At 31.7% G+C, this 144179-nt stretch overlaps 6 protein-coding genes and 3 long non-coding RNA genes across 10 annotated transcripts in view; 4 read left to right on the top strand and 5 right to left on the bottom strand.

The window, feature by feature from the left end:
* Positions 1-49091: 49091 nt before the first annotated feature.
* On the top strand, positions 49092-50460 carry LOC128193506 (protein MAIN-LIKE 1-like). The gene is made up of 3 exons (XM_052867105.1): positions 49092-49451; positions 49520-50182; positions 50269-50460. Exons 1-3 carry the CDS (start codon positions 49092-49094, stop codon positions 50458-50460), a joined length of 1215 nt encoding a protein of 404 aa, XP_052723065.1.
* A 281-nt stretch (positions 50461-50741) lies between these two features.
* On the bottom strand, positions 50742-52958 carry LOC108336891 (uncharacterized). Its single transcript, XM_052867104.1, has 4 exons — positions 52447-52958; positions 51820-52329; positions 51682-51738; positions 50742-51564 (listed from the first exon to the last, which is right to left on the bottom strand). Exons 1-4 carry the CDS (start codon positions 52956-52958, stop codon positions 50742-50744), a joined length of 1902 nt encoding a protein of 633 aa, XP_052723064.1.
* Positions 52959-60383: 7425 nt separating this feature from the next.
* Positions 60384-62456, top strand: LOC108319000 (putative glutamine amidotransferase GAT1_2.1). Its single transcript, XM_017549996.2, has 4 exons — positions 60384-60535; positions 60620-61359; positions 61449-61655; positions 62034-62456. Exons 1-4 carry the CDS (start codon positions 60448-60450, stop codon positions 62283-62285), a joined length of 1287 nt encoding a protein of 428 aa, XP_017405485.1. The 5' UTR covers positions 60384-60447; the 3' UTR covers positions 62286-62456.
* Positions 62457-80659: 18203 nt separating this feature from the next.
* LOC128193604 (uncharacterized) lies at positions 80660-82684 on the top strand. Its single transcript, XR_008244954.1, has 3 exons — positions 80660-80866; positions 81019-81091; positions 82520-82684. It is a non-coding gene; the product is annotated as an uncharacterized LOC128193604 (long non-coding RNA).
* Positions 82685-93054: 10370 nt separating this feature from the next.
* On the bottom strand, positions 93055-93368 carry LOC128193634 (uncharacterized). The gene is made up of 2 exons (XR_008245019.1): positions 93313-93368; positions 93055-93200 (listed from the first exon to the last, which is right to left on the bottom strand). It is a non-coding gene; the product is annotated as an uncharacterized LOC128193634 (long non-coding RNA).
* Positions 93369-105752: 12384 nt separating this feature from the next.
* LOC108318984 (uncharacterized) lies at positions 105753-110959 on the bottom strand. Its single transcript, XM_017549980.2, has 9 exons — positions 110093-110959; positions 109383-109438; positions 109233-109315; positions 109021-109099; positions 108217-108327; positions 107675-107784; positions 106984-107067; positions 106536-106573; positions 105753-106457 (listed from the first exon to the last, which is right to left on the bottom strand). Exons 1-9 carry the CDS (start codon positions 110904-110906, stop codon positions 106387-106389), a joined length of 1446 nt encoding a protein of 481 aa, XP_017405469.1. The 5' UTR covers positions 110907-110959; the 3' UTR covers positions 105753-106386.
* Positions 110960-116806: 5847 nt separating this feature from the next.
* On the top strand, positions 116807-117888 carry LOC108319022 (uncharacterized). The gene is made up of 3 exons (XR_001831236.2): positions 116807-116934; positions 117528-117653; positions 117776-117888. It is a non-coding gene; the product is annotated as an uncharacterized LOC108319022 (long non-coding RNA).
* An 8338-nt stretch (positions 117889-126226) lies between these two features.
* LOC108318992 (uncharacterized) lies at positions 126227-129244 on the bottom strand. 2 transcript variants are annotated; one of them, XM_052867308.1, is made up of 8 exons: positions 128929-129244; positions 128717-128804; positions 128298-128477; positions 128027-128206; positions 127739-127912; positions 127371-127522; positions 127112-127238; positions 126227-126491 (listed from the first exon to the last, which is right to left on the bottom strand). In XM_052867308.1, exons 1-8 carry the CDS (start codon positions 128973-128975, stop codon positions 126480-126482), a joined length of 960 nt encoding a protein of 319 aa, XP_052723268.1. In that variant the 5' UTR covers positions 128976-129244; the 3' UTR covers positions 126227-126479. The 2 variants fall into 2 exon arrangements, with proteins under 2 accessions (XP_052723268.1, XP_052723269.1); XM_052867309.1 differs by lacking the exon at positions 128298-128477 and having other exon boundaries at positions 128929-129243.
* Positions 129245-142982: 13738 nt separating this feature from the next.
* The window catches only part of LOC108318971 (pentatricopeptide repeat-containing protein At5g66631), a 2413-nt gene continuing 1216 nt past the window's right edge, over positions 142983-144179 (bottom strand). Inside the window, exon 1 of the mRNA XM_017549969.2 lies at positions 142983-144179. This exon is cut by the window's right edge and continues 1216 nt beyond it. Coding sequence (XP_017405458.2) covers positions 143211-144179 — 969 coding nt within the window. The 3' untranslated portion in view covers positions 142983-143210.

The raw sequence follows: 144179 nt of genomic DNA, 5'->3' as shown, positions 1-144179 counted from the left end.
TGTAAAAATTGAAATGAAAGAAAGAGTATAAATCTCGCTAGTTATATAAACTTATTCATATTCACAAAATATAATTAATTTTTTTTTAATATGCTTCAAACATAACTTAAGTGCTTTTAAAATAAAAATAAATTTAAACAAAAATTTTAATTTCAAAGTTCATTAGACAATAAATTACATAAAATATAAAATAGTTTCAAAACAATACATATAAAGTATTAACAAATAAAAATAAAATAAAGAAGAGTAATAAAACTTTAGTTAGTGTGACTTCAAGGATGAAAAGAAAACTTGTTTGTGCCATAATTAAAAAAATAACGATATATTGACATGTTGATGTGTCTAACTAAACATTCATTTGATATAGTGGCATATCTGTTTTTATTAAAATAATATAATCTATGGTGGATCATAAATGATAGTAAGTTGATAAGTTCAACTTTTATTCAATGAAGTTAATGCTGATGGACTTATTAATTTTCTGTTTATTTATGATCCACCCATTGTTTTAATAAAAGCTAACCAGTCATTATGACAAATAAATCTCAAAACACGTTAGGGTGTCAACTTATCTTCTCGAATTAAAAACAAACACAAAAACCCTTATATAAAATGTAGAGGTGATAAAAACAAACACAAAAACAAACACATGATTAAGATCAATTTTAATATATGATTCTGTTTTAAAAAATAAATTTTTAAATTTAATTTAATTTCATAAAATTATATATATATATATCTTTAAATTCATCTTATTTTTAATTTGTATGTCAGACTTTCATTTACTAAATATTTTAAAAGTTACTTCTGTGGAATTGTCCACCACATCTTTAGCAGAGGTTCTGTGCGAAGACTGAGACTGTTGTCATAAATATTTAGTATGGTTATTTACCTTTCAGTCCTCTCAATGGACCATAAAAACATGCATGTTAGAGTCTGATCACATAACAGATTGAAGAAGTGAGAAAGAGATGAAGAAGGTGTTTGTTTTTGCAATAGTGGTGGTGGCAGTGGTGGCGATGGAGGTGGCTCCGACGGCAGAGGGTGTGACTTGTAGCCCTGTGGAGCTGAGTCCTTGTTTGACGGCAATAACTTCGTCATCTCCACCAACAACTGCTTGCTGCCAGAAACTGAGGGAACAGATTCCATGTCACTGTGGTTATCTCAAAAACCCTAGTTTCAAGAATTACGTAAACTCTCCTGGTTCCAGAAGGGTTGCTAGTTCATGTGGAGTACGCTTTCCAATTTGTTTATCTAAATAAACTCATATTAAGTATTATTATAAACTTTCACACATTACGATGGTTTTTTCAGTGATCCAATTCATGCATGTAATAAACTGATGTCGCAGCGTTAGCTTTAAGAAATTAATATGATTGTGTTGTATGTGTGGATGAGAGGTTGAAGAAGATAATGGAATAAATTTGGTTTTTGATTCTCTCATTTTATGAGTGTTTTTGACGGGGCCACTTTGAGAAGGCCTATGAACAGTTTAGGACTTTGGCGTCAACTGGTCAAGATGAATTAAGTATCATTTAAATTGGCACGCTTTTCAATTTTCAATTAATGATGGCAGTTATAGGAATATATAATGTGGTTAAACATTTTTCTTTTAAGATATATGAAAACACGAGAGTTTTTTCAATAAAATTTAAATGAAAGGAATGATGGTATAGTAATAATATGTTGTATTTTGGGAGAATACTTCAGCCTCTTTTTCATTAGTATGGAGGTGTGGTTAGTAATAATAGAGGTGCAAAAAGAACGTCATTGTACAATATCATGGTTGGGATATTGGGCTAAAGCCCATAAAAGATCCCATGCCTGAAAGATCATGGTTAATGTTTCCAGGGCGTTTCACCCTGCCTCTTCAAGGGTTTTATCTTACACTCCCAATTTTCACAAATGCCCTCTTAATTAACGAGGTCATTGCGCAATAAATTTTTTTGACCAAAATGTTTGAGGAATTCAGTTATGCATTGATTGAAGTAGCATTGAATTCATTGTCGTGCCTTCATTTTCGTGCGTGCATCCCATTTTATTTCTTCTCCTTCTTTCGTTTAGTGGACTTCCAGAGAGATTGATTTTATTTCTTCTCCTTCTTTCGTTTAGTGGACCTTTAGAGAGATTGAGAGAGATTTTTGTTGAGCTTGTGTCGTGCTAAGGGCAACTGAAGGTGGTGATTCGAGACATCTAAAGGTGATGGTCTTGTGTTGGTGGTTAACATTTAAGATAAAGAAGTTTTTTTAAAGATTCTCGCTTTAAAACGGGTGCATGAATTACTAGTAAACACATATATCGTATACGGATATGGAAATCCAATAAATAAGGAATCAAATATAGAAATTTGATCGGATATCAAAATTTGATTTTCGTTTATTGAATTTCGATATGCATAGAGGGCACATCGGATCTCGACTTTCAAGGAAGAGGAAATTGTGTTTAGAGTAAAAAACATAAATCTATTAAAGAAATTTGAAAATCATAATATTGGATGTCGAAATTCGATCCTCCTTTATCAGATTTCAAAATTGGATAAAGAAAGAATCGGATATCAATATTCGATGTTGTAATTTTTGGATTTTCATATTTGATTTCTGTTTTTGAATGTTTTTTTGATGCCTAATTATATGATATGTTTATTACTGTAACATCCCAAATTCTCACATTAATGTAACATTACATTTACGGTAACATCCCGTAATCTCACCCTTTAAAATTTCCTAGTTGATATAAGTCTATACATGTAAAAAGGTTCTAATTATAGTTCTTCTACTCCTCCCTTTCCTTGGCACTGTGTGAGGCGACATTCCTTCATCTGCTCCCGTATAACGAATTATACGATCATCGCACATACCCAAACACAAAAACACAAACAAGTAGGGTGAGCTAACATGCAACCAATCATTTATAAAACATGCATGCAAACCTCATATAATAATTATGTGAGACATACTCATACCATCATACAACAATCACAACATACATATTCATCTATTACTTTGATACACATGATAAAATGACATCACAAGACTTGTTACTTTACACCCCGACTCGTCCGGACTAGAATGATTACCGAGCTATGGCGGGTCTTGCACTCGTGGTGGCTTTTTGAAACTTGGGCACTACCGCCTTATGAAACTTGGGCACTACCACCCGGCACTACCGCCCGACACTACCGCCTTATGAAACTTGGGCACTACCGCCCGGCCACAGTCACGAGGTTAATCCGTCATCACTCACCTTGGATCATATGGAAGCACCCAAGACTAGGACCTCCTGCTACTCCTCACCACATGGTTCAATCCTCTCTACATGAGAAGAAAGACCATTGGAGTTTCAGGATGACCCCCAAAACTGAGCTACCATGCAATCATTCTATACACCCCCAAATCACCACCATGTATCCTCTCCTTGAGGATCATGGAATTACGTATATGAACCATACTATCACTTTGAAACTTAACCCAAGACATGAATAATAGATACTATCATATTATCACAGTGAATCCAACATATCTCATGCATTCACATACTTTCCACATAAATCACATCATTATAGTTCACAACCATGTTCAGATGCATAATTCAAATGCAATAAAATCCAATCATTTTAGAAATTATACAAACTGAATATATCACAAAATAAATTAATAGTACATAATCTGTTCATTAGGATTTAAGTTAAAAACATATCAAGTAGATTTCCAGGAAAGAGAGGTGCGTCACAATGGACAACTTAAAGTACCAAGTCGTTCCTTAGCCAAAATGTTCCTCAACTAGTTTTTAACAAATTTCTTATTTACAGATTCAAAATAGCAACATATAATATTAACACCGAAATTCCACATAGATAGATATACAGTAAGCATTAACACTATTCACACAGAATTTCAAGACATGAATAGTAATAAAAACAATACTAAATCATATTATAAAAGCATAGAAAGGTTAGTTCCCCTACCTCTTCTCCAGAATTATTTTCCTACTAGAAGCTGTTCCCCGAAAATTCTTCAGAACCTCTACTCTTCTTTCAACTAAAAATTTCTCCCTAACTCTTTCTTCTCTATTTCTCAAGCTCTCACTTGATTCCTCTTTTCTTGGTGTAGAATACCCTTCCCTCCCATGGCTATTTATAGGTAAAAAATTTTACTATTCATTAATTTTTTAATATTTTTTTAATATTTTTTTATTATATTAATTTCTTAATCACTACTTTACTTAATGGATTCATAATGGATTCCTTAATAATGTCTTCAAATCTGATCTTAATTTCTTCCATGCTAAGAAATTCTTATCTTTTTTTTTTTACTATTCACTATTCACTTTTTACTATTCAATTTTCTTAAAAATTTTCCTAAATAAGTTATCAAAATTTGAACCTCTCCTTCTAAATTACTATAATTTTATATCCAAAATTTTCATTTTTCTATCCATTAAAATTATTATTACTAATAAAATGCTAAAATTTACTATTATAAATATTTTTCATGAGTCTTACAAATGAAACTACCAAAATTTCTTATTAATTTTTCCACATTTTATAAACTTATTATATTTTCCATTCACAAAGAAATTTATTACTACTAGTAATGAAATTATTACTATTAAGCTAAATATTTTTCATGGGTCTTACAATTACATTATTTTATAATGTTTAATTAGATAATTTTTAAATCTTTAATTTAGTTTTGTTATGTTTAATAGATAATTTGTAAATGTTGAATTACTTGTATAATTTAATTGTAAATGTTAAATTTTAGCATTAGTTTTTGTTTTTTATAATCACATAAAATTTAAAATGCAAAAAATTTAAACATAAAATTTATAAAAATAAAATTATTAAAATAGAAAAAAAATTAAATAACTGAATCGGTTTTTGAAACGCGAAAGACTGTATCCAGTGTCAAAAACCGATGTGATTATATTAAATTTCAAAATTGGATGAAGACTGATTTTCGACATCCAATACAGGACTTTTACATTTCTATAAATCCAATTTCTCAAATCCAACATTTTAATCACATCAAATATTATTCGAAATCTACAAACATGGAAAACAAATTAAATGCTTGACCAGCGAAAATGAAGAAGGAGAGTAAGAAAGGGAAAATGGAGGAACGAAGATGAAAAACAGTGAGAACAGTGTACCATACAACACATACATACCAAAACTTATTTCGTTTTTGAGGATTTTGCATTCATCATTTCACGAATCGAATCTTCCACTTCCTAAGAAAAAACCACGAATTTGTTGAAAAAGTTGTGTACTAAACACGAAATTCCAATAATTGTTATGCCAACTTTTTCCTCCTTCCTTACACACGCATTGTCCAACAAGAAACAATCACTTACAAATATAGTACTACCAAAATTAACATTCATTAGACACTCACTTCCTCAACACATTTTTTCTACATTCAAACTCATACTAAAACCGAATTTCTTAATACATATTACATAACATTATTTACTATATTCAAACTCATACTAAAACTAAAATTCTTGATACATATTAAATAATATTATTTATTAAAATAATGATCTGATAACAAATAAAATGATATATTTAATAAATACAAGATAGATTTTAATTCATGAGATCAATACTCTATTAAAAAAAATAAGAAAATGAGGAAACAAAGGACATGTCTATTATGAATTGATTAGATAAAAACATAAAAAAAATAAGAAAAAGAAAAGTAGAAAGGGAAAGAAAATAATAAAATCACACAAGATATTTCTTTCGTAGAATACCCTCAATTATTTTATTATATTACTATTTAATTTTCTCATTAGAAAGAAAATTAAAAAGTACATATTGATAAGGTACCTCTTTCTAGTCTTTCCACGCATAACATTGGTTATGCTTGCGATCAACCTTACAAGGTCCACTCTCTAATATGTTCCATACGCATTCTTCACAATCATTCTTCTTTTGATTATAAACGTCAAAAGAATGGCTTGCTCCTTCCCATGTAAAGCGACAAAAGTACAAAGTAACCCTCCAAAACAAATTAGGTATAAAACCAAAATCGTATGTTTCCCCATACTTCAATACGTGACTTCCAAGATCATGGTGTTTGTCTTTGCAATGAACGGTCAAATTCTTCGAAACCAAGAAATTGGATATTGCAACATATACTTTGAAACTAAGCCAATTGTCCACTTCGGAAGGCACAACTTCATCTTCACTCCCTTTCAATTGCAAAGAAAAAAGTGTTGTTAAAAGTAAAGAAAGTAATAACGCAATTTTGGAGATTGAGACCATCCTTTCTCAATAACTTCTTACAAAGTGCATGAGTTGGTGGATATATAAAGTCCTCTAACTATACTTTTGTTGATATCTAATTGGATTATGGTTTGACTTTTTATTGAGATTCTTGTTTTACTAATTAAAAAGTGATTTTTCTTATTTGAGTGAGAAACTTTTTAAGGTATATTTCATTTTGTATATAATTTATACAAATGTTTATGATAAAATAAGTTGTTTGTATACAACATTTTAAATTAAACTTAAAATTTTAAGAATTTGTAAAGATGATTTGATTACTAGATAGTTTCAATTTGACCTAAAAGATTTTTCAAACGTTCTGTCGTCTAGTATTTATATTTTTCTATTCATACCATCTTTTTTATATGGTCTTAGGTAATTTCGTTGAGTCAATTTCAACCCACTTCAATTGAAAAATCAATGACTCAACCAAGATATGCATATCATAGAATCAACATTATTATTTCAATTAATGTAAGTGAAATTCTCCTAAAATCAAGTAAGATTATTTTTTTATCATCATTATCAATATTATTTTTTATCAATGTAAACTAATGTTTTTCAAATTTAATGTTGGTTAAAGTTTTTTTTTTTTTTCACAGATCATTAGTAAATTTTATTTTATATCAAACACATTTTGTCATCTTGTCATATAATAATGTTGATTAAAATGTTTTCCTCACCAATATTATTAAGAGTTTCTTTTATCTAACATTAACATTGATGATTATTTTTTATTTATCAATTACTAATATCTATCAACATCTTTCAATCAATTCTGTTGAAACTCTTTTAATGGAACTAACTTATATTTTTTGCTTAAAATTTCAAATTCTTTTTTTTATTTGTCTAGTTTTTTTAATATTGTAATTAAAATTCAATAAACTAAATTAACTTATCTACAGAAAACGTTTAAAAAATGAAATAATTGGAAAATTTATACATATAAGGATAAATTCTTGAGAACAGTATTTCAGAAAATCTATTTAAGTTGTGTTCTTAAATAAAATTTCAACAATATATATAACTTTTTTTGTTTAATTTATATCTTTTTAAAATCTATATTAATAAATAAACACTTGTTATAGACATTTATGAAGGATTCGGCTCAAGTTAGACGAATCAGTAGTAAAACTTGTAAGATTAACTTTGTGATGCTGAGATTAAACTTGGAAAAGTTCAAAAAAAAAATAAAAATTCCAAAGTAAAAAAGGAAAAGTCGTTCTTCATTTCGTATGTTGGAATTCCTTAATGTAGTTTGAAATCTGTAAAAGTAGTGTTGAAACGTCAATAGGTAGATTGTGTAGAAGTTTGAATTGGGGTTTGATAATGGCAAAATTTTGTGACAGAATCTGTGGTTGATGTGATTACGTCCCTCGAATGGGTGAGTGAAGAGTTTAAGAATGTTATCCCAGAAAGAGGTTTTCGGTTTGAATTTTCCTTAGTTGTGATGAAGCCATTGTTAATTCGAGCACATCATAGCAAAATGTAGATATTTTCCTTGCAACGTAATGTGATAATTCATTCAAGCCATAAGTGTTGATAAGAATATTTAGATCGATTAGGTTTGCATACCTGTATATTCATCTTATTTCTATCTTTATATATATATATTCTTCTTTTAAATTATTTAAATCTTTTTACTTTATTTGATACTATAAGTTGAATACTATATAATTATAATTTTTAGTTGTTATTTAAATTAAAAAATACGACGTGTCTTTTTTATATTAATTTTTTTATAATATCACTTTTCTGTGTAATTTTTATTTTTTATAAACAAAATATTTGATAAATATTTAGATAGATATGATTATTAGAGTTGGATATTTAAGTTTGTCTATTTAAATCGACACTGGCAATAATCCTGTTAAAAGAAATTGCATCCTTATAATTTGCATTTTAAATGAGTTCAATTTTAATAGATTCTATATACGTCTCTGTAAATCTCGCTAGTTATACAAATTTATTCATATTCACAAAAATATAATTAAAAATAATTTTAATATGCATCAAACATAATTTAAGTGCTTTTAAAATAAAATAAATTTAAATAAAAATTTTAATTTCAAAGTTCATAAGACAATAAATAACATAAAATATAAAATAGTTTCAAAACAATACATAAAAAATATTAACAAATAAAAAAATAAAGAAGAGTAAAAAATCTTTACTTGGTGTGGCTTCAAAAGATAATACAAACAAAATTTAAGTTTTGAAGTTTAGAGTTTAGATAGTTATAAATATAAATTTTATTTCATACATCTCATACATACCAAATCTAGTTTCGTTTTTGAGGATTTTGCATTCATTTCATGAATCTTCCATTGCCCAAGAAGAACGAATCTTCCACTGCCCAAGAAGAAACCACAAACTTCTGAATTCTATTAATAAGAGGAGTGAAAAATGAGTACTAAACACGAAATTCTAATAATTGATTGCCATGCCAACTTTTTCCTCCACACAGATTCTCTCGTAGGAGAAACAATGACTTCCAAAATTAATCTTTCAAAATTAACATTCATAAGACACATTACTTCCTCAACACACTTTTTCTACATTCAAACTCATACTAAAACTGATTTTTTTCATACACATTAAATAAAATTGTTTACTACATTCAAACTCATAAAACTAAAATTCTTAATACATATTAAATAAAATTATTTATTAAGATAAAGTTCCAATAACATGAAATAATTTAACTTAACTTTACAAAATTAATTTATAAAATAAAATGTATAAATATATATAGTTTAAATTGATCTTAATTTTAATTTATACGTTAGCCTTTCAATTATTAGATATTTAGAAAGTGGCCTATGTGGAAATGTCCACATCTTTAGCAGAGGTTACGTGTGAAGACTGAGACTGGTTGTGATACTATTTAGTATGTTTATTTACTTTGAGTCCACTCCATGGATCATAAAAAGAATCCATGTTAGAGTGTGAGCACATAATAGATTGAAGAAGTGAGAGAAAGAGATGAAGAAGGTGTTTGTTTTTGCAGTTGTGGTGGTGGCAGTGGTGGCGATGGAGGTGGCTCCGACGGCAGAGGGTGTGACGTGTAGCCCTGTGGAGCTGAGTCCTTGTTTGGGGGCAATAACTTCGTCATCTCCACCAACAACTGCTTGCTGCCAGAAACTGAGGGAACAGATGCAATGTCTCTGTGGTTACCTCCAAAACCCTAGTTTCAAGAATTATGTAAACTCTCCTGGTTCCAGAAGGGTTGCTAGTTCATGTGGAGTTCCCTTCCCAATTTGTTTATCTAAATAAAATCATATTAGGTATTATTATATACTTTCACACGTCTGCTACGACATTTTACGATAGTTTTTTCAGTGATCCAATTCATGCATGTAATAAACTGATGTGGCAGCGTTAGCTTTAAGAAATTAATATGATTGTGTTGTATGTCTGAATGAAATGTTGAAGAAGATAATGGAATAAATTTGGTTCTTGATTCTCTCATTTTCTCTTGATCTTTAGAAACAGCTATTTTTTTCTATTTCTTTTGTCAACAATGAGTGTTTTATGAATTGGTTAGATAAACATAAAGAAAAAAAAAAGAATGAAAATAATAGAACCACACAAGGTATTTCTTTGGTAGAATACCATCAATTATTTTATTATAGTACTATTTAATTTTCTCATTCGAAAGAAAATTAAAAAGTACATGTTGATAAGGTACTCATTCTAGTTTTTCCACACATAACATTGGTTATGCTTGGGATAAACCTTACAAGGTCCACTCTCTAATATGTTCCATACACATTGATCACATTCATCCCTATCTTGTTTATAAACGTCAAAAGAATGGCTTGCTCCTACCCATGTAAAGCGACAAAAATACAAAGTAACCTTCCAAAAGATATTTGGTCTAAAACCAAAATCGTATGTTTCCCCATACTTCAATATGTGAGTTCCAAGATCATTGTGCTTGTCTTTGCAATGAACAGTCAAATCCTTGGAAAGCAAGAAATTGGATATTGCAACGTTTACTTTGTTAGGAATAAGCCCTTTCTCCACTTCGGAAGGTGCAACTTCATCTTCACTCCCTTTCAGTTGCAAAGAAAAAAGTATTGTTAAAAGTAAAGAAAGTAGTAACGCAATTTTGGAGATTGAGACCATCCTTTCTCAATAACTTCTTACTATATAACCTTTAAGTGCATGAGTTAGTGGATATATATATAAAGTCGTCCAAGTATATTTTTGTTGATATCTATCACTACAGGAATGATTGAGATTACCGACGGTCATAATTCGTCGGTAATGTATAAAATTCATCGGTAATTAGCATTTACAGACGGCTTACCGACGGTCAACATACCGTTGGTAAAAACGTTGTCGGTAAATTTTACCGACGGATCTTTCGTCCGTCGGTAATTACCGAAGGCTTTTGGCCGTCGGTAAAGCCTTCGGTAATTACCGAAGGATCTAGGCCTTCGGTAAATCCGTCGGTAAATGTCGCAACCTAGTTCATCTTCTTCCTCTTTCTTCGTCGCTGTGTCAATTTTTTTTTCATTTCCACGAACTCCGCCACCAAAACAGCATCACACGAATAACCATAGGGAATCATGGAGAGTTGAGCTCGCCGGAAAAGTTTAGAACCGGTGATGTTGTGTCATTTTATCATAGAGAGTTGAGCTTGCCGGAAAAATTTAGGACTGGTTTAGAACCGGTGATGTTGTGTCATTTTATCATGCAGAGTTGAGCTCGCCGGAAAAGTTTAGCACCAATGATGTTCCTAATCGCACAAATGAACTCTACAACAGCCCACCAGAAAATTTGGCTTGCCGGAAAAGTGGAGCTCGCCGGAAAAGTTGAGAGCATCACGTGATGGTGGAGACTATCTTGCGATGGTGGAGAGCAACCCGCAATGGTAGAGAGCTGAAGCCACAAGACGATAAGGAGAAATGAGTAGTGGTGGTGTGAAACTGAGTTGGTAAAGAAAATGAGGAGAAATGAGCGTCTTTGCCACATATATTGACACTAGAGGCAGAATTTGGGCGAAAAAATTCCTGCTCTTTTAATCGACGGACATGGACCTTCGGTAAATCCGTCGGTAATGTCGGTAAGTGAAATAATGGGCGGGAAAATTCCCGCTTTTTTTACCGACGACCAAAAGCCTTCGGTAAAATCGTCGGTAAGTGACATTGACATTACCGAAGGATTTACCGATGGAACATGTCCGTCGGTAATGTGTATGTCAGTTACCGACGGATTTATCGAAGATTTTTGACCGTCGATAAATAAAATTCAAAATCCGTTGATAATACCGTTGGTAATGAAAATTTACCGACGAAAATGTATCCGTCGATAAAAGTTCGTCGATAATATTAATAATTTTTGTAGTGTATTTTACGATTATAGTTTGACTTTTTATTTTAATTTTTTCTGATACATAAATATACTATTTTTAAAATACTATTATAAATTTTCTAATTACACAAATTTTATAAAATTAAAAAAAGAGGTTTAATATTGTAGGTAAGTTGACATTTTTAATTAATCAACTAAATACACGAGTGACAAATGAGATAAGGGGTTGGTGTTTGAGACAAATGAATCAAGGACAAGTTTCGATGTTTCTTTGCACGTGTCTTTATTGATGTTGATCTATTGATCAAATTTTGTTTAAAAGACTAAAATTTGCATTTATGGTTGATATGAAATGTGACAAATTGTCCTTATTTTGTTCAAATTGTAAATCTTTTTGTCATGATCTATCCATTTTTAGACTGTTACAATAGGATATAAATGTCATTTCTGTTGGGAAGAAAATTCTTGAGACAAAAAAATACAACTATCGTCCTAAAGTGGTTAGTGCTCAGAATGAGACTAAAGTCTCTTTAGGTTTAATTTTAAAGCTTATGGAACTTGTGGTGTAGCCTGTAGTTCAGTACAAGAAAAAAATCAATTAGTTACAACAAAAATTTGTAGATAATACATCATTAACTATGAATTATTTGCAGACAAAAGTATGCAAGTAAAATGATTGTAGGTAACATTACCTACAGATAAATTCATAAATAATTACATATAAATAAATTCGTAGATAATTACATACGAATAAATTCGTATGTAACTTATTTTACAAATTTAATTAGATTGATTTTTTTTAATAGTTATACTATTAATATAAAATCTTGAACATTAAAATTTCTAATAACGTTTTAAATAATTACTACAAAAGTAATTATGCTTAAAACAAATAATTAAAACATAAGAACTTTATTAGATGGCTCATAAATAGAGCTCAAAGAAATAAATACAACTATTATTATTTAAAGAAATACATTAATTACAAGAAATAAAAAATCCCTTATAATGTATCTGAATATATTAATTAGTGGAAGAATTGAAATTAGTTTCTGAAATGAATGATTATACTGTTTCATGTATGTAATAAACTCTCTCTTTCATTTCATGGTGTTGCACCGTGTTGGTTAGCTTTAACAAATTAATATGATTGTATTGTATGTGTGAATGAGATGTTAAAGAAGTTAATGGAATAAATTTGGTTTTTGATTCTGTCATTTTATCTTGTCCTTTAGAAACAACTATTTTTTTTTCTTTTGTCAACCATAAAAGTTTTTGACGGGGCCATTTAAGTATGTATATATTTTATGAATTGGTTAAATAAACATAAAGAAAATAAAAAAAAGAATTGTTGAAAAGGGATGAAAATAATACAACACATCAAGGTATTTCTTCCGTAGAATACTCTCAATTATTTTATTATATGACTATTTAATTTTTACCAAAAAAAATTAAAAAGTACATGTTGATAAGCTACTCCTTCTAGTCTCTCCACGCATAACAGTGTTTCGGATAAACCTTACAAGGTCCACTCTCAAATATGTTCCATGCGCATTGCTCACAATCATCCTTATTTTGCTTATAAACGTTAAAAGAATGATTTCCTCCTACCCATGTAAAGCGACAATAATACAAAGTAATCCTAAAAAACAAATTAGGTACAAAACCAAAAACGTATGTTTCCCCATACTTCAATACATGAGTTCCAAGATCATGATTCTTGTCTCTGCAATGAATGGTCAAATTCTTCGAAAGCAAGAAATTGGATATTGCAACATGTACTTTGAAACTAAACCCATTTTCCACTTCGGAAGGCACAATTTCATCTTCACTCCCTTTCAATTGCAAAGAAAAATGTGTTGTTGAAAGTAAAGAAAACAATAAGGCAATTTTGGAGATTGAGACCATCCTTTCTCAGTAACTTCTTACAATAACCTTTAAGTGTATGAGTTGATGGATATATAAAGTCCTCTGAGTATACTTTTGTTGATATTATGATTTGACTTTTTTATTTTATTTTTTGAAGTATTACATAAATATTCTATTCTTAAAATATTATTACAAATTTTCTAATTACACGAATTTTATAAAGTTAAAAAAAATGATAAAATAGGTTGACATTGGTAGGTAACTTTGACATTTTTAATTTATCAACAAAACACACTAATGACAAATGAGACAAGGGTTGATGTTTAAGACAAATGAAAGTTTGAAGTTTTTTTTTTCACGTGTCTTAATTAATGTTGATTTGTTATAATCCATTTTTGATGAAAAGACTAAAATTTACGTTTATTGTTGATATGGAATGTAACATCCTATTGTAGAATGTTACAATAATGATATTGATGTCAAACATAAATCTATTTTAAAAAAAAGTATACGTTTATCTGGGTGGAAAAATCATACTCACGGGAAGAAATAACATTTGAATTGAAGTAAAACCAAATCCTATGATATGTCATTAGTCAAGTTAGTGTAAACTCCTCTTCATCATCGAGTATTTATGATTTTTAAAAATAATATTATTCTAATTTACTCTCTATATATATATATATATATTAAGATTATAAAATAGTAAAACAATATTTTTTTTATATTACGAAGATATGATATTGTTAACAACTAAATAAAATATTAATTAAGATGTTAACCTTATAAAACTTTTATATTAAAAATATTTTATAAATAATACGATATAAAGTGAAATATAAAATAAAATAAATTAATGTGAGAGAAATTAAATCAAATTCTAGTCTAAAAATAATTTTCGTCTAAACATTACTAAAACAAATTTTGTCTTGAGAAAACAATAACCAAGTTTCATTAATGAGCATTAATGAGGTGATTCTATACCATTAATGATATTTATTGATCAATATTTAAGATGCTGAAACTGGCTAGTTCTAATTGTATTTGTATTTATGAGTTTTAATTTTGATTTACACTAATTATTATTCATAATGGTAATACTTAATTACTAATTACTATTAATAATGGTAATACTTAATTAGGGGTAAAACAAATTTAAGAAGGAGTCATTTTATTTAAAATTTATTTTTAAAGATTTTTTTATGCAAAATTATTTATTGAATTATTACAATTAATTTCATCTTATTTTTACATTATTATTCAATTTCAACTCGTATTCATGTTCATTTAATTCGAGATTTCATATTTATTATTTATTAAAAGATTAAACTCTGATCTAGCTAATAGTTCTGGAATTCAATCTAAATTTAGTTTATCATCAAAATATATAAAAAAAACTCTCAAAACTCATACATCTAAAAATACCAAACAACAAAACTAGATAAAAGAACACATTTCTAATCTCTAAATTATTCAACAACTGAATTGATTTTAAATAAATAATTCTTTTCCACTTTCTCACCTACAATTATTTAAAAAAATATTTAAATATTAAATAATTATTAAAAATAGAAAAAAAAATATTAATATAGATTATCTTTTGTAGTCTCACTATTATAAAAAGCTCTATCCATGAAATTAAAAATAATTTTCCAGTGTCTAATTCATTAAATTAATCGTCGTTAAAAAGTGTTTTTTAAATGAGGATACATCCAACCATCATGGTCAAACGGATAAATTTAACAATCATTGAAAATTCTAAATAACGACAGTGTTCACAGTCCTCAAAATTTACCTAAAATTTTGAAAATTAAATAATGAAAGTGGTTTATAACGGCGATTAGGACCAAAATCTTCGTTATAAACCCAGTCAAAAATTAAAATCGTAATAATAAATTGCTTTAAAATGAAGTTTTCGTAAGAATCATAATTAAAAGTGAGGGGTATTTTTTTCTTAAGTAATGTTTACAGCCCAAAATCTATTACAAAGTTGTCAGACAACACAAATAGTTGAATAAAGAGTTCAAAAAATAATACATTAATATTCTAACAAATAACTATATATATATATATATATAATAAATAATAAAGTATTTTGTCAAACATATTCTAATAATATTTGATAGAAGACAACGTCAAAATTCAGTACAAGTCAATTTAAGTTAAAATAAACACATATTAATTGAATTTGAAACTAAAGTTAAATATATATAGTAGGTTATAACAGCTTATACAATTCTAATTATTTTGATAACTACATCCTAGATTCTAATTACTTTTGATAACTACATTCTAGATCGCTTTAGATTAAGAATCAAAATGTGAGGAAAAGAGTCACCAAACTCGTGTTGAAGACTGAACTTAATCTTGGAATCAGAGGTAGACTTGGAAAACCTCTTCCAAGAGGTAGAGGTGGTGGAAGTGGAAGGAGGATAAGGTTCATCGACCATAGAAGGTCCAACCGTGGCAAGTCTGGTGAAGAGGCGGTGTTTCACACGAGTAGGGAGAAACGAGAAGAGAGGTGATTTGCAATTGTAACATTGGTTCTTGTTGACAACACTACAACAGTCACTAGCATTGTTTGTAGTGACTTTGGCTAGCCGATAGAGGTACGACGATGACGATGGACCTAACACGATGATGTTAGAAACAACTAAGGTTTCTGTTAGGATATTTATCCTATTTATTATCATTATATTATGTCAAAGATTATCTTATTTATTATGATTATATTGTGTCTAGAGTTACCTTACTTATCATGATTATATTGTGTCTAGAGTTATTCTATTTATCAGGATTATAGTGTGTCTAGGGTTACTCTAATTATCATTATTATTTTGTATCTAAGGTTACTCTAATTATCACGATTATATTGTGTCTAGGGTTACCCTAATTATCATGTGTATCAATTTATTTTTATAAATAGAAGATTATGAGAGGATTAATCAAGCCCTCTAGAATCATTTTACAGTTTAATTCCTAAGTTATTATCAGAGCGGGTTCGCTCTGGTAGCTAAAAATCCGTATGTAATTCATTTTCAAAAATCTGTATATAAAATTTGTATGTAATACCTACATTACCTATGAAATAAAATTTGTATGTAAATATCGGTAGCTAACTCAAATTTTTCTTGTAGTGATTATTGTGGTGGAGCCTAAAGTCTATGCTAGAACTTGTGGATCATGTGGTGTTACCTATGGATCTTGTGGTGGATCCTATAATAGAGCCTACTGCTTAGTGACAACTTAGCCAATGACGGTTGATGATAATATTTATGTTGTTGATGAATCTTCACTTATTATGTTTCTACAAGTGGAGTCTGTTTATTTGACTAATATGCCTTTTTTGGAGGATGTCAATCCTATCAACCATATGCAAGGTTTACAACATCTTGGTTCACCTCATAGTAATTTTGTGGTAGTTCATAATTCTTTGAAAGCATAATTTGTAAAAAAATTGAAATTAGCTTCTAAATTGGCTAATATGTTTGATCAGATGAAAATGATTATACTATTTCATGTATGAAATAAACTCTTTATTTCACATTTTATGATGTTACATCCTGCTTAGCTTTAAGAAATTAATATGATTGTATTGTATGTGTGAATGAGATGTTGAAGAAGTTAATCGAATAAATTTGGTTTTTGATTCTGTCATTTTATCATGTCCTTTAGAAACAACTTTTTTTTTTCTTTTGTCAACAATGAATGTTTTTGACGGGACCGTATGTATATCTTTCATGAATTGGTTAGATAAACATAAAGAAAATAAGAAAAAGAAATGTAGAAAAGGAATGAAAATAATATAACACATCAAGATATTTCTTTCGTAGAATACCCTCGATTATTTTAATATATGACTATTTAATTTTCACCACTTTAGAAAGAAAATTAAAAAGTACATGTTGATAAGCTACTCCTTCTAGTCTCTCCACGCATAACATTGCTTAGGAAAAATCTTACAAGGTCCACTCTCTAATATGTTCCATGCGCATTGATTACATTTATCCTTATTTTGATTATAAACGTCAAAAGAATGACTTGCTCCTTCCCATGTAAAGCGACAATAATACAAAGTAAGCTTCGCAAAGAAATTAGGTCTAAAATCAAAATCGTATCTTTCCCCATACTTCAATACGTGAGTTCCAAGATCATTGTGCTTGTCTCTGCAATGAACAGTCAAATCTTTCGAAAGCAAGAAATTTGATATTGCAACGTTTACTTTGTGTGGAAGAAGCCCTTCTTCCACTTCGGAAGGCACAACTTCATCTTCACTTCCTTTCAATTGCAAAGAAAAAAATGTTGTTAAAAGTAAAGAAAGTAATAACACAATTTTGGAAATTGAAACCATCCTTTCTCAATAACTTCTTACTGTATAACCTTTAAGTGTATGAGTTGGTGGATATATAAAGTCCTCCAAGTATACTTTTATTTTATGTTTTTCTAAGTATTACATAAATATACTATTCTTAAAATATTATTACAAAATTTCTAATTACACAGATTTTATAAAGTTAAAAAAATGATAAAATAGGTTGATATTGATAGGTAAGTTGACATTTTTAATTTATCAATAAAACACGTCAATAAAAAATGAGACAAGGGTTGATGTTTGAGACAAAATGAATTAAGAATAAGTTTTGAAGGTTTTTTTTCACGTGTCTTGTTTAACGTTGATTTGTTATAATCAAATTTTGATACAAGACTAAAATAAATGTACGTTTACTATTATTCTCACCAAATAAAAATAACATTTGAATTGAGTAGTCAAGTTAGTGTAAACTCCTCTTCATCATCGACTATTTATATATATATATATATATATATATATATATATATATATATATATATATATATATATATATATATATATATATAACAACTAAATAAAATATTAATTAAGATGTTAACCTTATAAAACTTTTATATTAAATTAAAAAAATTAATTTTTTTTTATAAATAATACGTCATAAAGTGAAATATAAAAAATAAAATAAATTAATGTGAGAGAAATTAAATCAAATCCTAGTCTAAAAATAATTTTTGTCTAAACCTTAGTAATTTTTTTGTGTGTTGGGAAAACAATAACCAAGTCTCAATTAATAAAGTCTCAATTAATAAAGTTTCATTAATGAGTATTAATGAGGTCATTCAGTACCATTAATGATATTTATTATGATATTTATTGATGAATATTTAAAATGTTGAAACTCGTTTGTTCTAATTGTATTTGTATTTATGAGTTTTAATTTAGATTTACACTAATTACTATTATTAATGGTAATACTTAATTATTAATTATTATTAATAATGGTAATACTTAATTAGGGCTACTCAAGATTTGAAAGACTTAAAATAAATTTAAGAATGGAACATTTTATTTAAAATTTATTTTTAAATTTTTTTATTTAAAATTATCTATTAAATTACTATAATTAATTTCTTTTTATTTTTACATTATTTTTTAATTTCAACTCATGTTCATTATTTATTTTATTAAAAATTTTATTTCCATTAAATTTTAACATGATTAATAGTTTTAAAATTCAATCCAAACTAAAATTTTAGTTTATCATCAAAATATATGATAAAAAAATTCTGGAAACTCATAAATTAAAAAGTAACAAACAACAAAAACTATGCAAAAGAAATACATTTTTAATTCCCAAACATGATAGAAAAGGATAAAATGACCTTTGTTCCTATGATTATATCACTCTGTCAAATGACAAGAAATGGTTTTAAGCTTATAAATTAAAAAGGACACCTAAGATTACGAGTAATTTATGTTCAATACTCTAAAAATCATAGAGTATATGGATCCCCGCTCATTTCCATTATTTTTTCTGGTTATAAAGTTATACATGTAGAATATTAAAATTATTTCTATAAGAGTTAAGAGAAAATGTTTTCAATTATATATTCAATAAAATACAATTAAAAATATCAAAAGCAAAAAAAACTCATAAGTATATTTTATGATCTGGTTAGATAGAAAAAAAATAGGCAAAAGTAGAAAATGAATGAAAATAATAGAACACACATCAAGTATTTCTCACTGAATTATTTTATTACAATACTATTTAATTTTGATAATTTTGGACATGTAGTTTCTATTTCCAGGGATAACAATCAGTATACTTGGGATAAAGGCTACATGGTCCAGTCTCGAATATTTTCCACATGCAATGAACACACGTATCTCTACTTTCATTATAAATATCGAAATAATGAGTTGTTCCTTTCCATGTAAAGCGACAAAAGAACAAAGAAGTACTCCAAAAGAAATTAGGTTTAAAAGTAAATCCGAATGATTCCTCATGATTCAATACATATGTTCCAACATCATGGTGCTTGTCTTTACAATGAACGGTTAAATTGTTCAAAACTAAGGAATTCGTCATTGCAATATATATTCTTGAAGGAGGAAAAAACCTATCTTCTACTTCCAAAGATGCAACTCCACCCTCGATCTCTTTCAATTGCAGACACAAAACTGTTGTTAATGCCAAATAAATTAATAAAGTAATTTTGGAGATTGATATCATCATTTCTCAATAACTTCCTCAATAACTTTCAAGTCTACGAGTTGCTGGATATATATATATATATATATTAAAAATAAAAGAAACAGAACGTGTCACTGTTCTCATTTCACTTATCTATAACAAGTTGATCCGTTCATCTTACTTTTTGACGAATCAATAAAGATCTTTATAAACTCACATGTTGACAAATTTATTGATAAATGAATGCTTTTAAGATGTAAAAACTAGTGTTTAATTTTATATTTTACTTTGAATTTGAATAGAGAATTTTACAAGACATTCAAATACATTGAATTTAAACTTATCTTATTTTAATTTTTTTTGTCATTTATTGTAACATCCCAAAATACAGTAATTACCATAATCAGAATTAATTACATTTAACAGTAAAACAGTGTAGTCTTATACTATAATTCGAGGTTCAAAAAGCCGAACGGCTTAAAGTACAACGTTAATATACATTTCAGCATTAGTAAGAGTTCAGAGACGAACGATTTTACATAATCTAACCGAACGTCCATAATAAAACTGAAAGACTAATAAACGAAAACCTAGCGAGCGCTTTAAGGCTCGACTTTAACTTCTACTTCCACCAGATTAGCGTCTTCCAAATTTTCTTCTTCTAGCATTTCTTCAAGTGACGCACCTCCATCTGCTCACATCCACACGGATGATCATTGCAATGACAGGACGAACGTACATAGACAACAGACAACACAAGGAAAACGAAAGGGTAAGCTTATGTAATTTAATTTATACATCAACACATACAATAAACATTTCAATTCACACAAACACATAATTCAACATATAACATCATCCGAAATATATATATATATATATATATATATATATATATATATATATATATATATATATATATATATATATATATATATACTAGACCGACCGTCCGGACTGTATGAATCTGTGTAGTTACAAGCGTCCTTGCACCCGAGTGATTTAGTAACTGGGATACACTCAACAGCTGCCACTCGAGGTTAGTCCGTTCTTACGTCGCCCATGTTAACTTATGGACTAAGGACCTCCTGCCGTTCCCACACATGACATACTCCCTCTATATGAGGATGAGTACTCACGGAACATCAGGATGGACAGCAAGTCTTAACTTATCTACAGTCATACTTTACCAAATTTAATATTCAATATATGTAAGAGTCGTTCCTCCCTGGAACGCTCGTTCAAATTCCATAATCGTATAATCATTCAATATAGTGTTCACACTTCAACATCTTATAATTTATCATCATCTTTATCTTCATTTTTAAAAGTATAAAATAACGAACGTTCATACTTCTGAAGAACGAAGATGAATGCTAAAGACCAGATTTAAAGACTCGTTGTCAATCAAAATAAGTCAATACATACTTATAGGAAGAACGTCTCTGCTACTCGAATCAGTTGAATGAACCGACTCTTAAAGATATACAATCAATGTTCAGAATAATTTAGGTACAAAGACTCTAGACCGAATCCAAATGGATAAAGATACAACAAGACAATTATTTAATTATACTGAGAACAATTTGTTTAAAGGGATCGACTGCCAGTCAATGACCGAACGCGATAATATACATTTACTAATAATTTGGACGAACGCTATTTACGCTCATTTAGAAATCAACGGTAAGGACGAGCGTTCGGTATAAGACCGAACACTTCTTAGGACGAACGCTAGATATCCGGCCAATAATTAATTAGGACGAATGCTTGGTGTAGGACCGAGTACTAATTAGAACGAACGCTCAGTGTAAGACCGAGCGCTACAAATTTGTAAGTATAAGGGATAATACATTATGTCTTAATTTAAATTATAAGGTTACCACTAGGTTGAACCGAACGCTCAACATAGTATTTCAAGGGACGCTCGTTCTCGATCAGAACTCTTTCCAAATGAAAGGATTCCTTTTTAAGAATTTTATTAGAAACCGAACGGTATAAGACCGTACGATGACGAACGTATTTTATCATAGTCAGGATTTCATATTACAGATTTTCATCTATTTCCATTATCAAGTTTCAACATATCAGTTCATACTTATACTTCATATCAATATCAATTTTTAAACTTTATATGATTCACATTAATCATTCATACCTCAAAGTGATAAATCATCTCATATTCATACGTATCAACCATAAACATACATTTCAACCAACATATACTATATTCATTCAATACAACAACGTTCGTTCATGCATACTCAATCAGCATACATCTCAGACATTCAGTTCATATCATGCTTGCATACCACTTACAAGTATCAATTAAATTACTAAGCTTCCCTTACCTGGATAGCAGTGTACGTCTAATAGTATAACTTGGACTTGCCCAACTATGGCTTTCTACCCTCCACGATCTTTCTTACGCTCTTCAACTAAGTCTAACCAAAAGAAAACTCAGAGAACTCAGTTTATACCCTCGCATGCAACTGAATCTTAGTTTGCATGTAACACAGAAACAAGCGTCCAGAGTCGAGCGACTTATCGGTTACAGAACTTGGATCTGTTCGGTTCAGGTTGAAGCTCACGGTGTAGGGAACGTTCCTACGGTTCTGAATGTTGAACGGAGAAGAGATGGGTGAGTAACAATAGAGAGAAGTTGAAGGATTTCTAGAGAGAAGTTGGAGAAGATGAAAAGTTGAGTTCTGAGGAAGAAGACGACTGCATGCAGAGAGTGGAAAGAAGGTTTTTCAGAAAATTAGTTTTCTTCCCAAGTCAAACGGACGTTCTCTCACACACGGACACCTGTCTTCCACTACAAATTCAGAAGATTCTAAACTGACACTTGGCAGGCGTGCGTCAGAGTGTGTGAGTGCGTTTTTAATGAGACTGAATGTGTGTCGCGGTGCATTAATGAGAGCTGACAGGTGACTCAGCAGTGCATTAATTTGATTAGACAGATGGCTTACGGTTTAATTTTCCAAGGCCTCACATTTATCAAATGTATAATTTTGATAAGGTAATTCAAATGTAGTGAATTTTAGTGCTTTTGTTTAGATAAAGTATTTCAATTATGTAAAAAGCTATTTAAATATTAAATAATTGTTAAAAAAAATATTAACATTGATTATCTTTTCTAGTTTCACTATTGTAAAAAGCTCTATCCATGAAAGGTAAAAATAGTTTTCCAACTTGATCGTGGTTAAAAGTGTTTTTTAAATATGGTTAACCATTATAATGACGGATAAATTTAATAATCATTGAAAATTCTAAATAATGATAGTATAATTTAATAATCATTGAAAATTCTAAATAACGATGATGTTCATACTATCGTCAAAACTTAATCAAAATTTAAAAAAACAACTAATAAAAGTGGTCTATAACGAGGATAATCGTCATTATAAACCCTAGTCAAAAATTAAAATAATAATAATTGTCTCGATTGATATTTTGCGGGATCGAGAGACTAACCTGCTGATGTGTCTGAACCGCTCGCTCGCTTCCAAACTCCTGCTATTGGCCGATCGATGTTGGCACAAACCGATCGGTCTCCTTCTTGACGAGGGAGGATGTACCTCCGACGCTCAAGTTAGGCGTGTGATTTGAAGAGCCTCGGCTCTTAGTTGAATATTTAGTGAATGGTTATCACTATTGGGTATTTGAGAGTAACGTAGAGTAAATAATGCGTAAGTGGAACGTACCTGGCTTTCGGCCTTGGCTTTGTATTTATAATTTACCTCATGAATCCTGAGCTGATATAAGCCCAATAAAATATAAACAGAATAAGATATAAACAGATTACCTGAAAATCTGGTTGGTTGTTTATAACCACTCGGTCAATATTTTATACGATACATTATGCCCCCCAAGTCCGAGTTAAGCGTTTGGCTTTAGCCATGGTTAACTATAGGACTTATGAGTTTGAGGGAGGCTGCGTTTGCCGAACTGAGAGCGTTTTATCCTTCGACCTTCAACATTAACAGAGAGGGATTTATCGCTCGTCCTTCAACATTAACCGAGAGGGATTTACCGCTCATCCTTCAACATGAACCGGGAGGGATTTACCTCTCGTCCTTCAACGTGAACCGAGAGAGATTTACCTCTCGTCCTTCAACATTAACCGATAGGGATTTACCGCTCGTCCTTCAACATGAACCGAGAGTGTTTTACCGCTCGACCTTCAACATTAACCGAGAGGGATTTACCGCTCGTCCTTCAACATGAACTGAGAGGGATTTACCTCTCGTCCTTCAACATTAACCGAGAGGGATTTACCTCTCGTCCTTAACCAATAACCGAGAGGGATTTACCACTCGTCCTTCAACATTAACCGAGAGGGATTTACCTCTCGTCCTTCAACATGAACCGAGAGGGATTTACCTCTTGTCCTTCAACATTAACCGAGAGGGATTTACCTCTCGTCCTTCAACAATAACCGAGAGGGATTTACCGCTCGTCCTTCAACATTAACCGAGAGGGATTTACCTCTCGTCCTTCAACATGAACCGAGAGGGATTTACCTCTCGTCCTTCAACATTAACCGAGAGGGATTTACCTCTCGTCCTTGAACAATAACTGAGAGGGATTTACCGCTCGTCCTTCAACATTAATCGAGAGGGATTTACCTCTCGTCCTTCATCATGAACCGAGAGGGATTTACCTCTCGTCCTTCAACATTAACCGAGAGGGATTTACCGCTCGTCCTTCAACATGAACCGAGAGGGATTTACCTCTCGTCCTTCAACAATAACCGAGAGGGATTTATCGCTCGTCCTTCAACATTAACCGAGAGGGATTTACCTCTCGTCCTTCAATATTAACCGAGAGGGATTTACCGCTCGGTCTTTGATCTATGAGTGCTTCCTAGTGAACGGGCTTTACCGTTCGGCTTTGAGAGGGCTTTACCTCTCTCCCGAGAGGGATTTTACCGCTCGGTCTTTGACCTAGGAGTGCTTCCTAGGGAACGGGCTTTACCGTTCAGCTTTGAGAGGGCTTTACCTCTCTGCTTTGAGCTAGGAGTGCTTCCTAGTGAACGAGCTTTACCGTTCGGCTTTGAGAGGGCTTTACCTCTCTCCCGAGAGGGATTTACCGCTCGGTATTTGACTTAGGAGTGCTTCCTAGGGAACGGGCTTTACCGTTCAGCTTTGAGAGGGTTTTACCTCTCTGCTGTGAGCTAGGAGTGCTTCCTAGTGAACGAGATTTACTATTCGGCTTTGAGAGGGTTTTACCTCTCTCCCGAGAGGGATTTACCGCTCGGTATTTGAACTAGGAGTGTTTCCTAGGGAACGGGTTTTAACGTTCGGCTTTGAGAGGGTTTTACCTCTCTCCCGAGAGGATTTACCGCTCGGTCTTGGACTTGATCGTTAATTATGAACTTTGCTGACGAAATTGGCAATCAGTGTTTGCAATAGGAGACTTCCCCTTCATTAATTGAATTCCATGATACTTTAAGCATGAAGTCCGTTTATGACTAGATCTTAGTCTGCACTTGCATAGTTGATGGCGTGGATTTTGATATATATTTCTTCAAGATGTTCATTGCTGAAATTCTCATGATGATATATATTATGGTATATAACTGTATAATAAATGATTCGGTTACCCGATATTATGAATTGCACCGAATAAATAACATAGATAATAAACAAGGTATCAAAACCGACTTGAGATTTTATAATATTGTTGTTGATAGTTATCTCTAACACAACAATTTCTTTGACTATTTTAATCATGCCAGAAAATGTTTCGGTTATAATAATTAGATAACTATATTTATAGTTATATACTATATTATATATAATATATCATATATCATATAATATATTATGGATTATACTATATATATATTTAAAATATCTATATAAAATAGTTGTTATAATATCTATTATCAATTAGATATTTTATGAAATATTCATATTTCAAAAAATACTTATCTTGTTGATGATGTCTCACGTAGAGATGATGATTCATCTAGTGTAGTTTTCACTTTGTCGAAAGTTTCTGGTGTTGATCTGAAATAGTGATGTCGAGACCGAACGCTCGTCTTGGTTTCTTGTGGTTTCTAATCATCTTTCTGGTGCTTTGTTGTTCATCCATGCTCCTCGTGGTCATCATTGGGTTTGACGCTCGGCCCCACGGTGGACGCCAAAATGTTTCGGTTGATATTTTGCGGGACCGAGAGACTAACCTACTGATGTGTCTGAACCGCTTGCTCGCTTCCAAACTCCTGCTATTGGCCGATCGGTGTTGGCACAAACCGATCGGTCTCCTTCTTGACGAGGAAGGATGTACCTGCAAAAGATACTCCGACGCTCAAGTTAGGCGTGTGATTTGAAGAGCCTTGGCTCTTAGTTGAATATTTAGTGAATGGTTATCACTATTGGGTATTTGAGAGTAACGTAGAGTAAATAATGCGTAAGTGGAACGTACCTGACTTTCGGCCTTGGCTTTGTATTTAAAATTTACCTCATGGATCCTGAGCTGATATAAGCCCAATAAAATATAAACAGAATAAGATATAAACAGATTACCTGAAAATCCGGTTGGTTGTTCATAACCACTCGGTCAATATTTTATACGATACAATAATAAATTGTTTTATAATATAGTAAGAATCATCATTCATTAAAAGTGAGAGTTTTTTTAAGTGATGTTTACAATTTCGGTTATCCAAAATCTGTTACAAAGCTTTCAGACAACACAAATAGTTGACTTTCAAAAAACAATAGATCAATACTCTAACAAATAACTCTATGTCTAACTCTAACATCCTATATTCATATATATGATAATAAAGTATTTTGTCCATGCTTATTGATCATATTCTTAAAATAGACTTACATGTCTATTATACTTTTCAAGTGAGGAAGACTTCTTATATAGGGAGCAAAATCATACAGTGATACAATTTGATGTCGATATGACTAGTAACTGTCAATGACAATAGTGTTGAAAATTATTTCAAACATGTATCATGATAAAAACTATAAATTTAATAAGGATATACTTCCTTATCTATATAGGTAAAGTTGTTTATGTCGTTGCATTATGAAATTAGTGATTTACATTTTTGTTTTTGTTTGTTACTCATTGGGGTCATGAACTTTATAAATCTATATGTGTCATCTTTTCTGTCATCCAACACAAATCATGCCGGCACCTAAATTTGATATTAAACACATATCAAATATATAGTGAAATAAGGAATACTGTCAGACCCTGAAAAATAACGTACAAGTACGCGTGGCAGTCAGAGAGCGAAGTACCTCAGCAACGCACGTGGCGACCGCAGAGCGAGACACTTCACCAACGGACGCCAGGTGTCACGCTGCATGAAGTCTGGAGTGACGAGCGCAGCGTAGTCCGCGTGTCACTCGGAGAACGTGACATTTCATTAACGAACGCCAGGTGTCATGCCAAAGGGAGTCGGGAATCGGTAGTGGAAAGCACGTGTCCGCCAAAGAGAGGACGTTCGTTCGGCGCTGGAAGCAAAACTGAAAATTCTCAGAAAAACGCTCCACTCTCTGCATGCAACCCCTTTTTCCGATTCTAAAGAGAACCTTTCTCTCCTACTTCTCTCTGCGTTTTCTTAACCTTCTCTCTAAGAAAACACCCGTTTCATCTACTCCGATCACCGTTCAAGCACCGTGGAAGCATTTCCGACACCTCAAGCTTCATCTTGGTCCGATTGAATTTCCAGTTTGAACTAGTAATTATTCTCCCCTTAGTCATTCACTCTTTTGTTACATGCAAACCATGTTTTGGTTTCATTCGAGGGTGTAGTCTAAGTTATCTTGGTTTCTTATTGTTTGGTTTAGTTTGAAAGAGTGTGAGTGAGCATTAAGAGTAAAAGAAAACTTAGTACCGTGAAGTGAGATTTATCCTGAAGGACGTGCGTTCACACTAGAGGTAAGGGAAGCTTATTTAATTTAATTGATACTTGTATGTTGTATGAGCGTCCGTTATTGACTGAATGTATGAAGTATATGCTGATTGAGTATGTATGATGATGGTTGATATGTATGAATGTGAATATGGATAATTATTGTGGAGTATGAATTGTAATACGAATCCTATAAAGTATATGAATTGATAATTGATATGAAATTATAAAGATATGAACTGTGTGATAAATGTTGAGTTAGAATAGATGAAAAATCTGAATATGACATTCCTTACCATGATATTGTACGCTCGTCATCGAACGGTCTTATACCGTTCGGTTTCCTAGTAAACGGTTTAAAATGGAATTCTTTCATTCGGAAAGATCTCTGGTCGAGAACGAGCGTCCTCCTGTGAAATGCTATGTCTGAGCGTTCGGCTCAGCCTAGTGGTATCCGAGTCTCTAAAATGAAATAATAATATTTATACCCTTATACTTTAAAATTAGTAATGCTCGGTCTTATACCTAGCATTCGTCATAAGCAGCGCTCGGTCGTATACCTAGCGTTCGTCCTAATGAGCTTTCGGTCTTATACCTTGCGTTCGTTATAAGTAGCGCTCGGTCGTATACCTAACGTTCGTCCTAAGTAGTGTTCGGTCTTATACCGAACGCTCGTCCTTATCTTTGATTACCAAACGGGCGTAAATAGCGTTCGTCCAAATATTTTAGTAAATGTGTATTACCGCGTTCGGTCATTGACTGGCAGTCGGTTTTCCTAAGCGAATTGATCTCGGTATAGTCCTTTATTAGTCTGGTGGTGTTTATATTCTTTTGGATTTGGCCTGGAGCCCTTGTACTTAAAACATTCTAAGTATTATTCGGATCGTACTAGAATCAGTTCATTTAACTGATTCAAGTGGTAATGACATTCGTCAAATAACATGTGTCGGCTTTATTCTGCTCGAAAATGAGTTTCCTCGGTCTCGTCTTTAACGTTCGTCCTCGTTATGAAGAGGGTTGAACGCTCGTCTTTTTATGAAACTAGAACGGAATATTATAATGATATTAAAGTGGAAAGTTATTAAGAATGAACAGTATATGAGGTAAAACTATGGTTGTGGATTTTGAACGAGTGTTCCAGGGAGGAACGACTCTTGGATGAAAGTTGAGATTTGTAAAGTATGAATGTGGTAAGCTTAGCTGGCGGTTCATCCTGATGTTCCGTGAGTGCTCGTTCTCAAGTAGAGAGGAGTATGTCATGTGTGGGAATGGCAGGAGGTCCTAGTCCATAACTGTAACTTGGACGGAACGGACTAACCTCGGGAGGTAGCTGATGTAATATTCCAGTTATTATATCACCGGGTGTACGAACGTCGTAGCTACACAAAATTCATACGGTCCGGACAGTCAGTCTAGTAACAGAAAATTGTTTGAATTACAGAAGTTGATGTACATTGTATGTTGTGATTTAATTAACATGTTTGATGTGCTACGAAATGCATGTTGTTACTTGAATTAAATTCAATAAGCTTACCCTTTCGTTTTCTTTGCGTTGTTTATCGTCCTTGTACGTCCGTCCTATCTATGCAATGATCATCCGTGTGGATGTGAGCAGACGGAGAGGCGTTGCTTGAGGAAACGCTGGAAGAAGAAAATTTGGAGGATGCAAACCTCGTGGAAGTTGAAGTGAAGACCGAATAGTAGGACGTTCGGTTATTTTGTTAGTGTAGAACGTTAGCCTATTGTATTAGGACGTCCCTCTTTTCTTTTGTTTATTTAGACCGTTCGGTATTTTTGCGTTGTAAGCCGTTCGGTTATTTTTTTTGCTCAGAGCGAACGTCACTAATTGTATTTAGCTTCTTGTAAGGCCGTTCGGCCGGAACCTTTGCTTTAGTTAATTAAGACTGATTTGGTTTATCATTAAATGTAATTAATTCTACTATATGGTGTTTACTGTATTTTTGGGATGTTACAAATACAAATAACTTTAAAAGTTAACTTACAAAGGAGAGTTAATACTAAATCTACCAAAGCAATGACTTTTAAAAAACAATAAGGAGTTTTAAAAGTTTTTTTTTTCTAAAATGTGAGAGTGTTCATTAATGATAAATACTGTGACATGTTAATGAATTTAATTATTGAGTTTTTTTGGTGTTGCATTGGTTTATTATGTATTTGCTTAGGTTGTTTTTTCTTCATAGTAGATACTTTTTATCTATGTGTGCAAAATTTATCATAGGTTTGGTATGGTCTTCCCATGATTCTTTTTTAATAAAATCTTCATATAATGGAAATTTTTTAAAATTATAAAACAATATTTTTTTATATCAGAAAGATATGATATTTTTGACAACTAAATAAAATATTATTTAAGATGTTAACCTTATAAAACTTTTATATTAAATTAAAATTTTAGAAAAAAAGTTTTAAAAATGATACGATATAAAGTGAAATATAAAAAGAAATTAAATTAAAGTGAGAGAAATTAAATCAAATCCTAGTCTAAATATAATTTTTGTCTAAACATTAGTGACTTTTTTTCATAAGTCTTGAGAAAACAATAACCAAGTCCCAATTAATAGTTTCATTAATGAGCATTAATGAGATCATTAATGATATTTCTTGAAGAATATTTAAGATGTTCAAACGTGTTATAGTTGCTACTTGTATTTTTATTTATGAGTTTTAGCTTTAATGTTTAGATTCACACTAATTACTATTAACAATAAAACAAATTTAAGAATGAAATCTTTTATTTAAAATATATATTTTTTTAAAAAAAAATCATGTAAAATTATCTATTAAATTATCATAATTGCTTTCATTTGATTTTTATACTGTTCTCCAATTTCAATTTGTGTTTATCATATATTTCATTAGAGATTTTTAACCTAGTTAATATTTATGTAATTTAATCCAAACAAAAATTCTAGTTCATAATCAAAATATTACAAAAAAATTCTCAAAACTCATAAATCGAAAAGTGTCAATCAATAAAAATACATTTCTAATGCTAATACAAATTCAACACATAGAATAAAAACAACAACATAAATAAAAACAAAAACATACTAACCACAAATGAAATAAACGGTGTACACCTACAACATGAGATTTAAGGAATAAAATTTGCCAAAACCCTCCGATGGAGGAACTTTAGAATAGAAGAAAATAAAAAAAGTTTCAGATAATAGAATCAATAGATGAAAAATCACATAGATAAAACAAAATAATCAAAATCAAAATTTGATTATAAGAGAATAAAGATATTAATCATTTTTCCAAAACAAAATTATAATTTATTAAAAGAAAATTAACTCATTAAATATAACTTTTAATATCAATAAAAATTAACATACATGGACAATAATTTAATTAAAATTTATTCCCAAATATGAAGTTGTAGTTAATTTAATATAGGTATATTGGTATTAAAAAAATAAATTGAGACATTTTTTCTTAAACATAATTTTATAATTAATTTAATAAAAATATATTAGTATTAAAAAAATTTAAAAGTTTTCTTTTTCTTAAATATATTATAATTAATTTAATAAAGAATTACTAATACTAAAAGTAAACTTTTGAAGCTTTTTTCTTTTAAAGCCTAAAACGAATGCTTTATTTGATTCACTCTTGAGTCAATCCTATACTTTTGTATGATAATTTTTTATCATAACTAACATTATTAATGTTAATACATGTTTTCCTGGTGAAAATAACTATGGTAATATGGTGGTTGTTATGATAATTCCAACGAAGAAGTGTGGGATAATGATGGATAAAAATTTATGTTACAAAAGTATTTGGTTGATTTAGAAATTTCTAATTTATATTCTTTAATAAATAGTTCTTTGTTTAGTGATTATTTAAGTTTCAACAGATTTTTTAAGACTCTAGTGGATAACGGTGTGTTTGAATGAGAAATTTAGAAGATTGTTCGTTTTTATATATAATTTAGTATGTTTATAATAAAATATATTGTTTGTATAATTTTTTTAAAAGTTTAAGAGTTCATGCAATAATTTAATTATTACGGAAGTTGAAATTTCACCTAAAATACCATAATTTAGTATTTTTAAATTTTCTTATTATATTGAGCTTATGATATCTTTTATTAATAATTATTAATGTAATTAAGAGATATTACTACGATTAAACTATAACTAATGAACTATAATATATCAGTCATAGTAAAAAAACAAGTTTAAGACTACGGTTATAATAAATAATAGACTATGATGTAACATCCCAAAATACAGTAATCACCATAATTTAGAATTAATTACAATTAACAGTTAAAACCTGCAGTCTTACACTAATAATAAAAATTTCAAAACCGAACGTGCTTAAGTACAGAGATAAAATACCATACAGCAGTATTTCAAAATTTAAAGACGAACGGTTTTACAAACTTTAACCGAACGTCCAAAAAGCTAACAGAAAACTAAAAGCTACAACTTAACGAGCGCTCTATGGCTCGGCTTTAACCTCTACTTCGACCAGATTGGCGTCCTCCAAATTTTCTTCTTCCAGTGTTTCTTCAAGCAACGCCTCTCCGTCTGCTCACATCCACACGGATGATCATTGCATAGACAAGACAGACGTACATGGGCGAACGACAACACAAGGAAATAACACAGGGTAAGCTTATTGAATTTCATTCACAAGTCATTCATGCAAATAACATATTAACATTCATAAAAATATCACAACACATATAATCAGTTCAAACTCTCATAAGACAGACCGTCCGGACTGTATGATTCTATGTATCTACAGGCGTTCTTGCACTCAGGTGATGTAGTAACTGGAAACGTCCATCAGCTGCCACTTGAGGTTAGCCCTATCAGTCCAAAGTACTCAAAAGGACTAGGACCTCCTGCCGTTCCCATACATGACCTGCCCTCCTCTATGTGAGGACGAGCACTCACGGAACATCAGGATGAACTGCCATCAGTAGCCTTACCATAGTCATACTATACAATTCTCAATATTCAAAACAAGAGTCGTTCCTCCACGGAACGCTCGTCCAAATTCCACAATAATAGTTCCACCTCAAATACTGTTCATTTTCAATAACTTTCCAACTTAACATCAATTTCCTATTCCATTTTAGTTTCATAAAAAGACGAGCGTTCAGCCCCCTTCATAATGAGGACGAACGTTATCATGATACAGAGAAATACTCGTTTCTAAAAGAAAGAAAACGAACGTCTTTCCAAGGACGGACGTCATGACCACTTGAATCAGTTAAATGAACTGATTCTAGAACGATTCAAATGATACTTAGAATAATTTAATTTCAAGAACTCTAGATCGAATCCAAATGAATAAAGACATCGCAAGGCTTTTAGAAGTTGATAACGGATACAAATTTATAAAAGATATTAACCGCCAGTCAATGACCGAACGCGGTAATAGATATTTATTAACTGTTTGGACGAACGCTATTTACATACGTTTGGTAATCAAGTGTAAGGACGAGCGTTCGGTATAAGACCGAGCGCCACTCATAACAACGCTTTGGGTCGAGACCCATCGCTGATGTGGAATATTAATAGAAATAGAAATTTATAAGGTAAATCATAGTGAAGAGAATTATTTAGGAATGACTAAGTATATAAGGTTGTATTTTTCTAAGCTTCTCACTTTCTCGCATAACACTCAGAGCACCTACGTTTGGCCGAACGCTCAAACGTAAGACTAATATAAGAGGGCGTTCGTCCTAACTCAGTATTCCTTCCAAATGAAAGAATTATGTTTTCAAGGGAAGTACTAAATACCGAACGGTCAAAGACCGTTCGATAACGAACGTTCATTTTCATAGCATTTAATATTTCAAATCTCAATTATAGTAAACTCATTTTTCAGTATAAACCTTCATGCATTTAACTACTCATATCATAACACATTTCATAAATTTCATATATCATCTCATCATCCAGATCATACATCAAAGATCAATCATACAGATTTCATACTTCATAATTTCACATACGTCATACAGCACAACACATACACATGAATTAAACTTAATAAGCTTCCCTTACCTGGATCAGTAGTGAACGAACGTCCTAACGCGAAATCCTGGATTCGCACAACTATCACTTCTATCCTCAGACCACTCAACTCTTGCGAACTAAAACCAATTCCAGAATCAAAATTTGATTCAGATAAAGAGAATGCATGTAGCCAAATTTGGTTTTGCATGAACCCTAATAATGAACAGCTAAGGGACGAACTTACCAGATTCAAAACTTGAACTTGTTCGGTTTGGTGGAAAGCTTATGACGTCTGGATCGCTTCTACGATCTCTGAAATTGGATCGGAGAAGAAGAAGGTAAGTTATGGTAGAGAGAAGATGGAGGTTCTAGAGAGAAGGCAGAGAATTTGGAAATCAAGAGTTTGGGGAAGAAGACGAAGCATGCAGAGAAGTGGGAAGAGTGTTTTTCAGAAAATTAATCTCTCTCCCCACGTAGGACGAACGTCCATTCACCTACTGCCACTTGGATTCCACTAACGTTTTCGAATGTTCCAAAGTGACACTTGGCAATTGCATGCAGAATGAGTGTGAGTGCGTTTTAATGACACTGCACGTGTGGCGAGGGTGCATTAAATGGTGCTCAGAACGAGAGGGTGTGGTGCGTTTCTTAATACAAATTCTGGACAGGGTTTTAGAGCATTTAATGACGTGATTTGACAGGTGGAGGTTGTTTAAATTTTCGAGACCTTACACTATGATTGATAAAAAAATCATAGCCATTACATAAACTATTCATGATTATAGACTAGATTATTGAAAGAACTCTAACCTATACATTATTATAAGCTACAGTACCTTTAGTATATACTATTTTAACTAAATTAAATACTATTTTATAAATTAAAATTTATTAATATTTAAAATTGTTTCTATTACTAATGATCTTTTATAATTGATTTATCTATCAAAGTTTAATTTCACCTCTAACGTTAGTTAGTAAAAGTGTAAGACCCATGAAAAATATTTAGATTTAATAAATAGTAGAAATTTTTAATTTTGACGGATAAAAATAAAATTATGGCAAGAAAAATTAAAATTTATGATAGATAATAATTTTAGAGGAAGGAGTTTAAAATTTTGAGAATTTATTTTAGAAGATTTTGAAAAAAAAATGAATAGTAAAAGTGAATAGTAAATAGTGAATAGTAAAAAGTGAATAGTAAAAAGTGAATAATAAAAAAAAAATTGTGGAAGAGATAAACACTCCACGTAGGATTGAATCATCAGAGATAAGAATTTAGAAAATGGTGATTAAAATAATATTTTCGAATAGTAAAAATGAATAGTAAAAAATGAATAGTAAAAATGAATAGTAAAATTTTTTTTGGCTATAAATAGCAAGGGAGGGAAGGCTGAAACTTGCACCAAAATTCTAGAAAAATTTGTGAGAGAAGAGAGTTGGAGGATATTCTAGTTGTAGAGGGGAAATTCTGGAAGTTTTCGGAGAACGGTTTCAGAGGAGGAGATTAAGTCTGGAATAGAGGTAAGGGGAGCTAACCTTGAGTATTTCGTTTTGTATTATCTTGAGTCTTGAATATGCAATATTTTACTTTTGTCTGATCTTAAATCTTGAATATGAAGTATTTTGTTTCTGTATGATCTTGAATTTTGAATGAGAACATGCTTCTGTGTTTAGATCCAAGTGTGATAGTTGTAAAATGTGATGTTGATTAGGTTATGCCGTTTGTATATTATTAGTTGTTTATTTTTGTATTTTTGGATGGATTAGAAGTTGTCTAACCGGCTCTGCCAGATTCAACTTCTTGTATTCCCCATACCTTTTATTGTTTTCTTATTTATTTATATTGTATTTTGGGAAGATTTTGTATTATGGGAAGATTTTGTAAGAGTATAATATGAGTTGAGGAATATGAGCATGATATGAGTCTAATGGAGAGATTCAGTAATGATATGGTATTAGTGTATATGTTGATGTTGAGGGTCCTGTAGTCGGAGGTTATCCTGATACTCTAATAATCATCCAGTCTCAAGTAGAGAAGGATGAATTATGTGGTGAGAGGGGCAGGAGATCCTGGTCTATGTGCCGGTTTTGGACATAGTGTTGAGGATTAACCTTGTGAATGGTATGGAGTATTTTGGAAGTATATTTGTAAGAAAAAGTAGAAGTCATCACAAGTATATAACCTCCCGCGACCGCTCATCAACGTATCATCCGGATGAGTGTCTACTGGGTATTGTGTTGTTTTTGGGGATTGTGGGACGAGTGTCTAATAGGAATTGTGGTATGATGGTATGAGGATGTCTGACATAAAAATTATATGATGTTTATATCAAAGCAATTATGCATGTTTTATAAATGATGTGTTGCATGTTAGCTCACCCTTACTTATTTGTGTATGTACCGGAAAAATCATATTTTTGCGATGATCGTATAACGTATTTGTTATACGGGAGCAGATGAGGGAGTGTCGTCTAATCCAGTACAAGTGAAGATGGAGGAGGAAGGATAGTAAAGAAAAACTCGGGTTGTCTTTAAGTTGAAATCTGAGTTTAAAATATATAATTAATGTGAGATATTTTATATTTCCAAATGAATGATTGTAGAAATGTTACAGTTTTCATTTTATCTATGAAATATCAAGTGTGAGAATTTGGGATGTTACAAAAAGTTTATGATCACATCTTTATGAAATGGGTCATATACATCGAGTTATAAATTTAACTAAAGTATTCTGTTAAATTATGTAGCATGATATAAAATTTAAAACTTTAAACATTAAATCAGGTTTAAATTAAAAAGAATTATATATATATATATATATATATATATATATATATATATTCAATGAATGAAAATTAACTAAGACCTTTGCATTAAAGTAAAAGTTGAAAAAAAAATTATGTGGTACAATATAATCTACAAACTATAAATTAAAATAAGATACAATTATTACATAATGGCATGTCATAAAATTTAAAATCTTGAGTTTTAAATAAAAATACGAATTATATGAATAAAAATACGAATTATATGAATAAAAATATATTTTATTATCTTAAAAACATTTTTCTCTTTATAATAAAATAAAATATTAATTAAAGTATGAGTCTTATAAAATTTTACGTTCAAATAAAAGTAATATTATTTTATCTTATGCTTAGAAATAAATAAAATATTTTTTATATTACAAATTTAAGATTAAGCTCTTAAATTTATTGTTATGTTAGTATACTTTGATAATGTATGGCTTTTTTAATATCTAAGTCCTAAACTTGTGATTCGAATGAGTTCCATAGTATAAATGTTCTTACAATTGTAATATACATAGCTTAAGTAATGTGAATGAAATTATATCAAAACCTCTATTATAAGTTAGTCTCATTTATTATAGTTATTTAATGAGATCGACGTATGTAATTACTATTGCGGATTGTACGTCATTGATGAACATTTATGATATCTAAACTAATTAATCCTTGTTGTCTTTACATTTATATTCTTTTAACTTTCATGGTAATGTGATAAAGCTAATTGTGGTGGTGGTTTTGGGATGGCGACAAATTAACAATGACTTTAAAATTGTGTTATGATATTGAGATATTTTAATTTTTTATTAATATTTATGTTAAATATGTTTTTCTTGTTATAATTATTTATTTATATTTATATCATCCTTTTTTACATAATTTACTATATAAAATATACCAATAGGAGTTAATAGTCATTTATGGGCAATTAACAAGTATATTAGCAAGTATTATTGGGTTTGATTGCTTAAAAATATACCGCGTTAATGATTATTCAATGTGTTTGGCTACCACAAGCCCTACAAATATACAATTGATGTACAGGTAAAATAACTTTGATCTATCTTAATAAAATATAGACCTCCCTGAAAAAGCTTTTTGACTTAAGCGTTAAAGTGTCTTATGCAAGTCAACAACTCATCAAAGTGGATTGCGTTGGCACGATCAAAAGATAGCAGAGCAAGGAAAGACGACCGACTGTCATACACTTTTAACCGAAACACAGTCTTAGGTAATCTCGTTGAGTCAACTTCATCCCACTTCAATTGGCACATAAGTATTTCTCTCAGAATATCCTCAATTATTTTATTATGATACTATTTAATTTTCATAATTATGGAAAGGAAATTAAAAAGTACATATTTATAACTTTTATTGGTTCCACGCATAACAATCAGTATAATTGGGATAAATCTTACATGGTCCATCCTCAAATATGCTCCATACGCATTTGACACACATATCTCTACTTTGTTTATAAATGTCGAAATAATAACTTTCATCTTCCCACGTAAACCGACAAAAGTACAAAGTAACATTTTTAAGAAAACTAGGTCTAAACCTAAACTGGTATGTTTCCTCGTAATTCAATATGTGAATACCAAGATCATGGTGTTTGTCTTTACAATGAACAGTCAAGTTATTCAAAAGTAACGAATTGGTGATTGCAACATATATTCTAGATGGAGGAAGAATTCCTTCATCTACTTCCAAAGATAAAACTCCAACCTCACTCCATTTCAATTGCAAAGAGAAAAGTGTAGTGAAAAGCAAAGAAAATAATAACGTAAATCTGGAGATTGATACCATAATTTCTCAATAACTTCCTGTAATAACTTGGTGGATATATAAAGTCCTCTGAGTATGATGTCTAATAAGATTATGGTTTGAATTTTTATTTTGTTTTTATTTATAATTCTTAAAATATTATTACAACTTTTTAATACGCAAATTTTATGGTAAAACGTGTTGACATTGGTAGTCAGATTGGCATTTTTAATTTACCAACCAAACACACAAGTGACAGATGAGACAAGGCGAGATTAATCAAATTATATTTTCTTTTTAAATTTAAAAGAAAAAAGAAATAACAATTAAGAAAAAAGAAATAACAATTATTTAAATGATACGAATTAAAATAATATCATATCTTAAATCATTAATAATTTATGATGTAAAAGTAATACTCTTTCAAAATTTTCTAATTAGAAATATGACTTCATTAACTAAAAGCTTTTAAAATATTTATATAACTCTTTATATATATGTTGAAAATGAAAAAAAGAATGTGTCACGACTGTTGCAACAACAACCTCTGTCAACATGACTAATGGATCTCCAAATTTTTAATTCATGTAACTCTGTTTTATGTTAAACACAAGATAAACATGACATTAGTTAGAAATATATATTAAATATGTAACAATATTAGTGAAAATACAAATCGATTAAATTTATGGTGTCATCCTAATGAGATGTTACATTAGACGATGAAGATTTATAATGCTTGCGAAGCACTACCAACCTTCAATGTTGGAATAGGAACCCAACATTTTAATATGAACTTGCAAGCATTATAATTAATGTTGTCATATTCCAAAGTATAATGTTGCATTTGTCCTATTGTTAGTAGAAAATTTGGTAAGTTAATATTGAAATAATCTTTCTACTTTCTGAGATGGTAGAATTGGTTCTAAACAAATATTAATGGTGTTCAATTTCTTTTTTAGAAAATTCAAACAAAATAAATTATATAAAGATAACAATTTTTATGAAATGAATAATAAAAGGATTAAATTTTGAATTTATAACCATTACACTAACTTTAAATTTAGTATTTATTATTTAAAACAATTTCATCCAATGATTATAAAAGTAGAGGCATTGGCAATGCGAACAAAAGTGACAGTGTGGTGCAATGAACAACGGTTTCAAAGACTCAAAATGTAAGAAAGGTACGACCAAACAGTGGCGAACTCCAATGTGGACAACGCAACGATGAACAACGGCAAAAGGTTTCCCAAAAACAACTTTGAATTGTGTTAGCAGCGCTACATCGACGAGACGAGAATTGAATATGAAGAAAACTGTTCATGCATGATAAAGTTAAAAGTGAAAACTATTTAACCCTGACGTGTTTTTTAACGACAATTTTTTCAATAAATCGTCGTTGTATAAAAACCTTATAACAACCAATCGTCATTGTTTTTACATTTTTAATGGTCTTATACTAGTAATCGTTGTTTCACCTTTATGGCATATATAACAACGGTTAAAATGACAACAATAGTCACTCTAATGACTATATTGCCACCACATTTTATTTTTTTGTTTGTTGTTTTTGCACTAGTGTCAACTTTATTAATGTCTTTTTTGTCAAATTTCTTTTTTCTTATAATTGTCAAAGTTTTTCTCAATTTATGTTAAACGAGATTTGGAACAAATTGACTCAATTGACTCAACTCGACACTTTTCTTAATCTTGAATTTGAATTGACTCGTCTCAATATTCGGTCAAAGTTTACTCCATTATACCTTTGACTTGGGTTGACTATTATCGACCTTCAGCTTATTAGGATGAACCATCTGGGACCAACTCACCTCAACCATCTGGGGCCAACTCACCTCAACTTTGAACTTCGACCAAATCAGCTCGACCTTTGGTTAAGGCTGACTCGTCTCAACCTTCGGTCCAGGTTAACTTGATTCGATCTTAGGCTTTAGACAAATAATCTTGACCTTCAACCGAGGCTAACTCATTATGACCTTTGGCTCGTCGACCTTGTCTTGAGCTTTGACCACTCAGACTGACTCATCCTGACCTTGCCTGAATCGACTTATTCTGATTTTTGCCTGAATCAACTTATCCCAACCATCGACCCAGGCCGATTTGTCCTGACCCTTAACCTCAAAAATTCATATAGACCTTTCCCTACTTTTGGCACTTGTTGACCTTTAATCTTAACCTTCGATTAACCTTTAATTCAAGCTGACTCGATTAATCCTTTAATTTGAATCGACTCGACTCATTCTTGTGAACGGAGTGGGAGTAGAACGAAAATTAGTAAAATTTAAAATTACTTATATTTTTTAAGTTATTTAAAATTGTTCTATTTTATAATAACTTTATCCAAAAAAAATAAATATTTATTATTCAAACAAGACATATGATTTTATATTTTATACAATAACAACATTGTTCAATGGTAAATTGTATTGAATTTATTACCTTGATTTAAATATGCATTTACGGTAAGTTGTGTGTCTCTTTAATGCACTATTGAAATTTAATTAATAATAAATAAATATTTATTATTTTCTTAATGAAGTATTAAATGTTTTTTTATGCTAAAATGATAACAATAAAACGTGTCAGACCTCGTAAATATGCACCCAAAACCCCTCCTGTCAGCTCATTTAAAACGCACCCAAAACCCTCTGCACAGACGCCAGGTGTCAAGAAACGAGGATCTGAAATCAGATAGTGGGATGCAGGTGTCAGCAGAAGAGCGGGCGTTCATTTTACGTGGAAAGAAAAAAAAATGATTTTTGAAACCTCCTTCCCACTCTCTCTGCATGCACCCTTCTTCTTCCAAAAAATTGATCTTTCATATTCTCCTTCTTCTCTCTAGAAAACTCTTCCTTCTCTCTACTGTAACTCATCTTTCTCTTCTCCGATCCTCATTCAGAGACCGTAGGAGCACTCCCGACGTCTCAAGCTTCACTTTGAACCGAACAAATCTGAGTTCTGAAACTGGTAAGTTTCTTTATGCCTATCCGTCCGTTTTTCTGATACATGCAAACCCAGCTCCGATTGCATGCTGTTATCCTGTCTGAGTCTCTGTTGGTTTATTGGATGTTTGAATTAATTTAAAGAGGAGTGGAACGTAAGGGTAGAAGGGAACTCAGTCAGACGAAGAGTATTTTACCTTAGTCTGTTCGTTCACTTTAAGAGGTAAGGGAAGCTTATTTAATTTAATTTGATTTGTTTGCTGTTGAACTGTCTGAATGTTCGTTTAGTTGATTGAATGAGTTTGATGCATGATGGTTGAAATGATTGTATGGAATGAACGTTCGTTTATTGGATGAGATGAAATGAAATATGAATGGATTAGGTTGTAATGTATGAAATATATGAAACTTATATGATATGTGCTGTATGAGATATGAAAATTGATTATGATAGGAATTTTATAAAGTTCTGAAGTTATGAAGTTATAAGTTAAGAAAAATGAGTTTGAATGTAAAAGATTCTGTATATGAGATATCACTATGATAAAGTACGTTCGTCACTGAATGGTCATTGACCGTTCGGTTTTCCTAGTAAACCTAGTCGAAACGGGATTCTTTCATTTGGAGAGAATCCTAGTGTAGGACGAGCGCCTTCGTGTGGTAATACTATGCTTGAGCGTTCGGCCAAGCATAGTGGGGCCTGAATCTAATGTGATAAACCTAATATATGTATATGTACTTGTATATTCTCTTTGTTCGTAAACACCACTTCAATAGTAACTTAATATAATTATCAACCCTTTTATTTTAAGTTTATTAGTGCTCGGTCTTACACCTAGCGTTCGTAAGGAGTAGTGCTCGGTCTTATACCAAGCGCTCGTACCCCTTTCTTGTATAATCAATCTTGATGAAATAGCGTTCGTCCAAATTTTCAGTAACATATTCTTACCATGCTCGGTCACTGACTGGCATTCGGTTTCTGTATATGAATGATTCTAAATATGGTCATTTAACGTTCTGACGTGTCTACCTTCATTGGATCCGGCCTTGAGCCCCTGTACTTAAATTATTGCTTGAGTATGGGTTTGAATTCATGGTAGTCAGTTCATTTAACTAATTCACTATGTAAATAACGTTCGTCATTTATGGTATATTGTTGTACTCGAGCTATTCTCAAACCTAAAAGTAATTCTCTTGGTCTTATTCCATTCTGGAACAAGAGGTTTTATCGGTCTCATTTTTATCGTTCATTCTCGTTATGAAGAGGGCAGAACGTTCGTTATTTTATATGTTTAGAAAAGATGATGGAAATGACACCTAAGTGAAAGGTTATGAAGGATGAAGAGTATATGAGATGAATGTAAGATTTTGGATTTGAACGAGCGTTCCGGGGAGGAACGACTCTTGGATGAATATTGGAATTGGTAAAGTATGAATGTGGAAATGCTTAACTGGCGGTTCATCCTGATGTTCCGTGAGTACTCGTCCTCACGTAGGGGAGGGTAGATCATGTGTGGGAACGATAGGAGGTCCTAGTCCTTAGGGGTACTTTGGACGGAACGGACTAGCCTCGGGTGGCAGCTGACGAGAATTCCAGTTACTACATCACCCGGGTGCACGAACGTCGTAGCTACACAGAATTCATACAGTCCGGACGGTTAGTCTAGTAATAGGCCTTGTTTGTATAAGTATGTTGAAATGTACTTGATGTGTTTGAATTTGACAAACGTATGTTATTTCTTGAATTAAATTACATAAGTTTACCCTACGTTTTCCTTGTGTTGTCTTGTTGTACGTCCGTCTTGTTTTGCAATGATCATCCGTGTGGATGTGAGCAGATGGAAGTGCGCTACTTGAAGAGGCGCTGGAAGAAGAAGTTTTGGAAGACGCGAACCTCGTAGATGTGGAAGTAAAGGCCGAACAGTAGGATGTTCGGTTGTAGTTAGTAGTTTAGCATGAAGTGACCGTTCGGTCACTTCCTTTCCCTTTTGTTATTTGACCGATCGGTAATTTGACTTTTGTAAGTCGTTCGATCATGTTTTCCCTTAATCTTGTACAGTTTACTTTTGACAAAGCTATGTAAGGCCGTTCGGCCAAAACCGTGCCCTTGTTTAGTATAAGACTGAATTGATATATTATTAAATGTAATTAATTCTATTATATGGTTTTTACTGTATTTTTTGGATGTTACATTACGTCTATCTTTAGGAGTCATTCCTTTTAATATTTTTTTTCTTTCTATTTCTATTGCATGATATTATACAATTAATACTTTCATTAATATTTTACTGAACTTTTGTGGAGATATAAAATATTTATATAAATAAACATTAACTTAATTTGTATAAATAAACAGAGATTAAATATTTAAGCTAAAAATAAATTTAACAATTTTGAAAATCTATTTTTACATACATTTTAAAAATATCTTCATACATATCAATTTAAAACTTAACTTGTAAATTTTAGATATAGTGAAACTGGATTATATCAATTATTATATATAACAGCATTAGTTGTTGAAACAAATGGTATAAAAGTTTGAGTGTTCTCTTGTATTTTATTTTTTTCCCAAATTAAAAATATATATTTTTATATTAGAAAGGTATGATATTGTTAACAACTAAATAAAATATCAATTAAGACGTAAACCTCATAAAACTTTTATATTAAATTAAAATTAAAAAAAAAGTTTAAAAAAGAATGATATAATGTGAAATATAAAAGAATAAATTAAAGTGAGTGAAATTAAATCAAATCACAGTTCAAAAACTATTTTCGTTTAAACATTAGTAAAAAAATCATAAATCTTAGGCTTTGTTCACTTGAATGGATTTGAGAGAAAGTGATTGAGTGAATTTGAGAGGATTTGGAGATAAATTTTGTTGTTGTTTATTTGAGTGAATTTGGAGGTAAATGAGAGTGGATTTGGAAGTAAATTTTTTTAATCTGTCACATCAATCAAATCCTACACTAATTCTCATAAACGTTGCTTCCAAATTCACTCTCACTTACCTCCAAATTCACTCAAATAAATAATAACAAAATTTATCTTCAAATCCACTCAATCACTCTCCCTCAAATCCATTCAAAATGAAACTATAATCAAGTCTCGTTTAATAAAGTTTCATTAATTAGCATTAATGAGGTGATTCAATATCATTATTGACATTTATTGATGAACATTTATGATTTTCAAACTACTTGCATTTGTATTTACGAGTTTTAACTTTCATGTTGTAAATTTATATTCACACTAAATATTATTATTATTAACAATTAGTATGATAGTTTTCATCATAACTAACATTATTAACGTTAATACATTATCATGTAGTGGAAAAAACAGCAATAGTGTGGTGATATGGTGGTTGTTATGATAATTCTGAAGAAGAAAGTGTGGGATGATGAAGGATAATCAACAACATAATTAAAAAGACAAAAGAAAAGAAAAACTTATAAAGCATAAGTACATTTTATGAGTTGAATATATAAAAATAAAGAAAATAAGATAGAGAAAAGTAGAAAAGGAATGAAAATAATAGAATCACATCAAGGTATTTTTCCCTCAATTATTTTATTATAATACTATTTAATTTTCATAATTTTGAAAAGAAAATTAAAAAGTACATTTTCATAAGCTACCTCCTTCTTACACAGGTACTTCCTATTTATTCCAAGCATAACATTTATTATACTTGGAATGCATTATACATGGTCCGGTCTCGAATATGTTCTATACACATTGAGTACAATCATCTCTAGTTTCTTTATAAATATCAAAATAATGAAGTGTTTCTTCCCATACAAAGCGACAAAAGTACAAAGTAACCTTAAAAATGGGATTAGGTTTAAAACTGAATTTGTATTCATCATGATAATTCAAAATGTGAACACCAAGATCATGGTGTTTGTCTTGGCAATGAAGGGTCAAGTTCTTCAAAACCATGGAATTGATGATTGAAATGTATACTCTAGAAGGATTAAAAAGGCTATCTTCTACTTCTAAAGGTAAAACTTCATCTTCATTCCCTTTCAATTGCAAAGAAAAAAGTGTCGTAAGGAAAAAATGTAATAACGCAATTTTGGAGATTATTACCATTCTCTCTCAATGACTTCTTACAATGACCTTTGAGTGTATGAGTATATATATAAAGTCATCTGAATATATTTTTGTTGATATTTAATAAAATTATGGCTTGAATTTTTATTCTGATTTTTTTTTACCTTCTAAATGTTACATTTTTATACTATTCTTAAAATATTATTACAACCTTTTTAATACATAAATTTTATAAAATTAAAGGATGGTAAAATAGGTTGACACAAGTGACAGATGAGACAATGCAAGATTCATCGACATTCTCATTTCTTTTTTAAATTTAAAAGAAAAAAAAATAACAATTTGGAATATCAACTTTTTTTTATTATATTATTTAAATGATACAAATGTAAAGCTCTTCATAAAACTCACATGTTAACAATTTTGTTGATAAATGAATTCTTTTAATTCGTAAAACTAATGTTTTATTTTTATATCTCTTTTGTTTTTAATAGAGAATTTTATAATTTTTAAGACACTCAAATACATTTAATTTGAACTTGTCTTATTTTAATTTTTTTATTTATTTCTCAAATACATAATCTGGATAAAGTAATTTAAATATAGTGAATTTTAATATTTTAATTATTCAAAAAATCTTTTTAAATATCAAATCATTAGAAATTAATAAAAAAATGTATTGATTACATTTTGAAGTCGATTTTAATTGATGTCATTTTTTTAAGTTCTTTTAAGGTTTATTTATTTTATTTTATAATTGTAAAAGTTTTTTTAATGTTAAATGAGATTCGGGTTAAACTGACTGAAGTGATTTATTTTGAAATTTATCTTAACCTTTAATATGAACTAATTAACTTTAACATTTGATTAGGGTTAATTCCACTCTATCTGTGATCTGGATCGACTATTCTTCTCCTTTAGTCTGGATTGAGTCATTTCAATCATCTAGGGTTAACTCCTTTCAACCTTCAGCTTGAACCAAATAAGATTGACTTTCAGTCAGGACCAACTAGACCTTAGCTTCAACTCAAGTCAAATTATATTGACCCTAGGCTCGAGATGAGTCGTATTGGCCTTTGACTTGGGTCAACTCATATCGACCCTAGGCTTAGGACAACATGTCTCGATCTAAGTTTGTCCCAAGTTGACTTGTTTTGATTTTTGGCTCATCGAATTTGTCTTGACCTTTGACCCAAGATGACTTGTTGACCTTTAGCTCAAACTTACTCATATCGAACTTGGGCCAACTCGTCATTCTAATATGAAGAATTTTAAATATTTCAAATAAATGAATTACTCTTCAAAATTACCTTGTTCAAACACAAATTTTATATTTTATATAAAGATTAAATATGTTTTTAGTCATTGAACTTTGACATAGATTTGTAATTCATTTATGTTCCAAACTTTGACATATTTTTGTCTCAAACTTTAAAAATAAATGGATATAATCATTTTAATCCAATTATGTTAATTCTTTTTACATGTCACACGGATTTTATATTAGCATTTAAGTTGTTTACACTGTTTAACAAGTTCCTAGTTGAATGTTGGCTGAAAAATGTGTTTGGTAAAAAATATTGAACGTAATTGAACTAAAAAAGACTATATCCATTTATTTTTAAAGTTTATAATCCAAATGTATCAAACTTTTAAACATGAACCAATTTCAATTTTCACGCAAAAGATTAAAAATAAATTAAACCCTTTATACCATAGAAATATTATTCCATGATAATTTGTATTGAATTTATTATCTTGATATGAATATGCATTTATAGTAGTTGTGCGTGTCTGCAATATTCAAATTTAATTAAGAATCATTCATTGAATACTTATTATTTATTTAATGAAGTATTAATGTTCTTCTATACTAAAATTATAATATTAAAACATTTCCATTTATTTCAGCACTTTTGTTTTTTCAATTTGTTTTATGATATTATAAATTCATACTCTCATCAATATTTTATTGAATTTCTGTGAAGATATAGTAAAAAAATCCTATTTATTACATCGATCAAATAAAAATTAAATATTTATTTAAATAAACATTAACTTAATTTGTATAGATATTTATAAATACTGAAATTAAATATTTAAGGCAAACATAAATTTAGAAAATTTGAAAATCTAACTTTCCATACATTTTAATTTTTTTTATACATATTAATTTAAAACTTTACTTTTATATTTTAGATACAGTGAAACTTGATTATATCGATTGTTATATATAACAGCATTAGTTGTTTGAAAATCTAAGTTTACATTTTAAAAAATATTTTCATACATATCAATTTAAAACCTTGCTTGTATATTTTAGATATAGTGAAACTTGATTATATCCATTATTATATATAACGACATTAGTTGTTGAAAATCTAAGTTTACATACATTTTAAAAAATATTTTCATACATATCAGTTTAAAAAGAACATGTGAAAGATTAATTTGATTTCATTAACATTTGGGGAATATAAGATTAATTTGATTTCATTAACAAAAAATAATAACTAACATTTGTCTATCAAATTATTATAAGAAATAAGATATGAGATATATGCATGTTTTTGCAATTGTGAGGGCGTTGCTCCCTTCACCCCCACGTGCTTCTCCCTCCACCTCCCCAATTTTATATAATTCCAATTATGTCCTAATCCAATTTTATATAATTCCAATTATGTCCTAAAGTAAAATTTTTTTACTTTTCATTTACTGCCCTACACCTACCAACCTTTGATTTCCATCTCTCACTTCTCACTTCCGTAACCTCTCCCTCACTTCCGTAACCTCTCCAACTTCTCCATTTTTCTCCATTTCTTCTTTCTTCTTTGTTTTTGGTTTTTGTAGAAGATCGTTTGGTGTGCAGCAAAACTGGTGCAGAGGAATAGCGTGTGCGGAGGAACAACAGCGTGGAAGAGCAGATCTGCGTTCCAGGTTCGTTCTTTCAACCCTTCTCTGTCGACGATGTTACTGTGCACGAAAGGCTAAAACGGATGTGGGACATCCGTTTGCCTTCGACGGATGTCCGACTTCCGTCGACGGATGTGGGATATCGGTTGAAGGCTAATCGGATATCCCACATCCGTTTCGGCTGTGCTGCATTTTATTTATTTTTTTAATTGTTTTTAAATTATTATAACTGAAATATATATTTATATATTTGATATATTTATTGTTAAATGTTTTTAAATTTTCTTTTGACTTAGATTATTATTTGAATATTTTATAAAATTTTTTATTTGTAATTTGTAAATAAATTGATTAAGAATTAGATACGAAAACTTTTATATATTTAAATTATTTTTATTTCTTAAAATAAATATTATCAATTTAATTTATTTAATATTAGTAAATTTGTATTTGTATTTATTTTATTTATAGTAAATTTGTATTTGCAATAATAATTAATTTAATAATAATTAAATGAAAATGTATTTAAATATATTATTTTAATTAATTAGCTAATTGTTTCTTTTATTTAATTTTTGTTGTAAGTTAATAAATTAATTATTATTAGTTTAATTTATTTTGAATTGCATTTTTTATAGTTTATTAATGATATTTGAAACAATAATTTATTTTAATTTTTGAAATTAAATAAACAAATTATTGTTAGAAATGGCAAGAACACGTGGTGCATCTTTTAATTCTCGAGGAGAGAGTTCTCGAGGAGAGAGTTCGTCGCAGGGCGAAGCGCGAAGAAGACCTACCGTTTCTGCTCGTAGAAGTCGGGCACCTCCTATCCAGCATGACCCCATAGCTGAGGAGCGAGTCGTTGAGGAACAAACATATGAGGCGTATGAGACTCATGGAGAGGAGAATGCATTTGAGGCCCCTAACGATGATGACGATGAGGAGGAGCATGCAGATGTTCATGACATACAAGAGGATGTCGCTGGATTTCCTGGAGGTCCACACGATCATTCATTGCTGACGCACTATGTTCAGCATGTAGCTTATGCTATTTCCCAAGGCCGGGTGAGTGCAAAAATAAAATTTATTTTATTATTTTTTTAATAGAAAATTTATTAAATATTGATGTGTAGGATCGAGGGGACACACTGAAGTTGATCTCCCACGGAAAAAAAGTAAATAAGTTAGGACCATGCCACGAGGGAATTCAAGACATTGTGTTGAATTCCAGTTTGATGCCTCTTACAGGGATTTGTTATGATTACGTTGATAAGGGGTTACTCCTCGGATTCATAGAGAGGTGGCATTTTGAGACCAGTAGTTTCCATCTCCCTATAGGGGAGATGTCGATTACTCTTGATGACGTCTCGACATTACTTCACCTGCCCGTGATGGGGCAAATGTGTGATTTGGAGGAGTTGGAGTTTGAGGAGGCTCGTACAGCCCTTGTGCAACTACTCGGCGTTGATGGTGGCACAGCAAGTTCTGAGATGGAGGACGCACGTGGTCCGAAAGTCAGACTCAGCTGGCTTAGAGAGATATATGTTCAGAGGTGTGAGTCGCAGCATTGGGACTATGCTGCTAGAGCATATTTGTTGCATCTAGTAGGATGCACAATTTTTGCAAATAAGAGTGCCAGTTCTATACGCGTGTCTTACTTATTGTTATTTAGAGACGTACACGCGTGTGGCAGATATGCCTGGGGTGTTGCTGCACTCGCCTATTTGTACGACCAGCTCGGGGATGCGAGTCTCGCCTCCACGAAGCAGATGGCTGGATATTTGACTCTATTTCAGGTACAGTTATAACTTTGACATTTATTTCATGTATTTATTTCCATGTTCGAAGATGGATGAAATTTAATTGAATAATTATTTTTTAGAGTTGGATATACGAACATTTCCCTAGTATGGGGAGGAGGCGGTTGGTAGCTTCTTACGATGACACCACACCACGTGCCATGAGGTGGCAGAGCCCTAGGCAGAGTTCCACTCTCACAGAGATATTCACCGTGGGCAACGGACAACCTTCTTGTAGCTTAACCTACATTATACAAATAACAAAATATAATTGAGTGATAAGTAATTTTAAAATAAATTCATAACAAAATGCACTTACCTGCACAAAATGACATCCATGAACATGTCCTATACAAATTAAGCGATGTTGAGTGATATCAGAAGGTGGTGTGGAACGTAGTGGAAAGATAGTATAATTTTGAGAGTATGACAAACACACTAAGATAACGTTATATCGGTTAGCAATTGCATAACCAATGTCTAGTAATGTCATCCACTTGCTCGTGTTAGCCTGTTATGAATAAAAGTTGTTAGAAAAAACCATGTAATAAAGAAACTACATAAAACGGGAAACACTTACCGCGGACAGTGACTGCACCAACAAAGAGGACCTCAGTTCTTCTAGTCTATCATAGCCTCCTACTAGGCTTGCATAGTCATCACGCCAAGCACTGAGTTCTTTGTACAACTCATTCCTCACAACGGGCCATGAATCTTCTCCGAGTCCCAACAACGCAGCAATGCATCTATACCCACAGTGACCATCAGCCACAACATCAACAACGTCCACAATGAAGGGGTGAGTAGTAGAATGAAACTGGTCTATCATTGGAACTCTCCTTTTCTTCATTGCTTTTGGCTTTGATTGTAATTTACTTCTCACAGATGAAGATTCTATGGTTGAATGAAAGGCGTCCACATACTCAAAATATGATGGATCCCGCGTAGTAGACCTTTCACTTCGTTTAACTTTACTTTTTTGTGCACCCTTTGTCTTGACTTTATGTAATGGAGGGACCATTGATGTCAATGTAGGACAAACAATCTCAAGTAACTTCTGCTTGATGGTGACTTTACCGCCAATGTCAACCTCATTGAATCGTTCTTCTACTTGTTTCAACTCATCTTTAATGGATAACTGAGGCTTAGTTTCATTTAATTCAACATTTGAGAAATGCAATCTTCGCCACATGATATGAAATTCACCTATAGGGATCATCCTAGGATCATATCGTGCTAATTCACATGCACATGGGACACCAAATGTACGTCTCAATACGCATCCACACTTTGAGGAGTCCAATCCTATCTGCTGCACTATTTTCAATTCCTTAGCAATGAGATCCAATGCATATCGAGACACACGCCCAATAAGTTCTCTTTATATGTAGCCTTTAAAATAGTCACTCCTGAGCAACGAACTACTTTCAAATGACGCCTTAATCTTGTTGTGTTGTAAGATAATGACGTTATGAATACTATCCCAACAATAACACAAATCACCCATACTATTGCCCAGAACTTTCTTCAGGCTCCAATGAGCAGATTCAGCCCTGAAACAAAAGAAAAACTTCAACAAGTACAAATAAATATTTATCTACAAAACAAATAAATAAAATAACATTACAACATACCTATTTGTGGTTGTGTTCCCTAAATGCATTACTTTGTTCGTCCAGAACTTTACAAAGTATGTGCTGTACGGAATAATCAAATTCTGATTAACATATTCAAAGAACAAAGGCCATGATCTGCTTGCGTATTCAAAACCATTCACATACTCAGCAAACAAGCTTTCATCAGCACAATCCATCACATTTTCCCATGCATCCATCAACACTTCCCAAACCTCAGTAGAATGAACTAACATTTTGCATTTAGCTTTAACATTTTTAAGGATGTGGAACCGACATAACATCTGATATGACTCAGGGAATACACTTGATATGGCATTCATCAAAGCCAAGTCTCGGTCAGTCACAATAACTTTAGGACCACCCTCAGATGTTAAAAATAAACCTTTCAGCTTTTCCAAAGCCCATGTGAAATTACTCTGCCTTTCAGTAGACAAGAAAGCAAATGCTGCTGAGAAGGTTAACCCTGTAGACGTCATACCCACAATCTCAAGCAACGGAAGTCTATATCTATTTGTTTTATATGTGGAATCCATCATAAATACAACATTAAATGAGTTTAACAATTTCACCGCATCAGGATGTGTCCAAAACAAGTCAGTAACAACCTTTGAATCATCAACACACCTACTCCAGTGAATGTACTTATCCCGATCCAACAACATCATAAGTTGTTGTAGTTCAGTTCTGGACCCTCTTAATGATCGTTTATACGCATGCCTTGCGTTGTAGATTTGTTTAATCGTTGTCACATTTCGATCATTATTTTGTTTGAGTGTTAATAAAATATTTGCAGGTGTAACTTTACTCTTTGTCATATCAACCAGTAATGACTTCTCACTCGTATTTAACCTCCCAGCATAAGGGTGACCCACTAAAGTTTCAGCCAACTCATGGTTGTGATGTCCACACATCACCTTCAACACCCATCCGACCCCATCTGAACATGGTTTACCCTTTAATCTAAACGGACATTCACATTTACGAGTGCCGTATACACTAGCCACTGCATCAGCTTTGTATTTCCTATATTTTCCCCCTCTTTCACATCCAAGCTTGACATACGTTTTTCTTCCCCGTACACCAGTAGCTATGTCAGATCTTACTATTACCACAACAAATCCTAAATCAAAAGCCATCCCTCTTACCCATTGAATTAAGTGGTCCCGTGAATGAAATATTTCATTTGTTGTAAATCTATTTGTTAAATCTCTCTCTACAACTTTGCTAATTGATGAAGACAAATCAGATTTCAAACTACAACCAATCTGAGAATCCATATGAAGATATTCATCCATTTTAAATAATAATCACCTACAAAATTATAATGACTTTTATTAACATAATTAATAATTAATCAAATAAATATAAAAATATTAATATAATTAAATTATATATTTGATATAAATAGAGTAATAAATAATTTTTTATATAATTATCAAATTATTAAAGAATTAAAGATACAAAAATCATCTATAACAAATTCATATTTTAACAAAATTATTAGGTTTAAAAACTAACCATATATAACATTTAAAATTATAAATTTAAATATAAATTACTGTAAATAAAATAAACAAATAAAATAAAAACGAAACGTAAAAGGAAACTGCCTCTGGACGGATGACATCCTTCAACGGATGTCAACATCCGTTTAAGGCAAAACGGATGTTGACATCCGTTTCGCCTTAAACGGATGTTGACATCCGTTGAAGGATGTCATCCGTCCAGAGGCAGTGTTCCTTTCATGTTTCGGTTTTATTTTACTGCGTTTTGCGGCTCATGCAAGGATTATAGGCTTCGATATTAAAAGAATTATTGGAAGTATGGGAAGGGTTTAGGGTTTAGGATTATAGGAAGGATTATGACTACGTACCTGGAGAGGAACCACGACAAGGACACTACACCACAAACGCACTGTACCACGTACTGCACCGACAACAAGAGGAAGATTGCTTGATAATTTTTTTCACGATCACCAAACTTTGCAGAAAAATATTTTACTCATACAAGGAACTACGTAGGTTATCAGTGAAATATGTTATAAATGAATAAAATTAAAAAATAATAATTTTAAAAATAAAATTTTACTGAGGGGCAAAATAGTAAAGGAAAGATGGAGGAAGGGGCAAAAAAGTAAAGGGGAGGTGGAGGAAGAGATGTGTGGGGGTGGAGGGAGCAACTCCCCAATTGTGATGGTAGCAGTGGTGGTGATGGAGGTGGCTCCAAAGGCTGAGGGTGTGAATTGTAGCCCTGCAGAGCTGGTTACAGACTGGGCTTAAAGCCCAATAAAAATTCCCATGTCTGAAAAAATAAGAGTATTTCTACTTACACCTCTATACTTTCCTTATATGCATTCTCATAAATATGAAAACTTTCACTTTATCTTTATAATTTTTTTAAAAAATTTTGCCACCCAAAAATTTTTTAAATTAGGAAATTCAGAAGTCAAAATTATTTTTTAAATTATACAATATAAAAAATAAAAAATAATTTTCAAGTTATAGAATTAAAATGGTGGTTTGATTACGTGTTGAACATGCATGCATTGCATTGTGTTGTGTTGTGTTGTCTGAAAGTTGAAACCTTCCCCAAGTACAACTTCATCATCTCCAACAACACTTGCACTTTCTGCATTATTTTCAGTATTGAATTGCCATGCACACATCCCACACTCACCTTCAACCTTCCCCACATACCACCTACACTTTCTTACACATATTACAGATATTAAGTATGTGGAATGTAGTGGCATTAAAACGGATCATTTAGTTTAATTGACTGGTTCATTCAAGATCAGAGTCATTTAGTAAGTAAATTTAATTTGAATTATTTATTAATAAATTGGAAAAGTTTAAATAGATGAATTAAATGAATTTACTATACAAGTTCAAGTTGAAATCAAAATTTCAAAATAACATATTTTTAAAATATTATTTATTTTAAAACGTAAAATTTTATCACAATTTAATGTCTAAAAATATATCAAAAAAGTAAAATAAAATATTTAAACAGTCTTATATATCAACTTAAGCATCAATTCTTATTATATAAAAGTATAATGATAATTCGACAATATTTTTTTTAACAACATTTTAACATTATTTACATGTTATTTGTGATTCGTTCAAAATTACTTCATAATTAATAATAATAATTATAAACATCAACATCGATCAATCACATAATAATAATTAAATAGTATTAAAATATTATAAAAAAATGTTGTTAAAATATCACCGTAATAAATAATATGTTGAATGTGGTATTATTAGAAATACCCTTCCTTATCTCTTCGTGAACCTCAAACCTTAATTGTCACTCTTTCCAAACACAAATCTTATAACCAACACAACAAAACACAATTTATGTTCACCAGCTTCACTGTCCTGGATTCAGGGGTTCAGTGCAATTAATTACATTATCTCTCTACCACATTTTCTGATTCCTTTTAGAGAAAAAAAAAACATAACTTCATTTCTTTAGTTTTATTTATTAGTTTCTTGTTTATCTTTTCAGATAAGAATTTTTTATTCTTTCAATTTATATGATGTCTAGTATATATATATATATGTATATATATATATATATATATATATATATATATATATATATTCAATTTAATGAGTTGGGCTGTCTCAATTATACAAATTAGAAAATTCTTTCTCACACTTTATTTATTTGTATATATTTAAAATTTAAACCAAATTTTCACCCTTAATTTTGAGTGAAGTTTCAAAACCTGCAATAATAGAAAACTAGAAAAGTATCATTTCATCTGTTAATGATAAAAAGGATCATACGATGTTCTGAGCTAAAGCTCAATGAAATTATAAAAGTTGAAGAGATAAAAGAAAAATACTGTATTCTTGAAGTTGGTAAACTAATAATGGAGTGTGGAATGTCAACATCAATTAAAATAAGAATAAATGAACTGTCCATGCTTATAAAAGAGAAACTGAAATGTTCACAGATAATGAGTTTGTATTAAAATGTTATTATTTATAAGTAATTTTGTAGAAAAAATATATTTTACATTTCTACTTTTCTAAAGAGATTATCCAAACATATTAAATAATTATTTTATTAAAAGGAGTACTTTTCTAAAAAAAACTTTAAAAAATAATTTTGTTCAATTTGATCATTTTAACTAATAGCATCTAAATCTTTAACGACACAATATCCATATAACCATTTAGTTAATAAGTTTTTGGCCTACATGGTCAGTCCATAAGGTTTCAAACTTTCACTTTTTCTTTTCACTCTACATGTTGTCACCCATAATAGGGTTTCAAACTTTCACTTTTATTTTCTTTCGACTCATCTTCCATATCTCATTTGCCTTCAATTCATGTCTTTTATTTTTGCTTTCTTTATACAATTTGGGTTTACAACTCGAATTTAATAGACTTGCATTTGGAGTATTTTGTTTTAAAAATAGATATAATGAATGTGTGATCTATTTTTTGATTTTGGTTGTCTGGGTGGAATATTTGGTTGTTTTTTATTATGTAAGAAATAGAAGGAAACATGGAACTACATCTTGGTTTATGATTTAATGTTGTTTATGAAGTAATGATTTACGAATTTATGATTTAAGGATTTATTTAAAGAATTGCGTATATTGGTTTATGATATATGCGTGAAAGTGTTTCATTGTGGCGCTTGGCCAACACTATGCGGTGGATGTGTGTGGTGGCTGACTGTGGTGACTATAATTTCTATGTTGAGAGGTTGAAGATGATGATGTGACAATGTGAATACTTTGTTGCACGTATGTAAAAAATGAACACCTCATTCACTGATTACTCATGTGAATACTTTGTTGTTAACGATTTAGAGACCATTAGAAAAAAATGACTAAATTAAACAAAAATTATAAAAATTGGAAACACATTAAACACTCGAAAAAGTCGAACCCTACAATGAACAAAGTGAACAAAAATAGGGACCAAATATGATATTAATCAAAGTCTTAAATTTATTGTCGTTTCAAATACAAAAGTGTTACAAAAGTTACCATTTTTATTTTTATGTTTGAAAATGTTACATTGACTAGAGATAAAATTAATTTAAAATATATATATGGATACAAACTTCATGTTACAAACCAATTTTATATGCTTAAACTAGGTTTAAAATTTACTTTTTAACATAATATCAAAGTCATATTAAAATTTAACTTATTAAGATTTGTGTTTGTTAAACATATTATAAACCTTAAACCCTACGTCCTAAATTTAGAATATATATGTAAATACAAATCTCACGTTACAAACCAGTTTTGTAAGGTTGAGTTATATTTAAAATTCATCTCTTAATATTTTTAATCAATTTTAAACTTGTAAATATAAATATAACCCATAATTTAAGATTTATGATGCAAATACAAATATACCCACCCGAGATGGATACTAGCCTCCGATATCCAAAGTTAATTAATACCTTCTCTTCCGGGAAATTCCTATTACTGTCATCCCAAAATTGATTCAGAGTACAATTTTATATGAAATTCTCATCCCAAATACACAACTTTTGTTCCATCACTTCTCTTCCACCATTAGAACAAACAGTAAGAGCCTTGGACACAAATGTTCTCTGGGAAACATTTCAACTTGTATACACAAAATTACTCCATCAAATATATTATTATAAGTCTTTTGCGTATGATTTTGCTCCACCGAAGTTTGGAATAATGGAGTTCTCTTTTTGTAATTAACCTTCACCAGTTTTAGCCAAAGCTTGGTTGCCATAATTTCGCGCATAAATATACAGACAGTGACATGGGAAGAGTCGAAAGATGATAATGCGTTAGTTAGTGGCTACGGTGCATTTGCGGTGTATGGTTGACGTTGTGTAACAGTACAAACATAAACATTATATTAAAAAGTAAATGAAATTGTGAATTTGTTCATACAATTATTGTCTCAGATTGAAGAAGCTACATGTGAAACACCTGTGTTGGGGTTGAGAAAACACGTTCAAGTGGAAGTTAAGTTCATTATTTCTGCCAACCCATGTATCTTAATTTCTTCGTGTACTTTTCATCAAATGAAATCGAGAAAGTCCAAAACTATTTACAACTTTAAGCCTAACTGCATTGAATTTTTAAAACATTTTCCCACGTTTTTAAGGATATAATCAAATATCATATTTAAGATATCATGTACTTTAGAGCTTAAACTTTGTTAATATTATGTTATTAAAAAGGTGTTTTGAAAGGTGGAAAAAAAAATTAAATTGTGTTAAATTGGACTTTTAAACCGTGTTTAGTTTTTTATGACTAAAACAAACGTTTCGAAAAGAATGAGGACCAAATTGTACTTTACTTTGAAAGAGGGACGAAAACCAGAAACGACCAATAGTTTAGGGACTAAAAACATATTTAACCCTTTTTTTTATGTCTTATTTGTACAATTTTCACATTTAACAATGAACGGATTTGTTTTAGCTTTAAGTGTAAGTTGTGATGTTATATAATTTCCATTAAAAATGTTATCAGGGCAGACCTTAGAAGAGATAGGAAGTGCCCTATCCATCCAAATCTCTTAGAACTTTTTTAAATTACATTTATATATTGGAAAAAATTAAAATTATATATAATATATTGAAAAAAATACTAAATGATGTATTCAATTTATATAGTGATAGTAATTAAATATATAAGTTTTGAGTCAATTACTTTCGCTTTTCCAAAATTATTAATAAAGATCCGTCTATGATTTTATCAATAATTGAATTTGTGTTAGTATGATTATTTTTTCTTTGCTTTTTCTTTTATTTCAACTTTAAACATTATCTTGGTTAAATAATTATCCATTTTATGTTTCAACCTGAGTACAGTTTTTTCTTAATGAACAACTCAATTGTTGAATTATTAAATTTGAAACTCAAAATTGATAGTTAAATTTTAGTTTCTTGTATTATATATGAAGATCTGAAAGCTTAATGATTCCTCTAGATCAAATACGACTAAAATATAACATTCATGTAGATAAAAAAAAAAACCCATTTTTAAAATATAGTTTTATAACATTCAAAATCTTATTATAATTAAGTTTGTCAGATATATTGTTACTGTGTCATTAACTATTCGTTTTCTCCTATTTCTAGGATAGATGTATTTTATCTTTGACGTAAGAAAATCTTATAAAGATCATATATATGATTAAATTATAATACATAAATAAATTTCGCATTACTAACTAATTATTTTTAGGGTTAAATATGTTTTTAGTCCCTAAACTATTGCTTGTTTCTGGTTTTCATCCCTCTTTTAAAGTAAGGTACAATTTGGTCCTCATTCTTTTCGAAACGTTCGTTTTAGTCCTCGAAAACTAAACACTGCTTAAAAAAATTTGGTCCTCATTTAGCAACAAATGAGGACTAAAACCAAAAATTCGAGGACTAAAACGAACGTTTCGAAAATAATGAGGACCAAATTGTACCATACTTTGAAAGAGGGACGAAAACCAGAAACGGCCAATAGTTTAGAGACTAAAAACATGTTTAACCCTAAAAAAAAACACATATAACACTAGCTATACTCCTCTTCAACATAGACAATGATCATTAACAATACAATCAAAAAGAAAATCACAAATATTCATTATAGGAAGGTTTTATAATTATTGTAAAAGGGCATGCAAATGTAGCTAGTGAGGGATCATGCTTGCTGAGGCAGATTGCAGATTGCAGACAGCCTTAATTAAGCACTTAATTCAAGAAAATTGCTTAAAATAATTTTATTAGTTGCTTAAAAACATGTATATATTCATAAAAGAAAATTGTATGGTAGCTTCACTTGTTTAAATATTTATTTTCTCTAGTTTATAAAAAACAAATATGTAGCTTCACTTGTTCATTGAAGAAATTCTGTTTTGTCTCACTAAGCCCTTGTTCACTTGAATGAATTTGAGAGGATTTGAAGGTAAATTTTTTGTTATTTACTTCCAAATCCACTCTCACTTACTTTCAAAATCCACTCAAATAAACAACTTCAAATCCCCTCGAATCCATTCAACCACCCTCTCCAAATCCATTCAAGTGAACAAAGCCTAAAAGAGATAGTTCATTCACTCACCAAATTTTTTCTTTTTTGAGAATATATATCTTTTAAATATAAATATTAATTAGTTATTTAATATCTCTACTTCTATAAGATAAAACAAAATCTTATCTTTACATATTAACTGCAATTTATAATGATATAGATTTATTTATGAATAACACTAATTTTTCATTATATAAAAGATTAATTAACTTAATTAAAGTGCAAAAACTGGTGTCATGTTAGTTACTTGATCCAAGATAAGATACCTTACTAGGAGAAGCAATGAGTCCCCCGCGTTTTAATTAAAATAAAAAGAAAAAACACGTTTTTATTAAAATAAAAAGAAAAAAACGGATCTATATTAATTATCAACGTGGCAGATATAAAATTCATAATTACATAATAAATGTTACTTTGACATGCTATGTTTAAATATTTTTAATTTATCTATAAAGATTTGAATTTCACCCCTATAAATAGAAGCATGGTGAGAGTCCAACATAGCACTGCATTTTGAGTCGAGCTTTGTTCTGAATAGTATAGCTTAGCGTGTGATTAGCCCCACATCGCTCATTATGTCTTCGGATCTCTCTGGCATACTCCCTCGTGTTCTCATCGTTTCTAGACGAACGCTTCGCAAGAACAAGTTCGTGGATTTCGTCGGTAACTAACTAACTAACATTCATTTCATTATTCAGCAGATTACCAACATTTGAATCATCTTTTTCATCATTTTCTATTCTTCAGGGGAATACCATCTTGATCTCATAGTGAGCTATGGCGCAGTACCTGTGATCGTGCCTCGCGTTTCCGGTGTCCAATCCTTGTTAACCAGCTTCGAGCCAATCCATGGCGTTCTTCTCTGCGAAGGAGAAGACATCGAGCCATGTTGGTACCAGCAAGACGATCATGGCTCTGCTCTGTCCCCAGAGGAGTTGGAAGAAATCAGAAGGCTTCATTCCAGTGACACTTCCATTGACAAAGAGAAAGACTCCATCGAGTTGAGCCTCGCCAAACTCTGTCTCGAGAGGAACATTCCCTATCTGGGTATCTGCCGGGGCTCCCAGGTCCTCAATGTTGCATGTGGGGGTACCCTTTACCAGGACATTGGGAAAGAACTTTCAAAAGGGTGTGCGGAGAGTAATAGAGTGATGCACATAAACTACGATGATTATGATGGGCATAGGCATGCTGTGAAGCTCGTAGAAAGCAGCCCTTTGTGGAACTGGTTTCGTGAGGAAGGAAAAGAAGGAGAAGAAAGGGAGATTTTGGTTAACAGTTATCACCATCAAGGGGTTAAGAGGTTAGCTCAACGTTTCGTTCCTATGGCCTTTGCTGCTGATGGTTTGATTGAAGGGTTTTATGACCCTCATGCTTATAACCCTGAAGATGGGAAATTTATCATGGGATTGCAATTTCACCCTGAGCGTATGAGAAAGCCTAATTCTGATGAATTTGATTATCCTGGCTGCCCCTTTGCTTATAAGGTTGTTTTTATTTCTGTTTTTATTAATCTGATGCTATGCTATACATTGATTACAGATTTAGCTAATGATGCATTGTTATTATCATGCAGGAATTTGTGAAGGCTGTGATTGCTTATCAGAAAAAACATAACAGTTTAACATCTGTGCCAAAGCCTGTGAAACTGAACAAGGAAATGGAGAACAAGAGGAAAATTATAGTGCGTAGCTTTTCACTTGCCAAAAACCTATACACCACAGGCCGTGGGAATTGCTCCTCTAAAGATTCTGAACTTGAAGTTGGAGCAGAATTTCTGGAGGTACAAAACTGCACACCTTTCATATTTCTTATTCAATTTCAGCTAAAAATCTCTCAATTTTTTCCTTCTCTTGAGCTCGTAAAACATTAGATCAATTTAGTTATTCTCTCAATCAACGAATGATGGTGTAAATGTTCATGTGATGTCATGTCTTTTACAGTTTTTTACGTATGGTTAAGGTGATGTCTTTTTTTTATCAGCAAATTGATAGAAAGTCAACTTAGTCTGTGCACACGTTAAGAATCGAAAGTGGAAGTTAATAAAGTTTGAGACTAATTTTTCAACTCAAGTAAAAGATCAATTTTTGGGATAACGAGTTTGGATTGCACCGACAAGTTTTCCTTTTGATTAAGAATGAAAGCGCGTTTGAATTTGCAGTCAAACACAGTGTTAAGCGTGCAGCAAGAGAATCGGTTGAAGCAAATGGGAGCAACAGTGAGGAATGCAGGTTCATACGTGGAGAGACTGAAGCTGAACGAAGGAAGAGAGAAAATGGCGAAAAATGTAATGGGAAATATGTCAGTGGAGCAACTTTATGACCTGCTGACTTTCTACCGCAACATGGGACAGATTTGCTCTCAGGTTTTGGAAAGAAAGCTGCATGACGTTATCAATGACTTCAGTTCTTGACATGAACCTTGTTTTCTTGTGCCATGCATCATTGGTTGTTCTTTTTAATGTCTTTTAGCATGTGACTCGCATGAATCTTGTGTTCTGTGATGGCTTCTCCCTCTGTACATATTTAAACTTTTGCCTTAGTTTCCTCTCCATGAAAGTGACGTTAATGAATTCTTATTCTCCTTTATTTTTAGTTTCCTCTGTTGTAATTAAATCAGACAGTATTTATTACGGTTGAAATTAACTGCTACACAAGTTTTAGAGATTTCAATGTCTTCCACCCGACAAATGGAAATCAACTATAAAACCACAACAATCACCCACTAAAAAAGAGATTTGCAATCCAACATATTATACATCACACACCGGATTTGCAGTTATTGAACACTAAGAATAAGAATAGATTATTGGTATCTCTAGTAATATATAACTTTTAACATTTTTTCTCTTCGAGCGTATACATCTCAATTGTGAAATTAAACATTTCTATCAATTTCGCTAAAATAAACTCTAACTCATAATTTTAAGGTTTAATAGTACTAATGATCTCAATTTTTGTCATCTTTGTTCAAAATGGTCTCATTCTTTTTAAATGTTCAATAAAGTTGTAAAAGTCGTAATCTGTGTTCAATTTAGTCCATTTTGCAAATGCCGTTTAAATCGTAAACGACACATCACTAACCAGTGAATTACATGATAGTTATTGGTTAACGTGGTTAGGACCAGAATTGACTAAGGATGGTCATGCCAATGAGGGCTTGACATGTGGCAACCCTTTTTCTTTTCACCTTAAAATTAGGGTTTCAAATTTGCATCTACAAATTGGAGAAAAGCTTGCTCCATTACCGTCACGCGAGAATAAGGTTTCTCCTTCACGGCAGATATGGTGAACTTCGTGATAGTTGGTTTGTTTCTAAGTTTTTAACTTGCAGGTGAATGAAGAAGGCGCGGTGTAGAAGCTTGTGGAGAGGCGCTGATGCGATTTGGGTTTACATTTTTGCGATTTGGGTTTTGCTCACGAGAGGTTGATGATGATGTTGGTGGCTCTTCACCGTTGCAGCGTGAATCACACTTCTGGTTTGAAGGAGATTTTTGGTTCTGTGGGTTTTGATCTTTTGTGTTTCAGGTTGGTGGTGGCTGATGGAGAATGAAGAGGCTTCACGACGTTGCTCAAAGGTGTGAGGAACTTGCGATTCAGTTTCACGATGCTTGTGGCGGAACGTTTGGAACAACGGCGTGACCATCTGGTTAGGGTTTCCAGATGTCTGATGATGGAGGTGCGAAGATGGTGGCTAACCATGAGCGTGGCGGCGACGATTAGGGTTAGGTGGTGGTTAGGGTTTCTTTGTAGGAGAAAATTAGGGTTTTTGGACGTAGGAGATGATGATGATGTGTCACTGATTGCATAGCTGGACATTTGACTGTTAACGATTTAAACGACGTTTGCAAAAAGGACTAAATTAAACACAAATTACAACCTGTAGGACTACATTGAAGATTTAAAAAAATGAGACCATTTTGAACAAAACTGACAAAAATTGGGACCATCAGTGCTATTAAACCTAAATTTAAACATAAGAAAATATTACATGGACTAGGAGAGAGTTGAATAATGTTCTAAATATTTTTCATAAATTGTGATTAAGTTACTTAGCAGTAACGATATGCATAGTAGGTTAAACACTTAGTTGAAGAAAGCGTTTAAATGGAAAACGGTGTTTGAAAATAATTATAACAATCCACACTTTTTATACTAGTTCATTCAACCTAAATTACATCCAATTCTCCCTTAGTAATAGGTTCCCCAAAATAAGTTTAAACACTTTTGTTTTACAGCACTAACAAACTGATAAGTGTGATATTTACCTTATATTCACACTTATTTTAATTTCTTTTTCATGTGTTTGTGTAATAAGTCTCGTGGAAAGATGTAAAAGTTGTGTTTTATTGTTCAAAGATTAGTTTAACTTCTTTGTGTGTTTAGCTTGCAGATGAATAAGTATTCAAGAAGATAAAAAAGTACCTAAAAATTTCATTGTGCACTATTTATCTATTGATCGACACTATTTATCCGTTGACCGAGTACTATTCATGCGTTGACTTTACTGTTCACATGTTGACTTTTTCGCTTGAACGAGTTTATTTTCGCTTGAGAGAGAACTCACTCCAACGAGTCCCAACAGTCACTCGAGCGAGTTGACTTATTTAAGAGCTCATTTGATAGCTCGAAAACGTGAACAGAACAAAGTTTTGGAAGGGGAAACGCTCCCAAAACTCAAGGACGAAGGTGTGGAGGCACGATTTAACTACAGGAGCTCATGGAGGATGCTTGGTGCTTGTGGGAACATCTCTTTTCTCCTCCTTGGGTCTCCTTCTTCTTTCATCCATCATGTTTGTAAGCTTAAGTTTCTCCATGAAAGTGGAGAACCAGATTCATTTTGTTAGGGATTGTTGTAGCCTATGAATTCTTGTGTAATGGATTATTGATTTGAATATTTATATGCCTTTGCTATCAATGCTAGTATTTTTGTTTCCAATATTAAAGCTTGCATGTAATAGGAATATTTCATGGCTTGATCTGTTATTCATGGGTATGGAAACATATTTTGCATGATCTAGAACTAAAACAAGAGTCCTTATAGTTCAATGGAAGATGATTTACTTGTTGTCTTAAAATCCTAGCTCTTTAATGTGGGTTTATTGTCCAAGAAATTGGAGTTTAATAGGAAAAAACTCTTTTACCTAAGAAATTGGGGATTGAGTAAATTTTTGGGATGACTTTGGTTAATTTATGGAGAGGAGATGAAATTGGGTAAGCACAAGAGTGAAATAGGTGAAACTAACCTTAGCAAAGTCAATTCACATCATTTCTAGTCTGTCATATCTATGTGCCTTCAATACCAAAGTCCAACATTGTAATTATGTGTAAATTTATCTTTCTGCACTTGTTTGTAAATTGATGTTATGTTCTTGAGTTTAGATGAGTTGTTAATCGCACAATTCTTTAGTATTACGAGTCTCTTGGGAAAACGATACTTGGTCTTACCATTTTATATTACTTGAAACGATTCGGTACACTTGTCGATTGTAACATATTGTTCCAACAAGTTTTTGACGCCTTTGTCGGGGATAAAAAACGTTGGTTAACACAAACTGGTTAGACGAGTTTAACTACAAGTGTTTGAATTCACTTCTGAATCTAATAGAACATGTGTTTATAATTTCTTTATAACAAAAAAGTATAGCTCTTATAGATCATTGGTACATTTTGTACGATTAGATTTACATTCACTTATATACGTATGATTGTAAATTGATTTTATTTCTAGTCAATATAAAAATTTTAACACTTTTTCAAGTGTAAGATTAAACATTAATAGATAGTTTGATAAACAAAATATCCAACAAAAAATAAATTTTCCTAAAATAAACTCTAATTCATAATTTTGATACCTACCGTATTAAGAAGTTAACATGAAATTTTTAACACACTCTCAAAATAAATCTTTAACATATGATTGACATAATGGATGTTTTAATAATAAAAATTATTTTTTAATATAATTTAAAAAATGAACTTTTAAGTGTAACTCAATTTTACAAAGGTGATTCAGTTACTCAAATAGTTATAAGAAGCAAAGTAAAAGATTTGGATGGACATGAAATATGGAAAAGAGTAATAATATGGGTAAAAGTATATTATTTATTTATTCATGAGAAGAAAACAAATTACCTAAAGTGCAGTGAAGGATTGTTGTCGAGTCTTCTCCATAAAAGATCATGCAAGTAAAGTGTTGTTACTTTGTTGCACTGCAGGGGGTGGATTCCATCCATAACATTGTCGAGGATCTTTATTTGTGCGGCATGGTCCAGTGGGAAATATCTCCCAAATACAAGTATTACCTTTGCAGTATCCATCTCGATCTTGGTCATATATGTCAAAATAATGATCTCCTTCCAACCAAACAAAATGGCAAAAGTACAATGTGGTAGGAAAATAAAATTTTGGAAAGAACTGAAAACTATATGTTTCACCAACATTGAGTTGATGCACCCCAAGATCACTGTGCTTGTCTTTGCACTGAACAGCCAAATATCTCATGCTTAAACGATTTGTTATTTGAACTGTTACTTTGGTCGGAAGAACAGGAGGAAGACCACCCAAACTCTCACCACACTTAAATTGCACTCCAACAAATATTGCTAAATACAAACAACCTACTGCTGTAATTTTCAACATCATTTAAACTTTACGACTTTCTTGCATACAAAGTATGGTAAAAACACACACACACATATATATATATATATATATATATATATATATATATATATATATATGTGTGTGAATTTGTGTATTTAAGAATAATTTATTACTTTTTTTCAATATTTTTAGGATTTTTTGTTTAAATTGAATCCCTAGGTAACATCTTCAATAATATTAATATTATAGGAAATATACTAATTGATATTTGAATAGTCATATTACTTATAATTTTTTAAAAGTTATTGCAATTTATGTACTTAAGAATAATTTATTATTCTTTTAATATTTTTACTATTTCTTGTTTAAATTAAATCTCTTAATTAAGGTAACATCTTCAATAATATTAATATTATAAAAAATATACTAATTGATATTTGAATAATCATATCACTTATAATTTTTTAAAAGTTATGTCAACTTATGTATTTAAGAATAATTAATTATTCTTTTAATATTTTTATGATTTCTTGTTTAAATTAAATTCCTTAATTAAGGTAACATCTTCAATAATATTAATATTATAAGAAATATACTAATTGATATTTGAATAATCATATCACTTATAATTTTTTAAAAGTTTTTTCAATTTATGTATTTAAGAATAATTTATTACTCTTTTAATATTTTTAGGATTTCTTGTTTAAATTAAATTTATAAATTAAGGTAACATCTTCAATAATATTAATATTATAAGAAATATAATAATAATTGAGTATTTGAATAATCATATCACTTATAATTTTTTAAAAGTTATTTTTTAGATTTTTTTGTTTTTGTTTTGGTGATAAATTGCGTAATCTCTATCATTAAAATCATAAATATTGCGTAATAAAACAAGCATATTATATTTACAAATGTTAGAAATTGCGTTAAAACTAATTGTAATCGTATTTTAAATAATTAAAACTAGTTACAAATTTTTCCACAGCTGCTTAATGTTGAGCATTTACTTGCAAGGTTGTAAACTATGGTTTCAGTCTTGTCCTGAAAAATTTGCAACAAGTAGTGTTAATTAGGCAACAATTGAGGTCTCAGACTCAATCTTTTTCAAAACTTTCTTCGTTGTTACATTACTATTGTGTAGAAGAATTCCACTGTCAGAGGAGAGAAAAAGGAGCTGAAGTTCACCTATCATTTTGTTGCCTTTTGTTTCACTTTCTAAAATGATTTAATGTAGAAATTCTGTATGTATAGTACATAAGCAGGAGCTATACTTTAAGCAGACTTTTCTGTTTCTTTTATGACCATGCTACATTCATAGAGCCTTTTAGCATAAAGCATAAAGAGTTAAACTCACATTTTTTCAAATGTTGATCATTGCATATTTCAAAGTCCTTGTTCACATAGTAAAACATGTCTTAGTGTTATTAGAATTGGTAGGTAGAGATAAAATTTAACGATTTTAACAAAAGTGTCTTCGGATAATCAATTATCAATAAGTGATAATTGATTATTCATGCGAAGTTCTCACGTTTACACAAATTAGAAGGTGATATTATCACTTAAGATAATCGATTATCTTAATAGTCCTAAACAACAAACTTCCAGAATTTTCACACATGAAGGGATAATCAATTGTCATTTTTGAAAAATCTATTATTTTCGAAAGAAAACTCAAAATCAATGTGAAAATAATCGATTATAATTAGTGATAATCGATTATTACCGAATTAAAACACATTCTAGACAAAATTCAAGTGTTCAAAATACATATACATCAACGTAAATCATGAGGGAACACGCCCAAAACATCATGCATGCCTTCAGGCCTCATATACCCTTAAGAACAAACCTTAATACATACATTACATCACTTGAATCATCCAAAACTCATCATTATGCAAATTACAACCCATACAAACCCAACATATTGCATATGATCATCACACCACTCTTTACAATATATTTGTATGATAAAACCTTAAACAACATACATTTGTCATTCCTTAGCATCAATACATATTGTCATGGGATAACTGATGAATCAATATTTACTCTCATCCACTTAACTTTCTGCACCGAATTTAATTTCTGAATTGTGCTTAATTGTTCAATAATTCCTCAATTTTGCTAATTAGGTTTAATTTGGTCAGTAATTCATATTTTAATTAATTTGGATAATCTGAGTTTAATTATTATTATTATTATTATTTTCAAGACAAAGTTTGGGATTATATTTTGGGATATAAAGAGAGTTGTCACGTCATCTATTTAATTCTACCTCAACATTTTATTTCAATTTCATTTGTAATTTCGTTTCTAATGTGCATTTTGGACCGAATTTACCTTTGGGCCCATTTTTGGGCAGATTTTGTAGAAGCCCATTTTAGGGTCTGATTTGGCACCTTAAGTTTGGTACCCAAAAGGTGGAAAACACCCCACACTTCTTCACTCTCATTTTTAATGTGCATTTTGGACCAGATTTACCTTTGGGTCCATTTTTGGGCAGATTTTGTATAAGCCCATTTTAGGGGCTGATTTGGCACCTTAAGTTTAGTACCCAAAGGGTGGAAAACGCCCCATAGTTCTTCACTCATGTTTTTTGGCTCTTGGACAACTCCCCTTTGAGATTTTAGGTTTTCATTTATATTTTCATGCACTTTCAATTTAAGCAATATAATTTTGATTCTACAATTCCGTTTTCTTCTATTAGCTTGAAATTTTGGTTCTACACTTACAATTCCATTCTCATTCTCACTTTGCAATTTCACTTTAGGTTTTCCCATTTCGTTTGTCTAAGCATTGCGTTTTCTGTTTTGATTTCGTTTCTTAGTTTGAACTTCGTTTCTGGATTACATTTCTAAATTGCATTTCTGAATTGGAATTGAATTTCGTTTTTGCATTGAGCTTCATTTCTACATTGGTTTTGCTCAAATGTTTCAAATTTTGCTTCGTTGTTTGAAGGTTGTATTAATGGTAGCTTGAGTATGTGTGGGTTGGTAATTGGGGATATTGCATTGCTTACTTGATAATTTTGAACTGTGATTGTATTATGTTGTCTTACCTTGCATTGTATTAAGTTAGTTTTGTGCTTGCACTTAGGTATACGCTTAGTTGCTAAATCTGTGTGGTGTAGAATCAATTGAATAGACGTGTTGTGTTTGCTTAATTCGCAATTTTGAAGACCAGATTAACCTTCGCTCAGTTGGTTAATTCGTGTTGATTAGGGGTAAAAGGAATGTTTAATTTGTTGTTTATCAAGAATAAGAAGCATTGCAATTGATCCAAATGCCAACATGTTGTTAAATCTATGTTTAATTTGTGTGTTAATCATTTCATTTCATTTCACAAAATTTATTCAAAAATCCTCCACTACATGTTTGACCTATTACCTGAACCACATTTAGTCCTTGAGAGACGATCTAGGATTCATTTCCTAGTATTATACTACACTTAATTGCATATTAATTTGATTCGGGTACGACCTCGATCAATAACCCAACAAAGAGATACATATTTTCATAAAAAAAACCCAACACAAACATGATGTAAACCCTATCATCATGCATACACAAACTCTTGCCCAATAATAACAACAAATAATCATAATCATAATCACATAAACATGTATCCAAACAAGGATTTCCATGCAAGAAAACTAATAATACATAGCATACAACAAACAAAGGTAAGTTTTCCCATACCTTGGTCAATACTAGGGCTTTATCTATACTCCAAAAGCACCACAAATCTCCCCTTGCACTAAGGTTTGTTGCAACTCTTTCTCTTCTCTCCCAAAAATATCACTCATCTCTCTTTCTCTATGTTCTCTCTTTGATGTAGAGTTTCTAGGGTTTCTAAAACAAATGTCACCCCTCTCCCTATACCTTAGTTTTTATAAATCACCCAAACCCTATCTCTAATACTTTCTCATTTAAAATAATATATTTTTAAATCAAAATCTATCTAAATCTCTATCTTTCTTCTATTACACGTTCAACCCTCTGTTTATTTACTTTTATTTAATTTACTTTGCATATTTTTCCTTCCTACAACCCCCTTATTTAATTTCTAATTAATAAAGGTAAAAAATCATTTTGTCCCTAAGAAAAAATACAATAACTAAAGGTTTCCCCTAACTCTCTTCCTACTTAGAATTGAACCCACAACCCTTTTATTCACAATCCAATCATCACATTGGTACTATCAAACACACACATCACCAAATCAACAACATACGAATCATGTGTGTACTTAAATAAAATAACATAAAAAATTAACATGCTTATGTTTTAACAAAGATATTCACACATAACAGCTTATTAGACACATATCTTAAAAGAAAACATATTCAAGTCTTAACAAAACTTTATTTTTAAAACCCTTATTTTCTCCAGGTTTTACAAAACATTCTTTGAATATCCTCATGTCTTTAAACGTTCTTTTAATTCTGAGGAGACTTTTGAATAAAGTTGATAATCTACATAAAAAAAATAGCACAATAGACAAGAAGTACTTGAACGTACATGTCTTTAAACTGTCAGACAAAGGCAGTTAATGCGTCAAACGACTTAAGCATAATGCTTGAATAGTCTTTTGATGATGGTATTTACAAAAGTATTTTAGTTATGTAGCGTTTAGTGAAACTTGAGTTCGTACCCTATAACATTCTATCATATGCTATCATTATAAAATGCTCTGTTAGGAGCTCTACTATAATTTCATCCAAATTTTATTACATTATAAAGTGGAATTATCGTATTTGAGAAATTTAAAACTCATTTATCTTGATTTTTATATTGTCTCTCGTTTATATATATATATATATATATATATATATATATATATATATATATATATATATATATATATATATATATATATATATATATATATGGGGTTTGCTAACGCGTCTACGCTTGTTTTTCAGTTGGTACATTTTAGTAATGTGTATCAGGTTTTAGTAGACAAAAATACCCTTATATATCATGGATTCTAAGTTTTAAGGTTAAGGGTATTTTAATAATTTTCATTCTCAAAACTAAAAAAAAAAAACTCCCCAAACCCTTACTCACCTCTCTCATTCCTCTCAACCCTTTCTCTTTCATCTCTCTCATTCCAACATTTTCTATGTCGTAGTCCCAACTGAAAAAAAAATATTTACACTTGCTATTAAACAATTTTTACAAAAAATGATTTAATAATGAGTTTTCATTTTATAATTTTTGTCTTATCTAATTTTCACAAGCATAATGACCTATGAAGGAATTGGTAATTGGCCTGTAAAAAATTAGAAACATTCACGGTTAAACAATTTCTTACAAAAAATGATTTTATAATAAGTTTTTATTTTATAATTTTTGTCTTATCTAATTTTCACAAGCATCATGACATCCAAAAAAATTTGTAATTGGCTTGGAAAAAATAAAAAATACTCGCAGTTAAACAATTTCTTAAATAAACGATTTTATAATGAGTTTTCATTTTATAATTTTTATCTTATCTAATTTTCACAAGCATAATGATATGAAAGAATTGTAATTGGCCTAAAGGGCTTTTTTAAAAAAAATGATGATTCAACATCTACAGATGATGAAATTGAAGAGATCTTATGATCCTTTGCTTGAAGGCGAATATGCCAATGACTCAACTCTTTACAAAGACAAATTGTTTAACGGCGAATGTTTCTGATTTTTTCACTTGAGAGAAAATGTTAGAGTGAGAGATGAAAGAGGAATGGTTGAGAGGAACCAGGGAGGTGAGTAAGGATTTTGGGTTTCTTGTTTTTTTTTTTTAGTTTTGAGAATGAAATTATTCAAATACCCTTAACCTTAAAACTTAGAATCCATGATATATATATATATATATATATATATATATATACTTTATAGTTAATATAAAATGATATTGTGTATTAAAAGATATTTATCATTTTAAATAAATTATAAAACCTTACTTATCTTAACGTGAAAAAGACAAATATATAAGATCAGAAATAAAATAACGTTATTAAAATTGAAACATAAGAAAATACTACAAGGACGAGGAGGGAGTTGAATAATGTTTTAATTTTTTTTCAAATAGTTATTAAGTTACTAAGTAGTGGCGGTATGCATATTAGGTTAAGCAGCTAATCGAAGAAAGCGTTTAAATGGAAAACATAGTTTGAAAATAATTATAATAATCAACACTTCTTTACATTAGTTTACACAACTGGAGTCACATCCAATTCTCTCTTAACAATAGGTTCTACCATAAACAAATTTAAAAACTCTTAACGAGTTTAACTACAAGTGTTTGAATTTACTTATGAGGAAGCTAATAAAACATGTGTTTATATTTCTTTATAAGAAAAAAGATAACTTTCATAGATCATTGGTATAGTTTTTACGATTAGATTTGCATTCGCTTATATACGTATGATTGTAAATTGATTTAATTTAAAGTCAATATAAGAATTTCAAAACTTTTTCTCTTCAACACATATGCATATCAAATGTTAGATTAAACATTAATACGTAGTTCGATAACCAAACAAAAGATCCAACAAACAATTAATTTCGCTAGAATAAACTCTAATTCATAATTTTGATACCTATTGTGTTAAGAAGTTGACATGAGATTTCTAACACACTCTCGAAACATATCTTTAACATATGGTAGACATTAATACCATTTTAAAAAATAAATTTTTAAGCGTAACTCATTTTTACAAAAACCAATTTGTGTGATTAAGCTACTCAATAACTTATCAAAAGCAACTAAAATAAATCATAAAATGGAAAAAAGATGGAAAAGAGACCATGATATGTGTAAAAGTATATTATTTATTTATTCATAATAAAAACCATATTACCTAGAGTGGAGAGAAAAATTATTGTTGAATCTCTTCTATAAAAGGTCATACAAGTAAAGTATTGTTACTTTGTTGGGCTGCAGAGGGTGGATTCCATCCATAGCATTGTCGAGGATCTTTATTGGTGCAACATGGTCCAGTGGGAAATATGTCCCAAATACAAGTACTACCTTTATTACTGCAGAATGTATCTCGAGTTTGAACATATATGTCAAAATAATGATCTCCTTCCAACCAAACAAAATGACAAAAGTATAATGTCGTAGGAAGAATAATCTGTGGTTCGAACTTAAAACTATATGTTTCGCCAACATTGAGTTGTTGCAACCCAAGATCATTATGCTTGTCCTTGCACTGAACAGCCAAATATCTCATGTTTAAGCGATTCGTGATTTGAACGGTTACACTCTCACCACACTTCAATTGCACTCCAACCAATATTGCTAAAAACAAACAACCTACTGCTGTAATTTTAGACATCATTCTTTTACTGTAAACTTTACTACTTTCTTGCATACAAAGTATAGTAAACATATATATATATATATATATATATATATATATATATATATATATATATATATATATATATATATATATATATATATATATATATATATATATATATATATATATATATATATATATATATATATACTACATGTATGCATATGCATATCTCAATTTATGTATTTAAGAATAATTTATTACTCGTTTAATATTTTTACGATTTCTTATTTAAATTAAATCCCTCAATTAAGGTAACATCTTCAATAATAATAATATTATAAAAAATATACTATTTGATATTTGAATCATCGTATCAGTTACAATTTTATAAAAGTTATTCTTTTTTTGGTGGTAACTCACAGGGATGAATTACAGCAAAGATTATTAGTTATAATTACGATTAACTTAGATTTACAATTTCCAATCTAATGACCTCTGAAAACCTAAATATATAAAATAAACATATTAACTTATTTACTAACAATACACATATTTTTTAATAATATTTTGATATAGTATATTTGTTATTTTTTATTAATTTATTACTTATTTTGTATTGGCGTAGTTTAAATTTAATAAAAAAATAAATATACTGTTTTAAAATGTTGAAAAAGAAAATTTGTATTAACTATTATTTTCTTTATTATAAAGAATAGACTCTACATTAATTACAGGCAATTGCCTTTTAAATAATCATTTTAATTACTAGGCGTATTAACTGTATTAATTGCTTTTTTCTTTAATTGTGCAGGTCTTCTTAAGAAAATTATTTTCATAAATTAAAACTATACAAAATAATCGGAAATATACAAAATAATTTGCAATCCAATGATTGCTGAAGTCGAAAATATATAAAATAATCATATTTTGACACAAATTTTTTAATGCTATTTTGATATAGTGTATTCCTTTATTAATTTATTATTTATTTGGTAGTATGCATATTAGATAAAACAACTAATTGAAGAATGCGTTTAAATGGAAAACATTGTTTGAAAATTATTATAATAATAGACATTTTTTACATTAGTTTACTCGATAAGAGTTATCCAATTCTCAATCATAAACAAGTTTAAAACTTCTTGATTCACAGCACTAAAAAGCTGGTTAGACAAGTTTAAATACAAGTGTTTGAATTTACTTATTAATCTAATAAAATATGTGTTTATAATTCTTTATAAGGAAAAACATAACTCTCATGGATCATTGATACAATTTGTACGATTAGATTTGCATTTACTTATATATGTTTGATTGTAAATTGATTTGATTTTTAGCCGATATAAGAATTTCAAAACTTTTTCTTTTCAAGACTTATACATGTCAAATGATGTTAGATTAAGCATTAATGGGTAGTTCGATAACCAAACAAAATATCCGACAAATAATTAATTTCGCTAGAATAAACTCTAATTCATAATTTTGATACCTATTGTGCTAAGAAGTTGACATGAGATTTCTAAGATACTCCCAAAATATAGCTTTAACATATGATTGACAGAAATGGATGTTTCGATAATAAACAACAAATTTTTTTATGTTTAATCATCTTTTAAAGACATTGTTTAATAACATCGGATGATTCATTTTTTTTTTGTTATCTTTTAAGGATAGTGTTATGAGACGATTCATCTTTTATTTCGATTAGTTAAATCTTTAAAAATGTAAACGATTTTCTAAAATGTCTTTCTTTAGGAAAAAAGATTTTGAAAAATAAACTCTAATTTCATCAACAACATTTTAAAGATAATCTAATTAAATTTGATAAATTTTATATCTACAATAATTACATCCAAATTTTACCCTATAAAGTAGTATTATGGTATTTTAGAAATTTAAAACTCATTCTCTAACATTTTTAATAAAATCCAACAATTAATAATTATGGTATCTAGTTTTGATACCTATTCTATTAAAAAGCTGACATGAGATTTCTAACACACTCCCGAAACATATCTTTAACGTATGATTGACATTAATTGATATTTCCAAAATAAACAACAACTTTTCTATGACTAACGACAAATCATTATTTTAATACCATTTTAAAAAATAAGTTTTAAGCGTAACTCAATTTTACAAAAAAATCGATTTGTGTGATTAAGCAACTCAAAGACTTATCAAAAGCAATTAAAATAAATCATCAAATGGACAAAAGATGAAAAAGAGACCATGATATGTGTAAAAGTATATTATTTATTTATTCATAAGAAAAACCATATTACTTAGAGTGGAGAGAAAATTTATTCTTGAATCTTCTTTATAAAAAGGTCATACAAGTAAAGTGTTGTTACTTTGTTGGGCTGCAGGGGGTGGACTCCATCCATAGCACTGTCGAGGATCTTTATTGGTGCGACATGGTCCAGTGGGAAATATGTCCCAAGTACAAGTACTACCCTTATTAGTGCAGAATCCATCCCGAGTTTGAACATATATGTCAAAATAATGATCTCCTTCCAACCAAACAAAATGACAAAAGTACAATGTCCTAGGAAAAATAAGCTGAGGTTCGAACTTAAAACTATAAGTTTCGCCAACATTGAGTTGATGCACTCCAAGATCACTATGTTTGTCCTTGCACTGAACAGCCAAATATCTCATATTTAAACGATTGGTGATTTGAACGGTTACACTCTCACTGCACTTCAATTGCACTCCAACAAAAATTGCTAAAAACAAACATCCTACTGCTGTAATTTTCGACATCATTCTTTTACTGTAAACTTTACTACTTGCATACAAAGTATAGTAAACATACATATATATACTGCATGTATGCACATGTATATCTCAATATTTAAGAATAATTTATTGCTCTTTTAATATTTTAACGATTTTTTATTTAAATGAAATCCCTTAATTAAGGTAACATCTTCAATAATAATAATATTATAAGAAATATACTATTTGATATTTGAATCATCGTATCAGTTACAATTTTTTAAAAGTTATTTTTTAGATTTTTTTTCTTTTTTGGTGGTAACTCACAGGGATGAATTACAACAAAGATTATTAGCCATAATTACGATTAATTTAGATTTACAATTTCCATTTCCAATCTAATGAGGTATGAAAACCTAAATATATAAAATAAACAGATTAACTTATTTACTAACAATACACATATTTTTTAATAATATTTTGATATAGTATATTTGTTATTTTTTATTAATTTATTACTTATTTGGTATTGGCGTAGTTTAAATTTAATAAAAAATAAATATATTGTTTTAAAATGTTGAAAAGAAAATTTGTATTAACTATTATTTTCTTTATTACAAAGAATAGACTCTACATTAATTACAGACCGTTACCTTTTAAATAATCATATTAATTACTAGGCGTATTAACTGTATTAATTTCTTTTTTCTTTAATTGTGTAGTTCTTCTAAAGAAAATTATTTACATACATTAAAACGATACGAAATAATCCAAAATATACAAAATAATTTGCATTGAAGTCGAAAATATACAAAATAATCATATTTTGACTAACAATATTTTGACACATATTTTTTAATACTATTTTGATATAGTGTAGTTCTTCTAAAGAAAATTATTTACATACATTAATCACTGCAATTACAAAGTTACAATTATCATTTTCTAACATTTTTCAATAAATCTTACCATTAATAGATTTTGTATCGATCACAATAAACTTTGAAACCTGATATATAATATAAATATTATTTAATCTCCATAAATTTATAGAGAACTATAAAGAAAAAGTATTATTTTATTTTATTTTATTTTTTAGAACCTTTACCATGTAAAGCATTCACGATTTTGTAATCTTTCATGATCCTTTCTCAAATATGTCCCACGAATATAGATTGTGGATACAATATACATCCCTGTATTCTACATAAATGTCAAAATGATGAACATCATGCAACCATGTGAAGTGACAAAAGTACAAGGTTGTAGGATAAAAGAACTAAGAGTAAAGTCAAAAACGATATGTTGTCTTTGCAGTAAACATGTAAATACTTCGTACTTAATTTGTTTGTTATTTCAACTTAAACTTTTGTAGGAAAAAATGGAACTGCAGTGACGCTACCTTTCAATTGCAGAACAGAAAACAACAACAAAAATATTATTATGATTTTGGAAATTGAATCCATAAATTGCCTCTTTGACACGGTAACTCAAATGAGATTAATTTATTCTCCTTCAAGTGAAAAAGACATATAAATACCCATATGAATGACTAACCATCGTTTATTAATAATTTGGCTTTTAACTCAATTTTGTAAAAATGATCTATAAGGTAAAATTTATATTTATTTAACTAAAAATAATAAATTAGTTTCAAATTCCTATTAAATTTTGCTATTTTTAATTAATTTCTTATTAAATCTTTTTGGCTTCTTGGGTATTCAAAACTTTTATCTCTTTCAATTATGTTTTAATTGTTTTGATTAAGTGTGTGACTTGATTGTTATCTTATGCTCTCGCCTTGCTTTTATATATATGTAATGTTTTATAATCAATATAAAATGATATTGAATGATGTATCAGATATAGTGTATACCAATCGGTTAATCACCATCCACTACATTAACTAAGGTCAACCAGGCCAAATGGATTTTGGGCCAGCGTTTAAGTTATTGGGCAAGGGTCCAACAGAAGATAAAATAATCAAATGAATAATCAGGAATATCTGATTGAAGATCTGATTAAAGATATGATAAGCGTTTAAGATATTTATAGTAACTAACCGGATTTTCAAGTAAGGTTATTTTTATTTGGCTTATGAAACACTTATAAATGCAATGACAGGGTCAAAGGTCAAGTATGTTCCACTTCTACGTTCCACTCCTACGTTCCACTCCTACGTTCCACTCCTACGTTCCACTCCTACGTTCCACTCCTACGTTCCACTCCTACGTTCCACTCCTACGTTCCACTCCTACGTTCCACTCCTACGTTCCACTCCTACGTTCCACTCCTACGTTCCACTCCTACATTCCACTTCTACGTTCTACTTACGTCCGATCATAACTTAAATATTAAAACTGTGATAAACAGTTCATAAAACCACTCCTAACTTGAGCGTCAGAGTGCCTGTTGCAGGTATCTCCCCCCATCAAGAGTACAACCGAACGACATCTAGAGGCAAGAGGTTTGTATGAGAAAACATAAGTAAACGAGCTTCTGCTTGAGCTTCTAAAGATAAAGGCACATGAACAGCCATTTGATCGCCATCAAAGTCTTCATTGAATCCCTTACAAAGTAATGGATGCAAACAAATAGCACACCCCTCTACTAAAATGGGTTGGAATGCCTGTATACCTAATCTATGCAGAGTAGGTGCTCTATTTAGCAATACGGGATGTCCCTGCATAACTTCTTGAAGTATTTCCCATACAATCGGTTCTTTTTGCCGAATTTTACTCTTAGCAATTCCTATGTTGGAAGCAAAATGTTTTCGAATTAGACCACGAATTAGAAATGTCTGGAAAAGTTCTATTGCTATTTCACCGGGCAATCCACATCTATGTAATACAAATCCCTATCGAAACATTTTGGGCTTCTTTTGTCTGCTCTCGGCCCCACGGTGGACGTCAAAATGTTTCGGTAAGGATTTGTAGGACCGAGAGACGTACCTTTTCTAACGTGACTTTGCTGCTTTCTAATGTATTATATGACTGCCCAGTCAATCATGAACCGAGCGGTCAAGAGAGCCTTCAATCCAACAAAGAAACGATAGACTAACCGATTGATCTACCGCAAACAAGATCAGCAAATAAGAATAATTGTGTTGACCACTAAGTCAGGTCAATTAGTGTATGGATCGTAATTAGACCAACATCAATCCAAAACCCATTCCAAAATTTTATAAATACAGGTATGATATTCAGGTAGTCCAAACGGTGAAAAAGATAATTGAAGACTAAATTGTGACCTTGGAGTTCAGAGTTTATTTGCAATCATAGTGGGAGTGCTGAAAGAATCAAGGGATGAAAAGTAAATTGTATGAGGTGAAAAGAAATACATACCAATAATGGCTGGTGGTTTAAGAGAAGAAGAAGAAAGATGAATGAGAAAGCGGAAAAGTGAATAAATGAATGATGAAGGCAAAGCAAAGCTTTCAGAAGTTATATGTATTTATATATGGAGAGACACGAATGACTCGCTCACATACAAATTTTAAAATTTGAGAATAAGTTTAGCACAGGCAAACAACACCAGATAGTTTCTTCCTGCATTACCATAAATTTCTTTCTTCACCCTTATAAATTCTTCTATAGAAATATTTCAGATTATACAATTTAAAATTATTTTATATTTTATATTTTATATTTTAAAATGCATAATCTAAAATATAAAAAAACTTATTCTAAATTATATATTCTGAAATAAAAAATTTAAGAAGTTACATATTGAAATTATAAAAATACATGCAGAAATGGCCCAACACCACCTAACAAAATGTCACAAACAAGCCCATATTTTGCTGAAACATTAACTGGATAATTCCTCAAGAAAACCATTCGTATGCTTTTTCAACTTCATTTCTCCAGACCCACTACTTGAGAGGGTGATGAAAATGAATAAATAACTTTTTTAATTTAAAATATTAATCTATTTAATAAATTTATTTTCATCTAAACTTCACATACATGATCGATGAAATTATCCACTTTTTTTTTCATTTTTAATATATTAAAAAATAGAGAGAAAAGACATCACTGTTTAAGACAAGTTAAAGGGGGAAAGAGTTTAAAGGCAAGGTGACACATGAAATGTCACCCATGGCCTCAGAATCATTAGGCCATTTGGTCCTATGTGGGGCAGTTGGCCCATCTCTCTAAGTCAATCTAACCTTAGGAAAGAGCTCAATAGATTCTAATTTTCTGAGTTTCTCTCTCTAAAAATTGCAAGTCCTAACTCTCTCTGCCTTCTCTCTAAATTTCCAGCTCTTTGAACCTTTCAATCTTGAGTTGGAGGGTGGTCAAACGTTCATCTCACCAAAGGCTTCCTTTTGAACCGATCGCATTTTCGATTGGACCGGTGAGTCAACTTTTCCCTTCTCTGTCTCCATTCTCAAACCTAGAACATGCAATGCTACTGGTCGTATGTTACTAGGGGGTTTTGTTTATATTTTTTTTGTTTGTTAAATCAAGCTTTAAGAGCTGTTAGTGTCACCCCGTGGCGGTTTATAGGGTTTGGTTGAGTTCTCATTTGGTGAGACACCGTAAAGGAGAGTTCCTATGAGCTTGGTAATTCAATTCTGAGGTAAGGGGAGCTAATTATTTTTGTATGAATTTATTTTATAAAAATATATGCATATGAATGTTGAACCGGTGTGCTCTTGTGAAACTGTTTTATGACTTTTATTGTATTTGGTGTTATAACTGAAACTGTGAAATTGTGCATGTTGTGATGTGATGAATTTAATATGTTTTGAATGAGTTTGTTGGCTGAAATTGATCTTGTTGGAAGGTCTGGAGTAAGGGTTCTGTAATAGCATGTATATGGGTATTAAATAGATGTACAGGTACTGTTTGAGGTTGATGTGAGAGGAAGTGAAAATATTAAAAGTAGGCATTTCAGATTTAGAGCATAAGAGAACAGGGTAGATAATTTAAATAAATTAATTGTTAATTGTTGAGAGCCTTTCTTTGTTGGAAGGATAGAGGAACCTTAAAAACCTGAGTTGGCACATCCATGATCATAGAGCAGCCCTGGCCTGGTCCAGTCAGTTGTGACTAGTCATATGTGTTGGCGTCGAAGGTGAGTTTGATGCGTTAAGACATATGGGTCCTCTCCGGTGACCAATTGGGGTAAAGAAAGATCTCTACTAGGATGAAAATAAAATAAAACAAGTTGATTGTAGATGCATAAAGTTATCATGTGTTAATTTCTAGTCAATTATAATTTTAGGAAATCAGTCACTGTGTGTTTGGAATTTAAAGTAATGATCCATATATAAATATATATATATATATATATATATATATATATATATATATATATATATATATATATATATATATATATATATATATATATATATATATATATATATATGAACGTAAATTGGTGCATGGAGGGAATCTCACTCATTTTTCTTCTTCTGTTTGGATTGATTGATGTTGTTTGACTGCCAAGATGTATGTATGGTGTTGTTGAGTGGTTGTAAAACATATGAATGTGAACTACAATGATGTAATTGAGTATGAAGTGGACATCTCAGGGTGAGATGATTGAAAGTGATGTGTGGGGTGTTGTTGTTGTTTTGTATAACTGTATGAAGCTTTGAACTGGTATGTCTATCCCTACACTCGAAGCACTGTTCATGCTCAAATAGAGGAGAGCAGTGTAAGTGGTGAGAGTAGAGGGAGGTTCTCGTCTATAGTCTTAGAGTTTAGACATAGACAGATAGGGGATTTACCTTGCATAGTGTTGGGGAGTGTCAGCTGAACTACGCAAGTGCAGACCAATAGTTCGATAGTTATACTAATCCGGATGAGTCATGTTGAGTGTTAGAGTCATGGTTTAATGTGTTATGTATTAACCGTTTTATATATACCAAGCATGATGATTATTAATTGATTGAACAGTATGATTACTGCCTGTTTATCTAGCTCACCCTTGCTTCTGTGTTGTGTGCTATTTGTGTATGTTTTTCTTTGCGATGATCATCCACTTGGATGGGAACAGATGTGGTTGAGGAAATACCTCTAGAGCAAGAGCTGGAGGAGAATGATGCTGCTGCACAGTCTGCGTAGGATTTAGATATCTAAACTCTTGGATGTTAAATACTCAAAACTGTCTGAGTTTAAAACTTTATATTATATTTTGAATGACTGTAATTTCGTACTTAATTGCAAGTCATATTCTAACTGTTCTCTTTATTTGGATGTTGACGCCTATATTATATAATTGTGGTTATTATATATTTGGGATGTCACATCTACAAAGTATATAAAAAAGTATAATTTCTTTTTAAAAAAAATTCCTTATTCTATGTTAATTTTTATAATCAGAGATTTTGTTTCCTTTACTTGAAAATCAAAACGATGATTATTGAAAAACCTTTTTTTTCTTTTTAATTGCAACTGAAACATTGGTTGTGTTAGTTATTTCAACTTAAACTTTTGTAGGAAGAATTGGAGTTGCAGTGATTTTACCTTTCAATTGCAGAAGAAGAACTAAAATCAAACAAAGTATTTTGGAGATTAAATCCATAAATTCGCCTCTTTGATTGATAGGGTAATTTCAAATGAGATTTATTTCTTCTCTTTCAAGAAGTACACATATAAATACCCATATGAATCACTCACCATCATTTATTAATAATTTATCTTCTAACGATTTATATTCATTTAATTAAAAATAATAATTAAGTTTTAAGTTTCACATAAATTTTGGTATTTTCAATTGAGTTTTTATTAAACATTTTGGTTTATTGAGTATTCAAATTTTTTACCATTTTCAGTTGAGTATTTGGAGTTTAATTGTTTTAATTAAGTAATTTATCATTTTATATTAATAACAAAATATCATGTTTCTTAACACTAAAAGACAAATAAATAAGATGATGATATAAAATAACAGCATCACCAAATTAACAAAAAGAAATTAAACTACACGAACTCATTAACAGATACGAAAATTTTGAGTGTCAACAACATAAACTCAAATAAAATTGTTCAAATTTAAGAGAGAATTAAAACTTAATTAATCTTTAAAAATGCAAACAGATTCTTAAAAAAATGTGTAGAGAAATTTTGTAATTATTTATTACCTTTTGCTTTGTTCAATGTTCAATGAGAACATTAACATTTGAGTTATGCCCTTTCGTCTAATATTCTTGTACAAATATCACTTCCATTCTAGTGTATTGTCCAAGAAAGTGTTTTCATTGAATATATTAGGATTCATTTTTAAGTTTTCTTGAAAATGTTTTTTACCTTCAAATTTCATAACATTTTGAAATAAACTCTAATTTAATTAACAACATTTTAAAGATAATCTAATTGAAAATGGTAAATTTTGTATATACGAAAATTACATCCAAATTTTACCCTATAAAGTAGTATTATAGTATTTGATAATTTAAAACTCATATTCTAATCTTTTTAAGAAAATCCAACTATCAATAATTATGGTATCTAGTTTTGATAGGTATCATATTTTAAGAAGTTGATATGATATTTTTAACATACATTAATAAATGTTTTGATAATAAACAATAATTTTTTCTATGACTAACTATAAATCATTATGTTAATACCATTTTAAAAAAGGAACTTTTAAAGTTAACTCATTTTTACAAAAATCAATTAGTGTGATTAAGATACTGAATGACATATAAAAAGCAATTAAAATAAATCATAAGATTTGAATGGACAAGAGTCTATGAAATACATACCATGGTATGTGTAAAAGTATATTACTTGTTTATTCATGAGAGAAAAAACAAATCACTTATAGTGGAGTGAAGGATTATTGTTGAATCTTCTCAATAAAAGATCATATAAGTAGAGTATTGTTACTTTGTTGGGCTGCAGAGGGTGGATTCCATTCAAAGCACACTCGAGGATCTTTATCAGTGCGACATGGTCCAGTGGGAAATATATCCCAAGTACAAGTATTACTACTACAGTATTCATCTCGAGTTTGGACATATATGATCTCCTTCCAACCAAACAAAATAACAAAAGTACAATGTCAAATGAAAATAATACTTAGAAAAGAACTTAAAGCTATATGTTTCCCCAACATTGAGTTGTTGCACCCCAAGATCAGTATTCTTGTCTTTGCATTGTACAACCAAATATCTCATGCTTAGGGGATTTGTTATTTGAACTGTTACTTTGTTTGGAAGAAGAGGAACACTACTCTCACCACACTTCAATTGCACTCCAACAAATATTGTTAAAAACAAAAAACCTATAACTTTTTGACATCATTCTTTTATTAAAAATTTTGTTACATTCTTGCATACAAAGTATATAAACATATATATATATATATATATATATATATATATATATATATATATATATATATATATATATATATATATATATATATATATATATATATATATATTACATGTATACACATGTATGTCAATTTGTGTATTTAAGAATAATTTATTACTCTTTTAATATTTTTACGACTTCTTGTTTAAGTTAAATTCCTTAATTAAGTAACATCTTCAATAATAATAATATTATATGAAAGATACTAATTGATATTTAAATCATCATATCACTTGTAATTATATTACCTAATTTACTATCAATATTTTGACACATTTTTTAATAATATTTTGATATAGTATATTTGTTATTTTTTATTAATTTATTACATATTTGGTATTGACGTATTTTAAATTTAATAAAAAAAATATACTGTTTTAAAATGTTGAAAAAGATAATTTGTATTAACGTATTATTTTCTTTATTACAAAGAATAGACTCTACATTAACTACAAACAATTGTCTTTTAAATAATCGTATTAATTACTAGACGTATTAATTGTATTAATTGTTTTTTCTTTTAATTGTATACGTTTTCTTAAGAAAATTATTTACATACATTAAAACTATACAAAATAATCGAAAATATACAAAATAATTTGCAATCCAATGATTGCTGAAATCGAAAATATACAAAATAATCATATTACTTAATTGGGTGTTGCTCTCTCCACCACTCCAAGTTCTTCTGCACCTCCCCACTATTTTTTTTATTCCAAAAATATTCTATACATTTCCACTATTTTCTTTTATTCCAAAAATACCCTACACCTCCCCACTATCCTCAACAATCTTTCTCTTTCTCTCTCTGCATTAATGAAGTATTCATATGACTTAGATTTAAACCTGTTATATTGCAAAATATAAAATTCAGAGAAAACTTCAATATTAGTGTTTCTACCACTTCCATTTTATAAACTTAAAAGTTATATACAAATACAAAATAATAAACATAATAATATCAATAGTAAATAATATATTATTGTTATTATTATTATATACTAACTTTATAATGATAAAAGAACTAAATAAATTTCAAATCTTTAACAAATAACTTTTCTTTTATATTTTAAGTATTTAATAATATTTTTATATTATTTATCTAATAAATTAAATACTTTATTCAAGTTATTTGGGTCAAACATGTCGGTAAGTTAAAACATAATATAATGTTAAAAATTATAGATATTAAATGTAAAAAAAAACACATATATATAAACATTTTTCTAGAAATTTAGAATAAAATTTTACCATTTATTAAGTAATTTGAAGAAAAAAAATATTGAACAGTGAAAATAAGATTGAATCAAACTTATTTAAGGAAAAGTGTAAATAAAATTTTGCAATGTATAACAACAAGTTTAAATCTGAGCCATATGAATGCTTCATTAATGTGGAGAGAGAAAGAGAAAGATTGTTGAATATAGTGGGGAGGTGTAGGGTATTTTTGAAATAAAAGAAAATAGTGGAGAGGGATAGAGTATTTTTGGAATAAAAGAAAATAGTTCGAAGGTGCAGGAGCACTTGGGATGGTGGAGGGAGCAATACCCTACTTAATTTGATGATAGCTTTATTAAGATAATCTTTAGCATTAAAATCATAAATATTACACAAGTTTCAAATAGCATAATAGCAATTTTATATACAAAGTACATGCTTCAAACATTATAATAACTACTACACTAACATGGCAAGAACAAATGAAAATGAGATAGTCTTTATTGTGGTTGAAATTAACTACCACTTAAGTCTTAGATATGTCATGTTGTCTTCCACCCAACAAATGGAAATAACAATAAAACCACAACTTCTAACACTCTTTTTCTCTTAAACATATACATATTAACATATACATATTGAGTGTAAGATTAAACATTAATAAATATTTCGATAACAATAAAAATAATAAATTCAACAAACAATAAATTTCACTACAATATTAATTTCGAATTTTGATACCACTTAGTTGAAATGAGACTTTTAACATACTTCCAAGACATATATCTCCAATGTGGAATTGATATTAATGGGTGATCCAATGAAACAGTAAACCCAACAAACAATAATGCTTTTTAGGATAAAGTGGAAATCATGATTATTTTAATATCATATCAAACAATGAATTTTTAAGTCTAATTTAATTTTATAAAATCAATCGGTGAAAAATGTTTGAGTTTTTACTCCGTTATTCTCATCTATTAATCAAGCAATTAAAATAAAATATAAGATTTGGATGTACATGAGATGGAAAAGAATCCATGATATGTGTAAAAGTATATTATGTGTTTGTTCATGAGAAAAAACAAATTAGTTCAGTGGAGTGATCTAATGTTGTTGAATCTTCTCCATAAAAGGTCATACCGTTAAATTCTTGTTATTTTGTTGTAGAAGCAATGTTATTTGTGCATGGGGTGAATTCCATGTAGAGGTGTCATTTGAGCCCCTGGCCCATGGGTTGACCCTAACCCCTTCTAAAATTAAGTCCCAATTTTCTAGCCCCCTTAATAGGGGGCTTTTTAAAAGCCCCAACCCCTAAAGCCCCACATAAAGTGGGTTGGGGTAGGGTTAGGATGGGGCTAGCTCCCAAACTAAATAATTCACTTTAAATGTTTTTTTAGTTATTTCTTTTATTTTCAATAATTTTCAAAATTGACATGATATTTAATATCTTTTTAATTAAATATAAATGTATAAATATTGATTTTATAAAAACTTATTTAAAATAATTTTTTAATTATAAGTATATTTTAAATATATAATTTTATTATTTTAGAAAGTTAAAAAAGAAAATTTTTATTATTATTTTTATTTAAAAGAAAATGAAAAAAATTTCAAAAAAGAAATTATAAAAGTAACACAGTTGAAAATTTGATTTTTCAATAATCAAATTCTGATATCTATATAAATATTTGAAATATTAATTATGGATAGATTTTAAATTCAAATCTACTGATTGGATGAATTTTTAATATCGGTGTAAAATTTTTATTTTTTATAGTTTGTCATATAAAATTCTTTTGTTGAATGTTTTGTATAGATATATATACATTAAAAAATTAAACCACAAACTTTGTAAAGTTTAAAATTAATTTCACGTAATAAAATAACTAACTTTTTAGTGAAAATCCTTGTTAGACAAAATTCTTATAAATATCACATATGTTAGTATACAAGATCTAGATGTAATCCTAGTGGTTATAAAATCATATTTTTTTTCTAACCTTTTAGATTAAATTAATATTTTAAAATCATACTTATCTTTATCCAACAAAGATCGTTTTTATTGAATTATTTATCATAATTGAGCCGATTGTAATAAAAAATAATTAAATAATAGATACAATATTTTAACATAAATATAATATTATAATTTATAATACTAAAATTAAAATTATTATTGTATTTAATTATTAACATATAAAATAAATAATAATTATAATAATAAATAAATTACATCAATGTCTCTTAATAAGAAACTAATAAAAAAGACAAATGAATATAATATAAAATATATGAAAAAGACATAAAAATATATAAATTGATGTAAATGACTAAATTATACGTTTCATAAATTTTTTTTTAAAAGAATTATATAACTTTGTAAATAATAAATATTAATTTTATTAAATTTGGAAAATTAAAAAGGTTAAAAAGTTATTAAGTCAAAATTTTAACATGTTCACACCAATTAAAAATAATGTAATTTTGATCACAAATCTTAATCGAATGATATTGATTTAAACTAGTGACAAAATAGATTACCATCTATAAATAAATTCGTTAGTCCATCAAAATTTTACAAATTAAATTAAATTTTTTAACTTTTAAACCTATTTTATGTGGATATCTCTAAACCGTCAAATTTATAAACCAAAATTAAGAAACCAAAATTAAGATGAAAAAATTATCAAAACAAAATTTGGAAATTAAGGAATAATTGTATAAAAGCATTATTATTAAACTAATTAATATATAAATAGTTATGAAGTAGAAAATTAATTTTATTGGTAAAAAAATATAATTATGCATGAATCAATTATGGTTATAAGTTATTACTAACAAAGACAAAATGAAAGCTGGATAAAAAATACACATGATTTGTGATTACTTGTATGATGATATTATGTTTCTGGACGTTAAATTTTGTAAAAAGGAAAGCTCATAGGTTGGCCCTGGCCTATAGGGCTTTAGGGGTTTTTAGTCCTGTGGACTTTTTTAATAAAGAGTTATTTTGGCCCTGTGGACTTTTTTGGCCCCAACCCACATGGGCTAGGGCCAAATCTTATTAAAAGGGTTCATTTGACAGCTCTAATTCCATATATAACACTCTCGAGGTCCATCATTAATCCGACATGGTCCAATGACAAATATGTCCTAGATATAAACATTATTAGTGTAGTGTCCATCTCGATTTTGAACATATATGAGTATAAAGTAGAAAATAATATCAAGAAGAGAAGAGTAATATTAAATAAATATAAAAAATTTACGTAAGAGGAATCATTTATATATATATATATATATATATATATATATATATGTGTGTGAGTGTGTGTGGCAGTTTCTGTATTTAAGAATCATTTATTAATATTTTAATATTTTAAATCCTTTTGTTTTAACATCATAATTAATTTAAATGAGATGAGTTCTTTTTTCTCCTGATGCTCGATGAATATACTAAATGTCCTTTAAATAATTAAATGATTCAATTTAATTAATATTTATTAAAGGTGTCATCTTCAATAATATTAAAATTATAAGAAATATACCAATTATAATTTTTAAAAATTTATGCTTTATATTTTTTTCTCTTTTTTTTTTAATTCTGTTACGGATAAATTACTATTAATGACAATTGAAATTATTATAACAAAAAAAAAAATAAACATTTTTTTAACGATATTTTGATATAGTATATGTTTTATTTTTTTATTAATTCATTATTATTTTTTTTGTCATTGAGGTATTTTAGATTCAATAAAAAAAAAAGATAAATATACTGTTTTCAAATGTTGAAAAAAAAAAAGTCTGTATTAACGTATTATTTCCCTTCTAACGTAAAAAAAAAGTCTGTATTAACGTGCGCTTTCTTAAGAAAATTTGTTACATAGGTTATTTACTGCCGTTAAATAATTACAATCCTTTTCGACATTCCTATTTGTGTAGGAAGGTCTCAGATAGGTTCTCGTTTTCTAAAGTGTATTAAAATGATCCTTAATTTTCAAAATTGATATCAATTGAGTCCTTTCCGTTAAGTTGGCTGGACGGCGTTAAAAAAATTGATGAGTGGGATGCTGAGATGAGGAACGAACGCTCGTCGACCTCTTACTGCTGGACGACCGTTCGTTCACACTGGACGACCGTTCGTTCGGTGGTCGACGAGCGTTCGTTCGCTGGTCGACGAGTGTTCGTTCGCTGGTGGACGAGCGTTCGTTCGCTGGTGGACGAGCGTTCGTTCGTCATCTCAGCATCCCACTCATTAATTATTTTAACGCCGTCCAGCCAACTTAACGCGAAGACTCAATTGATATCAATTTTCAAAATTAAGAACCATTTTGATACACTTTAAAAAAGAGGACCTATCTCAGACATTCCTACACAAATAGGGATGTCGAAAAGGATTAAACCTACAATTAAGCGTTACAATTTGCCATCCAAACGTAAGTATACAAAATAATCATATTACTTAAATTACTAACAATTTTATTAAAATAAAAAATAATGTATACTAATTGATATTTTAAACAAGCATATTATAACTACAAATGTTAGACATTGCGTCAAAACTAATTGTAATCGTATTTTAAATAATTAAAACTAGTTTCAAATTTTTAGATGATGCTTGGGATTTTTATTTTCTTGCTTACAATTACTTTTATCGCTGCTGGCGAAGAATTATAATTAATTGTATTTTTTGGATTTAAACATAACTTTTACTGTATTTCTAAATGCTACAATTTGAATATATCTTTGGATTTGTGATAGTTTATCCCAAAATTTGGATGATAATTGCTAGAGATAATTATTTATTACCTTTTTCTCTGTTCAATAATGAGAACATTAACATTTGAAATAAATTCTAATTTAAATTTTAAAGATAATCTAATTAACTATGCTAAATTCTGTATCCACTAAAATTTCATCCAAATTTTACCCTATAAAATAGTATTAAGGTATTTGATAAATTTAAAACTCATATTCTAACATTTTTAAGAAGATCCAATTATTAATTGTGGTATATAGTTTTGATACCGATCGTGTTAAGAAGTTGACATGAGATTTTTAACATACATTAATGAATATTTGGATAATAAACAATAAATTTTTCTATGACTAACTATAAATCATTATTTTAATACTACTTTAAAAAAATGAACTTTTAAACTTAACTGATTTTTACAAAAATCAATTTGTGTGATTAAGTTACTAAACAACTTATTAAAAACAATTAAAATAAATCATAAGATTTGAATGGATAAGAGATGATGAAAGAGAGACCATGAGAAAAAAAAACAAATCACTTATAGTGGAGTGAAGGATTATTGTTGAATCTTCTCAATAAAAGATCATACAAGTAGAGTGTTGTTATTATTTTGTTGGGCTGCAGAGGGTGGATTCCATCCAAAGCACAGTCGAGGATCTTTATTGGTGCGACATGGTCCAGTGGGAAATATATCCCAAGTACAAGTATTACCACTGCAATATCCATCTCGATCTTGGTCATATATGTCAAAATAATGATCTCCTTCCAACCAAATAAAATGACAAAAGTACAATGTCGTAGGAAAATAATACTTAGGAAAGAACTTAAAACTATATGTTTCCCCAACATTGAGTTGTTGCACCCCAAGATCACTGTGTTTGTCTTTGCACTGAACAGCCAAATATCTCATGCTTAAGCGATTTGTTATTTGAACGGTTACTTTAGTAGGAAGAAGAGGAACACTACTCTCACCACACTTCAATTGCACTCCAACAAATATTGTTAAAAACAAAAAACCTACTGATGTAACTTTCGACATCATTCTTTTACTGTAAATTTTGCTACTTTTCTTGCATATGGGGTAAACATACATATATATATATATATATATATATATATATATATATATATCACATGTATACACATTTATACATTTATACATGTATATGTCAATTTGTGTATTTAAGAATAAATTATTACTCTTTTAATATTTTTAAGACTTCTTGTTTAAATTAAATTCCTTAATTAAGGTAATATCTTCAATAATAATAATAACAATAATAATAATATTATTATTATAAAAAAGATACTAATTGATATTTGAATCACCATATATATCACTTGCAATCATATTACCTAATTTACTATCAATATTTTGTCACATATTTTTAAATAATATTTTGATATAGTATATTTGTTATTTTTTATTAATTTATTACTTATTTGGTATTGACGTATTTTAAATTTAATAATAAAAATAAATATACTGTTTTGAAATGTTGAAAAAGAAAATTTGTATTAACGTATTATTTTCTTTATTACAAAGAATAGACTCTACATTAATTACAAGCAATTGCCTTTTAAATAATCGTATTAATTACTAGATGTATTAATTGCTTTTTGCTTTAATTGTATACGTTTTCTTAAGAAAATTATTTACATACATTAAAACTATACAAAATAATCGAAAACATACAAAATAATTTGCAATCCAATGATTGCTGAAATCGAAAATATACAAAATAATCATATTACTTAACTTCATAATAGTTTTATTAAGATAATCTCTAGCATTAAAATCATAAATATTGCCTAATAAACAAGCATATTATACTTACAAATGTTAGACATTGCGTAATTGTAATTGTATTTTAAATAATTAAAACTAGATACAAATTTTTAGATAATGCCTTTAGGATTTTTATCTTTTGCGTTACAATTAATTGTTGCATAACTTTATCGCTGCTGGCGAAAAATTACAATTAATTGTATTTTTTGAATTTAAAAATAACTTTTATTGTATTTCTAAATGCTACAGTTTGAAATATATATGTGGGTTTGTGATATTTTATCCCCAAATTTGAATGATAATTTTCATTTTCTAACATTTTTCAATAAATCTAACCATTAATAGATTTTGTATCGAGGACAATAAACTTTGAAACTTAATATATAATGTAAATATTATTTAATCTCCATAAATTTATAAAGAACTACAAATAGAAAGAGAAGGTATTATTTTATTTTATTTTTCAGAAGCTTTACCATGCAAAGCATTCACGCTTTCCAGATTTTTTAATCTTACATGGTCCGTTCTCTAATATCTCCCACGAGCAGAGATTGTGGATACAATATAAATCTCTGTATTCTACATAAATGTCAAAACGATGATCACCATACAACCATGTGAAATGACAAAAGTACAAGGTTGAAGGAAAAAAGAATTGAGGGTAAAATCGAAAACTATATGTTTCATTAACCTTTAGTTCGACAATACCCAGATCGTTATGCTTGTCTTTGCAGTGAAGATGCAAATCCTTCCTACTTAATTTGTTTGTTATTTCAACTGAAACTTTTGTAGGAAAAAATGGAATTGCAGTGACGATACCTGTCAATTGCAGAACAAGAAACAACAAACAAAATATTCTCATCATTTTGGAGATTGAATCCATAATTTGTCTCTTTGATAGAGTAACTTCAAATAAGATTAATTTCTTCTCCTTCAAGTGAAATAGTCATATAAATACCCTGAATGACTAACCATCATTTTTTAATATTTTTTTAAATCAGTTTTGTAAAATTAGGTTTATATCTATTTAACTAAAAAATAATAATTAAATGTCATATTTCTCTTAAATTTTTGTATTTTTAATTAATTTCTGATTAAATCTTTTTGGCTTCTTGTTATTCAAATCTTTTTATCTTTTTCAATTAGGTCTTAAATGTTTTGATTAAGTGTGTGACTTGATTGTTATTTGTCCTCTCCTCTTTCTTTTATATATATATATATAATTTAAAATTTTCAATGTTTTATATTTAATATAAAAGGATATTTAATAATAAAAGACATTTGTCATTTTATATAAATTATAAAATCTCACAACGTTTGAAACATAGGAAAATATTATTTTAAATCTTTTTCATAAATAATGATTAAATTAATTACTTATAATAGTGGTAAGATGTAATAGGTTAAACACTTAGTTGAAGAATACATTTAAATGAAAAAATTATTTAAAAATAATTATAACAATCCACATTTTTTATATGGTTCACTTAATTTAAGCTATATGTAATTGGTTCTTAACAACATGTTATGATATTCTACTAAAAACGAGTTTAAAACTCTTGGTTTATAACATTAATTAATTAGTTAGACGAATTTAACAATTCCGGATTAACACTAAATAATTGTCTAGAACATTTAATTTATTAAACTATACAAATATTTGAATTTACTTCTGAATTTATCAGAAAGTGTTTATAATTGCTTTACAAGAAAAAAGATAACTGTTGTTGAAAAAAAGATAACTATTAATGACAATTGAAATTATTATAACAGAAAAAAAAAATTAAAGACATATTTTTTAACAATATTTTGATATATTATATGTTTTACTTTTTTATTAATTCATTATTATTTTTTTGTCATTGAGGTATTTTAGATTCAATAAAAAAAAGATAAATATACTGTTTTCAAATGTTGAAAAAAAAAAGTCTGTATTAACGTATTATTTCCCTTCTAAGGTTAGACGTTACATTAACGTGTGATTTTTTTTTTTTTTTTTTGCGTTTAATTGTAACGTACGCTTTCTTAAGAAAATTTGTTACATAGGTTAATCACTGCCGTTAAATAATTACAATGTATACAAAATAATCATATTACTTAATTTACTAACAATTTTATTAAAATAAAAAATAATGTATACTAATTGATATTTTAAACAAGCATATTATAATTACAAATGTTAGACATTGCGTCAAAACTAATTGTAATCGGATTTTAAATAATTAAAACTAGTTTCAAATTTTTAGATGATGCTTTGGGATTTTTATTTTGTTGCTTAAAATTACTTTTATCGCTGCTGGCGAAGAATTATAATTAATTGTATTTTTTGGATTTAAACATAACTTTTATTGTATTTCTAAATGCTACAATTTGAATATATCTTTGGATTTGTGATAGTTTATCCCAAAATTTGGATGATAATTGCTAGAGATAATTAAACTAGTTAAAAATTCATTTTCTAACATTTTTCAATAAATCTAACCATTAACAGATTTTGAATCGATCACAATAACTTTGAAACTTGATATATAATATAAATATTATAAATTTATAAAGAACTACAAAGAGAAAGTATGATTTTATTTAATTTTTGCATAAACTTTATCCCATGAAAAGCATTGACGAGATTCAGGTTTAATCTTACATGGTCCGTTCTCAAAAATCTCCCAAGAACAGACATTGTGGGTACACCATAAATCCCTATATTCTACATAAATGTCAAAATGATGATCATTATATAACCATGTGAAGTGACAAAAGTACAAGGTTTGAGGAAAAATGTAATTAGGATAAAATCGAAAAGTATATGTTTCATTAACATATAGTTCAATAACACCCAGATTGTTATGTTTGTCTTTGCAGTTAACAATCAAATGCTTCATATTTAATTTGTTGGTTATTTCAACTGAAACTTTTGTAGGAAGAATTGGAGTTGCAGTGATTTTACCTTTCAATTGCAGAAGAAGAACTAAAATCAAACAAAGTATTTTGGAGATTGAATCCATAAATTCCCCTCTTTGATTGATAGGCTAATTTCAAATGAGATTTATTTCTTCTCTTTCAACAACTACACATATAAATACCCATATGAATCACTCACCATCATTTATTAATAATTTTTCTTCTAACGAAACTTTATAAAAATGATCTGTAAGATAAGATTTATATTTATTTAATTAAAAAAATTAATTAAATTTAAGTTTCACATAAATTTTAGTATTTTTAATTGAGTTTTTATTAAATATTTTGGTTTATTGTGTATTAAAAAATTTTATCATTTTCAGTTGAGTATTTGGAGTTTAATTGTTTTAATTAAGTGTGTGACTTAATTGTTATCTTGTCCTTTGTTTATACATATATTACCGTTAATATAAAATAATATTAAGTAATAAAAGTTATTTATCATTTTATATTAAGAACAAAATATCATGTTTCTTAATACTAAAAGACAATGATGAAATAAAATAACAACATCGCCAAATTAACAAAAAGAAATTAAACTACACGAACTCAATTAACAGATATGTATTAATTTTGTTATGAACGCCTTTAATATGACATCAAAATTTGAATTATTCTAATATTTAATTTATTACATTTATTTATAATAATGTCACTAACAAATGTTAACATGACATTTTTCGTTTCTAACCATAAATACTATGTGTTGAAACTTTTTTTACTAATGAACATTGTTACGTAGTAAGGATATTTATGTAATAACATAAATATCTTAGATATTTGTCAAAGCCACTAACCACATTTTTAGGTAAGGCGGTTATTTTTATTTTACCTATAAATACAGTGACAGGACCAAAGTCCAGGGACGTTCTCTTTACGCTTTAGAGATCCTGAATAATACTTCAGAGCAGTATCCAATTACTCTCTTCTGAGCTTCAGCTCCATAACTCATATCTGACTTGAGCGTCGGAGTATCTTTGCAGGTACCTCCCCCTCCTTTGGTGAATACGAAGGACAACAGTTGAAGAAATGCAAGCATCCCAGACATCCAGGAGCAACAGAGACACACAGGAAAATGTACACCGAAACATTTTGGCGCCCACCGTGGGGCCGAGTGCCAACCCAAAGAAGCCACAAGAGGAGCCTCGGCCTTGACGAATCCCTTTCCCAAATTAAGCTACTGTCGCATCACCCCCAGGGAATCTCCTCCGCGAGCCATTAACGCCACCGCGAAAATCAAAGCCACAAATCTGCACCTGAACCACAAATCCACCATCCATCTCCACCTGAACCATTGAAACGCAATAATGCAAGACACAAAAATCAAACCCAACCTCTGAAAACTCGACTCGCACATCCTAGTTCAATCTTCGAACAACGCCGTCGTGAAATCGTGCCTTCTTCATGGCAATCTGCACCCAAATTGTGATTAGGGACAACCATTTTCTCAGACGCGAATTCTCCATCGCGCATCTTCGCAGCACATCACCATAGTCAATCTTCCTACACATGCAATCTTCCTACACATGCAACCATCTTCTCCAGGGAACCCTTGCGTCTTCTCCTCTGCAAACAAGAGCCACACGAAACCGCAATTCCTAATTTCCCCAAATTCTAAATTACGCCAGAAATCGCAGAACAACGGGAACCCTAAATTCCCAAATCGCAACCCAAAGCTCAATGGCGCCGCCGCTTTTTCAAATCACTGCGTCGCTGTCAACGCCATCTTCACGCATTCAAAATGGCGAACTCTTCACACAGGAATTGAAACCCCAAGGAACAGAATCGAGACCGAGAACAGAAAAACCCCAAACCGGGCCCTGTCCTGACCACGCATCATCGTCGTGATTCAAGAGCCACTGTCGCGCTCTTATCCTCTTCGGTGTCGCAGCGGTGGCGCCACCTCCGTCATCTTCAAACTCCATCAGGTGCGGCTCAGGTGACAACCACATCAAGCCATCGCCATCAAAGTGCCACCGCAAGGGCAAAGCCGCCAGTTCATCCCAAGCCTGGGGACTCCATTGTCTTCGATCATCTTGGATCGCGACTTTCGTCGACAACAACAGCATCAGAATCAGCCGTTCCGCAGTGTCGCTGATTCTAGGGTTTTTTGGGGTAACCATAGATTTGGCAGAGAGGCGGGAGGAAGACGGTTGTCACCCAGGGTAAACACTTTCGGTGTCTGGTCAAACCCATTCTCCACGTCTTCCGCAACCCTCGCGTAACCCACGCGTCATTCAGTTTTGCCTCCACGTCATCCAACCCAATTTCTATTCCTCAAATACTCCAACGTTCGACCTCGACTTTCGGCTTCGAGGACGCTCGACAATCACAATGTACGTCAATGACGTTCGTCCGGAAACGTCCCAATCTCAATCTCGCGTACGTCAATGACGTTCGTCCTTAAACGTCCCCCACTCGGCCCCACGTACGTCAATGACGTTCGTCCTGAAACGTCCCAAATACAGCCCCTCGTACGACATCAACGTTCGGCCATTGCATTCCTCTGACGTTCGGCCTAGAGCGTTCGTCATTTGGTTCAGCGAGCGTTCGCAAAGCGCTCGTCAATTCGTGTGTACGAGCGTCCACACTGCTCGACCGCTCGTCAATTCTCGTGTACGAGCGTTCCAACCCCACTCAACAATCCTTGTTAACGAGCGTTCAAATACCGCTCGAATATCTATTTCAGCGAACGTTCAAATACCGCTCGACAAGCCATGTGACAAGCATTCACGTGTCGAGCGTCCAAACCGCCCTCACGCCAACGACGTTCGTTCTATTAGGGCCAATCGTTCGGCCATTAGATTGTCGAGTGTTCGTCTCTTCGCTCAATGTGGACGAGCGTTCAAACAGCAGCCGCTCGTCCTCGTCTTTGTATCCGAACGCTCGACACTCAATGTGGACGAGCGTTCAAACAGCAGCCGCTCGTCCTCGTCTTTGTATCCGAACGCTCGACACTCAATGTGGACGAGCGTTCAAACAGCAGCCGCTCGTCCTCGTCTTTATATCCGAACGCTCGACACTCAATGTGGACGAGCGTTCGATAAGCAGACCGTTCGTCCTCACCCTTCGGAAACGAACGCTCGACACTCAATGTGGACGAGCGTTCAATAATCAGCGGTTCGTCCTCACGCTTCGGATTCGAACGCTCGACAAGCCTTGTGAACGAGCGTTCCAGCACGGCTATGGACGAGCGTTCAAGCAATCGGCCGTTCGGCCTCGACCATTGGATTCGAACGCTCGACAATCAATGTTGACGAGCGTTCAAACAGTAGATCGCTCGGCCTCGCCTACAAAGACGAACGCTCGAAAATCAATATGTGAACGAGCGTTCGTCAATCCATTTCAACGAGCGCTCGTCCATCCATTTCAACGAGCGCTCGTCCATCCATTTCAACGAGCGTTCAAGAAGCGCTCGCCAACTCATGTCAACGAGCGTCCTAACATCGCTCGACACTCCGCTCGGCTTGGACCGCTCGACGAGCAAGGGGACGAACGTTCAAACGATCCCCGCCGTTCGTCCACTCGGTCACCAACGTTCATCCGCTCCGTCATCAACGTTCGCTTAGGGCGTTCGTCACTTCGTTGATCATCAAAGTTCGGCCTCGAGCGTTCGTCACTTCTCATGATCATCTACGTTCGGCCTAGAGTGCTCATCACGTTGTTTATCATCAACGTTCGGTCCAGAGCGTTCGTCCCTTCGCGTGATCATCAAAGTTCGGCCTAGAGGGTTCATCACTTTGCTTATTATCAACGTTCGGCCACTACCACTCGACCATTCATCAATACGAGCGCTCCCGCATTCGGCCCCAACGTTCGACAGTCCATTACAAACGAGCGTTCAAGAAGCGCTCGCCAAAGCCTGCGTACGAGCGTCCTTGCTGCTTGCCGTTCGCCCTCATCATTTGGATCCGAACGTTCGACAGTCCAGTACAAACGAGCGTTCAAGAAGCGCTCGCCAAAGCCTGTGTTCGAGCGTCCTTGTTGTTTGCCGTTCGCCCTCACCATTTGGATCCGAACGTTCGACAAGCCATGTGACGAGCGTTCGTCCTCGCACTCAGACTTTAACGCTCGACAACGTTCGGATCCCAAGCGTTCGTCCACTCGAATGCACAACGTTCGCTCAATAACGTTCGTCGGATAATGGAGTGTCGGCCACCCGCTCAATATCGTTCGTCCACTCGAATCCGCCAGCGTTCGCTCATTCTACTACAACTGATGTTCGCACATTGGTCCTCAATGACGTTCGGCCATCCATGGCCTCAACCATTCGGCCATTCGCTCATCATTGTGAACGAGCGTCCAAACACTTGGCCTCACACTCGGCCTCTCGACATCTACAGCTCGACCATCTATGGCACGTCCTATTAACGTTCGGCCACCAGGTTTGCAACTTGATCAAAACCTATATGCTTACAGCTTAATATTATTTCTTACAGTGCAGATAAACATATCTTGTACATAAAAACGGACACTTGAAAGCCAATCATCCTGAAGCACTTCTAAACACAGCAGATGTTCGCCCAAGAACACCCACGTGCATAAAGGGATACACTCCCGCTGGCCGATGTTCGCCCTAGAACACCCAGGTGCATCGAACAACACGTGCATAAAGGGATACACTCCCGCTGGCCGATGTTCGCCCTAGAACACCCAGGTGCATCGAACAACACGTGCATAAAGGGATACACTCCCGCTGGCCGATGTTCGCCCTAGAACACCCAGGTGCATCGAACAAAGGGACACACTCCCGCTGGTAGATGTTCGCCCCAGAACACCCAAACAATCAAACTTAGGGGACCATCCCCATAGCCTAGCTTATGTTCGCCCAAGAACATCTACTTTCAAAGAATCTGTCGTTCAACATCGAAGGCGTTCGTCATTTGGTCTCAACGCTCGACATTCAATTGTCAACGAGCGTCCACTCAGTCAGTCGTTCGGCTTCAACGCTCGACATTCAATTGTCAACGAGCGTCCACTCAGTCAGTCGTTCGGCCTCAACGCTCGACATTTAATTGTCAACGAGCGTCCACTCGGTCAGTCGTTCGGCCTCAACGCTCGACATTCAATTGTCAACGAGCGTCCACTCAGTCAGTCGTTCGGCCTCAACGCTCGACATTCAATTGTCGACGAGCGTCCACTCAGTCAGTCGTTCGGCTTCAACGCTCGACATTCAATTGTCAACGAGCGTCCACTCAGTCAGTCGTTCGGCCTCAACGCTCGACATTTAATTGTCAACGAGCGTCCACTCGGTCAGTCGTTCGGCCTCAACGCTCGACATTCAATTGTCAACGAGCGTCCACTCAGTCAGTCGTTCGGCCTCAACGCTCGACATTCAATTGTCAACGAGCATCCACTCAGTCAGTCGTTCGGCCTCAACGCTCGACATTTAATTGTCAACGAGCGTCCACTCGGTCAGTCGTTCGGCCTTAACGCTCGACATTCAATTGTCAACGAGCGTCCACTCTGTCAGTCGTTCGGCCTCAACGCTCGACATTCGATTGTCAACGAGCGTCCACTCAGTCAGTCGTTCGGCCTCAACGCTCAACATTCAATTGTCAACGAGCGTCCTCATGATCGGCCTCGCATGCCACTCGGCCTCTACCGCTCGGTCATACGTATCCTCACGTTCGGCCTCACTTGCTCCAGCTTTTTGCCGTTTGGCTTCGCCTCCTTTTGGTCCATCAAATTCAACCACTCGGTCACGTTCAATCCACACATGAGCAATAACCAGGAACACGCTCTCTAATTACAGCAAAGACAGCCTCCCTCAAACTCATAAGTCCTATAGTTACCACGTCCATAAAACGGAACGGTTAACTCGGACTTGGGGGGCATGTTATGTAGTAAGGATATTTATGTAATAACATAAATATCTTAGATATTTGTCAAAGCCACTAACCACATTTTTAGGTAAGGTGGTTATTTTTATTTTACCTATAAATACAGTGACAGGACCAAAGTCCAGGGACGTTCTCTTTACGCTCTAGAGATCCTGAATAATACTTCAGAGCAGTATCCAATTACTCTCTTCTGAGCTTCAGCTCCATAACTCATATCTAACTTGAGCGTCGGAGTATCTTTGCAGGTACCTCCCCCTCCTTTGGTGAATACGAAGGACAACAGTTGAAGAAATGCAAGCATCCCAGACATCCAGGAGCAACAGAGACACACAGAAAAATGTACACCGAAACAAACATATTCATCCTTATTTGCAGGTAAATGTTAAAATAATTATCACTACCTGACCATACAAAGTGACAGAAGTATAAGGTTAAACGAAAATGGTAATTAAGATAAAATCGAAAACGATATGTTTCACCAACTTTTAGTGTAAAGAAAACAATAACAAAGAACAAAATGTTAGCATAACTTTGGAGATTGAATCCATCGATGACTTCTTTGATAGGGTTTCAAAGAAGACCAATTTCTTTTATATTAAGCACATATATAAATATTCGTATCAATAATTATGCATAATTTATTAAAAAGGTGACTTAAAACATTATATAAAAATTAAAGTCCATTAACTCATTGTCTAACAAAACAACTCTATGTAAATTGTATATGTAACTTAACTATACAAAATTAAATTTTATATAAAATTTACATCTATTTATACATATAAATTAAATGCCAATAAAGAATTCCAACCTCATTTATTACTATTAATAATATATTACTATTTAATAATTTGTTTCTTTGTCAATTAATAGGAACATTTCCAACGCAGCCTCGTAAATTTAAGTTCCAATATTTTGTTCAAATAAGTTGACCAAAACTGAAATTTAATATTCTATTCTTCATTTTTTAAATTAATAAAGTAAACTTTTAAGTTAAAGTGACAAATAAAAATATTTAGAGTGAATCTTATAAAATATTTATATTAAAACAAAACTAAGTAGGAGGTTATAAAAATTATAACACATTGGAAACTCACATAAAATATAATAACAATTATAATTAGTTTGAAAAGTTAACACTGTAACAGTATAATTATATATTCATTATTCAAGGCTTAATTTTTTAAGGTTTTAACGAAAATAAATTAAATTTACGCATATTTCTTTTCGAAAGTTTTTAGTAATCTAATTTTTTGTAGACTTTATCAAGTAAATAGTTTTGGTTTAGAAGAGTCAAGTGAGAATTTAAATGAGAAATCCTTTTGTATATTTAATGAATAACAAATTATTCTTTTCATTAGTATATCACTAAAATTATCTTGTATCATGTTCTTTGATTCCTACCAATTCCTTATAACAAAGATTTTGAAAATTTTAAACTCCTATTAAATTAAGAACATTGATTTAAGAAGAAAAACTTGTATATTGGGATTTTGAAGAACTCCAATCAATCATAGTTTAAAAGTTACAATTATTTAAAAGTTGTGTTTTCGATTTTTTTTTTTTTTTGTTTTAACATTGCCTAGGGATAAAAGAACATGTACAGTGTCTATTCACTATCTAAACTATTTAATCGGTAACAAAAAATAAAACCAACTTGTTTCTTGTTTGTTATCATTAGATACCTATTTAAAAATTATTTACTGATATTTTAAAACTTTCATGTATTCATGAATATTTGTGAATATTTAAAAGAAATATGTTATAAAATTTTAAAATAAAATATAAATGAAATTAAATATATATATATATATATATATATATAATATAAATTGAAATTAATTTTAATTTTAATTAAAATTAACTTAATAAATCAGAAATTAATTTTAATTAAATTTAACTTCATAAAATATAAATTAACTTTAATTTTATTTTTTTTTATAAATAATGAATAGGTGTAAATATGAGTACATCCGTAACAAATATTTGTAGATACATATTACATTTTGCATCCCTAACTCTGTTATATATGAATTACGATTAATGGCATTTGAGATTATTATAACAAAGTTTAGACGTTGCATTAATTATAGGTAACTACCTTTTAAATAATGGTATTAATTACCAGACGTTGCATTTAGGAATTTTTTTTGCGGTAATTGTAACGTACGTTTTCTTAAGAAAATTTGTTGTATACGTTAATCACAGCCGTTAAATAATTACAATTAATTAAGCGTTACAATTTGCGATCAATGAGCTCTGAAAACGTAAGTATACAAAATAATCATATTACTTAATTTACCAACAATTTTATTAAAATCATAAATAATGTCTATTAATTGATTTTTAAACAAGCATATTAATTACAAATGTTAGACATTGTTAAAACTAATTGCAATTGTATTTTAAATAATTAAAACTAGTTACATTTTTTTAGACAATGCCATTGGGATTTTTATTTTTTTGCGTTACAATTGTTGCAAAAAAATTCATTTTCAGTAAATCTAACCGTTGATAGATTTTGGTACGAATGCGATGGCTAATTACAATAAATGTAAAACTCCATATATAATATAAATATTATTTAATCTTCATAAATTTATAAAAAATTATGAGGAGAAAGTATTATTTTTTTGGACATAAAATTTCTTCCATATAAAGCATTCTCGAGATTCAGATTTAATCTTGCATGGCCCATTCTCAGTGATCTCCCAAGAACATCGATTGTGGAAACAATATCCATCCCTTTTTTGTACATAAATGTTAAAATAAAACTCAGCTTCTATCCATACGAAGCGACAAAAGTACAAGGTTATAGGAAAAAAGTAATTAGGGTAAAATCGAAAACGATGTGTTTTATTAACATCGAGTGTAACAAGACCCTTATCGTTGTACTTGTCTTTGCAGTGAAAAGTCAAGGACTCCATGTTTAATTTGTTGGTTATTTCAACTGTAACTTTTGTAGGAAGAATTGGAATTGCAGTGACTCTACCTTTCAATTGCAGAAGAAGAACTAAAAACGAACAAAGTATTATCATGATTTTGGAGATTGAATCCATGAATTTCCTCTTTGATAAGGTAACTTCAAATAAGATTCATTTCTTGAAGTGAGGTAGACATATAAATACCCTAACTAACCATTATTTACTATTAATTGCACATCTAATTCAACTTTATTACATAATTAAATTTCAAACTTCTCATAAATTTTGATATGTTCAATTGATTCCTTATCAAATCTTTTTTATTTATTGGGTATTCAAAATTTTTATTTTTTTCAATTGAATATTTAGAGTTCAATTTTTTTTATTGAGTATGTCACTTGATTGTTATCTTGTCTCCTTATATTGCTTTTTTGTATTCATATATTAAGAAATGTGATGTTTTATAGTTAATATAAAATGATATTGAACAATAAAAGTTATTTGTCATTTTGTATTAATCACAAAATCTCACGTTTTTTAACACCTCCAAAGTCCTTGTATTTAATTTGTTGGTTATTTCGACAATAATTTTTGGGGAAGAATTGGAACTGCACTTTTGCTATCTAATTATCAACCTAAAATATCAACATGATAACCATTGAAGAACACATAAACATTTTATGTTTACAGCTAAATAACATATTAACAGCATACTTAAATTGTTAAATTTCAAAAAAGTAGAAAATCAGACATGCAATTAACTTTTTATAGGGATTAAGAATTCCTACATTCAAGAAACTATATTTACTGAAAATGGATTTAAACAAACTTAAAAATAACTTTATCACTTATGTAGTCCTACTGATATGGCCAAATTAATCACATGCTCATCTATCATCCTAGATTTAAGAAGAAAAACTTATATCATCCAGGAATTTTGAAGAACTCCAACCAATCATGTTTATAGACAAATGTCTCATGAGTGAGATAACACATTTGACATGTGGACTTTAGGATCCTCCACTTCAATGTTATGTTAAATTTCAGGTACAGAGTCAACAACACCAGAGTCAATATTTAGTTACAGCTACAATACTTTGTCAGCAATAAAAATAGCTTGAAATTTTGAAAAGGGAAGAAGGAGATAAGGAAACTAGAATCTCCACGTTTTGAATTTAAAAAATGAAAACTAGTCAAAATAGCTTAAACGTGAATCATGGATGCACGACCAGACCAAACATGCACCAAATAATCTCACAATATCACTTTCTCAATACAATGGAAACTATAATTAAAATTATGCATAACTGAAACTAATGTTACTCTATTTCATTCATATAACACTAACAAACTATATTTCCACAAGTGGAACAAAAATAAGCAATACAAATAAAAAGTTATTTATCAAATGACAATGTAAAAAAAATTTACTTTTGTCAAGTAAAATTTTTAAAGTTAATACATTAGACCAAGCCACTTCATCTACAAAACCACATATCTAGAATTTTGCTTTTCAGCGCATTAATATTTTTCTCCATACAAATACAAAACAAATTTTACAGAACATTGCTCTCGATTTCATATACCTGATATGTCGAGAAAGAACTCTAAAACTACAAAAAAAAAGTTTAGAGAAAGGAATACATGCTTGACATTTTGTTTATTAGGAGTCATACATAGTTTGTGAAAGCTTTTCTTAATTTTTCTTTTAAATACAACCCATTTTCCCATTCTGTTTTCAAAAGTTTGCATAGAGAAAAATGAAAACAATAAGAAACAACAAAAACATTTTTTATGGTTTCCTGTTTTCATTTTATGTATTCAATGCTTCTTTCTTAAGCAAGTCTTTAAATCAGAAAACAAAATAAAAATAAGATCCTTTACGATTAAAAGTGAAAAGAAAAAAAATGAAAATAAAAAAATATTTTATCAAACCAAAGCAACCCCTAAAGCATTTTGCATTTTTTTACCCGAAAAGAAGAGCATGCCATGGATCTTAATCCCATTATCATGGGAGGGAGCAACATGGCAAGGATGTTAGAGATAGCTTTTAGTGATAGCCTCTTCCAGCTCTTCAAAGTCCCATGCATCGTCTGCTGAATATTGCCCTGAAGATAAGAAGAGGACCATATAAACATTTTTACACAATTATTCTTGGAAGTCACCTCAACGGGAAGACCACTTACCAATTGAATCTCTTCGGAGAGCAGTTAAATGGGCACAGCTGCAAAATTACAGCAATAGGTCAACAATAGCAACTCAACTTTGGTGTTGAAGGATATTACAGTATTTTCTCGTCTACCTGACCATACTCATTTTTGCACCAACTGAATACTTCAGACTAAAATTTAAACATCGACTTCATTTGAAATATTTGATACTAAATTAACCATGTTGGATAGAGTCTCTGCTGATAGCAACTAAGGAATAAAATGAAATCTAGCATGAAAGGACTAAATCATCATGGACTATTATACAGGCAAGAAGAAAACTAAATCAACGGATAAATGAGGTAAGAAAATTGTAACAAGAGATTGACAATATTTCTACAAGTCACGTTGCTCTCGTAATGACTGAGCATTTTGTTCTTGTTATGAGAAAGAAATGTAAAGAAAAGGAATAATAAACGAATACCTGTCAAGAGCCTTCCCAAAATCTGCACAAAGTGACCGAATATATGTTCCTTTGGAACATGTTACTCTAAAAATCAAATTTTGTCTGCAAAAATAATATAACACGGATATAGTAGGTTGAAAATAAAACAAATCAGCTAAAACTCTAAAAGCAGATAATTTCCAAAGATACTTTATAAGGAGAATTCTCTCTCTTGGCAAAATTTTTTATTATGATCAAAACAACTGTTTGGTTATAGATTCAAAGGCCACAGAAGCATTTAACTTCCTAACCATAGAGTTTTTTATTTGGAGCTCAAAGAGTAGCATTCTTCCTTAACCAGGTATTCAAAACATTTTTCTAGTCTTTAGGACTTATGTATAACCTGCCACTTTGAGGAGTTTATAGCATTTAGAACCTTTTCCTTTGGCTGGTGGACAAATTCTTGGTACTGTCCCGTGGTCGGTAAACAAAATTATTGAGAGCATAAAAGGTTGAAGATTTAAACTTTGATTGGATTTCAAGAATGATAATGGCAACATTTTTTCAGGTTTCTTGTTAACTTCCTAATGGCAAAAAATTTTCTGGGTGATCACTGACATGCATTTATTTTGTTGTCCACCAGTAATCATTTCAACTGTTATAAATGGCTCTGCTAAATCTTGATTCAGAAAGGGCAGGGAGTTTAGAATGGAGGCTACCAAACGGCTACCTGTCACTTAAGCTGCGCTCTGTGTCAAACTGGAAAATTGAAATTCGTCTAGGTGAAAGTTCAATGCTTTCTCCTCTCCTTGCTTTCTCATACATCTTTTCACCTCCAACCTATGAAGAGGTAGTGACAACATGTAAGGAACTGAGCAAGTTTCCTTAATAACTAATATAAAATACCACAACAGCAACAAGAAGAGACGTCTTTCTTTTCCAATTGGTGAAGACATTTATATGAATTAAACAATGATATCATGTTTTCTCACAAACCTTTAGAAAAGATAAAATTTCCCAGCGCTAAACTGCTCCGAATGAACCATGACGCAGATAATATTGATGCATTACAAACTGAACTGAGTTTAAAACTATTACAAATAGATGAAGTTGCAAATTTTTACACCAAAATTATTTAAATTAAGTAGACTCAATTAACAATTACACATCAGAGACAAATTTAACACCTCAAATATTCTAATGACGTATAAGGCAAAAAAATACTTCAACACCATGCCCAAAGCACAATTCAAGAATGGCAAAAGTTCTTACTTTAATGGCTGAGAACATAGGAGGAACTTGCCAGATCTCCCCACAAAAGGACAAAGCATTCCTCTTTATATCCTCATCTTTGATATGCTCCCATGGCTCACGTTGAATGACCTACAAATTAAGTTGGATTATCAGTGAAGATATTGCAAATGGTTTAAAGTTAAACAAAATGTACTGTCATATTAAATACAAGTTTTAATTCTCCATCATCGGGACTAATGAGTCACATCAAATGACATGCGTTCAACACTCCACGCTTGAACATTGTTCAAGTTTCAAGCAGCAAATACAATATTCAGACATGCTTCGTTCAAAGTGAGATTTTAAACATAAATATAGACATACATCGATCAAATAGTTATTATTTTGCATAACAAACTGCTTAATGGTTGCCGAATTTGAATCCATGCTAACAGGTATCTCAATTTTAACAATGCACATACGGGCTTTCAGCACAAGTTGAGGGCAGGCTAGTAGTTGTGTTCTTTGTAAAAGATTCAAGGTTTCCATGCTAAGCAGCACTTTAAAAATAGAAGTCATTATTTATTTATCTCTCTCCTGATGGATCAACCTACTAAATTGAGACGTTCTTTGGGGTTGGATGATTAGCTGAAGTTTCAAGATCGACTGATTCTTATTGCAGCCAAAGCAATATAGACAAAATGTTCTAAACTTCAATTCACAAAAAGGTTATTCACTTTTTTGCTGAAAAGGTTATTATACATGAATTTATGTTGTTCCATTGATGGCAAAAGTACACTTTTTTTCTGGTTCATAATGATGAGAAAACTAAATTAAACTCACTGGTGAGTCAGCATCCCATGTTGAAGTAGCCTCCCCCAAGCGGAAAACCCCACTATAACCCTTAATCATTCCTTGATATCTGAAACAGAGAAGTTCAAGTGTCCAGAAAAGTTACTCGGATAAAACATTTCAACCAAAATAAAAATTATAAGATAGTGAAACAGGCAACGCTACTAAGTACTTAAACAGGAAACTTTAAAATTTTCAATCACCTGTCTACCAGTTTCGTTGCTTTGCCAACACACACAATCAATAAACCAGTAGCCATTGGGTCAAGGGTCCCAGCATGACCTACCTGTAAATCAGATATATTAGTCATCACAGAGAAGCAAACTAAAGTAAAGACATGCGGCGGAAAGAACCTTTTTCACTTTGACAAGGCGACGCAGCTTTCCACAAACCGTGAATGAAGTCCAACCTGCAAAAGAGTTACATGGCAGTTCAATTTTCATTGCCAGGCAAAAATATATCTATTCTTTAATAAATTTCAAAGTTACAAAGTTTTTTATAAATGGAAATTTGAGAAAAAACAAAACTGTATATAATATATATATATATATATATATATATATATATATATATATATATATATATATATATATATATATATATATATATATATAACCAAATAAACAGAAACTTAAATAAAACTAACCCTGCAAGATCCATAAATATGACACCACAAAAATAATGAATCTTAGACTACATGATTCATTAGCACTACTGCACTATGTTTTCATTCGTGAGCATCAACCATACTCCCCCCGCCCTGAATAATTATTATATGGTCTGATTGAACCACGTATCCATAGTCCTCACCAATCTCTAAACGACATAGGTCCACACTTATTACATGTTATGTCTTCGACAGATTAGATTTGTAATGACTATGGTAGTTTTAGATATATAATAATTTCTTCTTCACTGAGTCCAAAACCATGTAATAGTTTCTCCTCTGCCCAGAATAAAACTTGCATGCATTTTACAACAAGCATTTCATAGCGCACAATTAACTCCAGTTTCATAGTGAAGCAAAGAAATGAATGAATATAATGTGTAATGTTAAGTTGACCTTTCGGTTTGTTGACCAAAACCACAGTGCCATGCGGACTATCCCACACGGGAGGAAGACCAGTCCTCCTTGACGAAAGAAAAGGCTCTCCAACTTGAACATCCTTGTTACTACCAGGAACCTTCTTCAAATCCTTGAAGAACTCCTCAACCTTCTTCTCCTTCAGTTCTCTACTTCCACTCTCACCCTCGCCCTTCTCTTTTCCCTCAAAAAACACCAACTTTTCATCCACCCCAACATCTTTCTTCCTACCCTCACCCCGTCCATCTGCTTTAACATCAACATTTGCACTATTGATATTTGACTGTCCCGCTTGGAGAAAGGCCTTGTCAAGCGACTGATCAGGAAAGTACTTCTTCTCCAACTGATAAACCATCTTGTAATGCTTGTCCTTCTCCCAGGGATACGTAAACGCGTCGTGGAAGTACAACTCTTCCTCCCTCTTGTGCAGCGTGGGGAATTCCACCACCTCGGGCTTCAACTCCACGAACCCTTCGTCACGGCGCCCAGCGCCCTCTTGGTCGGAATCGGAGCCGTACATCCTTTTCCTCCGCTTGTTATAGTACTTCCTCTGGGCCTTGTCGAGTTGGGGGCGAGTCTCGGAAGCTGGGTCGTCCGGTTCGGGTGAGTCAATTGGTCGAACAGTTGGTGGGCGAGGGTAAGATGGACGGTTGATAATGAGTTCATATTGGAGTGGATATGGAGTGGTAGAGAGGAGTCTTGGGCGTGAAAAAGCAAAGGAAGAAGAAGAAGATGGTGCTGGGAAGAGCCTTTGACAATGGCAGAAGAAGAATCCGAACCTCGTTGAGGACATTGGTAGGGAACGGAAGCAGAGAAGAGAAGAAAGGATAGAGAAAGAGAAGTGGATTAAAGTAAATAATTGTAATGACATTTATATTATATATTTATATATATTAAAGTAATTAATATTTTATTCACTCTTATTTCAAAATGATCTTAATTTTTTTATTTGAAATTGAAACAAATTAATTAAAAAAAATTAATGTGTAAAGTTGATTTTAAAATTTTAAGGTAAAATGAATATCTGTACTTGATTGTATGAAAGGAAGACACAGAGAGATATAGGAAAAATGACTACTTTGACACAAATTTTTTCTATGTTTGGATTCAATTGACACTTTTACACCACGTGAGGACGACAATGAAACTTTTACACCACGTGAGAACGACAATGAAACTTTTTTAAAAATAAGGATGAATTTGACACAATTCAACCAAACTGGGGACAAAGGAAGCAATTAAACCTATTTTTAAAATCATGTAATTCTGTTAAATGTTATTAATAAATTGGTTTATATATTTTTTTTATTTTATAAATTAATTACTTCCAATTAATAACTTTTAAATTTTAATTTACATTCGTTCTTATTAAAATTAAACTAAGTGTGTATAGTTAATTAAATAAATTGCATTACATCTTTAACTATTCATCATTTAAATTTAATTTATACTCATTTTGAATAAAATACAACAAAAGACATTAGTAATTCATAATATAATATAATTGTTTCTAATTTCTTTTAATAACATTAATCGTATCTACTACATGTTTGTTATTCAAATTTTCTCTATCGAGTTAACACTTACTTTGAATTAATTATTTAACAAATTTAATAATCATTTATATATATATATATATATATATATATATATATATATATATATATATATATATATATATATATATATTTCATAACCATAACATAATCATTCATCATCCATATCTTATTTATTGTGAAAACTTAAAAATTAGTTAAGACATTTTAATATTTTATTATTAAAGGATGTTAAACATAAATAAAACTCTATTATAAAAAAATTTTCTTTTTATAAAACTCTCTACCTTTCTACGGTCTTTTCTCTAGAATTTTTCTACTATCTTTTGAGAATTTTAAACTCATTTTATCTCTTTTTAGATCAAAGCACACTTTCAATGAATAAGATGTTTAACCAATCAATTTTTAAAATAGAATAAGTACAATTTCTATCTTTTTAGTTAATATTGATTGCATGAAATGTCTTTAATCATGTATGCAATTTTAGTAGTTCTCTAAAAATCTTTGTTCTATTATGATTATAAATATGTTCTCAGAACATTAATATAAGTTTTCTTCATGTTTTTGGAACATCATATCAGATAAAGAGCTTAAAGCAATTGAGTCCAAAATTTTAGAATAAATAAAGGAAACTAGTAGTAATTTTATACTTATATCTGTTTTTTGACATGTATATTAATTTTAATTGAGATTATGTGATTTGTTTGATGTTGATATTAAAAAAAAGGCATAAGTATCTATTTATTAGATAAAAAATAAATAAAATAAGATAAACAAAAGTAAAATAGGAATAAAATAATAGAACATCATCAAAACATTTATGTCATAAAATTCCCTCACTTATTTTATTATATTATTATATAATTTCTATAGTTTTGGGAAACCATCTTAGAGAGGTACTTTCTAATGTTCCCACTTAAAACAAACATCATAGTTAGGATAATGTTTACACGGTCCTTTCTTGAATATCGTCCATGCACATTGACTACAATCATCTCTATCTTCGTTATAAATGTCAAAATAATGACTTCCTCCAATCCATTTAAAACTACAAAAGTACAAAGTAACCTTCCTCAAGAAATTAGGTTTAAAACTAAATTTATAAGCTTCCTCATAATTCAATGTGTATATCCCAAGATCATGATGCTTGTCTTTGCAATGAATTGTCAAGTTCTTTGAAACAAAATTGTATATTAGAATATCTACTTTGTCAGGAGGAAAAGTATAACCTTCTACAACTCCACCCTCACTTCCTTTCAATGGAAAAGGAGAAAGTATTCTTAAAATCAAAGAAAGTATCAACCCAATTTTGGAGATTGAGATCATCTTTTCTCAATAATTTCTTGCAATTTTGGAAAAAATGTTTCATTCTTATATAATATGTAGGAAAATTATTCAATCACAAATTGTATTGAATTTATGACGTTGATTAAAATAGGCATTTATGATAAGTTGTGCAACTATTTAATGCATCAATCAAATTTAATAGAGAATACTTGAATATGTATTATTTATTCATTAAAACATGTCCTTTTGGAGTCATTCCTTTTAACACTTTTCTTTTTTTCAATTTTGTTTTCAGGACGTTATAAAATTCATACTCTCATTAATGCTTTATAAAATAAATATTTATATAAAAAACATTAATTTAATTTGTATAATTATTTATAAATAATAAGATTAAATATTTAAGTCTAATATAAATTCTAGCAATTTGAAATTCTAACTTTACATATATTTCAAAGAAATCTTTCCATTCAAATCAATTTAAAACTTTGCTTGTGTTTTACTCTGTATTCGTGAACATCTCGAGTACATGATCTAATATGTACTCGGCCGAAGACTCTTCGAACAATAACAGTTTATTAATTATTTTAAAATATTAAATTTTCTAATTTTTCAGTTAAAAATATCAATTACTCGATAAAATTTCAACGTTAAATGTATTTTAATATATATATATATATATATATTATAAATACGTAAAACATATTTAATCATCTTCTATGACTTCAACTAATCTTGAATTTGTTTTGGGCATGCCTAGGGGTATGCCATCAATACTGATGGGGTGCCATGAAAAAGAGACGCTGCTTCATATCTCAAGTTGGGGAAGACAAAGATAGTGTGTGCAAAAAAGATGAGAAAGGGGAGTGTTGTTGACAGTGCAAGCGACGTTATTAGGCACATCGTGAGGCAACGAATTTGGTCAAAGGTTTTAGGGCTAAGTTGCTTTGCTTTGATAGAGAAGATGGCCATAAATAGAGGGAATAAAAATGCTACACTGTATGGATGGTGAGGAAGGAGGTGCACCACCAACGGTTACAAAGTCACCAACTATTATTGTCATCGTCGGTGACAATGACTAGGTTTTTAGGTGGAAGAGAAGATGACCTAGGTTTCTTTGAAGAAAAGAGAGATGTGTTGATACAAGATTGTTTAAAAAAACTAGATTGTCTAGCAACCTATGTTTTGAAGTTTAACAAACAACACTCGACGAAATATTGATCATAAGATATAATGTTTAGTGATGACATGTACTAAAGGATAATATTGGATGAAATATATCTAGTATATCGAACAAGATAAAAATAAATAATATAATGCTTGAAGTTAACTCTGTTTAAATGAAATACAATAGAAACACAATCTATGTAATCGTTGATGCTTAAAAGTTAAACATACAAATATGGAAAGTCATCAAGTGTTTGTCAAGACAAGCTATCTAGGATATCAGAATAACACACTAAATGTTATCAAAAGATGCATAATTATCTGATATCTCGAACATATCCAAGGCACAAGGTACATGTGGTGTCAAATGCTATAAAATTTTCAACAAAATATCTAACACTTTAACAAAAGTTATAGCATCTGAAAAGAAGCTCTTTTAAACATGTCTAAACGATGTACTTGAGGCTAGACATCATTTTGAAACAAAAGGCTTAAAAGATCATATCATAACATACCAAACGATTTGCCTTCGAACAATACATTTATTAAAACATGCTAAGATGTGAGAAAATATTTTGAACACGCAACATGCTTAACGATCATCAACGTTTAAAACATTTAATGTTGTATGAAAAATTACCTTTTGGCTTGCATGATTTGTTCTTGTTATTTGTACAGGTAATGTCAATACTAAAACTTTATTCAGGAGCGTCACACAAAGGACAAAAAAATGTTAAGTGATAAAAAGAAATTCTTAAAATGTTTCCTCAATCTTTGCACTAAAAGGTCGTACAAGCTACATTTGAATGAAAGCACTGTTTTGCTATAACGTAGACCTGAATTTAACTAGCTGCCTAAAAAGCCTATGAACTCTATCCAAAAGTCAATTATATGTTCAACGATCATTTCTCAAGAGGATTATATAAAGAAGATTCATTGAAGTTGAAGAAGGTGAAAATAGAAGAGAGAAAAGGAAAGGGAGAAAGAGAACATATTCAAAAAGTATCATAAGACAATATCTCTACTCTACCTCAAAGCATATATCGTTTGATGTTCTTCAACATAAAAGGAAGAATCCCATACGTTCACAGATTGTATTGTATTGATCCTCTCCGTACAAGTTATTCAAATTTGTATTTGTAATCAAACACAGATTGTGTTTATATTTAAACACTTCTATTGAGCTAGTCAAGATTAACTAGGAAACCAGGAGTGGTTGACAATACTCAATGTATACAAAGAGTGGTTATAATACTTGAAAACTATGAGTGGATAAACTCATTATAATCAAGATTGATAAGGATTGATATCGGGAGTAGTTAAACTCGAACTAGTCAGAAATGATTAGGGGAACCATGAGTGGTTAAAATATTTGATGTATAGTTTCTACTTGATTGTACTCTTAAATAAAATTAGTGAAACTTCTCAAAAGTTTTAAAAAAGACTAAAACATATTTCAGAATTGAGTAAACTAATATAAAAACATGTGTTATTACCTTTTTTATTTAAAATATTTTCCTAAAATAATTTATTAAAAATACAATCATCTAATAATTATAGCAAATTCTCTAACTCTTGCTATAATTCATAAGCAATATTATTTATGTAAAGTTTCTAAGAATTACCAAATTCCAAGGATTTGGTTGGAATGTTCACATTTGCTGAGCTTAGGCAACTATAATTATAAAAGGTTTAATCCTTTTCGACATCCCTATTTATGTACGAATGTCTCAGATGGGTCCTCGTTTTCTAAAGTGTATCAAAATGATCCTTAATTTTCAAAATTGATATCAATTGAGTCCTTTCCGTTAAGTTGGCTGGACGGCGTTAAAAAAATTGATGAGTGGATGCTGAGATGACGAACGAACGCTCGTCCACCAGCGAACGAACGCTCGTCGACCTCTTACTGCTGGACGACCGTTTTTATATACAATATCAATGTCCACATTTTAAAGTGCAATAAGTGGTGTTATGGTTAAGTGGTGCAATAAGTGCAATGTCCACATTTTCTTCCACTCCTTCATAACACCACACCTAGGGTCAAAATGAAACTCAAAAGTCTCAACCTTTTTACTACTCTGCTTCCTGTCGCACCACACATAAAGCTCCTACATAAAACACGTTACCAGCAAAGCAACCCCAACCCCACCTCCAACATAGAACACATCACCAACAAACCAACCCCACCTCCCATCAACCCAAAAATCAGAGATTGGTCCCCCACAACCCCACATCAATAAACCGATGTAGCAAAAAATTACATTGCGACAAAAACTACACAGCCTAAGACAGAAAATAAAAAATCAAAAACCTGTACCGTAAAATCCGAAGACGAAACACGCGACACAAATCGATACACCAAGCACACGCCTCCACAATAAACCAATGAAGCGCCTCAATAACGTTCACAACAAACGACTAAGGTGTCTGAAAGATGAAACTGAGAACCATATGACAGTGGTGGAGAGTTTCTTAAGAAAACTCAAATGGGGATTTCGATTCTGAAAAAACAAACCCTAGTAGGTGTTTTTCCACTTTTACCCTCCATCACTTTGTAGTTTTTTTTTAAAAAAGCTGACGTGGACTGTGTCAAATGAGTGTAAGTGACACGTAGACGTGTCACCCTATTACTACTCTATGTTTATTAATTGATTAATTATTGAAAGGTACATTTATGGTTTACGTGATATTTGTTGTAGGCTCTTTTCGTATTTCTGTCTCTGCCTTTACTTTCAAAATTGAAAGGCATACCATTTGCTGAACTTCCTTCATATTTTAAAAGCGGTGCCGGTTGTTTTCTAGGTAAACCAGGTAAGATCTAATAAATTGGTAGCAATGCAATTATACATATATATCCTCACGTGGTTTTCTAGTACTTGTCTGCGTTTCTTATTACACCTTCTGTTGTTAAAACACTATCAAGATTAGTTACTATGTGTATGTATGATTATTTTCCTGGGTTTATGACCTTGAATTTTCAAAATTGCATTAATAAATAAAATAACAAGGGCAAGTTTTAATTAATGGTATGGAATTTGAAGTGGGTCTATATGTCATTGGGTTTTCTTATCTCGATGGGTAGATCTTGTGGCTATCACAAGGTTCATGTCATATTCGATACCTTACCTTTTATGTACTAGGATTATAGATGCTTTTAGTCCTTCAGGTAAAAGGCCGAATAGTATATAAGCAATGATTTAACCCCGTCTATAACTAGATTACTTGGAGTTTAGTTATTTCTAACATTTTTATATAAAACAATTAAAACTCATAATTGTAAGAAATCAATAAATTTATATATAGTTTTTGTCTTGTACCCTTTAGATGATTTTGAACCTTGGTTTAACTTTCTTTTGTGTTTAAGTTTTAATATAATGTGTATTCCTCTTCAATTTCTGGCTTAGGTTGTGATGGCGCTCCCCTACTTCCACTGCTTTACATAATTACCAATTTGGCATTCAACATATCCCTCCTTAATGCAGTAAAAACTTCTTCTGCAGTTGTATCTTCTCTTCTAGTAATGTTGTCAGGTACTCGTTATCATTGCATCTCACTCTTCTTTGTTGCATTCTAAACTATGAATCGTAAGGTCTTTTGTACCTCAGGTTTTCTTAATAGTTTTTTAGCTTACGTGTGCTTATGATTTTTGCAGTGCCCATATCTGTTTATATTCTTTCTCTACCATTACCATATCTTCCCGAGGGAACAAGCTTGAGCCCATTTTTTTTGCTTGGCTGTGGAATTCTGATCACTTGTTCTGGTATATTTTCATGTACATTAATACATAACAGAAAAATGCAGTTGACAGAAATGCAAGGTGCGAACATTTTTAAGTGATCTTTTTTAAATTCGCTTTTTAACACAATATTTAGAGTTGAGGCATGTTTATATAAATTTCAATACAAGCTCCTTCTTGGAGACAAATATAAAAAGGAAAATTGGAATTAGATTTTTTTACAAATTAAATTAGCTTATGTGGTAAGCTAAGTTATAAATTTTATAACTTTTTCCATATATTGTATCTAATTCTTTTACTTGTAACTTGTATAAGTTAATCTTAGTTGAAGAGAAATTAAATTTATTTATTTATTTCCTATTTTTCCATTAAGAAATGTGTAGAAAAACTTTTCCGAACAGGTATTTCAATGAAAAGCCACCCAGTTAATAATTATATATGACTTCCAAGCTAAAGTTTTGTTAGCTGCCATGTTATACAATGCAATACTTTAGGTCCAGATAGAATATGATAGGATAATAATCACCTTATCCAATTTATTGTCTTGTTATTTATCTTGCATGGTAGGTTGTCATTTCATGTATAATCTTAAGGAAAAGGTTTCTTCGACAACGCCAATTTGACAACGAATTAACAACGACACGTGGCGTTCTCTGATTTGCTGTTGTAATTGGGAATTTGAAAAGGAGAAAATATGATTTGGAGGGCAGTTTCGGAATAAGCAGTTTCGTGCAGTTGGCGCCTAAGAGAGCCATTCACTTTCCCGAAACTGTGCGTCCACCATTCTAAACTCTAGGCAGGGCAAAAAAGACGGTCTTTAGGAAAACCTTGGAAAGTGAGTCCTTCGCAATCGTCTTTGCAACTATTGAAGTCCGACATTGAAGTGGTTTGTCTCCGTCGGCCATTGAAGTGTTGGTTGGAAGTGTATTGAACGGGCAAGCGTTGTCATATTTTGTCGAAAGGAGTGGTTTTTTGGGTGTGGCAGTAATGTACAAAGTTGGTTGTGTTCACTGTTAATGGGAAGGTATTTTGTATGCCCTTGTTCGCTTTCGCCATTTATGTATGTGGTTGTTTGGTTTTCCCCTTTTTATTGTGAGTTAGATTGTGTATGGTATGTTTGATGGCTGAGTTCAGGATTGGTGACTCCATGGTATGGCTACTTGCGTTTTCGAAGGAGTTTGAGTAATAGTAAGTTTATCAGCCTTTGCTATTGTAGGTGAATATTTTACAGACGCTATTATTAGAGTTCAAAATGGAATTCTCTAATAACAATGTAAGTAACAATGTAAGTAGATCGTAAACATGAATGCTTTCTTTGTTGTTTTTGTGAAGTGAATTGATTGTTATGATTTGGAAACTGTTTTATAGTGGCGCCTTCGAGCTTGGATAGATACATCGTACATTGCCAACATGAACTCGTTACTGGCAGCGACACATAAGATGCGCATTTTACAAACTCCGTTTAAGTGGTGTTTAGAAATTGTAGATCCTTTAGAGGTGAACCTAAAATTGTTGAAAAAGATGGTTCGTCGATGGGTTCCCCACCATCAATCGTTTAGAGTTAGCCAACATCTGGTGCCTTTCAATGTGCAGGATGTGTTCATGACTTTAGGGTTAGGAGTAGGGGGTTTGGATGTTCCTTTTGATGAATCAGTTGTGGGTAAAGTTGGTGAATCCTTTAATTCAAAATGTACGAAATTGAAAGACCTCATAGATATGTTCAATGTGCTTGTAGGTAATGATGATAGTGAGGTAGATGTGGTGTGTCGCTTGTATGTATTAGTTTGTTTTGTGGTGTTCTTTTTTCCTAGGAAGGCAAGATATGTGTCGAACATGCCTTGTTTAGTCTTAGATGACTTAGACAGTTTGTCTAGTTATGATTGGAGTAGTGCTGTACATAAATATCTTGTAGATAGTCTAAATAGATGTAATAAGAAACTACTTTCTGGATGGATTGCTGATTCATTGAGCATAAGTGGGAATGCTGTTGTTTTGCAGGTATGATTTATATTGGTTGTTTGTTGTATTAAGTCAATCCATAGTAATAACTGTTGTGATTAGTTTGATTGTTTTAACTGTAGCTTTGGGCGTATGAACGGCTTGGTTTGCATGATGATTGTTCTGCCAAGGAATTTCCGCGCGTTAGGCGATTTTCTTCGTTAAATTATACAACAAAAAAAATAGATGTTATGTTTAGGACTGCCGAGGTAAGGAACTTCGTTATGAACTTATGTTGTATTTTTTATGATTTTTGCTGTTCTTATGTGATTGTTGTATATTTATTGTCATTGTCAAAGGTACAATTTGATTGGTACCTCAGTGAGAATGATTGTTTAAATCCCATCATACGTCGTGCTTTCAATTTGGATGAGGGATTGAGGCGTGAAGGTTCCAAGCGTGAAGAAAAACCAGCTGAAAATGAATATGATGAAAATTGGCTATTAGCCACTTTGGAAAAACTGAGAACAAACAATGCCAGGATAAGAAAAGTCAGAGATGAAATTGCGGCTGTTAGGAAGGTACTTGGTGATCGTCTAAAGTATCGAAAGGTGGAACAATCTCCTTCATTTCATGAACAACCTGCAGATGAAAAAGATGAAGAACCTGCAGATGAAGAAGATGAACAAGCTGCAGATGACAAACCTGCTTCTACAACTGTTGAAGAAGAAGAACGAGTACCCCTTCACCATGCAGAACTTTTGACTGACATTGGCGATGGTGTTCATCATGGCAAAGGAGATGTCGTTGTACAACCATTTTGTTCAGGTCCTGAAGGTGTTGGTCATGTTGAAGGTGAGGGTAATGAAGGAGGTGCACATGTAGATGAAGAAAATGAAGAACCTGGACATGAAGAAAATGAAGAAGCTGGAGAAGAAGAAAATGAAGAACCTGCAAATGAAGAACCAGCTTCTACAATGGTTGTACAAGAAGAAGGAGTAGCCGGTGATCATCCAATAGTTGTCATTGACGTTGGCGATGGTGTTGATGATGGTGAAGGAGAAGTGGATGTAGAACCCTTGAATGTACTGCCTTTGTGTTCTTTTGTTGGTGATCCAAAAACAGTGGTGGATTTGGATATGTTGTACCACGCAGTTACGCGAAGAGACATTCCACGGAGGTTTGTCAATAATAATTTTTTATAAGTTGTTGTTATCGGTAGTTGAATTTGTGGTCAATGATATTGGTAGCTGATTTAATGATGTTTTTTCAGGTACGTCTCTGAAATTATGTATCAACTGTTGAGCACAAGTGAATGTAGCTCTTTAGGGCCAAGGCAATGTGTAGACAACATGGTAATTATACAGTTGACTTTAATTACTGCTGTCATTCTATTTAGAAAGTTCATAAATTTGATGTTGAAGTTCTTAATTGTTGTGTAGGCTTTAATTTTTGCAGCAACAATGTTCATGTACTTTGAAAAAAGGTTGACTGGAGTCATAAAGAGGATTGTATTCAGTCCTATGTTTGGGGTAAATGGTTTAAGTAGATGTTGTTGTTATTTGGTAGGCTAGAATTTAACATTGACATGGTTGTTTAATGATGTTTTAATGTGAAATTGAAGACCCATGTCCTGCACAACTATAGGAAACGACCAGTGAATCAACATGTGTGGCAACTTCTTGACTACCAGCCATATTTTCGATACGATCTGGTTCGACTTCAGGCCTTATTGTCTGCTGATTGGGTGAGTAAGATGTACTTTGTAAGGAGATACTTGGTTTTTAATGTGGGTTACTATTTTGACATATTCCAAACAATCTGTAGGTGTTCATCCCAATTGTAAGTGATGGTCATTGGTGGTGTTATGCACTGAAGGTCTGCACTTTTCAGTTTTATGTCATAGACTCACTTGCCAATGGTATCAAAGGACGTTGTCGGATTGATAGAAGCATTGTAAGGTTTACCTTGATTAAAAATTTGTTTGGAAAATGAGTGCTGAAATCGTACTTTGTTTAAAGTCAGTGTTTTCTTTATTGTAACCGTACAGGCTCAAAATATTCAACGCTTTTGGGGTTTGTTGACGGATAAACTTGAAGAATCTAAGTGTCCTTTGTTAGTTCAGAAAGCCAACATCCCAGTCCAACCAAACACGTAATTTTATTTTACCAATGTGTTCAAAAATTTTGTGATTCCATTGACAAAATTAATGCATGTGTTTTTTAATTTGAACAGATACGATTGTGGTGTAATCATGATGAAAGCTATTGAAATTTGGGATGGAGAGGAGAAATATGATGGGAAAAGCATGCCTGATTATACAAATGTATGTTAAATTATGAATTTGTCAATAATACATTATTAGACCCTTGACATTGGTTATGAATTCCAATATGTTAATTTCAGGAAGAGTTGGCTGCGTTTAGGAAAAAGTATGTATGTGACTGGATCCTGGACGAGGACAACGTGCGAAGATTGGAGACGCTGCAACATTTTGGATTACTGTAGCATTAGAAATGTGTCCTTCGTTTACATTCTTCATGACTAGTAAAAGAATATACATTGTAGACAATTATACTATTGGAAGTGTATTACTTGGATTTATGTACATGTCAACTTGTTCGAGTAATAATGAATACAGGTGAACTATTCGTAATATTCATTTTGGTTGTGTTTGTTTTTAGTTGGAGTGAGTTTATTCATTACCGTAAGTTCATCGCTGCTCCCCTATTTTCATTGAACAACTCCCCATTTAGTAGGTCGGATTAATTTGTTCCATTTCATTGAGACAGCATGAGGTGGTAGGTGGTTTTTTTGGCAACTTGTACCTCTGGCTGTAGTTATAAGGCAATGGGAAGGCATGCATAATTTGTTTAATCGATTACGACTCCTTATTAATCGATTACACCAACCTTAATTTGTCCAAGGTTTCCCTGCCACCAACTCTGACCCTGGCAAACACTAAAAAAAACTACTAGGGAGTTATTCAACCTTATGTGGGTAGACCAGGCATACTTTTGGTACAGAATGAGATTGTTGTAGTATTAATCGATTACGAGTCCTTATTAATCGATTACACCAACCTTAATTTGTCCAAGGTTTCCCTGCCACCAACTCTGACCCTAGCAAACACTAAACAAAACTACTGGGGAGTTATTCAACCGTATGTGGGTAGACCAGGCATACTTTTGGTACACAATGAGATTGTTGTAGTATTAATCGATTACGAGTCCCATTTAATCGATTACACCACCCTTAATTTGTCCAAGGTTTCCTTGCCACCAACACTGAACCTGGGAACACCTTCGTTTCGTCTTCCAAACGCATACATCTCGGACGGTTTCAAATATGGTTCACAAAAGCTTGCACAATGACCAAGAGGGTGCGCCCCTATTGAGAACACTGAAAAAACACCAGCAAACACTACTGGGGAGTTATTTACCCATTTCTGGGTACCGCGGACATAGTTTTCGTAAAAATTCCGATTTCTGTACTAGTAATCGATTATAACTCCCCTGTAATCGATTACAGCTTCCTCATACCTGGACATTTCATATAAGTACCACAATTTCAACTTCCCACTACGACCAAAAAACAAATGGAATTAATATAACATTGAAAACTGAAACAACCACTTTCTTTATCAACAATACTAAAGAAAATTGTTCCAAATACAACTATCCATAAGTAAACATCATCCTAATACTGGAATAATCAGAAATTACATTAATCAATCAAGTTTTGGACTATATCCGGTGTACGGAGTTCTACAAACTTGGCTTTTGTAATGTTTTCTACGTACTCTTTCCTTCATAACGGTTTCATGGCTGTAAACTCCTCCCTCACAGTCAAAGTTATTGTAAAAATCATGTTGGTTACACGGTGTACTGTCACCACCTTCATCTTTATTATTTCCTTCAAACAGCTCAGCCTGCAATCTAGATAACTCTTCTTCAAGTTCTTCAATTACACCATCTTGTTCCTCTAAACCATCATTAATACCTTTTATCAGTTTCATATTGATTGTTGATTTGTCTTGTTTATTCAATTCCTCTCCATTTGAATTAACTGATGCTTTGACACATGTTTCACTATGTTCTGTCCTTGATGCACCATAATCATCAAGCATCTGCAATTTCATCACAATTACCATTAAATCAAACATTCATTCAAAGAAATGTAATAAAACAATAAACTACATACCACACCCGTCTCCATTGCACGTTTAATGAACTTGTCACCTACATTTATATTCATCCAATGCAAAAATCTTGGATATTTATGTACACAAACATTCGAAGGAATGAAACGATCACAAAACCATACCTGAAATACATCTTATACGTCATAATTAGTCATCTCAATTAACAAACAGCAAACAATCCATGGAACAAATTTACCTGGAACACGTATACACAACCATCCACATAAACAGTGGTTGCACCTTTTCCTCTATTCCACGCTGTACAAGCTTTGCACAGACTGCTAAGTAGATAATGGTACACTATGCGAGCCCAACAAAAAGTTCCCAGATCACTGATTCTATCAACAATTTCAAACAAAATTGGGAATATTGTTCTGCTGCGATTAGGAAACAGTACCTCACTAATTGCTACCAAAATGTACAACCTACAAACATCTATTGAAGGCAAATTTTTGTGTTGCTTCAAAATAAATTCATATACCAAATCCAATTCATATTTTCCATCAGCAAAGTACTTCCGACAATGACTTTCACTGAGTTTGTTTTCATTCAATTTAATCTGCTCACCAACCAAACCCAACCCTAGGCTTAAGCTCACATCTATTTCCTTGAATTCAACAAATTTATCTCCAAAACTAAAACCACCTCTGTCATCATCCCATCTAATCAGTAAATCGCTCAGAATATTCCTTCCAATCTTAATATTATCATGTAATTCTAAAAACCATCGAAAGTGAGTCTTGGAGATTATGGACTTCTGTTCCTCACTCAAAATGTCATTCAAAGAAGCAATACGTTTCGTTTTCAATGAGTGACGAACAAACAACTGCAAAAAAAATTAGTTTTTTCGTCAAAATAACCAGCGTACGTCGCAACCCATTAACCAAAAAACACCAAAAATATTTCCAACACATGCAACACCAAAATCCCCTCCCCAAAATACGAATACGAGACAGCAAAAAGTTCATACCTTGTTCGAACAACCATTGTCACCGGACGAACCCATTGCACAAAAAAGGTAACAACTTCCACTGAATCCACACCAAACGACACAGAGATTGAAACGATAACAATCGTCACAGGGAAGCGGGACACACAGATGTTGAAAACAAACGAAACCCTTAAGGATAAAATGGAGGACGAACAACAGTGCTATGAACACAGATGTTCAAATGAAATTCCAATCCCTAAAATGGAGAGAGAAGACACTGATAAGCAGAGAAGATAGACTTCGAAAACGAAGAGGGCAGTTTCGGAATCCAAACTTCAGCCCATTCTAAATGACATTTTAAATTCACAAAAAATTTTGAAATTGGACCACTAAAAACTTGGCACGTGGTGTTGTCAAATTTTTGTCAAATTAGCGTTGTTAGAATATCAGCTTCCATATTTTTAAATTGAATGTTATTTAAGTTTTGGTTAATTAGATAATGTAGTTGTTATATTGTTTCACTATTTTGTTTATTTATGTCTACCTGTTAAGAAATGTTAGTTATTATAATTAATTAAAAATAATATTAGTTACTTTTATATTTTCATTAAAACATGTTAAATAATGAAATTGTAATTTTCTCTAATGATTTTCATAACCTACAAAAATCATCGTTACTATGATTATTGATGTAAGTAATAACAACGGGTTTTCATCATCCAGTATGTTCTAAATTAGAGTTTTAATAAAAATCATTTATAATTTTACCTTAATCATAATATCATATTATATTAACTTCAAAATTTCACATTTATTAATACATTAACACAAATAACCAAACAAATGACAATACTAAATAACAATCAAGTCACCTAATTCAAAAATATAAAATTTTAAATATTTAACAATTTTATTTATGAAAACAATTAAAAAAAACTTTTAACTTAATTAAACTTTATATTTATCATTATAACCACCATTATTATTGCCTCCAATCTTGCAACATATTTGTGTTTTAATTATGATATACATCAAATATTAAATGTTTATCAAAATCTTATTATATGGTGTTATCTTCTCATGACTATCAAACTAACTCTTATATTTGATTATCATCTAGCACAATACGAGAAACTATTGGGTCATGTACAAAAGAACCAACCAATGGCCTAGACCCGTGAAATAACAAATTAAAAAATATATTCAGTTTAATATCTATGCATTTTTCCACTCGGACATAAAGGTAAAACCAAAAAAGACGTGCATCACATAATTGGATGTGCAATGGTAATAATAAACCAAAAAACACTATTTCATCGCTTCCAAAATCTCCAATCCACGTTCCCCATTGGGCACCAGCTAATTAGGATGGCAATAAAGTACAAAAATAAACCTACAAACATAAATCTACAAACATGAAGGAATTCCCCAATACCCAACACTAGCTTTTACATTTCCTTTGCATTCAACCTAATATTACTTCCTCCAACAGCATGCGGTGGTCAGTCTCCCATGACCCTTTAGGTCAAAATCCTAAATCTCCTCCTTCAGTGTTTCCTCTGCAAAGAAGCCAAAATTGTTAGTTCTCTGTAACAGTACAATGCAAAAAATTGTTAGTTCTCTGTAACAGTACAATGCAATCACGTCGGTTGATAATGCATACACTAAAAAGTCCTTTTTCAAATTAAAAGCCAAGCATAAGGGAAGGGAAAGTGTGTATCTGTTGATGGATAAAACTCAAATTTTCAAATACATACAAAATTTGTGTTGGTGGTGAGCAAATTCCCTCAAGGGGCATTTTTAACTTTATTTCGTATTGTGCGAGTATCATAGTATCACTTTTATTACTGTGTTCAGCACACAGCTCAGAACTATCAGTAAACAACTGTACATATAGTATAACTCTCCATGACCAAAAATTGGTTCGAAAATTACAAAACTAGTCGACAAATAACCAACTCTCCAGAGGAATAAGACATTAGTTTATTTAAATAATTTTTATTACACACAGTGGATATTAGAGCAATCATCAAATAATTTGGTTGGTCATATGCAATGCAGATGCAACAATACATAAACCACATCCACATAATTCGACTTAAACAAAATTTCGTATATGAAGTTCAAAAAAGTAGTCTACAATTTTCACATAATAATTTCGAAGAATAAAATGTCATACCTTTCGCTTGTGTACTCGGCTCTTTCTGCTGCTACCTTTACCAGATCCCATTACTTGCTCTTCAGTTCTATCTTCAAAGGGTAATGTTTTGATTTCATCATAGAAACTTTCTGTTAGACCTTGCAACCTGAAATAGAAAAAGCACAAAAGCTAAGAGAGAAAAAAATGTATTTAAACAAAAATACTATCACACATTTAATTCTTTTTACTTGTTAGGAATGGAGAAACAAAAGGAAAACATTCCAAACACTTCCCATACCCATTTCTTGATTTCTTCAAGTATTTTTCTCGCTTCCTCTCCTGTTTCGTAAGAGGAACACGAGTGAACATCTCCTCCTCTTGCTGAGCGCGTTTCTCCATCTTGGAGACAAATCTATCAACTTCTTTGCTAGCTCCCTCAAAATCCCTCACCTGAGTAGAGTAGTGAGCAGCCAAAACAAACCATTACGTAAAATCATTAAATGCAAGTTCGGATAATAGTTCAAAAAATATTCTTAGGAGTTAAAAGTACTTTCGAGAAGGATGCTCTCTTTGTACATTTGAGTCTGAAAATACTTTTGAAAGGAGTTTAACTGAAACCCAAGCATACTATAAGTCATAATGATTCAGCACTAAAAATAACTTTACCTCTTCAGGTCTTTCCTCCATATCATTCATCAATGTCCTGATATAATCACTCTGCTTAGCTTGTTTCAGAATTTCTTTTTCTCTTCGCAAGGCATTTCTTTCATGCTTAGAAGGTTTTTCTAGATCCATAGAAGTAGGGGCAAACTTTACAGGTTGATATGTATCATGTCCATCCTACATCATATAATAAAAGTTAGATAGACCAGGAAAATACCCTTTTCAAGATATTACCACCCTGCGTACACCAAATTTTACACCATTTATAATATCACATATACACTGACTGACCTGCAAGGTTAAGTCTACTTTGCTAACTAGCATGTCAGGATTGGGACGATACTTTGATGCATCCTCACTCTTATTGGACGCATCTGGCTCCGTACTTTGAATATCACTTTTGGCTGCATTTTCACCAGCCTGCACTAGTTTCTGGATTTGGTATTGTTGTTTTCTGTCAATTGGCCGAATCTGCAATGGAAACCAGGAAGTCAAATGTTTAACACATAATACAATGTAAATAAGCCCTTGAAGATCAACACACAGAAGGATAAAACTATACCTTTTCCAAAAACAATCTTATCTCTACAACACTTCGAACAACAGGGTGATCTTCTATTGATAACCCTTTAGCCTTCCGCAATAAATAATAAACAAGGGATTGACAATAATTCAAAAGCAGCAAATTCTTAGCCTCAAGGTAGCTAAATCCATCTGCTGTAGGATACTGACCTTCTTTCACCTGGTATAAGAAACATCGAGAGACACAATAATAATAATAATAATCATATCATTCATTGATATCAGGGTATATTTAGCTATAACAGAAAACTTATAGAATCCCCAAAAAGGCCCAAATTGCGAAACTTCATGTCCAAACAACAGAAAAACTTCTTTTAAATCTTAATATTATATGAATTTGAAATGACGTTAACGGAGTCCTTAAAAAAAATTACTTGAATTGAAAAAAGGGCCACTCACTTTGGCAGTTAAAGATTGAACTTTAAGCCTCACAGTATCGAGCCCTTCCTTCATCTCTTTCAACAACGCCGCAAGTTTAGGCGATTCTCTGCGAAAAACGACAAGATTTTTAAAAGATAAAGGCTCCAATTTATTACTTGCGTATCAGAAAATTTGAAGCAAACACAAATTGATGCACGTTCAAGGAAGAGGAACAATTCAAAAAAACCTACTCTTCCTTGATAACGTCCTCATCTAAATGCTTCGCACTGTTTTCCATGACTTGAGATGATTTTCTATAATCTCCAATCCTGAACCTTCTTTTTGTAGGAATGTGAGTGATTAAAATTTGATAGAAACAGAAATTAAATTATTGATGAAGAAAGGTTAAGGGGAAAAATGAACAGAGAGGGAGCGAGAAAGATTCAACGACCAAAGACAGAGAGAAGGTGACGGCTTCTTGGCGGTGGATGGTATTGAGAGTGAGATACTGCGGCGGAGGAAGGGATTTGCGAAACTGAGAACGGGGCAAGATGGGTGCCCAAAGAAACCTTTTTTTCTTAAAAGAACAATATTTTACTATTTGCACCCTTGCTGTATTTAGTAATACTTTCGCTTTACTTTATTTTTTCAAATAAATTATAAAATATATAGCTAACGAAAATATATTTGGTTTAATAAATCAGTTCAAATAGTAAATGAATAGAATAAATCAAGTTTAAAAAAACAGTAACTTAAGTTGAAGTGAATCAATTCCTATCAAATCTCTTTAAAAGTGATAATTATAATTTGGTTTAATTGCTTTCTTTGTCCCTAGTTTGGGTGTAGTGTGTCAAGTTCGTCCACCCTTTTAAAAAAATTTCAATTTCGTTCAAACGTGGTTTAAAAGTTTCAATTTCGTCCAAACGTGGTAAAATTTGCTTCAATCAAGTCTTTATCAGTACTTTATCCTCTGCACCTCTGGATAAATAATAAAAAATAAATGATTGTATCCTATTTAAACTTTTAATATTATATAAATATATACTACTTGTTTTCTAAGTTTATATATAAAATTGCACGGTCAATTTTGTTTATAATATAGATTTATTTAATTATTAAAACAATATTTTAGAGATTAATTATTTTATGATAATGAAAGGTGTTTTAAAACTTGCAATGCAGTAACGTTATTAATTATTTTATTATAGAGTAATTTAAAATTTAATTGAATTCATCAAATAATTTTTTTATTTGATTTCAAATCCAAACCTCATTCATCGTCTTCAAGCTCGAAGCACTGGGTGAATCAACCAACCCTTGGCTATGGCTTTCTCATCATCATTCATCCCGTTAAAAAAAATTAATTTAAAATTAAAAGTAATAGTGGACATTCTATTATAATTAAACTTTAATTTAAAATGATTAATTTTATATAATTAAACATTTTTTATTCTAATTTAACTTTAGATGATACTATTTTACATAACAAATGAAATCATATAAAAAATAAAAATATATAAGTTTTTATTTATAAAATATTTTTCAAATATAATTAAAAAAATTGTATGATAAAACATCAGTTGAAATGAATTTTATCTTTTAAAAAACATTTAAGAAAATTGTATCACAAAATATAACAAAATATATTTTTCTTAAAAAGGAATTTTAATTCTAAATAAAGGTATATAAATATATAAAATACGTTAATATTATTTTAACTAATAATCTTATTTTGATTATTTAACTTTAAAAAAACTTAAATAAAATTCATTAATAGTGATGAAGATTATTTGTTAAGGGTTTTATCTTAGAAGTATGTTGCTACAGTTTTTTTCTTTCGTCTTACAATCAAGTAGATGTTAGATTGTGTATTTTCCTTCGTATTTATAATATAATCTAATGAATTCAATTAAATTTTAAATTAAAACTTTAATTTCCTTCGTATTTATAATATAATCTAATGAATTCAATTAAATTTTAAATTACTCTATAATAAAATAATTAATAACATTACTGCAGTGCAAGTTTTAAAACACCTTTCATTATCATAAAATAATTAATCTCTAAAATATTGTTTTAATAATTAAATAAATCTATATTATAAACAAAATTGACCGTGCAATTTTATATATAAACTTAGAAAACAAGTAGTATATATTTATATAATATTAAAAGTTTAAATAGGATACAATCATTTATTTTTTATTATTTATCCAGAGGTGCAGAGGATAAAGTACTGATAAAGAACTGCTTTGCACAGAAAAGTAAAGGAGAGAGAAAAAAAGTTAACCCCGTTAGTCTGTATTTAACGGAAAGGACTTGATTGAAGCAAATTTTACCACGTTTGGACGAAATTGAAACTTTTAAACCACGTTTGAACGAAATTGAAATTTTTTTAAAAGGGTGGACGAACTTGACACACTACACCCAAACTAGGGACAAAGAAAACAATTAAACCTTATAATTTTTTAAATTGCAAAATTAATATTATTTTATCAACAGAATATACATACCAATGCTTATATCTCAACTTGCATTGTGTATAAAGTGAAATTAAATTTATTTATCTAAGATGACAATGAATGGGGTTGGATTGCACAGGAAGCATATCTATACACTGTTCGATTTATAATAAAAACTTTCATTTGATGTTCATCGGAAATTTATTTAAAAATATTTATGAGTTTTAAAACTCACGTGTATATTTTTAAAAATAGTGTTTGGCCAAATATCTATATATTTTTAAACTCACGATTGATCTTAACGACAACTATTTGGCCGAACACTATTTATAGAGCACTATTTGACCGAACGCTATTTGGACGAACGCTATCTAACAGAACACGGTTGGCCGAATGCTATTTGCTGAACACTATTTGGTTGAATACTATTTGGACGGAAGCTATCACAATTAGACCAAACGCTAAAAAAGAGCACCATATTAAATTGAACGAGCGTCCGCTGCCTGGCTGGACGAGCGTCCACTTCTCCTGGGCGAGCGTCCTCTTCAAAACGTCCTGGACGAGCGTCCTTTTCAAAACGTCCTGGACGAGCGTCCTCATGGATCTAAGCTGATATAAGCCCAAAAAAATATAAACAGAATAAAATATAAACAGATTACCTGAATATCCGGTTGGTTGTTTGTAACCACTCGGTTAATATTTTATACTGTACAAAAAGCATGTGAAGATAGATTAATAATGAGAAATAAAGAAGTAATTATGAAGAAAGTTGACACGTAATGTGTTTGACCATCTGTTTAAACGTTACGCATGGTAATGAGGAAGTTGAAGAATGATTAAAGAATTTACATGTTTCACATTTTACACGAGAGACTTTAGCACACCAATCATTAAACGAAGCTATAATACGGTGTATCTTTCGGTTCACTAATTTCAATTTCTCCACCAATTCGTGGCTTAACAGATACCAATATCCTATTCTTGCTACCAAACTTGCCCACATCTGTCTCCTGTTTCAACACACCCATCACCACAACATGTGAATGCACAATGTGTTCCTGTTCTTCTTTCTGGAAGTTACACTCACAGAAGTTAGTGCAAAGTTTCAGGTCATCCATCTCAATCATTATCATGGAAATATCATACTTTATATTCATTCATACACCAGAAAATCTTATTCATAAAAGATAATAATAACACATCAACAATCAAAAGTAATACAGTACGTAAGAATTTACAAGGACTCTCGGGAATTCGAACCAATACTTCCAGAATAATTTAAGTGTGGAGGCCCTAGGCCGAATACATCAAAGGTGAACATATCAAGACTTCAAGAAACGTTTTTATAATAATTTTCATGCTGAAATCCACTGCCAATCAAAGACCGAGCGTGGTAAATCTGAAGTTGGACGTACGCTATTTTATAAGACTGATTTACGAGAAGGAGTACGAGCGCTCAGTATATGATCGAGCACCATTTAGAGCGAGTGCTCAGTATAAGACCGAGCACCAATTAGAGCGTGCGCTCAGTGTAAGACCGAACGCTTCCCAGTACGAACGTCAGGTGTGAGACCGAACGTTTAATAACCTTAAAGTAACAGAACTTGATAAACATACTAAGGGACTTTTGAAGAAGTGTTTACGAACAAAAAATATACTATCCCATATATATATATATATATATATATATATATATATATATATATATATATATATATATTCAAAAGAATGGTGTTTTGTCAAAAATACTAGATACAACAGTGCTTGGCCGAACGCTCAAGCACAGTATTTTAACATGAGGACGCTCGTCCTCGACTAGGATTCTATCTGGATGATAGAATCCCATTTCCATTATGTTTACAAAGAAAACCGAACGATCGATGACCGTTCAGTAACGAACGTACAGGCAAAGTATTTTAGCACGAGGACGCTCGTCCTCAACAAGAGTTTTATTTGAGTAAAAGATTTAACATTTCAACCATGTTACTAAGGAAAACCGAACGGTCAATGACCGTTCAGTACAAACGTACATATTCATGGGAAGCTCATTTTCAATTCCAGTTACATTACAATTTATTTCTCATCATAGACTTTCATAGCTTCATTCGTTCATATCAAAATCAACTTCCACATTTCATACGATCCAGATCATCAAATCTCATATATTTCATACATCATACATAAACTCAGTCATATTACATTTCCACTAAATAAATAACGAACGTTCATGCAACTTAATCACAGTAACACCATGCATCATATTCATATAACTAAATAACGAACGTTCACACCACATACAACACACCAGTTAAATTAAATAAGCTTCCCTTACCTCTTAGATGACCGAACGTTCACAGACGCACAAAGACACTTCTCCACTTACAGATTCTACTCGTCAACGCTCGTTAATCCAACTACACAACGAACCCCGACACTATCAGATCTACCCATTTTTTTGGGAATGGAAATCAACGTACGAACTCAGAATTGGGTTTGCGTGTCAGTAAAACGAACGACAGAAGGACAGGACGGACTTACCAGTCCAGTTCTCGAAACAAACGGTTCTTCTGGAAGTCCTTGACACCGAGCGTCCTTCAACGGTGCCGAAATTCTGGTTGGAGGAGATGAAACAGTGCACACTTAGAGAGAAGGCATAGGGAACGTAGAGAAAAGGAGGAGAGAAAGAATTTTCAGAAATAAGGTAGGTGAGGTGCGTGTAGAGGGAGTCGGGAATAAGTTCAGAATCTCAGATTTGTTTCCACTCCCTTCCAGCGCACGTCCAGTCTGGCAGCCACATTCCCAATCTGACAGCGCACGTCCCCACTCTGCCAGCGCACGTCCCCACTCTGCCAGCGCACTCCACTACGCTCCTGTCAGCCCATGCCGGACGGTCGTCCACTCTGAGGTTGCCACGTGTTTTCCACTATCGCCGGACGCACGTTCACACCCTGGTAGCTGCTCCCCACTAACGTTTCTGACTCATCTCCAAGTGCGACACTTGGCGTCCGACAAGCGCTGCTGTTTCACGTGCGCGGCTGAGGTGGCTCGTTCTGCGATCGCCACGTGGACTCCACTAGCGCACGTTTTTTTTTTTTTTTTTTTTTTTGAGTCCTGACAGCTTGCTAAAGCCATATTCTCTCTTGAATGTAATTTCTAAATTGAGCAAGCATGATTGATTTTGTTTAATTGATTGAAAGTATGCTTAAAGTTGCTAGACCATTGTGATTGAATTATTTGCTAGGTGAAGTACTTTTGCTTGAGGACAAGCAAAGTTTTAAGTTTGGGAGTATTTGATAATGCTAAATTTTACCATTATTTAAGCATCATTTTGGTAGCAAAATCAACTCCTTTCTAACTTATAACTTGTTAAATCCTCTTCTTTTGTCTTGTTTTATGAATAATTGTGTTTTTGGCTACTTTGATGTACTTTCATCAATAATCCCTTATTTTGTAGCTAATAATGAGCTTGGAAGAGTCTCCAACAATGTATAGAACTGAACCAAGAAGTTAGCACGCAGAAACGCTCGTCGACCAGCGAAAGAACGCTCGCCCTGTGGACAATAGAGAAACGCTCGCACAGAGCTAAGAGGACGCTCGTCCAGCAGCTCATGGAAGACGTTCGTTCAGAGAGCTAAGAGGACGCTCGTCCAGCGAAGACGTCCAGCGAGACACGCAGTGGACGCTCGTCCAGCCAGGCAAAAGAGGACGCTCGTCCAGCCTGGCAGAGGACGCTCGTCCAGCCAGGCAGAGGACGCTCGTTCGTCGAGCTAAGAGGACGCTCGTCTAGGGAGGCGCTCAGTGGACGCTCGGCATCGAAAAGTGGACGCTCGTCCATTTTCAGAGGACGCTCGCCCATATCCAGATTGTCCGCGCCCGGGCGCAACAGAGAGGCGCCGAGCGCGTTTTTCCAGAGAGTTTCACGCCCGGGCGCGAGACAAAGAGGGCGCCGAGCGCGACTTTTGCTGATGTGTCTGGCAGAGCTTATTTAACCCTAAAACGCGAAGGGGTTTGGGTCTTTGGTTCTTTGGAGGCGCGATTTCACGTCTGGAGCTCATGGAGGGTGCGAGGAGCTTGTGGGAACATCTCCTCGTCTTCCTTTGGGTCTCCTTCTTCTTCCATCTTCCATGTTTGTAAGCTTTAGGGCTCTCCATGCAAACCCATCTTGTTGGGGTTAGTTATAGCCATTGAATTCTTGTGTAATTGTTGAATGATTTGAATATATATATGCCTTTTCTATCAATTGCTAGTATTCTTGTTTCCGATCTTAAAGCTTGCATGTAATGGGGACGTTCATGACTTGATTTTGGGGTTTTATGGATTATGGGGACGTAAGATGAAACCCAGAACTGAAATAGGAGTCCTTGTGGTTCATTGATTCTAGGGATGGAAGATGATTCACATGTTGTCTTAAGATCCCAGCTCTTTAATGCGGGTTTGCTTGTTAGATTGTCCAAGGGATTGGAGTTTGATAAGGAAAACCTAGGCTCTTTCACCTAAGGGATTAGGGCTAGAGTGTTTTAGTGGATTGACTTTAGTAAATTGATAGAGAGGAGATGAAATTGGTTTTACACAAGAGTGCATTGGTGAAAACTAACCTTAACAATGTCATTTCATACCATTTTCAGTCTTTTCCATTTCCAAGTACCTTCAATACCAAAGTCCAACCTTGTAATTTTGTATAAATTTATGTTTCGGCACATATTCTTTAATGTTGAGTTGTTCTTGAGTCTACATGAGTTGTTAATCGCACAATTCTTTAGTATTACGAGTCTCTTGGGAAAACGATACCTGGTCTTACCGGTTTATTACTTGAACGATTCGGTGCGCTTACCGAAATCGCCTAACAATGATATGTTGTTTGTAAGCTGTAAAAATATGACGGTGGAATGTTGTTTATGTATGATGGAGGTGGTTTGTTAATAGTATTTGTTGGATGAATTAAATGTGTGGTGATTGATACTATGGACATGACACATGGGTTATCACATGGAATCATTAAAAGTGTAGAACTGTAGCACACTGATTCACATTTTATTCCAATTGTTGGAGAAACAAAAGTGCATTATTACATTCAAACTGTAGCAGACTGACTAGAAAGAAACACACGCAGCTGCCACGGTTCACATTGGACAATTGGGCTTTGGCAATTTAAGGAAGCAGCTACTAATTCACTTGAGCTGGGAGGGTGCACTGTCCAAACAGCTGATGCTTGTCCAGCTTAGTGAAGCCACGGTCCAACACAAGATCACACATCCCGCACCAAGGCAATGAGGCCCACGGAAGAAGGGAATGTAGCACTCCAGCCGAAGAGAAAACAGAAGAAAGCAAGAAGTGGTGTACACGTGATGTAGAGCTGGACACGGTGCATTCCATTTTGGAACAAGAAGCACACTACACGTTGGAGGCAACAGAGCATACAAGAAGCATGGGAGATATTATTTTCTTTGGTTCAACTGGAAGACGCATGGCCTGCACACTGACGCCCCAAGAGGATAACAAACACATCCAGCATGGTCCGGAGGAAGAAAATAGAAAAGAAAGAGGCTGCACTCATTCACGCTCGGGGACTGATAACTGCCACCTCCAGAAATGCAGAAAGAATAGTTGCACGCTTGCTGCCACTTTGGTTCAGGAATTCTCTGAAAAGAGTTGTGGAGAAATTATTTTTGTAAGAGAGGTGGAGAACAAGAGAAGGTGGACGGCCAGGAGCAGGGAGATTCTCCAACAACAACTCTAGGTTCTCATCTTTTTTCCAGGGGCTCTAGAAGAAAGGGGGACGACATTCAGCATGCAGATGGGGACGGGAGAACTCTCTCATATTGTTTTTGTTTCTTAGAGAACGTTGCCTTGAGAGAGAAGAACTGCACCCAGCCCACACCTCAGTACACATCCAACTGCCATATACTTCTCAGACGGACTCTCTCACCTTTGGCTCTTGGTCTTTGGAACGTTGCTTTTGGAGATAGGAGGACTGCATCCAGCTGCCAACTTGGAGGCGCACGTTCACTAGCCACCGCGTACGTACACATCCAGCTGCAAATGGTTTCGCTTGGAACGTCTTTGGAGAGCTTGGAATGAGAGGTTGGAGGATGAAGGAAACCAATCACTGTTGGATGAGAGGATGATGTTGCTTGAGTTCGTGATGTCTCATCATCTGGTTTTGCAAATCTTTCATTTAAGCTTGTGCTCATTTACTTTTGCATTTAAGCTTGGAACGTACCAAATGACTTCTCTGTGATTGTGATTTTGTCAACTTCACCGCAAACAATGAGGTATCAGGATAATTGGTAGAATCATAAATGAAAGATGCCCTACTCTCTTGGTGGAAATGATAACATACATTGTCAACATTTATTAATACACAAGCAAAAGAGAACAAAAAATTAATAGTAATCTAGTAATTTATATCATTCACATTATTGGATGTAACGATTGATGACGAAATTAATTAGCATTGATCACTAATAAAAATAATTTATAATGTAACGTTTGAATAAATTGTGAAACGGTGCTTTGAATGAAATACCAATGAAAAATTAAATGGCCACATTTGTCAATAACATTACGTGGATAGTAATTATTACCATAAGCAGTAATTGGTAAATATTAAAATTATTATATTATAATAATAAACTATATGTAAACTATATTTAATTGTACCATATTCATGAAAAAAAAATGTAACCAAGTTATAAATTTATGTTATTTATTTGAATGAAAGGACACATAATATTGAACAACATACATACTCCAAAAATGAAGTTTATTCCCACAGTGCATGGGTTAAAGGTGTGTATAAGTATTTGGTGAGAAGTCATTTGGAAACACTTATTTGGAATTTATTAACAAATTCCTGGCACAGAAAGCACAATGGGTAACGCTCCAGGTGCAGGACCAGAACTGGTACCAAAGGCTAATTAAGTGGGTACTTGGGTATAACTTTTTGCACATAAAGGTCAACTTGGTACACCACACTCATTTTGGGGTGCCTAATGTCTTCTCCCTCATTTCTTCAATTTCTGAGTAATTTGGAAACACTTATTTAGGAATTTATTAACAAATTCGTGGCACAGAAAGCACAATGTCTTCTCCCATTATAAATTTGTAATTACAAAGTAAACATCAATTACTACACATACAATGACATTGTCAATCTTTTGTCGTTCTTTTCTTTTGTGCCCAAAAGAGTCCAGTGCAAACATTTGCAGTGATGGAATCTTCACAGCGTAGCACCACCAATGCCCGTCATGGATAATTGGGACAAACAACTACAACAAATAAAATATCACATCATAAAGTACGAATAACCATAAACATATTGTCCAAATTAATTAAATGAAATGTAATTGCACTAACAAATTCGACATTAACAATGTCATGAAATCCGATGATATTAGACTGGAAGTAGTTACAGTAGTCATTCAAATGCAACATACTACCAATCCAACAAAATTACAACAACAATATAAGATTAACCAAACAACATCTATAAAAATCATGAACACAAACAAAATGCAATAGAATTCAATTATATGTCAAATTGTAAAGGATAAACATGAAATGGACAACCACACACATAGTATCATTAATTATATCAAAGGACCTTCTAAAATCCCAAGTCATCCCACCACATTTATTTCATCTAATAACTTATCAAATATCTTGATTACGGGTAAAGCACAAAAAGTGAAATTTATTCCATAAATTTTCCCACTTTTTTCGTAAACATTTTCAGTATCGTCAAAGGAATAATGTTTATGTTCTCGTGTCCATAGTATCAATCACCACACATTTAATTTATCCAACAAGTCATATTATTACAGCTTACAGACAACGGATCATACATAACCAAAATCATCCACAAACAACATCATGCATATATTATATTAAAGCTTCAATCCACTCGTTCAAAACACCTATCATCTTGGTTTTGCAGTAGTGTCTGAACACTAACTGCATACGAAGTCATGCTTACTAATTAAATACAATCAAATAACAAATGTATGGAAATCAAATACAATCCTACGTACCTTTTTCCTTCTACCAGTTCCTTTACTTTGTTCACCAAGTTCTTCCTCCATCACACTACACCAACACAAAAAGTTAAATTACATTACACCAACACAATCAAGTAAAACAACAAATTGGAAATGATAACAAACACTGTCAGCATTTGTTAAAACACAACCAAAAAGAGAACAAAAAAATAATAGTCATTTATTAATTCATATAATTCGTGCCACATAAAAATACATTTTGTCAGACTCCTGCTACAGGAACAGAACTGGTACGTAAGGCAAATTAACTGGGTACCTGGGTTCAACTTTTACCACAACGACGCCAACTACGACCACCACACTACTTTTGGGGTGGCTTGTTTATTTTCCTTCATTTCATCTACTTCTAAGTAATCTGGTAACAATTACTTAACATTTTATTAACACATTCGTGCCATATAAAACTACATTTTCTAACACTCATGGTACAGGAACATAACTGGTACCTTAGGCAAAATCAGTGGGTACCTGGGTTCCAGTTTTTGCACACCAAGGCCAACTACGTCCATCACTCTCATTTTGGGGTGGCTTGTTTGTTTTCCCTCATTTCAGCTACTTCTAAGTAATTTGAGAACAATTTCTTAACATTTTATTAACAAATTCGTCTCGCATAAAAATACATTCTCTAGGACCCTTGGTTCACCAACATAACTGCTACCAAAGCCGAATGAAGTGGGTAATTGGGTTGAAGTTTTTTCACAGCAAGGCCAACTAGGTCCATGACTACCAATCCAACAAAATTACAGCAACAATGTAAGATTAACCAAAGAACATGTATACAAATCAGTAACACAACAAAATCCACTTGGGAGACGTATCATACATAACCAAATCCATCCACAAACAACATCATCCATGTATTAAACATTCATTCCACTGAAAAAACAAAAAAAAAAAAACAACCTTGAGTGAAGACGACGTGTGGCGGTTGGAACAGAGACGATTGCCTAAGGTGTGGGTGGGACTGACAACCCGGAAAACCCCTCTTTTTGGTCCACCGAACAGTCCACACTCCGGCGACACTCCGACGATGCTCCGGCGGCACTCCGGGACAGGGACGGAAGCAGCTGAGACGAAGCAACACCTTGAACGCGCCCCTAAGTCGCTGGGCCGGAACGGACAGAACATGATGCCGTGTTCGCTTTGAGCGGTCAACGTCGGAGCTGCGGCGGCCGTGAAACGGAACCGGTGTTGAGACTTTGGCAAGTGTACCAAATCGTTCTAAGTAATAAAACCGGTAAGACCGGATATCGTTTCCCAAGAGACTCGTGTCACCAAACAATCGTATAATTTCCAACTAACTTAGACTAAAGAATGCTTCATAATTTGTGTTTTTGTGCAATTAAAGTAAACATGAAACATAATTGATAAAAGTGATCTTAGATACTCAAACACTTGGAAATGGAAAGATTAGAAATTATATGGAATGGTATTGTTGGGGGTATGATTTCACCTACTTCACTCTTATGTATAGAAAATCACTTCCTCTTCATTAATATGCCAATGTCAATCTACTAAATTACTCAAACCCAATCCCTTGGTAGAGAGAGCCTAGACTTCCTTATTAGGCTCCAATCCCTTGGAAAACCTAACAATTATTTCTGCATTAAGAATTGAGATCTAAGACAACCAAAAGTCCTAGCTCTATCCCTAAATACTATTTCCTTTAGGTGTTTAATCCAAGTCCAGATTTACCCAACATTTCCCAATATCAAGCAAACCCTAAAATCATGTAATGGGTAGCAATTTCACAACAAGCATTAAGAAAAGGAATTAAACACTAACAATAAATGAAAGAGGCATAAATTCATTCAAAACATAGTATTTTACATAAGATTTCAGTAGCTACATCAATCCCCCAACAATAATGAAACTAGCTCTCCATGAATGGAGAGCTCAAGCTTACAACAATGGTGGAAATGGAAGAAGGAAGAAGACCCAAGGTTGAAGAAGGACTGTTCCCACAGCTCCTAGCTTGCCTCCAAGAGCTCCAATTGAGAGAAAACGTGTTTAGGCAGCCAAAGATCCAAACCCCTTCGCGTTTTAGGGTCAGTAAAAATCGCGCCCGACGCCCTCTCTGTCTCGCGCCCGGGCGCGAGACTTTATGGAAAAATCGCGCCCGGCGCCCTTTCTCGCGCCCGGGCGCGAACCTCTCTTGAAAAGTCACGCCCGGGCGCCCCTTTTCTCACGCCCGGGCGTGAAACTCTCTGGGAAAGTTCGCGTCCAATGAAAGTGGACGAGCGTCCGCTTCTCGTTGTCGAGCGTCCACTGAGCGCCTCTGGACGAGCGTCCACTTCTCCTGGGCGAGCGTCCTCTCTAATCGTCTTGGACGAGCGTCCGCTGAGAGTCTTCTCTGGACGAGCATCCTCTGCGCGTCCTCGCTGACGAGCGTCCACTTCTTGTTGGGTGAGAGTTCTCTCGGGCATGCACAGGACGAGCGTCCTCTTCTTGCTGGACGAGCGTCCTCTCGTGAGTCCACACAAGACGAGCGTCCAATTCTCTCTGAGCGAGCGTCCTCGGGCGTCCACGCTGGACGAGCGTTCGTGCTCTGGGAGACGAGCGTCTGCGCGTTGGGTAACGAGCGTTTTTGCGTGTGTGCTTGTTCCTTGTGTTTGGTTCAGCCCTACACATTGTTGGAGACTCTTCCAAGCTCATTATTAACTACAAAATAAGAGATTATTGAAGAAAGTACAACGAAGTAGCCTAAAACACAATTATTCAGAAAACAAGACAAAAGAAGAGGATTAAACATGTTATAAGTTATAAAGGAGTTGATTTTGCTACTAAAATGATGCTTAGATAATGGTAAAAATTAGCATTATCAACCGGCTGGATGGGTTGAATATCTCCGACACGGCCTTCAACGTTGTCCGCCGGCACTCCGGCAAGCACTCTGTCTCTCTCTCTCTCGCTCGAACCCCCTTTCTCCAACTCTTGGCCTCTCTCTCTAGGTCACAACCTCCCTCTGAATGTTCGCGCCGCTTCTCTCTCTACAATGTTCGAAATGAATTTCAAATTTCAAACGCAACTTCTAACCCTGCCCGCCCCTTGCCATGTCAGATTTTGGAAGCTTTTTCATTAAAAACGTGGACTGCTCACATTTAGACACGCGTCCCGTGTCTAAATGTTGTCAAATGAAGTTGTTCAAGTATCATTTTCCTACATTTTATAACAAAAATTTAAGTTGTTATAACATAATACAACTTCAATATATTCAACTTTAATTCATTTAATAAAAAATTAAAAGAGTCACAACATCATATAAATACATTATGTAAATCACATAAATCATCTCAAAATTCACTTTTGATGACTTCAATTTCTTTTATAAAAATTATATTAAATTAACAAAACCTCATTTCAATTAAAATACAATTCCCTCAACATAACACAATTTCTTTATAAAATTGTGTTCACCTTCACTTCTATAAATTATATTTTTTTTAGTTACCATAATATTTTAAAAATAAAATTACACCAAAATGGTTAAAAACCCTTTCTAAACCTATATTCCTATGAGGGTTTAGTTACCATAATACTTTCAAAATAAAATTACACCAAAATGACAAATTGTATAAGTCAGCAGGCGACTGAATGCAGGTTTCCACACGTTAAACAAAGAGCTTGATTGAGTGGATACAACGAAGGATTTCGTAGCCATAAGAATAAAGGCCCGCTTCTGAGTATCAACCCACGTCCTAGCCTACAACAAATATTTAGAAATCTTATTACAGCAGCCTAAACTTTTGTAGTCAACCTCACCGTCTAAAACAATCTCCACAATCGTTTTCACGATTTTAAATTATGGTCCCAATTCCAATTGCTGTCACCACAATCCTTGACATTGCAGAAAAATACATACTAATGCGTGACAGGAGTTGTTGTTATGGAAATAAAACAATTGCGAACTTTTTTTAAAAATTGTTTGTCACCTGTAAGAATGTGTGCAGAGATTTCATGTGCGACGGAATTCACACCCATCGTATAGGCCGATGGATAGCTCTAGCCCCTATTTTAAGCAAAAGAATTAGAATAAATATTATAAACTCTTCTGAGATCTGCAGAGCTGACAGTCCATTCATGACCTTGCAATGCAAGCGGAAGAACCTTATTTATTTCCTCACAACTCTCTTCTACTGCTGCAGCCTCTCTTCGTCTCCCCTCTTTCCAGAGACTCTTTACTAGCAACTCTTTGGTGGCAGAGTCAGGCACTAAACCAGAATTCTTCATGTCTTCAAAGAGCCTCCATGCTAGTGCAGCTCTATTTGACTTGCAATAACCTTGGATTAATACCTTAAATAAATAAGCATCAGGCTCAAGACCACTCTGCCTAATCATTGCAAAGAGCTTTTGTACTGTTTTTATGTCCCCAAGCTGTGAAAAGTATAGCATTAGGCCTGAAAATGTCTGGATATCTGGACAAATACCATTTAAAATCATGTCATCAAGCATATCCAAGGCATCGGAGTTTCTTCCACACTTAGTCAATGTTCTTAGAAGAGACGAATACAGAAGCATCAGGTTTACATTTGATATGGGACCGCAAAGTATTCGGTCGTCATTGAAAACCTTCATAGCAGCATCAGCATTTTTTGAAATCCCATAAAAGTCAATGATCAGCCTGATGGTGCTGAATGGTAGTCTCATTCCCTCAATTCTGATCTTGGAGATGAGTGTATTAACCAAGTCAGTACGTCCATGTCGTGCCAGTAGGGTCATAATTCTTTGTACGGTGTATATGTCATGAGTAAATCCACTTTGATTAGCAACCCAGCAGAAGAAACTCCATGCAGCTTCTGGTATTTTGAAATTTCTAAGCATCCTGCAGACCAACCCTGTTGTCCACACAAAGTTTGCACCCTCTAGTGCTGCTACCTCATCAGGACTCCAATTCCGCAAGGCACTTGCCAAAGCCCGTGGGTCCAGCCATGGTTTTAAATGAACTCCATCAACAAGATCACATTGACTAGCATCATTTATATT

The sequence above is a fragment of the Vigna angularis genome, chromosome 8 (genome assembly GCF_016808095.1).
Source record: "Vigna angularis cultivar LongXiaoDou No.4 chromosome 8, ASM1680809v1, whole genome shotgun sequence".
Taxonomy (NCBI): Eukaryota; Viridiplantae; Streptophyta; class Magnoliopsida; order Fabales; family Fabaceae; genus Vigna; species Vigna angularis.
Note: the sequence above shows the minus strand (reverse complement) of the source record. Positions and strands in the feature narration are given on the sequence as shown.

Coding starts and splice junctions, on each gene's coding strand:
- LOC128193506 (XM_052867105.1), top strand. CDS start 49,092: ATGGCAAGAACACGTGGTGCATCTTTTAATTCTCGAGGAGAGAGTTCT. Junction 49,452..49,519: donor ATGCTATTTCCCAAGGCCGG/GTGAGTGCAAAA, acceptor ATTGATGTGTAG/GATCGAGGGGACACACTGAA. Junction 50,183..50,268: donor GATATTTGACTCTATTTCAG/GTACAGTTATAA, acceptor ATTATTTTTTAG/AGTTGGATATACGAACATTT.
- LOC108336891 (XM_052867104.1), bottom strand. CDS start 52,958: ATGGCTTTTGATTTAGGATTTGTTGTGGTAATAGTAAGATCTGACATA. Junction 52,330..52,446: donor AAGTACATTCACTGGAGTAG/GTGTGTTGATGA, acceptor TAAAACAAATAG/ATATAGACTTCCGTTGCTTG. Junction 51,739..51,819: donor GGGAACACAACCACAAATAG/GTATGTTGTAAT, acceptor CTTTTGTTTCAG/GGCTGAATCTGCTCATTGGA.
- LOC108319000 (XM_017549996.2), top strand. CDS start 60,448: ATGTCTTCGGATCTCTCTGGCATACTCCCTCGTGTTCTCATCGTTTCT. Junction 60,536..60,619: donor CAAGTTCGTGGATTTCGTCG/GTAACTAACTAA, acceptor TCTATTCTTCAG/GGGAATACCATCTTGATCTC. Junction 61,656..62,033: donor TTGGAGCAGAATTTCTGGAG/GTACAAAACTGC, acceptor TTGAATTTGCAG/TCAAACACAGTGTTAAGCGT.
- LOC108318984 (XM_017549980.2), bottom strand. CDS start 110,906: ATGTCCTCAACGAGGTTCGGATTCTTCTTCTGCCATTGTCAAAGGCTC. Junction 109,439..110,092: donor TTTGGTCAACAAACCGAAAG/GTCAACTTAACA, acceptor ACTCTTTTGCAG/GTTGGACTTCATTCACGGTT. Junction 106,458..106,535: donor TCTCCGAAGAGATTCAATTG/GTAAGTGGTCTT, acceptor TCTTATCTTCAG/GGCAATATTCAGCAGACGAT.
- LOC108318992 (XM_052867308.1), bottom strand. CDS start 128,975: ATGGAAAACAGTGCGAAGCATTTAGATGAGGACGTTATCAAGGAAGA. Junction 128,207..128,297: donor TAAGATTGTTTTTGGAAAAG/GTATAGTTTTAT, acceptor TTTCCATTGCAG/ATTCGGCCAATTGACAGAAA. Junction 127,239..127,370: donor TTGAAGAAATCAAGAAATGG/GTATGGGAAGTG, acceptor TTTCTATTTCAG/GTTGCAAGGTCTAACAGAAA.